The following is a 144,179-nucleotide window of genomic DNA, read 5'->3' on the forward strand; positions in this document are numbered from 1 at the left end:
TTATTGACTGTAAATCCCAGAGTTCAGAGTTGAATGGTAGAACGTGACTAGATATGATCATTTCCTTGAGTTTTTAAACTTTAAAAATGTGTCAGCTGACACCGTGACCTTGTATGACAGTTTATCACGGCTGAGTTTGACTGGATTCATTTTGCTACAGACGAAGAGAAACTGGCATTTTCACTGATGCAAAGTGTGCGAGCTGTGAGTGAGCCCCAAACACGTGAAAAACTTTGAGACGAGAGCAGAGACACAGAAACAGCTTCTTCTAAACAACAGCTTGTGGGTTGTGAAACACTTTTCAGAGATCCTCTGAAGCAATCTGTTTAAGAGAGCGCACATTTCATCATCGCACTTCTTTGTGAATTTATAGCGCTAGAGCACGCAATGAGGCACGAACACACTCACTCACAAACACACATGCGCTCGGTGTAATGCAGGCATACACATTGGATAAGACAAATGAGAGGCTTGTCACTGACTGTGATTTAAAGCAGTGCCTCACTGGTTTGTGTGAGCAGCATTGTGTGCAGTTTAACATTTTTCTGTTTTTCTGGTAAATTCTGTTTCACCAAGAGGGCCAGCAAGGACCCTCTGACACTCACTCTATCTCACACACACACACACACACACACACCAACCCTCCCCATAATCCTCTTCCATCCCGCCATCCGTCAGGTCGGGCCAATTACGGAGACCCCCCACTGTGGCAGCATCTTTTATCCCTCTGAGGAGGTGTCAGGACTGACAAAAATTTAATCACCCTCGTATGGAGATGTGGCAGTGGTATGATTCCTTAACTTTCCACTTTCCAAATTTCTGAGTCTGTCGTAACCTCCACCAAAACTAGAGCACCAACTTTAAAAGCAAAAATATAGAATATTTTACGCCTAAATAGTAGCCTCCAGCTTTCCAAATCAAAGATACCTCACAATAAAGCTACAGCAGCTAATTGCTGTTCAGCACTGAGAAGATCGGAAGCGAGGCAAAGGAGCATGGGTCTGTGAGTTTACTGTGAGCACTATATATATATATATATATATATCCTGTTTCTTCCTATCACAACTGAAAATTTAAACTGTATCTCAGTGTCAGGGTTGGTTGACAGCAACAAGAGAGTTTTAACAAGTTCTTAACAATGCAAAAATAGGCAGGCATGAATGAAGATTTAGGAATAGCAACCAACAAAATTCAACTGAGCAGGAACGCAGGGTCAGGGCCAGTATAAGTAGTGACTGATTAACGAGGGAAGTGAAGGCAGGTGAGATGAAACAGGAAGAGGTGAAGACAATTACAAAGGCGGGAAAGCATGAACAGGCAGGATGTCACGCAACAGAAACAAGGGGAGATGAGATGAGACAACTCCACAATAAAACATAACTATGGAAGAGAGAAGCAAACTGCCAACTTAGTCTTGAGAGTTCTTACAAAGTCTTCAGAGTTGTTTACTGAACTGTAGCTAGGAGGGGGAAACAGACGCAGACCGTGACACTCGTATTATCATTAGGAGAGTTCACCTGCTGGGTGACAGAGGGAACCCCTGCCGGCCCTGTTTGTTGATCCTCTACCCTGGTCCTGAGCCCAGCCCGCAGAAATGTAACATCTTGGCCCACTGCAGGACATGAGCCAGGGGAGGGATGGACCACTGGGATTCTCAAGGCCCACTTCCAGTGCAATTGTTGGCTCAGGGTCACCCCAGAGAGGGCATGTGGCTTTATTGTGGCATGTGTGATTCTCCATAACATTTAAGGAGAATTCAACACAATAAGAGAGCAGCATCTTCCTCAGCCGGTGAACAATCCTGATGATGATCCTGACCACCTTCACTAATGCACAAAATGAGAGAGAGCCAATTCTAAGTGACCCGTTACTTCCCAAGTGTCAAATAAAGACAATATGCCTCTCTGTTTATAAAGTCTTCTTTATTTCCTGCAAGTGCAAACGCACTACTGTAGTTAATATGTTTCATGTTGTTCAAACCAGTAAAATCATGCACCTGGGGGCACCTCACCCACCTTTAACTGATGTTCCAGCACTTTTATGTCTATTTTTATGTTTTGCATCTGCAGCCTTATGTGGTTCTAACTTGGATTTTTCAATTTGTTTTTCAAAGTACATCGTGTACAGCTTTTCACAGTAAGCAAGGACCACAAAAATGGCATTGAAGTTTCCCAGTGCCAGATCTACTTAGTTTCACTATAGGTCATGGCCAGCATAGCAGGTAGCGGGAATACAGGGAATAGAACCCAGATGCGGATGAGGAGGCGGAGCAGCTGTAGTTCAATAGATTTATTTGCAATACTAAAAGTAAAAAAAAGTTTCCTGGGATTGTGAGATGGGCAAGGGCCAAAACGAAAGAAAGCAGTCAGCAAAAGCAGGCAGACATCCAAAGTCAAACAATTAAGCAAAAGGTCAAAACCAGGAGGCTGACAAAAGTGAGGTTCCAGACATCATGTGGATAACAGCGTACAGAGGCTAGAAGGTAAAGACATGAAGCACACAGCAACATAACAATGTGTTGAGGAACAAAGGAAGGAGCTGGTGTAAGTGAGTGGCTGATGTGGGAATGAGATGCAGGGAGTGTCAGGTAACTGCAGAGCAGATGAGTGAAGAAGGAGCAGGGGTGTAGCTGGGTGGTGCAATCGGGGAAAGGAGGGACAGTCTGAGGGGATTTGGTGGACAGGTGGATAATGGCAGGTCCATGGAGAAGAGGAGATGGGAGTAGTGAAAATGTGGCTGGAGAGGAGAAACAGAAGGAGTTAGTGACTTTGGAAGTGTTTCTAACAAGATGGCCTTGAATGTCCCATTATTGGTACATGTTCTGTCATCAATAACAGCTTGAACAGTTTTAAATGTTCACTTGGTGCCTGTAAATGCATTTAGTTGTGCACAGTGAAGACTTCTGCCAGTAAATGTAGGATTATGACTTGAACAGTTTTAGAATTTTAATTCAAACAATTTCTTTAACTGTCAAAATGTTCTACAAAAGATAGACACACCCTAATTGGGGAGCTATTTTTTCAGTAAGTGGCTTAAGTTAAGAAACCTCTAAGTGCATTGATCCGTTGCTCACCTTGGAAAAGCCGACAGTGTATTGACATTAATCTTGCAACACACATCCAGGAAGCCTTTTAACAATAATTGGCCATATGAGGACGCGCTGATGAAAGGTCAAAATTTTAAACCCAAATGTCAGCTGTCAAACACCTGCGGTGCATCGCTGATGGCACATTTTGGCACTGAGGTCATAACCGCTACACCTTCCAGTGCTGCTTCCTGCCTTCCTCGACATATCTTTGTGTGGTACAGAGCATGCAAGAAAGTAAAAGTGTAGTTCTGTTAATTTAGGATTGTCTGTAATCATTTGACACAGGTGTCAATGAGGGATCAGAAATGCGCTGGTATTCCAGAGGAAGAAAGAATAGCACAAGAAAAACTGCAGAATGCATGATGGAGGTACAGCGAGGGGATGAAGGCCTTCCATCTTTTTAGAAGAGTCGTACACACTTCCTTCCACAGTCTTTGTGGTTTACACAGATACAGATGTAGCAGCACTGATGTTGTGTATATTTGTGTGTATAGTTGCCCTGGCAGCTTTGCAAACACAGATGTAGCTCTGGTAAATATGGCAGAGAAACCCTGAACTCAGAAAGCTCACCGGCAGGTCAAAGACACCCAATCGGGGGTGAAAGTTGTCCAGGAGTGATCCATTCTGATTCATAGTGACACAGTGTGTCTGTCTGTAACGCTAAAGTGCACTGATGCAATGTGAACACGTTTGGCAGTTAGTAAACTAACGAAAAAGGATGAGAAACTACGACTCTGGAGAGCTGCTCTCCAGGAACAGTTAGCTAAAACATTTTAAGATTTATAATCACACTATTTTCCAAACTGTCACTAGAGTTCAGTAGAACATCAGGGCCACAGTTAGGAACACATTTACAGATATCTGAGTAAATAGTCATTTTAGGAAAACTCTTTTCTCTCTTTTCTGAAATATCTCTTTAATATTTTAGCGTCAATATCTTGAAGACCTAAATTCAGTGATATCGCAGCACAAAAAAAAAAAATCCAATTCAACACCATGTGTGTGATTGTGTGATTTTAGCCTCCATGTCATCACACTAACTGTTATATGTTGGACATATCATACAGTTAGTAAGATATTCCTTTATTAGTCCCACAACGGGGAAATGTACAAGTATCAGTATTTATCCAAACTGTAGTTCAGACTATGTAATGTGGGTAGAAATGGTCAAATTAGACATCAAGTCTAACTTTACTTGCGCTTAGACACATCTTTACCTGTTCACCTCCCTCGACCTCTACACTCCTCCACCTAATGGTCCTGTCTTGGCGGAGACACAGATTCATCTCTTTACTGAGCACAGATCATGCGCAGATCTCTCATTTAGCTACATCACGCGTATTTTGATGAATTTCAATATAGTAGATGCAACTGAGAGAATAATCTGTTTTAGTGCTCTGCACATAATGAATTAAATCATGCAGCGAGTGAGTGGACGTGTGTGCTCGTGTGCCCCAGCTTGTGGTTTGTGGACTTTCCGACAGCAGCCCTCTGAAGCCCAGCTGACTCTATAAATACTGTGTGGAGCTTTACATAAGTGTGGTTGTCATTAATGTGGCGAGCTTTCTTTCCTTCCTCCTCTGCAGCACTAACACACACTCAGTGTTGCTCACAAATAACTGCTTCTCAAGTTACGACCCATAGACCGTCGCTGCTGCTCACCATTAAGATTTTATTTAAAGAAGCGCAATTATGGGAGATAAATTGTTCCAGTATTCACAGATGATAAATGCAAACGTACGACAGTGTTTGAGTGGTAACATTTAAAGTACAACATTTTTAAAAGTCCAGTGGTTTTCCAGACACATTCAGTCCAACTTCAGGTAATGCACCAGCGCTGGAGTGGTCTTGATTTAATCTCTGAAGAAAAAGTTGCTGTACTCTGTCCAATAAGGCCAGTTTGTGGCATTTTAACAGAAAGAACTTCAGTTCAACAGGGGCGGGGTTCCCTAATTACATTCACATTTAACTCACTGGGGTATTTGACTTATATCTCAGACGGACAGATGGAAGGAAAACAGGCAAGGAAAGAGAGAATTGAGGAAATGTGTACGTGGTGAAAGGAGCAGTCGCCCTTTCTCAACCTTTCTCGGTTTGTGATAACTGCAGCACTATGCCAGAAGTGTCACTCAGAACTGTGGACTGTCAGCCCTCCTGCCTGCTTTTAACCTGATGGTATGATCCCTGCCTGTCATCACATTCAGGTAATCGCCGGCCTGAACAATCAGCCCAGTCGGTCCCTGGGCAGCACAGCTAGATCAGTTTGTTTAAGTGCTCTGTAGTGACTCGGTTGCCTTGGAGTTTGTATTTGCACATGTGCAAAGGAAGTCTGGTGTATCTGGCGTAGTGACTTCTGGTGTACGGTCACTAAAGCCTCCAACCAACCAGAATTAAGTGCTGTCAGTAATGATGGTGTATGAGGTCTGCACTGCATTTTTAGCGCTGGAAAAGAACGGCTGACAGCTGAATTGAAATTCACGTAAATGATGCAAAACCTCAGCCATCAATACTGTATTTACGTCCATAAACTGAATAATGCATTACTGTAAACTTATCAAAACTGCATGAGTTGAGTTTTGTGGCGGCTTGTAGGCTGTGAACACAATACTTATGTATGGCACAACATATAAAGTGTACATATATAGCAAATGCATTTACACTTCCAACAGACATGGAGCAACAGTATCATTTATTTGAAAAATTAATTCAAACAGAGTTCATTTGTTTCCAGCTTCCTGGTGAATGTAAGTCCAACGCTCACGCTCCTTTTAGCTCTGGTTTGGTCTCTACAGACTCCTGAGGAAAACAACATCTGGCTTTTAGCAGCAACATGTTCACCAGCTAGTCACTTAACTGTGTCTGTGCTCCATTTGCTGCTGGACAAGTAAAATGCAGCTGGTTTATTAGAGCGTGTTAGTCGCACAGTTTAGAGCTTTAAAACTGAAGCAAAAACTGTGACACTGTTGATCGTACAACCAAAATAAAGAGCTGAAAGACGCTAGAAAGTTTGTTGGGTGAAATATGTGGTTTGTCACTATGAGCGACCTCCTTCAAATAATACACTATTGATATGAAAATATTGATGAGAGCAGCTTTAAAGTCAGTGACATGTTTACTACTAAAGGAATAGTTCACTTAACCTCTTAAGACCCGAGCTCTTGTTTGATATGCATTTTTTATTTCTCCTTGCTATTTGGGCTTATTGGACCCTGATAAGTATAAAACCTAAGCATCATCTTTTTACATGGTGTAGTTTTAGAGAAACATTATGTCCACATATGTGGACAATCGGTCTTAATTTCCAGAAAACACAATAAAGTCACCTTTGTGCAAAACTCTTTATTTCCACCCTGAACATGGCAGTTTTTTTTTCCTGACTGCTTTTGCATGTATTTATAACACATACAAAACATATTTTGAACATGTTTTGAAAATCACGGTGCAAAAAACAATAGGAAATATCAACAATTTTGCCCACATACATGTCCATACGGCCCCAGCTACGCAGAATTGACTACTATGGTAATATAACCCAAAATGTGATGTCCACGCATGTGTACGCCAGGTCTTTAGAGGTTAAAAGCTAAATCCTGGAGGCACCTGAGGATTGTGTGTACTGTAGCTCCCACACACGACTGTCAGCTCTAGACGGGACATGCACACATTCACTGCATGATCTATTTTACAGTGGAGAAAGACAAAAAAGCAAAGAAGAATAAAAGGACACTGAGCGCAGCGGGCAGCACAGAGAAAAGAGGAAGAAAGCAGGAAAGAAAAAGAAAAGTGAAACATCAAAAGAAGAAGAGGACATGATGGAGCAGGCCTGGGGGAGAGGCAATCAAACACCTCACACACACACACACACACACACACACACACAGTCTGCATGTCACTCATATGTCAGAGAGGAGGGCAAACCCCTACTGGAGATTAATTACTCAGTGCCATTCACAGAGGGAATTTGGGGATTTTTCTCTCTTGTCCCATTTTGCGGACACACACCTCTGCCCTGGGGATGTTAAACTCTGCGAGTGCAGCACTCCCAAAAAACCTGCCCGCTCTTTTCACCATGACTGTGGGGCAAACGCTCACTGCACCCATCTGAGCGTTAATGTGATAAGGAGAAAATAACAGGCTGAACTCTTCGCTCTCCCTCACTCACTTTGAACGTGATGTCCATAAAGGAAACGTTTTTTTGGCTCCATATACGTTTCACTATTGTTGTGATGATTTTTTTGAGATAATCGCGCTGACCGACTGGTGGGTCGGGGAACTTCATGCAGAGAACAACACTGAGATTGCAAAGATATCAAAATATAGTGGCTGTATGATGAAATCCATATAAAGTTATGCTGAAGACATTTCTATTTCTATTTTATGTAGCAATACAGAAATACCAAGGAGGAATGATCTCATTCGTCTGAGTGTTTAGTTCACAGAATATCTCAAAAACTTTATGCAGTCATATTTGAATAAAATCTAGTAAAAAGAAAAAAAAAAGCCAGTGAACAGCTATTCCTTTTATTTTTTGGTCTGTATTTGTAATCACTCCAAGCACTGTCACATTTGCATTCACTTATTCAGTGACGCCGGTTAATGATCCCAAATGTGAAACAAAATTAATGTTTTGTTTTAATGCATTTTTAAGAAACGCCACTCCATTTACGGGTGGATGACCTGATTGTCATCCCAGTTTAGTTCTTTGATTTTTGATAAAACAATAAAACACACACACACGTACACACACACACACACCCGGATCTGAAAATACATACTCCTCAATGACAAAAACGCACAGACAGCACAGAGCCGTGGAAGACACATCACCGTGCTGATGGTTTCTGACTGCACTGTATAAACAATACAACCAACCAGCCTCATTAAGTCTGCTGCATTTGCAGATACTGTCTATTCACAGCAGCAACACAGTTTCAGCCGAGCAAAAACACAAAGTAGATGTTGCCCTCCCCGTGTGGCTCCATGGTAACCTAAAAATGTCTAACGCAGATGAAAATCCACAGGAAGAACAATGAGTGTGCTATACCTGTTAGAGGTGAAAATCCTACTAAAAGGGAGCATGTATATATATATATATGTATATACACACTGCATGTGAATGTATGAAAGAAAGTGTAGCAGCAGCAGAATCGGTGCACCTTCATCACCACAGCTGCAGAATCAGAGAAACACACAGCATCCAGAGGGAGAAAGTAACTTTTGCTCCACTGCCGTGCTTGAATGCAGTTTTTAGGGTCGTTACCTTACTTGTGTATTTCATATTTAGGATACGTATCATTTTTGCCTCCAATATTGTAATTCTTAAACTATCCGACAGCTGGAGTTACGCTTGCAGGAGCTCACATTCAACATCTGCTCAAAATATCAAGATCATTTGTCATTTCACAGCGCAGGGTTGCACAGGGTTTAACCTTGTGGACTCTATATATGTTAGATTATTTATCATTTAAAATGAATTTATTATGAAGACTCTCGACAGACTACAACCACTACAACCTGCAAAGCAAGGGTCACTGTCGCGCTTCAGTTCTGCGTGCATGTTGACTGCTGGCTCTATGAGCTATGACTGACCACACTGTGGATTTGACAATGTTATTTTATACACACACCACAATCGACACATTTCCTTAGACAGTGATTATTAAAAATGACCTTGGTGATGTTCTCCTTCTTTTTTACTCATTCTCCTGTACCCAACAGTACATTTCTAAATTTGAATCCACTTACTTGGATTTATGTAAGGGTAATAAAAGTAGATCTTTCACCACTGACACCGAGTCTCTGATCTTCTAGATGCTTTTGACTGCAGTGGATGATGTACAAAAGGACTGACAGGGATAAAGACTGCACACACACACACACACACGCACACACACACACACACACACACACACACACACACACACACACACACACACTGTGTCCCCTTGGTCCACAGGTCAGGGGACTCTAGAGCAACACTATATCATGGCTCATCCATCCATCCTCCTCTCTTCTCTCCTTATCTTTTGAAGTTCACACCTCCACTATGTACAGTAGAGAATCATTTACAGGTGGTATTAAAACTGTCGGCTCATAACTCTGCACAAAGGAGATGGCTCAAGGCCAAATGTGTGTGTGTGTGTGTGTGTGTGTGTGTTAGAGGTTGTAGCTTATAGGGTAGGTAGCAGTGAGGATATGAGTCAGATCCAGTTCATTACAATGGTGCTTTGTGAGCGTGTCAGACAGGAATGTGTATGATGGGAAGGATGAGCTGTGCCAGATGCTGATCCATGTCGGTGGACTTTGCTCTCATAACTCTGTTTTTCCACCTTCTTGTTTTCTTTTCTCGCAATTTTCTCCAATTTTACTCCTCTTCGTCCCTTTTGTTTAACTCGGGTCCTTTTGCTCCTCTCCCTCATGCGAGTGAATCCGTTCGCACGTCCTCCACCATCACGGAGGAATGTGACCCACGGAGAGAAGTATTACTTTGGAGTATGATGTTACAGCTTTGACATATATCCCCTCACAAGGGCATGCAAGGGGAGGGAGGGGGGGGCTATTGTGTTTAGGGCTCTGTGAAAACAACTTTCATCAAAGTCAGAGATCGGTGTGAGAGTCAAGAGGGGAGGGGGGGGGGGTAAAACCTCTAAACCTCTAAAATCTGCCCTTCATTTCACCAAACAAAGCCCTACTCTCTTATCATTGTGTCTTATTAGAGTTTAAAAGAGAATAAACGAGGAAGATAATCCACAGGAATTTCTTTTTAGATCATGTTTCTGTAAGGCCTCCGAGAAGCCTCAGACGTGATTATTTTTGTGTATAAACAGACTTTAATGAGAGCTAAATCACTGAAGGAATTCAACAGCTATTGTCTCGGTGCTTTCTTTGCAGAGAGGTTTGCCTGAACTTTCTCTTTCTCTGACAATATGTTGTTTGACCACATAAAAAAAGACATGCTATCACCTGCCAGGAGCACGGTGCCTGGGATATGCAGATGTATTGAAGGAGTGATTCAAAAAAGCAGCAGTCAGCGCTGAAAACAGGACAAAGTGGATATTTGTCATTACATTATGAGGATTTGTTGGACGGTTATTTTCGGTTTTATAAGTATTTAGTCATCAAAACGGTAAATAAAGCCACGGACTAATTAAATTCTGTCAGGGGATCAATAACGTCAGTCAGCTTGATCCTCTGGGGACCATGAACATAAAATCAATGGCAATCCATCCAATTATTGTTGGGTTATTTCACTCATGACCAAAGTGGTGGACCAACCGACCGGCACTGCCATCACTGCCAATAGTAACACGAGAAGGAGAGTGAACACGCAGCTCTCCTCTTCACTTGAGTTATATCTTAAAACGATGCAAACACAAACACTACACATTTTTTAAGCATGAACACACTCAGTCTCAGGACCACAGTTACCGTGCCTAGTCTCACTTTTATCATTTTAACTGAGTTACTACGTGAAATCTGAATTATACAATATATTTTTAGTCTTTAAGCTCTGTTTTCACAAGCTCTCAAACCTTACCAGAACAAATATGATTGTAACACAGGCTTCCTTAACAACAAGGTAAACAGCTCAACTCTACAGCAGCTGGCTCATCCACCCCGAAACGTTAAACGATAAATCAATAAACAATGTATCTTACTTTTGTAAAAAAATGGCAGTAACTTGAGAAAACTATTAGTAGTGTTCATAAACGTGTAGTTCTTTGTGTACGATAATTACCTCCCGATAGGGGAATGGAAACGATAGAAGGACAACGAGTCAAAACCAAGTGAGGGAAATGAGCAAGATCCCCGAGGCAACAGATCCACAAACAATTAACCCCATCTAAATTCATCTTTATGCATCTATGGCTCCAGTCTAAAAGAATTACGTTGATTAGAAGCAAAAAGTACATGATAAGATTCTGTTTGAGATCTGCAATTCCTTAATGAATTACTGTATTATACCATGTTGGACATGCACCCGAAATGGAACCGAGAGAGAGAGAGAGAGAGAGAGCCAAGGGGCACAGTCTGCAGTACGTTTAGAGGGTTTGATTCACACCTTTATTCATGTTTGCTTCTTTGTTTGAGCGGGCTGCTCAGAAGGACTTTTACAAATGGAGCTTGTTCAGGGGGAAAAAGGGCACAGGGAGGCCTGGCAGACCTGCAAACAGAAATTGTCAAACTACCAGATGCATGCAGGTGTGCATACACTTGTTCACCACGATGTTTATGTGTCAGCGAGTTGCGTAGTTCCACTTCACCTTCATATTTTCATAGCTGGTTTCAACACAGATGTCACCTCCCATAAAACATGAGAGCAAGATGATGTCATCATCTCCCAACCTGAAGCTGCTGCCTCCAAAAACACGACCTGTTGCAGAAATTAACAGCCTTTCTGGGTAAGAACACTTCACACTATTGATTCGGTGCACAAGTTTGATTGCTGCACAGCTTAGAGAAACAGGTGACATGTTTTTTTTTTTTAACCTTTGAGCGACCTCTCCAGCAGGTCTGCTGCTAAAGACAGAGGCTTTTTAGGCTTTCTAACAGATGGTAAAAGCTGGGAGCCGACATGTTTAGGGGTTTTTGTGGCGTGTTGTGTTCTTTAGGGTGTATTTGCATGTAACCATATCTTCTGCAAATTCTGGTGATATGCATATTTTTGGTTTTGTATTTACCAATTACAATTTCAAGGGAAATGTGACGCCAGGTGAGTGTTTTTGTTGTGTAAAACAAACCATTTACTCCTTTTTTTTTACAGCCATTATTCTTCAGTTGTGCATCTCTACAATACTCCACTTAAATATTTCTATTTAAATCTCAGTCAAGAATGAAGCGGAATATAATTTTCCTGAGAAATATGTTGTAAAACCAATTTCTTTTGGAAAGATGTATGGCTAGAATACATTAAGAACTGCTTTAGTGAAGAATGGGACTATGTAAAGCAAAAATAAATGCTCTAAATATACTGGTACTGTCAAATTCTTTTTGAATTACTGAAGGTATCCAATTAAACATTGATTATTTTTCATTTCACTTTTTTCTCTATTTTGTTCAATTGTTTTTTTTTTTGCTTTCTTCATTTCATCCCTTTGTCATGTGTGTTATTTGCCTGTATTAATAAATAAATGAATCAACCGTCATACTTGCCTCAGAAGTCAGCCACAGTAAACAATGCATTACTTCAGTTTGGGGTCTTTGTGGTCAGCTGCCAAATGTCTGTGATCGGTGTTGACAAGTACATTTGTTTCCCTGCACGCCCTCTCCCAAATCCCAAACAAATCTGTTAGGCTTTCTCTAACAACTGTTACTTTTCAGTCGGACCTCTCTGGGGTCCAACTGACCCCAAACAAAAGTAACAATGTACATTCATTTGTTTCTGACTTTGTGACTTTTCGTCTTCTTCATCGAATGTGCAAGGACAATTTATGTTAGAGGGAAGTTTATTTTTCTACTCTGCGTTTTGATAATGGAGAAAAAAGGGAAAAAATGTGAATTTTGTAATTATTTTAGAACAATGTGGTCTGTGTCTAAACACCAAATAAACACAATCGCTAAGTGTTTGGTTAAAGTGCTTTAAAATTTGACATCTTTTTTTCCTAGCATCAGTCTTTATTGTGGGTGTCATTTATTCGTAAACTTGAAAATTGATTTCCTCGATGTTTCCTGCCTACCCTGCTAAATAAAATGTAAACTGTGTAAACGTGAAGTAGTTGGATATGAGTATTATTTTTGCAGCAGAGAGCAGCTCGCTCGCTTTCAAAAGCCACTTGTGTTCAGTTTCTTCCATTTCCTTGTTTGAACGGTTTCTCTCTGACACACACACACACACACACACACACACACACACACACACACACACACACACACACACACAAAAGGATTTAAGCTGAAGATTTATTGTGTTGGTGCTTCTGGAAGAATTTACTAGAAACGCTGTCTGCTCTGTGATCCATAGGTTCTTCAGGACGCTCCAATAGAGTAACCAAGTGGGAAGAGTCATTTTGGCTGCCCAGGTCCTGAAAGCTTTTCTACGGAGCAAGTTCAACATAAAACCCCCCAAAACCCCAATCTGTGATAATGTGATTTACAAACAGTGGTTATCAACTTTCTTTATTAACCCAGGTTTTCATCACCAGGAGCTGTGCATGTTCCCATCACAGGTCCTCTGAGTCCCCTTCCCTTTACAGAAATAGTCTGTTAGGCCTCCAGTATTCTCCTTACTTATCAAAGCCAATTACCAATAATGCAACAAAGCTGAATGACATGAACATCTAGCAGACCTTCTGCACAGACCACAAGTGATCACAAAATATCTGACTATGGAGTATGTAACGTTAAATCATGTATTTGACACACACACGGATCCATTTTAATGTTAACATGACTTCTGAATGTGTGAATGTGTCTTTTTCTATACTCACTGCTGATCTGACTCTGTATCGGAATATCAATTTTCATTATTGATTAATATGTCAATTACTGTTATGATTAGCTGTATTGTCTTAAAATCTCAGAAATCTGCGCTCAGTGTGACGTTTTCTTGCTTGTTTTGTCCAACCAAAGGTCCAAAAACCCCAGAAAATCAATTAACAAAGATACAAAACAGAAAGTTTGAGATAGACATGTGTAGAATGTTTGGCAATTTAGCTGGATAAATGATTGATTAATCCATTATCAAAATTGGTGTGTAATATTCTAACTGGTAATACTTCTAGAAAATACAGACAGAAGTAATACAAAGTTCAGTGTTTGAATTTGGCACATTCATAGATATGTGGATTAAGCACCAGTGGAGAGCTGGTGACTGCGTATTGCACCAGCGTTGCCACACAGTGTAAACACAGCTGTGCCCAGCCGTGTGTGTTTAGTTTGTACCATGCATGACCAGACTGATGCCTCATTCAAATGGACACAGCAGCTGCATGCGAGACACCTGACATACAGATGGAGCAGACTTGAAGAGCGCCGGGCCGGGGAGGTGATTTCACCTGCTTCACACGCGGTTGAACCCCTCAGACTGGACCTGGTACCTGCAGATCCAGAGTCAGGAGAACAGAGGTTGGCATGTTGCGGCTTTGCATTTGAAGCACAGCACACTTTTACAGGCGTGGAAGAGGCGTACTTACACTTCATACACTTAGAAGTAAAGTTAGAAATAAAATAACACACAATTCTGGGTTTTGAGGGCATCTTTGACACTGACTTTACACTAAAGAGCCAACGTTGAGAAAACCATCAGACCCAGCTCCTCTTAAACTCTTATAATAATGCTAAAAATGCATTGTGTCATCACTTTGAAACAATGCCTAGTTTCTTAGCTGACAAAAGCACATTTTCTGATCTCATTTCGCAGTAAAAGCGACATCTGAATCTGCAAAGTAACTGGAGAAGAAGCCCAATATTTCCTTTTAAAAAGTGGAATGGCTGCTTGAATGGTAACGTACCAGTTGATTAAAATGATACTGAAGTGCAGCTCTCGTGTTCCTCACCACCCACCTCATCCACACTTCACTGCTGATTAGTTGTCCCACAAAAAGCATCCAACAACACTATTCCCTTTGCTTGATATTTTTTACTTGCCTTATTCATCAGGCTTTTATTTTTGATTCCTGTAGAACAGACGACTCACACTGCCTGTGTGCCCTCACCCAGGCCTCCACTGTGTCTATTTTCAGCACAAATGAGGGTGCAAACAATCTGTGCTGTGAGCCGCTTCTCCTTCTTGAGCTCTACTTTGGCACAGTCATGTTTGTTTCTGTAATTGAGACGGCAGATATACCCAAACTCTTTTTTTCTTGAGTCTGTGACACACAGTTTTGCTTGCACAATCTGACCACGGACACGAAAGATCTGTTTTAATGTGAGAACAGTGTCGACCCGTGTAGCGTGTCTCTAGCTTTATTCTAAGTACTTTGCATGGGGTCTAGAGGCAGAGCTAATGTTGGATTAAAAGCCAGTGGAGATGAGTTTGTGATGTAGAAAAGCACTGCTGCTATTGTATAGTTACAGCTCGTCGGTGAACATCCAGTTAAGAACAAAGATGATCCTCTCAGATGATCCTCCACCGTCATAATGGGTTTTTTTTAAGTTGGTGTCTTGATCACATAATTAGAAGCTCAATTAGTCAAAGCCACCATGCTGAACATGTTGGAGTAGTGTTCTGTCACAGGACAAAAGAATAAACTTTTCAAATACACAATACGTCAGATTAAAGTATGAACAGTTTGGATATCGTCTGCTAGAATATAATGCTGTTTTATTGCTATTATTTTATTTGCAAATGTGTTTTTACAGTATTTGCATAATTGCGTTTTCCTTTGTTTGGAAAGTACCTTGTGCTTCTTGCCCCCATCAAACTGGGCTTTGTGTGCTTTGAGCGCCACTGTGTGGTGATTGTGTCACACTCATCCATTAGCCTACAGGCCTACAAGGTATCTTATCAAGTAATGTATATATATATATATATATATATATATATATATATATATATATATATATATATATATATAGCATTAGAGTCTAACTTCCCTAAACTATGAAAAAAGTCCTCCAATTATTTCAACATGTGTCCGATACCAATCAGCCTGTTCCAGACATATTTTTTAGACATTAGCGTCAGAATCTTGACAGAAAACATAATAAAGATCAAATCACAGCACAAGAAAAATAACCGTCGATTATAATTTTTTTTTCCTTTTTATATTTTTAGTTGTTTCAAGGAAACAAGATAATGGACAATTTTTACTTGCTATTGTGCTTCTACTTGAGATTTGTCTGCAATGCTGTCAAAAGAAGTTATAAAACTCAACCAGTGAGGTAAATTCTTTCCAGACTATCTGTGGAGGGGTGAGCGCAGAGAGAGACGGCTGAAGGTTGAGATTGGACAGAGAAGTGGTTGAACGAGACCGACAGGCGGAGGAGTAGACGAGTCAGTGAAGCTGCAGGCTGAAGCTGAACAAGTGCTTTATTCATAACAATCTGATTTGATTTGGCAGCATTGTGTTGGACCAACATTACTACAATACAACACATAAACTGTTTGAAGGTCTGGTGGGGAGAGCTGTGTATCAAAGGTAGACTTGACAATATCACCCTCAAGTGGTAGGTGGCTAAACCGCACTTTAATTCTATAAGATTGGATGAGAGACTTTATTTATCACACACAAACTCCCACAGAGGAAATGTACTTATTACAGAAACACAGGAGACGGAAAATGTGCAGAATTAATGCAAAAAAAAAAAACAAGGTGTATCACAAAATATAGAAAATAAATGCAAATATAAAAATATGAGAGGAAAATATAAATATATCTAAACATAATCCCTTCTAGCATTCTGTTCCTGGCATGTATTCCCCTCACAAGCTCACATTTTCTCCAAAAACTCCCCAACAGATGATGAGATGTAAAATAAATATTCTTCTAAAAAAAACCTTGATATCTATTAACAGACCCTTGAACTCATCTACCTTTTCATTTGGCCTCCAAACTATAGGCACTAAGACGCAGTGTATCTACTGTAGTGGTATACTGCCCTTTCCTTGCTTGTAGGTCTTTGACAGGGGGAGCGCTAAAGGTGGCAGGGTGCACTGACGTGCCAGATGGTGGCTGTCTATGAATAATGCATCATTGCCTTCAGTCAGACAGGTCCAAGCTGATCTGGGGTCAGCTGAATGACACAGGTGGCTGCTGTGGGGTTCACGCTGAGTGTTGGTGTGGGTCATCCAGGGTCTGTCTCATTTAGGTACTGCAGATACAGTACAGCTGAATGTTAAGTCTCACAGTCTGAGGCTTAGAAACCATCTGAAGACATACAGTTCTCACCGCAGCTGTGGTGCAAGCTGAACACAATTCCAATAAAAACTGAAGACAGGAGATTCATTAATTATTGATCAGTACGCTAACAAGGAAATGACATTTATAGAAGTTGTTTAAAAGCATAAAAACAAATTCAAACATATTCAAATGATGATGAATGAGATTCAAATGATTTTACACGATGTTACTTGACGTTAATATCAGCAGTGCAATGAGTCGTGGTAAATGGAAGGAAAAGCAAGGACGAAGAAAACTAGCTGATGTAAACGTGGATGTTTCAAAATATATTAAAACAAAATAAAAAAATCAAAATACAGTTCATCCTGTGAGGAACACGGATGTCAAGACCTTTGGCTCAGAACCACATTGCTCAACCTGGTGGTGCTCTAGGAAGTGTTTGGGGTCACCAGAGTCAATATGATTCATTCTCTGGGGATGAATGAGCAGAAAAAACATTTCTGGGCTACTTGTTGAGAGATCATCAGCAATTATTATGCCACCCTCATGGTGGCGCTGGATAAAAGCCAAACTCAGTTGGAACATGAACGCTTATCTGACCATCCTGTGAACATCATTAAACATAATGTGTACCGAATAATATCAGCATCAATGTCAGTAAAGACCAGATAAGGTCTGGTAAACAACTGCCCATACTGTATTGTATAAAGGTAGAGCTCAGTCCGTTTCATAAAGAGCCTCAACTGTAATCACATACACATGCAGACACTTGACTTCCATTGATAGGTCACATCTTTGTCAGGAAGGAAATCTCTGTTTTCAATCTTTAATGTAATAATAAAATGTGGTTTTGCAGTGTTTATTGTTGGGAAGCAACAGATCCTGACTAAAGAAGTTACAGTAATACTGTTTCTCACTAATTAGGACCAATTGTTTGTACTTTTAGATCATTTTAAACTATTTTCAGTGGAGCTCAGCACTCCCTGCAGCTGTTTTGTTGTTTGTGGTTGTGTCCTCACTGCCCAATTATTCTCTCTGTACCACTAAATAAAAAAAGACAAGATGTTACTATGCATCACTGTAATAAACACACATCATTTAAAATAAAAACTAAACTCTAAAAAGATTTAAATTAAAGTGTATTAGCATGGAGGGCCTTTAGGTTCCTGGTCCTAGAGGCCCACAGCAGTTTTAACATGTTTCCTCGCTCCAACACACCTGATTCAAATGGCCGTGATCACGTCTCTGCAGAGCTGGAGGACGAGCCGATCATTTGAATCAGGTGTGCTGGAGCAGGGGAAATCTAAAACATGCAGGACAATGGGCGTCCAATAAGAAAAACTCAATACAATAAAATACTTCTAAACCTGAAACACATGTAGCGTAGATAAACATAATATTTTAAGTGGTGATACCATATTTTCACAAGTTTGCACTTTGTAGAATTACTTTGCACAAAAACCTTTAGTGAAAATATCTTCAGATTTACTTGAGTTGGAGATTTACCTCAGTTTAAAAAGGTTAGAAACACTGTCCCAGTTCTTAAGGTAAGAATCCAGTACAAAACTTACAGTAAACAATCTTACAGTGCTTTTTCAAAAAGGAATTCCATTTTGTTCGTCTTCTTGCCACTTTGTAGAGCAACATGTCTCAACCCTTTTTTCAGGCATGGCACACAAAATCTCATCTGCCCTATAACCTGGCAGGGATGGCTGAGATTCACACTTCATCATCACTTACTCTTGGCGTTAGTGTTGACCTTTGAAATGATTAAAACACTAGTGACAGATGAATTGCTATCAGGTGTCTTTTTAGGTTTGTTCGGAACCATCCCTTAATATGACAATCTCATTCCACATACAGGGCAGCATGTAGCTATCACCATACTGTCTTTTTTTGTCTTGCTGCTGGGCACAAATATCATCCCTGCTTGGCTAACGTTACAGCTAGTGCACCTTTCTTTTCACTATTTCACTACTGTTCCATGCTAGTTTGTGTGCACCCATCCTTTTCACTAAATCTCTCATGAACGTAGTATGCATTGGGCAATAATGAGAAAAAAAAAACACCTTATGTTACTTACAAAACGATACTAAATGTCCTCTGACCCTGACAGTGTGACGTCCATGGTCCATATATTCTCACTCAGAAGTTGTGACAGGAGGAAAGGGTATTTTAGTAAGTGGGCAATGTCAGGATTTTTTTTTTGACGGCGCTGCTGACGAAGCCAGGCGGCTCCCTGGTATCCCACGGCACCTCAGTTGAGAAAGGCTGCTGTTGATCACGAAGTATGCCATAATGTTTTGGTGCCCATTCTAGGCGAGTGACGTGAATGTTGGTGTCGTTACCAATACTTTCGTCCCAGCAGTACTCAGGGGAGAGCAGCTTACTTGGTTTGTGAAGCCAAAAGTACTTATTTAAATGGCTCTCATCATGCCACAGAGCCTCCACGCCGTTTAGTTTGTCCTCCATGATGCTCAGATGGCAGGCATCTGCCATATTCTTTACATTTTCCAACAAGCCTCCAAAGACAGCAGCATGGTAGTAGAAATCTCCCATTTCCATGAAGGCTTTGGATTTGGGGTTTCTGTCATAGGTGAAGTTCTCCTTTGGAAGATTATAATAGTAAGCATGGAGCAAAACCACAGAATCCCCCAGAGCCTCTGAGCCAAATCTCCCCTTAAACTCCTGATCCACATCAAAGCAGAAGATATAATTGCAGTGGTGATGAATCTCTGATTCTATGGCGTCTGATATCGCCTTCATGCGCATCATGGAGATGTCTTGCCACCTTGGGTGCTTTTCCACCTGCATAATCTTCAGGCTTCGCTGAGGAGCCAGCTCAATCTTTGGTACCTTCTCTGGCAGATCCGTAAACACATAATATGTCACTGGCAATCCCAACATAAAATATTGTTCTGCAGAGGTAAGGAACGTCTTGAGGTAGGCTTCCAGGTACCTTAAGTAGAGACAGAGAAATAAAAAAAAACATTGCCGTTGCTCACAAGTCATTATGATAAAACAACAAAATAAAAAAGCATTCATAATACCAGTCCTGGTTTTCTCACAGTCACAGTGCTTATGCAGAAACAAACCTGCCCACAGCAAACACGGTGAGGGCCACAGATGACTGGCCTTGGATGTGCTTTTGGTCGTAAAGATTGGGGTCAAACATCCCCTCCCAGATGATAGGAGCTTTCCATGATGTGCATGTTTGAACCTCCGGTCTGGCCCTGACAGTGAAGATGAAAACAAAGGTATATGTTGTTGTATGTAACAAGCGTTATGTGCTAAAAGGAATGTGCCATAATCGCCTCCTTGTGGATGTTTTTGGTTTGACATGATTGAAAAAAAGAACTCCTTTTAAGTGTTTAATGCGACGTGATGTTGCCATTTGTTGCTGAGTTAGTTTACACTGTTCAGCAGCCCTGATTTTACATTCTAACAAAATTCTTTTGTTCAATCGCCTTATACCAGGGAAGGAGATTATGTTTTCTGGGTGTGTGAGGCTGTAAGGTTATCACTTTGCCCTGCTTCATCACCAAACAAATAGTATATTTCATTGTTTTTTTGAAAAACAGGCAAGCAAACCTTCTAGTAGACAGGGTTTTACATGCTCACCAGTGCCCAACATTACTGCATATGCACTCGTCAGCCTCAAGTGAGCAATGCTGCCTGTCAGTATAATTGGGTGTAGCTTGGGTTTGACTTTACTTGCAGGCAGCTTGTGATCAAATCAAATAAACTTTATTGACCAAGTTTGAACAGGCAAACAAGGAATTTGACTTGGTGAAACTTGACTCTCTATGTACAGCGAAGGAAAGAACAGGACAATATAAACAATATGGAACTCAATAAACAATATAGAACTCAAATTTGACAACGGTATATACAATGGAGGTAGGTGTAGTGCTGAATTGCAGTGCAAGAAAGTAGTGCAAAAGTTGCAAAAGTTGGGGGGGGTGGGGGGGGGGGGGGGGTGGAGGACCTATTTACAGTGGATCCTGAGACTCTGAGGCTAGTGCGAGTTCATCAGGGTGACGGCCTGGGGGAAGAAACTGTCTCTGTGTCGGGTGGTTTGGGCGTAAAGTGCTCTGTAGCGCCTACCAGACGGGAGGAGTTTGAAGAATGATAACAAACCAGCAGGAGTTGTTTACACAGTTAATGGTTCTGTCTGAAAAATGTAGTGGAGGTGGTGAAGTTGTGCCTGGACACACTCAATGATTTTAGGATGCCTGAGCAAAAACTATAGTATCATCTAGTTTTATATTAGTTAGTAAATAGTTAGTAATAGTAGTAGTATTCGTATTCTCAAATGTTGATTAGCATCTTATAATTACCAAATGCAGATATTTTAATTATGAAATATGGAGGTTTTCTTATAATTAGTTGTGATGAAGTTATGAGATGTTAAAATGCATCCATTAAAAGAAAAAGAAAAGGCATATGGAATGTCATAATTACAGTATAACGTCTTTATTTTTCTGTGAGTGCGATGAGTGATGAATTAAAATCATTATAGGTACATTTTAATTCTGATAATAGCAATGATGTGAGTGAGGCATATATTTTGTTGACATTCTATGAAATGTGTTTGTAGTGCAGTTAATCTCATATTTTTCATGAAACCTCTCCGTACTTAAAAAAAACAAACTGACTTGATTTCTGGGCGGAGGGTCAGATCTCTTACCCAAAGTCTAGTGTGTCGTCTAAATTGATGCTCTGTCTCGGTCCTCCACTGGGCATCAGCAGGTTGATGTTGTTGGCGAGGCCCATTAAATGTCTAACATTAAAAAGGATCATAATGAGACTGGAATGAAATCATCTTTGAAGTGATTCATCAAATGAAACTCAAATAAGCTCTTTGGTACTCACCTTAAATACAAGGAAGTGAAGCTGACAACGAGCAGCACAAGGCAGGAGAACGTCCCAACAAGATTCTTTAACTTGCCACTGAAACACAGGACACTTCAGTTCAACCTCTATAATATATGGTTACAAATGGAAAAGGCTAAAGTGTCTGTTGACTGAAGAACACTGTAAAACAAGTCAGGTCTTTGATTTACCACATTTCCTCAAATAGTGAATTAATAGGAAAAAGGAGTTCGGCCTTTGCTTTGGCCTTTATTTGGATCATGCTTTTATTTGTTTGTGTTTTTGAAGAATATGCGGTAGTTAAATTTAACTTTAGCTGATTAACTTCACTCTTATTTTAATCTATATACCTTCCATGTTCTAAAGAAGGATCCTCGTCCAATTTACCGACTTGAAACGCAGGGAAAAGTTTTCAGGTTGTCTTGCCTACATTCACAAATACCAGTATTCAATATTTGTTAATCAATTCTTAAGAATTACATCACCAGATAAACAACACTAGGATACCCTTCTCATCAACTTGTCTACTGAAAATCCTTGGGAACCCGCTGGAAGATTAGAGAAAGGATACCTCATACGAATGAAAAACGGCCCCCTCATTTTTCCAGCAAACAAACTCTTACAGGAGGCGACGGTATCTGTTGGCTTGTGGGTAAGATGACACCTGGAAGGAAACAATGTTCACTTTACTTACAGCAAAGCGAATGTTGAATGTGTATGTTGAATGGTGTGTGAATGGGTGACTGTGAATGTTGTGTAGGAGTGCTTTGTCTGGTTGAGAAGTATAGAAAGGTGTTTCTACAGCCATCCCCATTTAGCAATGTCACACAACCAGGTCAGCCAGTATGGTTTACATATATAAGGTGAATGCTGCTGTAGCAACAGTGATTTTTTTCCATAATGGGAATTTTTATGCAGAATTCTTAAATGTTTAAGTTGGTACCGCTGTTAATATAATGCACTATATAGTAAATAGGTAGTGTTTTTGGACACAGCTAAAGATTAGGATCATTTTCAAATTCAATGTAGAACAAAAATAATGATTATTTGATCATTTCAATTAATCATTCATCTTATTTTAATCAAATAATTGAAACAGTTGAACTAATTATTATTATAATACTCAGTGTGCACACATAACATTAATAACAATATCAATATTATTGTAAGGGAGGGACATACCCAGGCCTGTATTAAAAGGGGGAGCAACAGTATCAGATCTACCTGCCATTCTTCTTTTCAAAAACTTCACTGAATGCTGAAGGTTGTAGCCAGGCAGTTTCACTGCTATTAACTTCTTGTCAGGTAGTTTCGCTGCTATTACTACTGATTAGAGCCATTGTTTTTGTATGAATCTTTTCTTTAGGAAAATCCTACTCATTCTACCATTAAATGATAAAGACTAAATTAACCCTGAGCCCCTAAAACTAACTAGGTATGAAAAATCTGAAAACAGACAAAGATAAAAATATATAGGAAATGTCTCCAGTTTTACGCAACGCATAAAGAGGCGTTATGTAGGCAGATGTTTACTGAGACTAGAGTGTCTGCATGAGTGTTGTGTCTCTATTTTGATGCTAATTCTGAACTATCTTAGATCTTGTCCCTGAGAAAAAACCCCTAATATTATAATAAAAAAAACCTAAACTAAAGCTAAAGTAAAGTAAATCATTGTATCAAATATTTTGTCAACTGAGCATGAGGTTATATATATAAAATTCAATGTATCCTTAACAGTCACAGTGAGCCACAATCTTCCCAGCAGAGACATCACTGATGACTTACCTGCGTGCAGATTCTTTTCACAGGTATAAATCCACAACCCGCTGAGGATATTTACAGGGTCAATAGTCTTCAGGAGACTTTGGCACAACCGTTTCCGCTGACCTGCAGAGAACTCCCTGCCTGTGCTACAGCAGCGACATCAGGGAGAGGACAAACAGGGAGGGGCTCCTCTGAAAAGGTTGAGCAGGTTTCTGCCAGGTCGTGTTGAGGGATGACAAATGCAGTTTTTTTTTCCAGCCATGTTCCACAGGATGATTTCAGTAAAAAGCACATCTTAATGAGGAGGCCATCACTAGGCACTAAGTGACTTAAAGAGGTTATTGCCGTGTATGTTTTCCTCTCCTTGTGTGTTCTTTGTGTTCCTGTTCTGCAGCTCATCCACTTGGATCCCTTGGACCGACTACTTTGCAATTAGCTTGTCACCTCCCTCAAGCCAGCGTACCTGCATTTCCAGTCATTCTGGTTAGGGGCTCACTTCAAGCCTACTTACAGATTGACAAGTATTCCACAAAAGTTTCATTGCAGATCATTTGATTGTTTTCCACGTGACCTTTTTTTTTTTTTTTTTTAAACAGGGACTCATTGAGCTCATATAACTTATTTTTTAATAAGTCACTGTGTTTTAGCCCAAGGCATCAGAGGAGCACCCATGCTGCCCACTCCTACGTCTATATTTTTTGTAATGACTCACTGTGCATTGCAACAGGGGACTTCATGTCTGTGCACACCTCTGCACTATGGACAGAGATCCTGTAGCACCTGCAACAACTTTATGACTTTAGTGACCCTTGACTTTTCCTCGAGTGCCACCACCAGGTTGGCATTTGTTAATTTGATTAATTATATGGACTTTTATTGCTGTTATACTCTACATCAGTGTTTTTCAACCTTTTTTGAGCCCATTGAGCCCATTTTTTACATTAAAAAAAAACCCTGTGGCACACCACCAACCAAAAATGTTGACAATGACAATTTTGTCAATTTATTTATGCTCACTCAAACCTGGGGCTGTTTAGATGAACACAAAGCTGATATCCTGGCAGGAATTGAAGAAAGGCACACATAAGGCTTTTCCTCAACAGCTCTAAGTCTCTCTCTGGTTTTAGTTTTCAGAGCAGTCATGCTTGAAAAGCTCAGCTCACATAGATATGTTGTGGAAAAGGGGAGCAATGTCGAAATAGCTCCGTTGGCCAGAATAGGGAACTCCTTGGCAGCAGTCAACCAAAAACTGTCCAAAGGTAGATCAGCAAAGCTTATCTTTAAACCACAATCTTGTCTCAGTTCAGTCAGTTCCTCCTGCTCCTGCAAAGTCATGTCCTTTCCAAAAACTGCTGCTGACCTATATGGATCAATAACCCAATCAGTGGAGGCTGAAGAGAAATAAAATGACAACTTCTCCTCAAGAGTTTTCAAATGTTTACCTATCATCTCACACAGTGCAGCAGTGTTGACATCTTGCCATTTCAGGGTAAGTGGGAACACGTCAAGGTTGGCAATTTCCAGATGTTGTTGCCAGAGGCGCACGCATAAATCCATTTATTTTATCTGTACTTGTGAGCAGGTTTTCATTTCGGCCTTGCACTCGCGTGTTCAGTTCATTCAGATGCTGAAATATATCTGCCAGGTACACCAGCCTTGCACACCACTCATCACTTTGCGTCATCGCACCTCTCATTAGTCAAAAACTGCTAACGAAGCCTTCAGTGCGCCCAACCACAGCTGCTGCTCCATCAGTGCAGACATGAAAAATGTCCTGTTTTTTTTTTATCTTGCAAAATAGGAAGTTTTCTCTGATGACGTCTCCATCCACAAAACGCACATTGGCCAAGAGTTGCGAATGTCCACTAATATCCGTAGACTCATTAACTTGCAATGCAAATTTCCCACTGATGCCTATCTTTTCCAAAACAGCAGTAGCAGTAGCAGCAGCAGTGTAGTCTACATTGCCATTCAGCACCTCATACAGATGCAGGGAGGGCATCACCTACAGACGCTACAGTGCACCTTATACATTGGTATTAGATGCACAATGGGTACCAGAGGAGATACCAAAGGAGGTAAAGCAGTGGTATTGACACCCTGGGTGTTCGAACGGGCTGATATACTGTCTACTAATGCTATTTAGAAAAAGAAAAAAAACTGTTTCAAGATGTTCAAGATTCTCTTGAAAGTCTCTATTTTGTATTTCAATTATATTATTGAGAATCAAACATCTTCAGAAGAAGCTAAATTAACAGCAGTTTTGGTTCTAGAGCAAATCTGGAGGTTCAGGCAGGTTCAGTTAGGTGATTTCTTTTGTTGATGTCCACAATGTTTTCTGTGTATTCATCTGTTTTCTGTCATGTATCTACCTTCCTTTGAGTGTCTTTCATGAAAATTCCTTCTCTGTTTTTGACCCGTAGCCTGAAAACAACCTAGCGAGGGAGACGCAAAACAAGCTCCACAGCTACAGTCCAATCCAAGTCACAGATTTTATTAAGTGAACCTTCAGCGGCACCATATTATCTCTGCCTGTGTTGTGGGTTTTTGCTCTGAAAGATCATTGAAGAGTTTGGGCCCTGTAGACGTCCACTAGCTCACCACTGTCCCTGCAACAGAGATAGATAATAACGTGTAATAATAATCGTAATTATGTGATGCAACATAAACGCTGTTCATTTGTACTCACACATCCATGGGATGGTACCTGAAGCATGGGGGGGGATCAGGCTTGATGCTGGGTCCAACATGGTGCTCTGGCTTGGAGGGATCAGTTCAGAAGAGGCTGCAGCAGGCGGAAAATATCTGCTGCTCACTGGATCGTCCCTGTTTCAGGAGTAAATGTCTCTGTCCTCAGTCACTATAGCTCATATACTACTTCATATTGAGGCAGTTTAAGCTTGAAATCTTAGCCAAGAACACAAAACACACAGCCAATACACAGTTAAGGAGGCTCCTCCTGTACCACAATGAAACCTATTAACGGTTACTAACGTCTCAGCATGGTAACAGCCACGTTTATTATCACAACTTTTATAGACTGCAACATATCAGTACAGTTTTACTTTCTGTATGGTGGCATCACCTGAAGCTATGGACATATTTAACCTCTTTGCCAAAATTAACTGCCTGCAGCTCACTTTTCTGTATAATCTCTACAATTTGGCTAAAACTTGGATTAATACGTTGCAACAGAGTACTAAGAAGTGTAATTCATTCTAGAATCAGATGATTTTTGTTATGATTTGATACAGCAGTTTACTCAAGGCGTTCTGTTCACTGCGGTCAGATTAGTAAACATGTTGGCACTCCTGTTTATGTCTCTTGTGATCACTGGAGGCCTCTCTGCGCCCGTGATGAGCAGGTAGGTCGTTTACTTACTTCCTGCAAGCACATAAGCCACATTTTAACTGTTGACTGTTAATTACAGCCTCATGTATAAAAAGCAGAACACTGGCTGACTGTAGGCAGTGCTGTGGCATTAGCAAGTCTGCTAAGCCGCGAAAAGAAATATAGGCTGATGTGAACATTAATTCAATCACATTTAATAACTATTTATAACTACGGTAGTTACTTTTTCAGGTGATTGTCCTTAAATCAGCACAGACATTAAAGTTTCTGACATCGAATACCACCTCAGTGTGATTGTGGTGCTGTCATTCTATATTCATCTAGTGTTGTGTCTTCTTCCTGCAGAGCTGATGAGGGTACAGCAGAGTTACAGCTGCTCTTTGACCCAGGCTTCCATCACGTTAGCCTGACTGATGGTAAAACAGCCACATGTCAGTTTATTGAGGATGCTGAGCGACTCACGATTTTTTTAACTACAAACAGCAAACAAAAGCAACACAAAGAAAAATGTCTTCTGCTGGAGAGCAGAAATCTTTGTTGGATACTTTCCATCCATCCGATTGTGTTAATGTGTTGTTGCAGATTACGGTGAGAAACCCTTCCCTCCTCCTCCTCCTCCTCTTCACCCTGACTTTGAAACTCCATATCAACCTAATCTGGAGGATGAATACTACTAGGATTGTGATCCTGGTACAGACCCTGAGGGAAAAAAATTAGCTGAAAAACAACAGAATGTTAAAATAAAGATGGAAAACCAATCTTGTTTGTGCAGGTTTCCTTAGATTTTGAGGACAATACAATGAAAACTCCCCTCCAAATTCTTTTTTTATCATCATTTTGAGATTTAAATCATCATTTTGGCCTGTGCCAAACATCCATTACTTCTGTACATTGAAATTAGAAATAACAATTTATATTGTTGATAATGATAATGTGATGTTATCCCCAACCTAAAGCCATCCGTTGTGAAGTGAAAGCTTGGCAGAAGATGGGTCATGCAACATGATAATGATCCAAAGCATTCCAGCAATAAAACAAAGGAATGGCAGAAGAAGATCTGTGTTCTGGATTGGCCCAGTCAAAGTCCTGACCTAAATCCAATTGAAATGCTGTGGCGGGACCTGAAGCGGGCAGTTCATGCCAGACGCCCATCCATCCTCTCTCAACTGGCTGCATTCTGCAAGGAAGAGTGGGCAAAAATCCCCCAAAGTAGATGTGAGGGGCTGATAAGTCACTACAGAAACCATTTGGTTGAGGTTATTACTGCTAAAGGAGGTGCAACATCCTGTTGACTGAAGGGGCTCACATGCTTTTGCACCCATGAAATCTGAGTTTTTCTTAAATCAACCACTTTTGTTAAATAAAGAGTGACAATAGAACCATTTCTTTTGTTTGAGTCCATTATTTGGAATGTCAGTATTGTGGATTGGGGTATAACTTAATATTTAATAACGTTATTTTATTTTATTTTTTTTTACAAAAAAATCTGACCATCGCTGTAGGGTTCACAAACTTTCCCCTCCTCTCCCTACACACACACACACACACACACACACACACACACACACACACACACACACACACACACACACACACACACACACACACACACACACACACACACACAGTTCCTGCATCTGCTCATTATGCCACCTCCACACACACACCATGTTAGAATCCAGTCAATGAAATCACTATCTGTAATAAAGCTACTCGTAAATGTAATGAGGTGAATGATTTATAACCGTAACATTCCAGCAGCTCAGTAGCTCTGAGCACAACTATGGAGAATATGTCCAACATCCGAGTGCCTGCAGGCTTCTCCAAACAGACACTGAACTGAGGGCATCATAGAGGATGCCAATTAGTCGAGCCTCCCGTTCAAATGAAGGAACCAGACAAGGACTGAACACTCATAAGTCACTATTGTAAGATCGATCCACACACACACACACACACACACACACACACACACACACACACACACACCATGTTAGAGTCTAGTCAATGAAATCTGTAATAAAGCTTCTCCTAAATGTATTGAGGTGAATGATTCATTAACCTCAACATTCCAGGGGAAAACGTCCTGCAGGCTTCTCCAAACAGACGCTGAACCGAGGGCATCATAAAGGACGTCAACCTGTGTCTTTCTCGCGAGGACTGAGCAGACCAAACTTACAGACAGCCCACCATTACGTGTAATAAAGCTGCTCCTAAAATAACTCCCAACAGACACTTGAGGGTGTCATAAAGGGTGCCATTAGTCGAACCTCCCGTTCAAATGAGGGAACCAGGCGAGGACTGAACACTCAGAAATCACTATTGTAATAAAGATGCTCCTAGTGACCGTGCCAGACCTCCAAAGAAAACAGGCACACAAGCATCATGTTAGAATCCAGTCATTTAAATCACTACTAATCTCCTACTCCCTCTGAGCATCCTATTTTTATACCTGTTGTAATGCACTTTTTATTTGTATTTTTGTAAGGTGACCTTGAGTGTCATGAAAAGCGCCCTTAAATAAAATGTATTATTATTATTACTAATTGTTTTAAAGCTGCTCCTAAATTAAGATCTGAAGAGAACACACAGCATGGACATTATAGAAAAATAAACAGATATGTAAAGAAAAAATATAAAGTAAAGAAGAAAAACTTCTGATCAAGGGGGGTATCTGAGAGAGAAAGATCCTGGATACCCCGGGAGGTCACATGTATATATATTATTTATTATTTAGATAGTAGTGTATACGAGAATACATAGAGCAACATGTGCTTTTTTAACTTATTAAAATATTAACTTGTCACAAACGGATATTGTTGAGCCTCCTATATATTCTGTTTAAAACATCAGTTTCAGTTTTACGACTCATTTTTTAACTTACGGATTTGCTGGCTAACTTTTTTTTTTTTTTTTCCAATGCTTTATTGAAAAAATACACAAATAAACAAGTATGACAACTTGATTTAACAGACATTGTAACAATATAAAGAGATTGCCAAGGGAACATTAACTTATCTCCGGTGCTAATTCCCTGTCCGGAACACCCAGGGAGGAAGCTCCGGATCCAGGCGAGCTTCAGACCACCGTCCTACCGCGAAGAGGACAACAACAACGAGCGGCGAGTGACTTTGCTCCGTCGCGGGGAAAATTCAAGTATTGCAAAACTTCCGTCAACATTCAGAACCCTCCTGCGATTGGTTCTTTCTCCCCGTCGTCTTCCGGTAAGGACCGGAACAGGAAGTGTTTCTTCTTCTCTTCCTTCCTTGAGGCAACACATGGTTTTAGAGCTTTACAGCGACCCCTAGAGGGGTTAAGACAGCATAGCTATGGGGGGACTGGGCTTCTGAGTACAAAGATAAGTGTTGAAATAAATATGTTAGCTAAGCATCTGTTTTAAACTTTGGAGAGATGAGCTACTCACATACATGGCTTCATCTTTGTCATTGCTGTTGAAATGATATGATTTCTAAATGCTTCTATTAATATTATCATGACATTATTAATCATCCTGTAGTCACCCCCGGTTGAATTTTTTTTTTTTTTTACACTGCAGTGTCCACTTTGTTTTACTTAGCATATTACATTCTGTATTATTTACCATGCATCTGATACTTTTTAGCCTATTGTCTGTAGTCTTGTCTTTAACTTTCTATGCTGCGGCTGCTACTGTAACACCAGTATTTCCCCTCCCGAGACCAATAAAGTATCTCTGTAGTAATTTTTATTTTATTTTTCAGATCATATCCCCTGGCCTCCCCCCACAGGTGGGAGGAGCTATGGAGCTCAGATGTCCTCCCCCCTACTACAGAGAAGTCTTGGTACTCAAATAGGTAAGCTTCTTTGATGAAATATTTACTAGGTAGAAAATAATGCCAATAATAATAATAACAGATTTAAATTTTTTTTTTTTGTCTCAAACAGATTTTCAAGAGGAATCATCAATGGACATCGCCGATGAACTTCCTCATAGAAGAAATCTGAAACCTCTCCAACCTCATTTCTTTCTGTGAAGTGTCGGTCAACACCAAAAAGAAAAGTGAAGTTCTTCATGGAAACACTCTCCAGCCTCTCCAAGATCTTTGCATCTAATTTTGGCCGGTCACATGATCAAGAGAATCAACACCAGGACCAAGCACACTGATATCAATGTGTTCAGCATCACTTGCACACACACACTGTAGGCTATACATATGTGTGTGTATATACACTGTTGCCCATAAAGTTGGAATAAAATGTTTTTTACCTCTTCTCATGAAATGATTGTGACAGTGTGATTTATTCTTGATAAATAAAGTGATAAATCTTCTCAACTTTATTGATCAAACTCTTCCAAACATATCACAGTGAAACTTAAACCACAATTAACCTTTGCAAACTGTGTCTTCAAAATTGAGGGTATTGAACAATTATCCCAACTTTATGGGCATATATACACACACACACACACACACACACACACACACACACATACACACAAACTTAATGATGACAGGACACCATGAGATCTGCATTAAAATTTTTAAATGAAGAATAATTCACACCTAAAAAAATCCCAAAATAAAGAGAAATTTCACATACTACATGTTGAATCAATACAATGTAATATTTATAATTACAGATATTAAATCATTTATTTATATATGGCATGTCTATACACCCTTTGTATAGCCCCCACTACTTTACATTTTCTCCTGTCTGCCCGATTGGCTCTTGAGAAGGGAACTCATATAAAAGTCAGTGTTGATCTCTTGATGCAAACATGATGGCTTTGATCAGCAACAGCAGACGACTTGTCTGTGTGTTTGTTATTATCATTTCTTTATTTTTTTGAAAGGACCAAACCGTGGGGACTGGTGGGATGGCTGAAGTGACCATTTGCACATCTTTCATTAATGTCTTTTATAGACGTTGTATCTTCTGTTAAATATAGATCACATAAAATAATCTGTTATAAATTAGTGTCGTGATAAATGATGTAGGAAGCACACTTTCTCTTTGTTTTTCACTGCAGAACAACTGTGCTGTACCCGTGCTGAACCCAGGCTGATTAAAAAAAAAAAAAAAAAAAGAAAAAGATATGGTAATCCTTTGGTTTTTTTCTCATGATCATTTGGGATCATTTAGAATCTGAACACATCCTTAATGACATTAAAGTTCTCATCTGAAGAGCTACAGTTTTTTTTTTTTGATTTGGTGCAACACCTATGGTGACATCGAGTTCATTTTAAGCATGCAGAGTCCAAAGAACTGTGTAGTATCTACAGAGGGGACGGCGATGCAATACGCACGGAAATTCATTAAAGGATTGTTCTGTAAAGTTTTCTGTAAAGTAAAACAAAAACAGTCATTTAGTCTGTTATGCTGACGTTAGCTTGGTCCACATTTAAAATGCAAGTGAGAGTCAAGTCTCAGAGTTGGGGCAGCAACCACGTGATCTGCCAGTTACTGTCTCGACTGATCCTTTGAGCCATAGGATGCCCGAAAAGTGAAAACTGCCCTTCGCAATTTCTTAGAGCACATGGTTTCTGATTGATCGACTTAAATTGTTTGGATTGTTTGTCAGTTTCGCTAATTGTGTTATTTTTGCTGACCACAGAGCAGAGTGGCTCATATCTATGGCTCATAGACTACAATCATAGACACTCGTTGACTAGAATCCTCCTGGATTTGCTTGAATCTTTCCACCGTGTCTGTTTAACTCCTTACTCTCAGGTTAATGGACACAAAGGCTCCGTGTTGGCACAGTTTCACCGGACCCTGCATGCTCTGAAACAAACATGACCGGTGACAGCACTGATACAGGACAGCTCGCTTAGCGCAGTGGAAAAAAAGCACAAGCCACATCAAACATACTCCTGCGTCACTACTCGCATTCAAACTCCTAAACTTAACACACACCCAATGGCAATCCCTTAAAATGCTGTGATGCTGTGATGCTGTTCACTGAGGAAGGTCACAATGATCTGATGATGAAAAAGAGGCACTACTAGTGAAGATATGAAGACACCAGAGTTTTGCTTTCGCTCCCATGTCAGCACCTGTACCTACTGTACCGAGGATCAGCCTTATTATCTTGTCACCGCCACACTCAAGAGAATTTAATGGGGAAACCATGAGGAGCAAGTTTCTAGAAACATCACACAAAGGAGGATTCTGTATGTCAGACCTCATCTTGTCCCACCGAAGAGCCTTAACCAGATGTTGTTGTCTTTTTTTTTTCTTTCTTCCTGGTACTAAATTCATACCTAGTTAGAGCACACAGTAAAGAAGCGCAGTGTGTCTGGCATTAGACTAGGAGTTAAGGACTAAGGCTTTACTGGGCAAATGGTGGGAGCTGTTTACCTCAGCACTACAGTACCAATAGAAGCCGCTAAATAGCTTGGAAAGGAAAAATCCACACTTGTGCACCCTCACACTGTTTTCTTTTCATCACGGACGAGTGATGCTAAGTGCATTTCTCTAGTTATTTGTGACTCGGTGTTAGATATTTTTACTCTACCACAGCTTGCCCACTCCTGCTTTAGATTGCCTACGTTTTCCAGAATGCCCCTCAACATGCCAACAGATCTGCCAGCATAGAAACTGTGAAACTGTAGCATTGCATTTGGGTCTTTAGCCGCTCTTTTGGATGTAGACATCGGTCTCTATATTTCCTCTTCTCCCTCACAGTGGGACACTGACTGCTACACATGATCTGCAGCAGAATTGCTTTCCATCTGCATTAACTATTGTTTGACAGTGGAGAGAGTGAAGATGGCTGACCTCACCGCTGTGCTACCAAGGGCAGTGTGCACCACTCATTAGGGACACCTAATGCTTGAAATTCAATCAGTTTGACCTTTTTTTTTTTGAAAGCACTCTGTGAAGGAAGAATATGTTTTCATTCACCCAAACCCTCTTATTCTCTGGGTCTGAGGCTGCAAATGATCAACTAATCATTGGTGAATTTCTTAGTGCTTCACTGCTACTTGATGCACATCTATGCTACACTTATGCCTCTGTCCTGTGCTCCATCTGTCAGTGTGCACGACTCATACTGCAGATCATGTGTAGAGAGCCTCATGGACACCAAGACCTGCTGTGTTCCTGTTGTTCCACATGGCTGCAACACTTTCTGCTGTCAAACAGCTGATGAAGATGTTGTATTTGGCTCTTAGTGCCAAACATCTACAAGGGACCCAAAAATACAAAGAACATCACCTATAGCTGGTTTTCTAACAGTGCTTGAGGGCGGGTTTGTTGTTTCCACTGAACAATGTGGATATCACCTTCCTATCAGGTGTGCTAAAAGGATAAAATTCACTGTTCCTACATGGATTTGTTTCACTTAGTGTACATTTTCAGGTGTAAGGATGTCATTTAGTAAATATACACCTCCTTCATGCTCAGACCCTGAATATTTAAAGTCAAAGCAGAACTCATCAAGTGTTCATTTTTCCAATTCTCAGCCTCTGTTTTTCTTCTATCAAGTGCAAGTTCAAAGCTGGTGCAGTCCAGCACGGCTCCTGGGGTTCCAGTGTTGCACCTGCTGAGACGATGCTACAGGCTAACTAGCGCTGCCAAGGCTGCGGTGATACGATGTTTGTGCTTTCCATGGACAGCCTGTGATCGTCCACCTCATCACTGACTCCATTTTGCATATTTTCTTTTCTCAGGACGCTCCTCCTTTGGCTCATTTTCATCTCTCCTTGCTGCACAAAGGTTTCACCACAGTTCCAATACCTGATCCATCTTTTCCTGCTTGTTGGTCAAATGTGTTAATTTTTAAATTTTTCTTTGCTTTTTTTTTTTTAATTTTAGATATGTCTGTCCTTCATGCAACACTATGTTATGATACAGTGTACTGTACAGGGCTGTGGTTGAAGGCAGGGCAGGGCTATTCCAGGTAGATGTCCTCTGTAGGGCACGAGAACTCCACAAACTCTTTGTAGTACATCTGGAAGGCTTTCCTGAAAAAAAAAAACAAAGACGTGTACTTCACATTAAAGCACAAACCCAATTTAGAGCCAGAATTATAACAGACTACTACATACTACAACTAATTTAATCTCAACCAAGGAAAAATCTTTGCTGGTATTCAATGACTATACATATTAGCCACACACAGACTAACACACAACACCTAATACCTTTAATTCCTTTAGCACCTCTGTCAAAACCACAAATATATTTCTTATCTGCATACAGATGTGGATCTACATAAAGATGCGGACAATCGTGAGATACATGAATCTGGAAACCCCACCCGTAGTTGCAAGTTAACAGGCTTTTGAGTCATTTAACAAACCAGAATCACTGCCTCCTTGGCAGAATAATGAATCACTACCCCCAGTAGTTACTCATGAAATGAGGAGAATTTAGCATAACAAAGAAAAACGTGTCTCCTGCTTGGGACCGACGAAACCATGGGAAGAGCTCAGAAATGAACTAAAGTGTTGGTCTTTGTATTCACATTAAAAGGCTGCCTGTCATAAACGCACAAACCTCCTCCATGAAAAGAACAAAGATCAAGAGCAGAAAGCTCAACTCACCCTACGGACTCTGCAAGAGGTTTGGTGGAGTTTTCAGACACGAACACATGGCAGGCAAATCTCTGGTCTGCCGGGTGCTTAGTAATGAAACCAAAATACCTGCAGAGGAGACGGGGAAAACAGATAAGGACATTCGATGTTGTCACCAGCTTTTATGTGCTGAGTAAGTCTTTCTTTCTGTCACGTATTAATATTTAACCTGCAGTCTCACATTTGATCATTTCACGTTTGATCAGTCAGCAGTCAAGACGTTATCGCTCCGTTATTAAATCTGTTATCGTCTCTGGAGATGAACACTAGCAGAGTGTAACTGTAGTTTTTGACAGCGTTCGTTTTTATATTCTAGTCAGACTGTTGTGGACCGTCTGCAGTTTTTCTGCCTCATACTCACTTGCTGTTTTTGGGGTGATAGCCGCAGAAGGAGACGTTCTTTAACTGGAAGAAGTGATTGCACTCGTTACTCTGCGAACAGGACACAGAAAAGTCTTAGATAAACATCAACAAGGCTGCGCGATCGACACTTACTACGAGTGACAGTTTTACTTTAGCCCAAATGATATAAAATAGTTTCCCCAATATACGCCTCTATGGACAGAATATTAAACTCATTTCTTTCTATAATACAAGTAAAAGCATACAAAAGGCTCAGTGAGTACAAAATTATTGACAGCACAATATGCATTATCTCAAAAGCTCTCCTTAGGGTTAGGGTTTAAAGCTGTGGCACTACTTAAACAATCTACATGAAACAAACATAGTTATGGCTTTAGTGCTTTATAGTCATACCTGTAATAACACATCTGTGTTATCACTAGAAAAATCTTTCTATAGGATACTTTGTGTTGGATTCCCTGGTGCAGTCAGGTCTAATTTATTCTGTATGATGTATATTTGATTTTTCAAAACAGGTTACAGTGCAATGTTGTTTTTTTTAAGTTGTAACTTATATATAAGGAAAAATCTGTTGATAATACAAACCCACATTTCAAACACGTCTCTTAAGAAATATCTAAAAAAAAAAACCACCTTCAATGTAGAACCTCATATGAAGCAGAATTTGGAAGATCTCTACACACAGTTTTATTCATTACCAGTAAGCAAAGACACAAGTAGATTTATTGGTCTGTCTGAAGGGGATAAGCTTTGTTGACTTAAATCAATTGTATGTTTCATTTATTTAACATGATGATCCTCAATATCACTGATATTGAGGAAGAGAAGTTTAAAGGGGCTAAAAATAGAAATACACCAGTAAGATCTCCTCCTGTGAGAAAATGTATCATGACATCTCTGTCTGCAGTCTGTATTTGCAGCCACATGGGGGCGACATGCTCCAATTGTTCAGAGGGATTCTGGCGTGAAGCCGAGCTTCTATTTGACAAAACCCCATGAAGCTGCACTCAGTTTATATTACATTAGACAGACAAAGGGACAGTACGGGTCTTACTCTGTCACAGGCATAATAATCCTCTTGAACTGAAAGCTTGATGCCTTTCACACTGATCTCCAGGATGCAGGAGGAAGGCGGGTTGTACTTGACTGTCATCCTTCTGTTGGTGGCAATCTGGAAAACAACAGTAAAAGATGACTCCTATGTTCTATATGAGAAACATTAAAAGTGTGATGTTGGAAAGCTCAATCAGTCTTAACAGGAAGGTAGTATTCTACTATTTAACCCAAGAGATCATTGTATTAACTATGTATTAAGTCATTTCATGTGTTTTTGGACACCATTTTCACTCTAAAGACAAAAACTTTACACACTCAAACACATGCAAATGTGGGCTTATACCTTCTGCATAGCTGCACACAGAACATCGTTTCCTTTGTGGAAGGGCACTTGAACTGAGCCCAGGAACTTCAGTCGGTATCTGTCCACCCACTCATTGCTCTTCACTGCACAGGGAAGAAGAAAAAAAAACACGGAATAAGAAAATAACCAGGAAACAATAACCAAATACAATGAAGAAGATGAATCCACGAGTCGTCGGCCGTCGACACTTTTTACTAATATTAGTCGTGTTATTCATATATTAACTATTTTCACTGTTACCATATTGCTTGTTATTAGTCATAATCCTATAATTGCTGTTATTATTTTGGTTGGCTCCTAATATATCTGTAGGGGGTTGACAGGGTTGTTGTCTACACATCTCACAGTCTGTTATAATTCTGCCTTTGTTTTGTATTTTACTCTTGTTTATCACTTGATATTTCTAAGCTTGCCACCACCAGCTTGAAACTGACAAAGAGAAGTTTCAACAGGCCTTTGAGTCAAAAGAAAATCAAATAACACAAAGTAGGTTGTGTTTCTCAAAGGAACTGAGAGAAAATATTTTTTTGGAATTAATTCACTTTCCTTTTAGGACTGGTGCTTAATTATTTTCTTATCAATTAATCCATATTTTTTGAATAATCAGTTAAGTTTCAGGTCCACACAATATCAGAAAATTGTGAAACAAAATACCAGTTTCTTTAAGCCCGAGATGACATTTTTCCAGATCAACAATTAAAAGCTTAAAGATATTTTATTCAGTATTAGATAGAAAACAAAAACAGCAAATTCTGTAAATTTTGCAACTGAAAAGCTGTTTTTCCTTTCTATTGCTTGACTTAGCAGAAAATGAATCACAAACTAAACTCAGTCTTGCACTATTAGACAGTTTCTGCACTACATCTTATCAACTTGTTAGACAAATCAGCTTTAGTTCTACCAGATGGATCAGTTGACTTACAAGCATCTCCATTCTTCTATTCCCTTCCCCTGTGCCTTGTCTACTCATCGAAATACAACTGAATGAACAAACAGACCGAACTCCCTCTGTGTATCATCTGTCTGAGTATCTAGCTGCTTTCTTGTTTGACTTCTCTCTCTCCTTCCTCTAACTTTAAAAATGTTCTGAATATAAATATCTTCTAAATTTGGATTGCTTTTAGCCCACTGGTATGATGTGTGTGTGTGTGTGTGTACATAAATAGTTGTGAGAACAAAGTTTGGTGTTTAAGTGTCGTTGTGAGGACATTCCTTCACTGTGAGGACAATTTGTCTGGTCCTTTAAGATGTGGTTTTATGGTTAAGGTTAGAATTAGATAAAGGGATAGGGTCAGGATAAGAATGTGAGTGTCCTCACAACTATAGAAAGATAAGATTGTGTGTGTGAAGGCAAAGAAACCTTTTTATAAACCAGAACATGAAATCAAATAAGTTTCCTTCGGTTCTAGCTCACATCTGTTCATTCTGTATTTCCTGCCAATCATGTGCCACTGTAACTCAAGCAGCTAAGAGCTAAAGTCTTGCCACGCTTCCAGCTGGCTGTCATGATAAAACTACAGACATAACGAGATGTTAGTTATTTTTAACTGGAGCTTTGTTTTTTTTGTTGCCGGTACAGCAGTACATACTTATTTCTCTCAGAATATGAAGAGAGAACATCATTTATCATATTTCAGCTTTTTTAAGAAAGACCAGTGAAAATACCCCACTGAGAGAAAACTGTATAATGCCACTAATATTTACCACTGTGGCAATTTATGATTTTCATCTGAGGAAGTTAATAACAGCACAAATCAAAAAAGATGTATTGAGTATGAGAGTTAAATTCTCTGATGGTTGGCTTGTGATATGCTGACCCAAAAAAGGCATTTCAGCATCTGTACTAACACATTTACGGTCAGCCTTCTTTAATTAATAATCGTGGCAGTGTCAGTACCTTTGAAGCTCTCGGGGTCCTTGGTCACCTCTATAGCGTAGTAAGCTGGGAAGATCCCACGGGCACCAGTCCGCATGTTGTAGCCCTCGTACCAGTAATCCTCTGACTGGACCTCCACCAGCAACGGATCATCCACCTCCAGCTCCAGCTCATCGTCATGTCGAGGGACAAACCTGTTGAGAGAGATGTAGTTATGTAGAGGATCTGAAGGACCTCACGGGCTCTTTATGAGCTCAATGAGCAGCTTACACAGTGTGTGCACCAACAAACATGTTTCAGGTTGTCTATCTGACTGGACATTTAGAACTGGCTATGGGCTTTCGTAGCTTGCCTTTACAGTTTGCTTAGATTTGCAAAGTTACAATAGGTTCCAATGGCAAACCACTTTCATAGAGAAATAATGTATCACCACACGAAAATTTGCAAATAACTCTCTCCTCTTTCTTTCTCCATGCTCACGTTCAGTGTGTTCCAAATAGTTGTATTTTCACCAAAATATAGCAAAAACACCACAGTATGAATCTCTTTCATTACTCACAAATGATAAATTATATTTGTGAATCCAAGGGGACTGCAGCTGCTATCTGTTTCTAGCCTATAGGCCTTATGTTTATTCTCAAAACACAGCTTTTCATTGTGAGCCTCTCATAGAAAAGAGGCCATGACTTCCCATATGACCCAATTGCATCATTGAGTTTATCTAACAAGGTTTGAAATGGTTTCATTAATCACAGACTAACAGAAATTCAACTTGAAATACTTGAGTTGAATGGAAAACATGAAACAGTGATATAACCTCGTTAAGCAGCCTGATGCTGGCTCGTCAGATGTGATGCTAATCGCTACTGAAAAAACTACACACAAACTACCAGACCCAGTTATCTAAGGGAACGCTGTAACAAGCCCACTGCTCTCAGCTATGCCTTGATGTCCAGCATCATCACATGATCTGTCAGTGGACAGAGATGCTGCTATTCACATGAACTGCATTGCTGTTGTTTTTGTCCCCCTCCCCTTTGCATTCATCAGCCGGAGGTCTTCAGCAGCAGCTGTAACTACTCCCTGCCAACTGGAGTGTGACTGTTACTGGGGTAACATGAAGAAATGGAGCGTTTTCTGCTCCAACAGCTAGGAAAAGAAAAAAAAAAGGCTCGTGGAGATGAGCATGTAACTACTAGCGACGTAGAGCTGGTAGTCAGACGTAACCAGCCATGAGGAGCGTCTGTCAGACTCTCCCTTTCTCCGCTGGAAACACCGGGAGTCTGGTGAAGTGGGGACAGTCACAAGAAGCACATTCATGGCCCTTTGAGAGAGTCACTGTGTGAGTACGTTTGTCGTGCCTGAGATAGAGGCTCTAACATGAGGGCAAGAAATATGAGCATCCAGAGTAACTGTTGTGACTCCAAAGACATTATCTGAATGTCATATTTGAGAATTCATTAAACAACATGATCACTGAACACTGTAATGACATTTCAGGTGCACTGATCCTCATAATCACTCTTAATTAGCTACATTTAGACAATAGATGGATGAGCTGTGTATTTCTTTACGGCATTAAAAGATATGAATGCCTGAATATCAATGGATATAACCTTTGTAATGACAAGACATGAGAATCACATTTAGTTTGAATGTAAGAATTTGAGCATGATGAGTATTCTACATATGACGGTATTATTTAAACCACGCATCTAAGTTTAAAATAATTTTGTTATTACAGTCAGATATGCCAAACTTTACATGTGAATTACTTTTTGAATAATCCTCTGTCTTTGTGTAAGGTGTACATTGTTGTTCATTCCTGCCAGGTTCTGTTAGGATTACATGTGTTTTCAGTCATGGTGGACCATTTAGGATGGGCTTGATGTTGATGTTAGTGATGCTGGTGACGACGATGATGATGGTGTGGTGTAGCTCTTCCTCACCTGTAGACAGCTCTGTGGCTCTGATCCCTCTCCTCACCATTTATAACACAGGAGTATAAGCCGAATGACTCTGCACCTTGAAAACCAGAGAAGAAGAAAACACACAAGTGAGGAGTCAGCCTCTGTGTTCGGCTGACAAAAGGATTAATGACGTCGACCCCAAATTGCAGCAAAAGTCCATCACGTATATACAGACAACAATTAAGGTACATTAGGTTTACTTTTAAGCACAGATGTGTTCTTAAGCACCAATGAATCACACTTTAATTAGGCGTGAAACAGATGAGCATTGTGTATTTCTACCTACATTCCCCTGAGACATCTGTTTCACCCCCCTGCACCACACAGATAAACTGCTGTGGTGTTTCTAACGAGTCTGCAAAACACATGGACGGCATCCAAGAGGACAGCAAGGACTGTTAGAGGGAGTAACCACACATACATCACAGACAAATCCCTCTTTCTCTGTCCGTCTCTTATGATGTGAGTCGTCTCTCATGCCAGTTACTGCTGGTTGTTTTACACACTTGATGCGGGTCAGTGTACGAGAGGTGAAGTTTCCCATTGTTGTATATACAGTCAGTCTACTGGAGGTAGTCGCTACAATACTCCATCAAAGGACCCTCCTCTCTCTCCTTGGTCTAGTTCTTACTTTTCCAGAGAGAGGGACACCAGGAGCAACGTCAGGGAAAAGCAGCACATTTTGTGGCAGAAGCTGTTGCTCTAAGCACATGGACACCCGTGACAGGACATCTAAGGTCCCCAGGTAACCTGGAAGTTTGGAGACTCACTGATCTTCGGTCGTTCTTAGCACCAACATTAGTCCATGCTTTTCACATCTCTCAGATTTGAAAGATTATTAGACAGATTTTAATGAGATTCACTGAAAACGTTCATGCCCAGCAGAACATTTTGCATTTGATGCACTTCAATGTTTTAGCCCCATATTATACGGCTCTTGGGGATTCAGACATTTCCACTGCGCCAAAAATCTCAGCCTACTAATGAAGGACATATTTCTGCTCATTCCTCAACAATCATCAAGACATAGGTTACAATGATTTGAGTTAAAATCCTGTTTCTTAGCGTACAAACTGCTGTGCAGCATTTAGAGATGTGACAATCCTCTGAACTCATTACTTAAATCGGGCCTCTTGGATCTCCCTTAAAGCCTGTTTAGTCTTAAAGTTACCACCCTTAAGATTTCAGACCTGGTTGATCTGGAGACACCTGTGGCTGTTCGTGTGTACTACAGGGGAATTTGAGTTGCATTGTGGGTAATATAGGCACCAAGTTTTGAGAGAGAAGACGGACGTGTGGAATAAAAAAAAGTTATCTCTCAATCTTGATTGATTTTGTTATCCTTATGGGAGTGCCGGGCTAAACTGCTGGAGTGCTCTATTAACAACACAGCTCCCAGAGTCCTATTCAAAAAGACTTGGATATCAAACACAGGGGACACAAAACACACCTTGAGCTGCTGCTCTGTCAAAAGAAATGCAATCAAAGGTTGGCAACTCTAGTGCCTGTTTACACTGCAGGCTTTGAGGACTCATTGGCTCATGTTGTTTTAAATCTGAACGCTAAAGAAGATGGTTAAAAATATCTTCCAACAAAATCTGAAAATCATCAGGACCATAATTTGAAGCAGCAAAAATACACACGGTGATGATCAAATATTTAGCACATCCAGCTGAATAAAAATACAGAAAAATAGAACTTATAAAGCCACTGTCTCTGTGTCATTGCTTATCTCCTTCCAAACACCCTCTCTAGGACATTATTCTAATGCCAAGAAAAAGACGAACTTGTTTTTGAACGTGTGACTGGTCCAGACAACACAAGGGAAGCAAGAGTCTGGAGGCAAATCCGGGAAACTGCAAACTGTTTTTGGCTCCGTGTCCCTGCTCCCTGCAGACCATTTCAAATGTCCAGCTGGGTTTCTGCCCTGAATGTGCTGCTGTCAAAATGCTGATAACGATATCGACAAGGCAGCAAAACCTGAAGCTTTTATCTACAAGGCTGACAAGCTGCGCTGGGTAGTGTGGCCTAAATTAGCATAACTTTCAAGCAAATCACGTGTTCCAAGTGTTCATCTTCAAGCCATGGGTATGATAACATTTTAGAAACACTGTTCCTTAATCAGTTTTTGATGGTATTTTGATTATAAATGCTGCTTTATGTCTTTGGAGAAAAGTTACTATAAAACCATCAGTTGTGATGTTTCCAACATCATCGTGCAGTTAAATCTAACTCAGTGCAGTGACAGTCACAATATCCAGAGTTACATGGCATGCGGATGATGAACTGGGCTGTATGAGAATATTCCAGCTCCTGAATATCGCTGTGGCTTTGCTTCATCAGCCACATTGCTTTAAGCCTTTTCCACCACGCTGCCAATTCGGCTAGACAGCATTCACTGCTGTGTTACTCTGTGTTTAAAGGGCATTACACAGAATAACAGCCTGCTGTGCTGATGTGCTTTCTGGTTGTTTCACACATAATTCTGGGGAGAACAAATCTGGCATGCGTCATATTAAGAAATATCTATATTCTCAAAAATCGAATCAGATCTCTGAGGGTGCTGCTGTCTGGTGAATGGATGATTATATAGGCATTGGGATGCCACTTCAACAAGAGGGAGTGCCTTAGTTTGCATGTCTTTGCATACTGTATCTTTCTAGTTACTGACCCAAAACTAAACAAATCCAAACACTTCCCCTACATTTCACTTACTTTTGATTATTCTAATTTCTGTTATGTACATATGTCACATGTCACATGGTAAATGTATCCTATGTGACTGACATTTAATGCGAAGGTGCTTTGCAGATGCTTGTTTTTTTGGCATTACGTCAACTTGATGCAAAATAACATCAATATAAAAAATAAAATAAAAACTTCTATCATGCATTTGTGGAGTTTGATTGCAATCATGACATGATCAGTGTCATCGTTTCTGCTTAAAGTCTAATCTTTAGATTAGTCAGATAGACAAACTGAAATCTAATAGTGTTGCCCAGCTTTAAAGATGTGTTTGTGTGCAGATGTGTGATGCGATAATATTGTGCATATTAAAATGAAAAATAAGAATTCTGCCAGAACCTGAACATGGATCTTTTCAAATGGTGATTCTTCCCAAAATTTACTGAACATGAAATATTACTGAAAAAAAAATCATCGTTATCATGGCAGTGACTTACTGGAGGAGCGAGAGCGTCCATTCATGAAGACGTTGAGGAACTTCTTGGAGAAGTGCAGGTCGACATCTGGCGTGGAGTCTTCAGACAGACAAGCTGTGGCCTCTCTCCTTACTCCTCCTATTCGAGCGCTGTCCTCCTCCTCATCATCTTCCTCCTCGTACTCCTCCCCGATGGCCGACTCATAGGGCGAAGAAACGCAGTTGTCATAGACGGTGGCCGAGTCGCTGTCGTCACTGTAGCCTTGGTAACACTGCCGGAGACTGACCAGTTCTAGCTGAGCGTGTTCGTCCACCACCAGGGTGTATTTGACCGAGTCATATGAAAGGCCGCTCGCCTCAGAGCTCATGGAAGTCCTTGGCGGGACTCTGCTGCCACCGCCATCCCCCTTACCTTCCCCCTTCCTCACCTTTTCATCCATTATTATCCTGTCTACATCCTCATCCTCCCCACAGTAGCTTTCATCTGTGGCATCCACGTACTCCACCGACGACCCGGCTCTCAGCATGACCCCGGCCCCCGTTCCTGACCCCTTTAGGCTGAGGTCCAGAGCGAGGGAAGAGCGAGCTGAGACAGCCATGCTGGGTGGCGTGATGAGGGACTCCACGCAGGAAGCATATGAAGGCGGGGGGATGTAGACCTCGTCCTCCTCATAGATGGAGGAGTTTGTCCGGTCTGGGAGGGGCTGGTAAGGAGGTGGGCCCTCTGTGTCGGAGCTGATGGACATGCGGCCCTGCTCAGTCTGCTGGGAGAGGAAAGGCCGGTCCTGCGCGTTGGAGGTTTCCAGGGAGTCTGCGGAACGCTGCACAGGGGTCAGGTAGATCTCCTCCGTGGGCTCTAGATGAACGTCCGTGTGGTAGCGGATCCTCTCCCGGTGGTGCCCGCCTCCATCCGCCTTCCCCGCTGGGTATAGAGGAGCTGGTGTATAGTTCTGCGGTGGCGGGGGTGCAGGAGGCTTCTCCTGAAGCTTGGAGCGTGTCGCAGCCGCTGTGGATGAGCTGTGCGAGTGTCCAGACGTGTGGCTGTGTCTGCAAGGGGCGTCGGTGGAGGTCCCGCGGTCTTTGGTCTGCGCTCCCCCGCCCTGCACCTTGTCCTCGTCGCTCAGACAGCTGTGCTCGCGGGGAGGAGTGAACTCACCTGGAGGAAGAGCAGACGCAAACAGCAGCAACAACAACACGCAGACAGCCGCACCAACAGACACGCAGACACACAAGCAAGCACAAAGACCAGACACACGCACAGCGTAAGCATACATAATGCACAAACGCAGACATTCCCGACAAACAAATCCACAAACAGACATGAAGGCAGACATGGCAGCGAATGCACAGACAGATGAAGCACAAACAGGAAAAGTAGAAATGGTTAGATAACGGATGTCAGGATTATGCTGCTAAATCCCCATTACTCATCAAATTCAGAGTGCAGCCAGGAAAAGGTAATTGATGTGTTATGTCATAATCCATTGCCAGGAAATCCAGACATGGTATTTTCACCGCGGATCACGGAGCCTGATGTGTGGAGTCACAGGACAACAAGCAATAGGTGACTTCTGAGCGAGTGTCTGAATTGTGGACAATGCTGGGAGACTTCAGCCTTATGTCTCTGAGATTAGGATTTTTGTGAAACTGTCACTTAACAATGCATCATCACTGACCGCATTTGATGCAAATTTACTTTAAGCCTAGTTTTTGCCTCTTTATCATATTCAAAAAGAAATCACTTTGATTTGAAATGTAATGACATTTTCTTGATTTTCTCTTAACACAAAGTGAGTCTTTGGTGTGTGTCAGGCCATGGGGATGTCATTTGCTAGTTTGCATATGAATGGCACCAATTGTGTTCATGGACAAATCTCATCATCACTCTAAGTCTGGGAATTCTGAGCCCGACTGTGAGTAAAGAAATAACTAAATAAAAATATAGTGGAAATCGTACACTTGAGACTTTGGACCAATATCCAAAACAGAAGCCCCTGGAAATATTTGTCATTAAAAAACCTCTTGTTTCTACTCTTGCATTTCTTTTATCACCATTACTAGTAACCTCTTGATCTAGCTGTCTGAAGACAAAACCCCAAAACTTACCTAAGTGCTTATCTTAGCCTCTGCTAGTCTAATTCTATTGATCAGCATTGGAAATCATCATGTAATCTAAGATAATCGAAGAGAGCTAATCAAAATGAGCTGCACACTGTTTGTATCCTGCTTTTTTTAAATTCCCAAACAGAGACGAAACAGTTAAAATAGCTCGTTTCAGTTTCGCATGTAGCCTGTTTCAATTCAATCCGAGTGCTGCAGGATTGAGTCCTAAAATCCAGAAATGAATTAGCATTTTATCACTTCTGGTTCCCTCGTCTTGAAGATAATGAGTTTTCTTTGGTGGGTTTTTGGTTAGACGCCTGAGAGGACTGTGGTTAACACAAGCTTAAGAAATATTTACATAACATAAATAAGATAATAACTCTCTGTTTTGTTTTTGAATTTTGAAACTTTTACACAAAAAATATGCCATCCCTGCAAGGCTAGTGATGGGTTAACTATCTCAGAACAACACGTGAACACTCTTATAGTTTGAATGAAGTATGCGCTTTTGTGTGTTTTTAAATAACTGAGCTAACAAGCAATACACTGCATCACTTATTCTAATGGTGGGGAGTGGTAGTGAGTTTGGGTAGCCTCACATGATGCTCTGAAAAGAACTGTGGCAATGATCTATGACAGCTCCCAGCTAGCTGTGCCCTGAGCTGGCTAACACACATACACACACACACACACACACGCACACGCACACACACACACACACACACACACACACACACAGTATATAGCACTGCCACAGCGAGCTACATGTAGCTAAGTACAGCTAACTAAGCCTTAGTGCTGTCCCCCTAGGATCACACACACACACACACACACACACACAGTCTGCCAGATTGAATGCAAATCACATGCACATTCAGCTGCTGCTTTAGTAGCACCATCAGACACAGCACTCTGGTCTGCACATCTCACCTAATATCAATAAAATGAGATAAATTAGGCAGTTCGGCTAAAATCTGAGCTTGGTGGTGTGAAGACCTGGTGGGAGAGAAAAGCTCACCTGCTTTAAGAGGAGAGGACGAGCCTGAAACCTTCTCCTGCCAACTGTATTTCTTCCCAAAGGAGTTGTTGTTTAATGTGTCCTGTGGAAATGCAGAAAAGAAGAAGAAGAAGGAGGAAGTGATGGGACAGAAAAACAGATGGAGAGTACAGAAAGAAAAAGAGACGAGGAGAGAGAGAGAGAGACACGAGAGGGTTTGGTCACCGAGTTCTGACTCAATGTACACAACTTTTTCTCTCTCTCACACTCACACACACACACACAAAGCTTTTATTCTGTTGAATGAGCAGGGTTTCTTTTGTCTGTGCTCCGTGGTGTGCATTTAAAGGGACCCAGACCTTTTAACAAAGCTACTGAAAAAACACACACACACACACACACACAGACACACACACACACACACACAGACACAAAAACCCAGAGTTTTCAGCTGTTTTGAGGGAGTTCTTGATAGACAGGAGAGAGCCTTAACTAGAAACTATAATACCTCTTGTGTGCCTTTTTCCTTCTTTCAAATTCTACTCAAAGGCCCATTTCATACAACCCCTTATTTTTCTTGCCTATTTTGAAAAAAAAACTCACTAAAAACTGCTTCATCTTCCCTATTTTTACTTTTATAAATGCAGATGGGAAAGAAGAACATTTGTGAGTATTTGCCAGGAGAGAACACTGACCAAACAGTATGACTAAGAGGGTGGAATCAATGAGGAATGTTGTTTCAGGAGCAAATTCACATCAGTCAAAAATCTTGCTGACTGGTTTAACGTCTCACCTTCTTGCAGCGATGCAGAACAGGTGCAGAACAGGTGCAATATAGGTGCAAATAAATACAGGTGCAAAACTTTCTGACTCCACCCAGCCAGAGGATCAACACACACCAGAGAGGGCAGTGAGACACTTCCTTTCAGCCTGGTGTTAAGACACTCTTTGACCTTGTACCTTACGATAAAATCATTAAATGTTGTCTTTTACTCAACCAGTCAGTACAAATTTGTTTCAAAAACTGTCAAAGCAGGATTAGAAACATTTGTTGCCAACTTTCGGTATTTCACACTTTTAGTGCCTCGACACATTTCAGACGGTACCAGACGAGTATTGAGCTTTGATAAACCGCCCTAAGTAAGAGATTGGAGACAAAATTGGTAAATGGAGATTTTGACAGATTGAAGCACAATTGGAAACTCCTGTGACGACAAAACATGTCGTCCAAAATAAAACTTTCCTCCTCCTCCTCCTCTGTCCACCAACCACCATGCATGACTCACTTCCCATCTACGCGTATCAGGGCGAAGACAGAGCCGTTGCCACGGTAACGAGTGAATCAGCATTGATCTGAGGAGCAAAGGTTTGTTTCACCATGGTGACAAAAAAGATCAACGCTCAGGGCAGTGACTCATAAATTGTGTGTGTGTGTGTGTGTGTGTATTAATAACAACACGAAAGTGACTCTGAACATATGACTCTGTCAGCTAGACATAGTACACACACATAGTACATGCACACGGTCATGTGTCATTTTTGTGTGTGTATTGTTTCCATCACTTTGAAGGACATTACACTGTCTTGCATCTATTTCCTGGAGATTAACCCTAAACCTAACCATAGCCACTACTTGCCTACACCTAACCTGAACCCAGCTTTAATATCCTAGCTCAACCTTAATCAAGTATTCACCTTAAAACGGAATGATTTATGTTATGGGGCCTTGCATATGTCAACAGATTTATGTCCCGACAACATGAGAAACACACAAAAACACACATTACACATACATAAAGCAAACAACAGAAAATATACAATAGCAATACTGAAAATCCCCATGAGATTACTTCAATGAAAAGAACATAATAAGAAACATTTTATAGGAGTTTTTTTTTTTTAAATTCATATTTAAAAAAAAAAAGCTATGCCAAACTTAGTTGTGAGGTTTTTTTTTAATTTTCTCCTCTAAATACATGTAGCTAATGTGGACGTTTGTTTGTAGCATGACTGATGGTCTGACTGCTTGTGTTCCCAGATGTCAGCAACTTACATGATGAGAATGCCGTTATTGTTACTGATAGAAACGATGGCTGAAACAACAAAAACAAGATGAAACTCATCATGAACTAAAATTGTCTGCACTGACTGACATGAGTCTCGGCCTATCAAACCCAACTGTGATGACTGCTTCTTGCTAATCCCCCCCTTTGAAAGATGGAGGTGAACGATAAACCCAGACTGAAAATCCCTTCCCTTATCTAACACTCTCTTTTCCCAATACAAGGCTTTATGCTGTTTCCAATAGCAAATAGAGCTTTAAACTATAGATAGTAGAAGATATATAAATGAAACCTATTTACTTATGCCCCGTTTTCACCAAATTCCTAATATTGCCTGCATCGCTGTTTTGGGTACAACTTAAGAGTGTAAAATGCAAGTCCACCTTCCAAATCCCACACACACACACACACACACACACACACGAAACACACATGTACATATGGAGGGTGCGGCAGCCAGATCAGAGATTAGAGTCTAACTTGGATTAAGACAGAGGAATCCCTCATGAGATGGACATCTGTTTTTTGTCTGTTGAATCATTTTCGAAATACAACCTGCCCCCGTTTCTGCCAAGAGCTCAGTATAAGGTACATATTTGTCTACTTCATATTCAAATCTTTATGTGTGTGAAAATGGGCATAACAACACCAGTCTTAACTCTGTCTTGTGATAGATTGAGTCATCACAGGATTTTTTTTTTCTTTTATTTCTGTGGCACAAACCCCTGGCAGCAAGCAGGATATTGAATTCACTGCTCTAACCCTTATCTTATGTACAACCACAGAATTCTGAATTCTGTCACTCGCTGCCAAATGATGCAGAACTAAATTCATATTTTGCATTTTTACTGATCCATTGACCTGGAAACTCTCCTCTCTCTCTCTCTCTCCTCTCTCTCTCTCTCTCTCTCTCTCTCCGTGTGTGGAAAAATTGCCTGGAGATCATCAGCACTCATCTTTCTCATCTCATTTCACTGTTGTCAGCGCTGCCTGCCTAAACCTCAGTTTTCACTGTCCACTGCTGATGCTGATGGAGCTGTGCCTCAGTTATAGGTGTACTGGAGAAGAAAATCAGAGAAAAACAAAAAAAACAAAAGCTACATGGTTATTTGGTTATTTTATAGTATGTTGCCGTGAGGTCCTCCAAATCTGTGCATTTTGTCTGTATGTTTTGGACATGGAGCTGTAGCTTTTTGCACACAGGAGGTAGGACAGCAGTGAAATTATAAGACTGATTCCCATGGATTTCTCAGATAAGGAAACTGAGAGACCGATTTCTACACACACACGTACACGCATGCGCCCACACACACACACACACACACACACACACACAGGAGAAAAAAAATAGACCAGAATGCAATGCAGCTTGTTATTGTGCAGGTCTGTCGTCAGGTGTGTGTTTAGCACAAAGGCCTTGTCAACAGCTTTTTTGCTACATTTTTTCTACCAACTCATCTTTTCTTGGCTTCAGAGACTGACTACGCTTTGTGTACTTCATCCACTGCAAAGCCACTTGATGCCCCAGCTATTGGAGTTGTCAAAAGGCATTCAGGTGATTCTGTTGAATCTGGTTAGGAGTAAGCGGCTTCAACAAAGAGAAAAATACAACAATCTATCTCCTGGAACGTGCTGAATTATTATTATTAAGTTTTGAATAAAATATACGTTGACTTTGCAATGTGGCTCCCCAACGCACCTGATGAACACATGTACTGTACATACAAAGGTGGAGTGGCTAGGCTTACATGTTCCAAGCTCTTTTCATGATGTAAAAGAGGGAAATCATCTTCTTCAAGCACACTGAAGTTGCTCTCTGATGTTATCATCCTATCCTCCATTGTACTTTGTACAGCAGAACAAATGAATGTGTTTTATCCACAAAACTCCTGAAGCAAAACAAATTGTCTGTACTATGTCATACTAAGATTTCTGAGTTAAATGCCAAAGACCCATAAATGTTTCACAGCAGTTTACAGAGCAAGAGGCTGTTCTGACCATCAGGTAGCTCAGTTAGCTCGAGTATTTTGAGCCTGTGTATAGATAGAGGTCATAACACATAGAATACAGCCATAGTCTCACATTAAACAGATGCATTCATTATAAACATCATCTGTAATACGGCTGAGCTACACCAATAGCATTAATCTAGATGCTGCTTCATGTTTTCAAAGTTCATACAAAGGCCACTTTCAGGAAATCTTCACTCATTTAACATTGGATTGGATTTATAGATTTATATTTTGTTCTAGCTGCTTAGCAAAGAGAGGAAGTGATGTCCCAGGAGACAGGAACACCTCCCAAGCATAAAAAAAAACATGCCACAGCAATTATTTCCTTTATAGTGTCCAGTTCTGACAGCTCAAACACACATAGACATTCTCACATAATCAAAAGGCACAGCAGCAGGAACAGTAGGCTCGTTTCCACCGCATCAAAACTGGGCAAAGAACAAAGCGCTGACAAATATAGAGCTGCTTGGTTGATCGTGTTGACGGCCTGCACTGTGGGGGAGTGTGTGACTGTTACGGTCGCAGGCAAACACCCTTACACACTGATGTTTATGTTATGTAATCAGATTTACATGTCTATGGAACCTGGCGGGCATCAAACAGGGCTTTTCTTTTTAAATTGTAAATACACAAATGAGTAAAGTATGTAGAATGTATACATGAAAAAATTTTGCCTTAATGTAATTATCCATGCCCTAAAATTACTTAATTAAGTTAAGTTAAAAGAGTCTAGCAGGAGGTGGCACATGTTGTGGCAGTTTGGGTCAGTTAGTGAGGTTTACCCAGGTAGTTGGCAGCAGGCTAGCAGCTTTATTTTAGCGTCAATTCATTGTAAAATGACTAGATTCATTCTCTTGCTCTAGTATTTTTATAATTTTAATTATCGATGGGTCAACTATGTGGCTCTAAAGACCTTTTTAGCTTCTTTTATAGCACACACGCTGCTGTTTTGGCCTGTCTAAGCTCTAATAAACCTGGAACAACAAAGGTAGTGACTAGCTGGTGCAGAAATTGGAACACCAAGCAGCTTAAGAGCCAGTTATTTTTCTCAGGAGTTGGTGGAGGCCAAGGCTGGGCTGAGAGTGAATATTGGTATAATAATAAGTATGCTAATTTGCTCTGTGTCTTTGGTGACATATTAACGATAACAACTAACAGCTCATATTCTTTGCCGTGTTCAGCAAAATGCAGAACTTTAACCGCTGTTCATTTTCAAACTGACAGCCAACTTTGTTTTTTTTTCCTCCTCACCCTCTAACTTTAACCTTAAGTTTATTATTGTAACCATGATGTCATAGTCATGTCATGGCGAGGCCAGATATGTGGATGATTTTTCTATGTTAACTTATTTTCTGCACTGTCAACAAACGTTTTGCTCCTATCCCATCAGTCGCTCCCTTCAATCCAGCGCCAGTCCTCCGTTGGTGGTGAATTTCAGTATTACAGTATAATAAATACACAGAAATGATGGATTACAAAGCCATTTCTCCGTAAGAAGTAACACCAGTGACTGTGTGACCAATGACAATTTGGTCAGACAACAAAGTATTGACCAACCAGAGGGTGTAAGTCCTAATTTTAAACCAAGCCAAGGTGTTTCCTGAAACATAACAAAGCCTTTTTCATCATTAAACCTAACCGAGCCTTAACCATAGTGTTGTCAAAGGAAGGTGATCTATTTTTTGAAAGTGTTTCGTAATCTCTTTGGAAGGTGCAGACAAACGGTGTCGTCCTGCTGATAGGGGCGTCAGATCAGACAACGCCTCTATGTGTCGCACACACGCACACAAACACTCGCCTGAATATAAATTTTACCCTAACCTTATCCAAACCTTATCTCCACCAAGCCTTCGCCCTAAAATCAAACGGTTTACATTATGGGGACTTGCATTTAGGGAAGGAAAACACGGACTGGAGCTGTGCTGTAGAAACAGCAGGTGGATGAACACACGTGAGATCAACAGATGGTGATCAACACTCACACTCATACCTACACAGTCTCTCACACACACACACACACACACACACACACGCACACAACCTCACCCAAATGCACACATTCATGATCGTATGTCTATACTCGTGAGGACCCTTATTGATAATGTATATACCGCAGCTCCTAATCTAAATCCAATTCTAACCTAAAGCCCAAATGTAACCATCAAACAGCTCGTTGAAGGCAAAACGTCTTCAAACGAGGTTTAAAGCAGAAATCTGTCCTCACAAAGACCGAAGCACAAGAGCGCACGCACAGTCACGAGCTCTAGCAGCATTCAAACACAAACAGAGACGGGCACCAAGGAGAAAAAAAAAATCTCTGCCTCTGTGTCTTGACAATTGAGGCTATTGTTCAGTCCAGTCCAGTAAACACATCCTGTCACAGAAACAATTGTAGTGAATCCAATGGTGATGTCACGCAGGCTGTTCTTTCATATTTCCATTTTCAAATTTCAGATTTGTGTGTGAGGAGGAACCCAGACAGGCAGACACACAGACAGACAGAAAACATTCTTCACTGAAACTCCACTCCTACTGCTTTTTCAGTGATCAATATTCAGTCATCTGACACAAACTGTGCGTGTGTGTGTGTGTGGATAAGGTCAATTCAAGCAGCTCTACCTGTGTGCGTGGCACAATTGGGAAGAGGTTAAGGGTCGTGGGTCTCTTGGGCCGGTATGTATCCATGGTAACAGGTGCTGCAGGGTCCTTGGTTACTGGCAGGGGTGCAATGGCGGACGCCTTGGAGGGATCTTTGTCGCCGCGGAAACCGTCAGCACCGTCGATGAGTTCCAAATGCAGCATCTCTGCCTGGAGCTGGCCAACAGCACCCAGCTCTGCCCTCCCCGACATGCTATTGGTTCCTCTCCTCACATGGCCCTGCAGGGATTGGAGGAAACGTACCGTCAGTCGAGGCAGAGAAAGAGAGAGAGAGAGAGACAAGCGGAAAGAAACAGAGAGAGAGTACGAGTGGATGGAATGAGGAGACTGAGCCGGCCAATTAGGAGCAGCTCTGTCTTCAGCCTGTAACACTCTCAGTGCCAGGGCTGAGCAGCTTAAAGCAGTGATGGGGACTATTCCCAGCCTCTCCACATGACAACATTCACCTACAGCAGAGAAGTGAGAATGAAAACTCTCTCTACTCTGCTGATTAGTGTCCAGTTTAACAGATTATTTTTCATTTTAGTCTATTGATGAAGGTGGGTGTTACATTTCTTTATTGCCGGAGTTCTCACCTAGCCTGATAATCAGACTGACTGGCATCTCATGCTCGCTCTGACATTGTGTTCATGTTAGCCATTTTCTTTAGGAGGGTTTGTTATTTTGCCTCAACCAATCTGTAATAACTGAAGCATCCCACTGAGGTCATTTTCATGCAACATGGACGCTGCAGCAGTAAACTGAATGTTGATAGAACAAATGTTTGAGATTTGTTAAGAGTTCTAATTTCTATAAATTGACTCACAACAATCTGTAGAGCTGTGTCATCTATGCTTATTGCTGTTTTCTGGCTATGTCAGCCTTTTATCACTTTTGTCCAGAGTGAAATATCTCGACAGCTATTAATGGGTTGCAATGGAAGTTTGAACATTCATGATCCACAGAGGATAACCCCTATTGACTCTCGTTCTCTAATTTATTGTCTGTGGGAAACATCTTGACAGCTTTTGGATGGATTACCATGATATTTGCTACATACTGTAAATTCATGGTCCATAGATGATAAGTTAAACCCTCCATTCTCCTCTCCTCCTCGGCAGGACGTAGTTTTCACAAAGTAAGTGAAATATCTCAACTTTATAGAGACATTCATGGTTCTAAGACTCTCTCTTCATATATTCCATGAGGTGACTCTTGTGATGAGATTCACTTTGACAGTTCCTCACAGTACTGCTGAAATCAAGGCAAGTGATAAACACCAGAGACATCTGAGAGACAGACTAAGTCAGAGGGCACTGGGGCAGTACAGTCTGCTTCACTTACCGTTACTGTCCTTCAGCCACACACACACACACACACACACACACACACACACACACACACACGCACACACACAAATGTTAACTCCTCTGGACGGCTGAGGTAGACATGGACACTAGAGTCAATGTTAATCCTATAACAGTCTTACCCCCCTCTCCACATGTATAAACACACACATGGCAAACACACGAAACAGATACAGTAATGCTCACACACATATGCACATGCACAATACTTAATAACTTGAGCTATTAACCTAATAAGAACTACGACACAAGCAGATGTAAAGATAAAATCTGGCTAAATTATGTATCGAGATAAAGCCACTTTGACTTAAAGAAGCTGAAATATTTTCATCAGTCAGATTATTATTGTACGAGAGTCTTTTCACCCTGATATGTCTAATCCAACTATATCAACAAGATCCAGTGTCCAAAACACAGTGCAGTTGGTTGGCATACACTAAAAGACTTAGGTTACATTAAATAGCGTTATCTCTATCAGTATGTTATGATATTAAGAATTCAGAATCACATGGAAAAGTAAAACATATTTACCAAAATGTTGTCTTTTCTATAACCCAATAGATCCAACCAAAATAACCCTTAAATCCAACCAATGATTTAACCAATCAATTTATATCTGTAAACAAAAATAATCACTGAATCACTCACAATAATCATTATAAATATCACACCAGGATAGATGTACCTATCATTACTAGGAGCCACAAATTCTTAATATGAGAATTTTGTAGGTATACAATTATGGAGAAAAATGATGAATTATGATAAATTATCTACATATCAGTACAATCCTAACTAAGAAATGAATCAGTGAAGCCACTGCTAAGCAGAAGCCCCATACACAGGAGCCGGAGAAGCAGTGAGTGGAAAGTAGTGTGGGAAAATAAATCCAGAAGGAAAAAAAACCATATGCTTCTTTAAGAGCTGTAAGAGAGCAGATCCAGAGACAGGAGATCAACAATGTAACGGTTGTGTAGACACTCTGTCGCGAACATAACAACATTCACCACAGTCTGCGCTATTTCTGGATAGAAGACCAGAGATAGGTGAGCTCTGAAGTAAACTAAATGCCTTTGACGTAAGCTACATTTCTCATTCATTCACTGAACAGCACTCATACTTCCAGGAACAAAGCCAACGTCGTGTGCACAGTATTTAAATCTTGGGTTTTACATACAGCATGTGTGTTTATTGAAACATGTAAATGCCTCCATGCTGGCTGACAGACTGTGTATTAACGTGTGTGTGCAGCTGCAGACAGTAAGCTAACTCACAGTTGGTGAAAGGAATGGAGGTTAATCCGGTTCCATCGGCTAAGTGTTGCCTTCGAGCACATTTGTGTGCAGAGAATCACCAATGACCATATCCAGGGTCTCTCTGTCTCATGAAAGAAAGAGGCTTGTGGGTATGTGAGAGAGGGTAATGATTTGCTGAATCTTTGATTTAAGACTAAAATAGGAGGCGTTTGTGTAGCTGCATCCTTGGAAGTCCTGATTGTTAGACTCCAATACCAAACGCAAACCTGCACCTTTTCAAATACTTGCTCCTTGTGTAGCCCAGTAACGCTGCTTTCTTTTAATGATGCATTCAGGAAGCCTTTGTCAAATGGTAACATCCGCAGCCATCACATGACCTTGTTGTATTTACCAGTTGTTTTACACTGAGGTCCAGGGTGTAAAAATGGAAGCTGGGCATAAACCCAAATGTTTGTTTTGAATGAAAATGTCACAGAGAAAAGCTCCAAAACACACAGGCATAAGAAAAAGTAAATAATTGTCAGGGAGCAGAAATGATTTGTACAGAGAGTTCATATTTAATTATGTTTTATTAATCTCATCTAATGCTTGTTTAGGTTTTTTTGTTTACAGAAAACAGTATTTTTTTGTCTAAGCAATCGCCGTTAGGTATAATGTACCAATTAACTGGTTTTACAAAATCAATACCAAACCAATATCAAACGTCTCTCAGTGAGCGTGTTCATGACAGAACCTCTACTGAATTACTTATAATTGCCTCCACTGAATATTAGGGGTGTACATTTCTTCCTTATGTGCCGATCCGACATGAATCTAGATACATCGGCTGCTATACGATTCAGGTACAAAATACAGGTTCAAAAAGACACAAGCAAAACAGACTTGCTGTATGAAATATGAAAAAAATATGCACTAAACTCTTTAAAATAGTTTGAGGTCTGATGATACTGATGTTGTCACAGTGAATAAAATAGTATTAGTAATAGTATTTTTTTGCAATAGATGAAAGCAGTAGTAAGTCCACCTGTATCTTTCCACCATTGCAGTGGGTTTTCACTCAGGGGCAAAGGATTCTGCTCTCTATACCTCATGATCTCCTCACTGCCTATGTCCCTTGATGCTGGGAGTGATGTGGTACGCTGTTATAGTCACGTAAGAATACGAAGCGGTAAAAGTCCAGGTGTCGGTTGTTTCTTGCCGCTCGTTCTGCACTGGAAAGTTCTTGTTCAGCTTTGTTCTTTACTTTGGTATAAAAGTATCTCAGGCACGTATTTGTCAGTGAAGAGCTGTCTACTTGATGTCTTATACCTCGGCTCTAGCGTATTAGCCATCGCTTTCAACTACACTGTAAGGTCTGAAGTCCTTAAAACCTTGGACCTAACCTATTTGTGGCTTAGTTGTGGCTGGAAGAAGTTTTTAAGAGCCGCGTCTGTGTGTTCTTGCTTGTCAAACACAAGCATCCACAGATTCCTCGCCGAATGCACAGGTGTCACCGTGCCGTCTCAACAGGTGAGTGTTCAGATTTGTCATGCTTCCACTGAACCTAACCACTGTTCCACACACTTAACAATTTTCTGTCCTTCTTCAAAAATAAAAGTGTCTTCTAAACTTTTGATTTTAGATTTGTTTGTGCACCATACATTTTGTTTATGTTGTTGTTGCCACCTCTGAAATTAAGTTACGCTAACATTAATCTCATGAGGTTGGAGTGGCCATATTTAGCAGCAAGGACCCAATGAAACGTTTTGTCATTTTAAAACCGGTTCATGTTACATTTAGATCAATTCAGAAGTCCGCCAATTGATGAAGTCGTAACTTTGGAGTTAAAATCCATTTCCAGTTCGTACTGGTGAATCTTTACACCCCTACTGTATATCCATCCATCCATCCATCCATCCATCCATCCATTTATTCTGCCTGTCCTGTGCATCCATCCATCTCTCCACATATCAGTCAGTCATCTATCCATCCCTTAATCAATCATCCAAAGATCCAGTCATTAGTCCTATTAGTACCCATCAATCACTCCCATATCTTATGAACTATTAGAAAATGCTCCTGTCACTCCTCCTCCTCTTCCTCATGTATTTTCAGCTCAGTCACATCACACCACTGTCCGTCTCTGTCTGTAATCACAGCACCACACCCGCCATCATTTTTCTCCTTTTGTCTCTTCCCCCTCTCCTCTTTTCTGTTCACCTTCTCACCCTTTGAAGATCCATATCTGCTAATGTAGTGAGCTTCTACTCTTTCTCTATAATGCTTTACGGCCACAATTACGGCTGGCCCCTTTAAAAGAGCCCCGGCCCCTGTTGCTAGGAGACAAGGGGCTCAGTGACGATGAGGAGGCTGAGGAGATGCTGCTGCCCGGAAGATGCTGTGATGCTCGGCTCTCATCCAATCAGAGCAGAGTGCAGCTATCACACAGCCAACAGGTCAGATATGACAACAAAAGACTAAAAATGCTACGTCACTCCAAGCCCACATGCTTAACTACATCCGATGGTGAAAAAGAAAAGTCCACAATATAATATTAGTCCACAAAGACTATGAGGCCAAGATTTGGTGTAGATTTCTTTGACACAGTCAAATATCTGACTCATTTATATCTGTTGAAAGAAATAAATCTCACTTTCATTTGTATTTTTGTTTTTTCTCTTCTAAAAGACAAATCATATGACTTGATGCTCCAAAATTACGAGATATTACTAAAATCTAGAGATTTCTATCTTTGTCTTTTAATTCTAATAAATGAGGGACTATATGTTTTTACTTGCTCATTGTTTTGTTTCATCGGCCCACAAACGTTGGTCTCATTAACCTTGTTTCTAGCAGCAGCAGGTAGTGCTGAAAAAGCTTTGATAAACCCCACGAAACGAAAAGGAAGCTCAAGCTAGTAAAGTGCCACTTGTTTTTCTCAAGAGTTGGTGGAGACCAAAGCAGAGGAAAAAGACATTCATGGTTCAAATTCATCAGGTGGATGGAAATGTGACTCCAAATAAACGCTGATGTTGCTGATTGTTTTGTAATTTGAATTGTTTGCTAAAAGAAAACCATAGCAATTCTATAAAGTGATTTATAGGTCACTCCAAAACCATATAAATGGTTGATAATACTGCTACCGATCTAAGCGATCACTCCCAGTAAACAGGGTGCTGGTGTCGATAGAAATGAATGAATATCAGCAAACAGCTGAATATGAGTCAAGGACGACCTACATGATCGTGGATGATGCTCTAAACAGGACTCTCCTCTCTGTTTGTGTTTCTGAGGCCGGATCCTCTCTGCTGTTACCATGTGTGGATGAGATGACGTGAGCAGTATCCATGAGGGCAGCGTGTGTGTGTGTGTGTGTGTGCGTCAACATTGTATTGCATGTATTTTCAGCTCTGACACTTGCAGTAGGTGAGAGAAACACTGTTGCTATGGCAATAGGTCTCCTTCTCCTCTTGTGTTTTGCAGAACCACCCCCCTCCTCACTGTGTCTCTCCATCTCTCGTCTCTCTCTAACTCAGTCTCTCTGTGCATCTCCCTTCCTCTTCCTCTCTGGGTTAATTAGATCTGATTTACTAATGTTTATTGATGTAGCAAAGCACTGTTACTTGTATATTAACAATAATCCCAAAGCCATGAAGTATACCAGAAATATCAATAACGTCATATCTAAAGGATTTCAGCACAAAAAAAGTCCTCTCCTCCACAGCTTTGTATTCAAATACTATGGCATGAATGTTAAAATATTGTCACAAACATTATTCCTGGTAATGTTTCTTACCTTATCTTTCTGTTTTTGAATATATTTTTCTCTGAGTTCTTACACCTATTTTCAGAATCAGAAAATAAAGAAAAAGTTGAATTTCTATTCTGGGCAATAACTTAAGAAATGTGTTTGATCTTGGACAAATAAACTGCACAAGAATGTCATAATGTTTTGAATAAGTTGTATTTATAGTGATTTATGAGTCACAAGACTAAATTACTGACTACATATAATAGAAACATAAAAAAAAAAAAAGATACCACCTTGATGAAAGCAAGACAGAAAGCGTGGTATGTTGGAAAAAGATTGTGTGATATGTGTAATTTCAGTGAAGATATTTTTATGTTTTGTTCAATAGGATCTAACATTTAATTGTACATTGATTTTCAATCTGTTTTATAGCTACAATGTGACAACAGGGGGCAGTATAGACAGATTAAGGAGCCTTGAATTTTTTCCTAGTGTTGTATATGTGTATGTAGAACAGCACTGTGGTGATGTGTGAGTGTACAGCTACTTAACGTTATTGCTCCATTTTATCTGACCCCATCCTGACATATGACTTTCTCAACCATCCTCACATGATAACATGACTGCTAATGAAATCCATACACTCTTCTGCACATGCATGAGAGCACACACACACACAGAGTGGTGGTGATAATGCATGTTGTCATTTCATGTCTCTGAGGAACATCAGCTCTCTGTGCCATATTAACCCTTCATTATTACGGCCATGTGCACACTGATTCAGACACATACGGATACGTATATTTCTCTCTGTTTGGCGCCGCACAGATGAGATAAATTAGACTGATACCAGATGAAAGAGCAACAGTTTTGTTTGAGAGGCATGCTTTGAGTCAGTAACCCAGAATCGATTTTCTGACATTTTAATATTCTTGTGACATTTTAATAGATGTTGGGATTTAAATGGCATTAAAGAGATGAAACCCAGAATGGAAAATGCCATAAATGTGAGACACCTCTCTGTAAGAGTGACGCCGATTGTTTTCAGATTATTTTTCTGCTCAGGTCTGTAATAAAAATTAGCAAAGTCATGTTTCGTTTCAGCCAATCCCTCTCGTTCTGGCTATATGGGAAGTGGGAAGTATCACTGTCTTTTCTTTCAATAGACATAACAAGAAACTCTCAGTCCTGATATTGACACTAGTGGCAACCAATGCTTGCTTACTTTGTGAATGATTCCTGAACACTATTGTGTCATTGTGGTTTGTATCCAACCAGCAAATGAAGTTCATCACTGCTAACTAGTCCATTGGCTAAAGGAAAGTACAACCCCAAGAGCAGGGACTTTTTTGAGGCTGCAAACTAAATTTAGAAAATAGTGTTAGAGGTACAGTATGTCCTGCAGTATGTTGCAACAGGAGTTTTAGTGAACAATGTTTATTTCTGAAAACTCGCTTGGCAGTTGCTCTATCTCTGTGAAGTCCCTTGGGATTATGGACTTCTTTTTCTGGTAGGTGAAAAATCCATAAAATGATCTTGTAAGCTATTCTGCAAAACAGGTGTGTCAGAAAAGTCAGCATAGGAAAAATAAGGAAAAACTCCTATTGAGAAAGATCCTTTTTGGATATAATATGTTGTCCGTTTATGAATAAAGTATTTTGGTAAGTTAGCCTTGGACAGCATGCAGAGTTTTCATGTTTTTAGCAGCTAAAATGGGGATAAACGTCTTGAGCAACCCTTTTGCATTCGAAAAAAAAGCCACAAGTTAAATGATCTTTTAACTGTTGTATTGTCACACTGGCCAGCATTCAGGAAATGGGATTGGAACCCAGTTTAACCTGTTTCAACATTTTCAAATGTCTACATTAGCTTGGACATACCCTCTGACCCCACCCTAAACCCTCCAACCTCCTGCCTCCACCCCCCCCGCTGAGGCAGACACCACGCCTGTCTGGAGTGAGTGATGCTCCTTCCATGTGACCGTCCATTATTGACGAGACAAAATGCACCCTGAAACTCCCCTGGGATGATGAGCTAACTGATGAGGTCACCACTCTGTGTCTGTGTACATTAACCGCCCCCCCACGACAACCCTGATGTTCTGCAGCTGCACCGCCTCCTCATCCATTTTTAAACAGACCAGGCCTCCATCAACCACTATGAAGCTGTGTCTCTAAAATCTGTAATGACAGCTGAAATATGACAGAGAAGCAGAAGACTGTCAGTCTGACTGATACTTGCCGGTCTGCACCCACCTTTCATGCACATTGACATCCACTTGGATGTGTGTTTGTGTCCACCTGATGAATCTACAGTCAAAATTATTCAACCACAACTGAAAATTAGGTGTATTGGCAAAATTCACAAATGTTCAGCTATGTTCAATAAACAAATCAAACAAGAACAACTGAAATAGCTCAACACAACTAATATTACAAGTGGTTTCTCTACATTCAACACAATATGACACTTTTAAAGACTACTGTGCTCCTGAATAGAATCGCTAATAAGAAAAGTTAAAAACTCACAAGCCCCAAAGAGAAATGCGACAGAAAAACCTATCTTGTCTTTCAGCTTCAAAAACAAAGAAACTCTCATGTTTGCTCTCTTGTTCTGGTCTAAAATCAAACTTAGTGCTCCCTCTAGAGGCCCGGAGCTTTTCAGATGTGTTGCAGCATTTTCCATTGCATTGGTTTTTCGACGTTTGTATATTTTTGCCTTTGCGCTGTTTTTGTATTTGCAGCATGTTTTTTTGTGCTTTGCGGTACATGTTCATTGTTGTATGTGTTTTGGATTTTTGTATGTGAATCGGCTGAAGCTGTTGGATGTTTCTCCTACTGGAAATGTTTGGGACCATTATAGTGCCTTTGCCTTTGTGTACTAGAGCTCCAAAGTTGGTGTGGAGTTGCAAGTGACACTTTCATGTGACGACAGGAGTATGCGATTAAATGTTACCTAAAATATTTCTGAGTCTAGTAGATGGTAAAATAAAAATGAATGAAATTAGCAACAATTAAACACTGTGATGTAATTTGTTGTGGCTTTGAATTCCTTTTCCACAACCGGTCCCATCTGGTGTGGATTAAATGCTAATGAAACAATCCTCAATCTGTTATTGTGGGATTTACTTTCAGCATTACATTCAATGGCTTCAGAAAACATAGTAAATTTACAGATTAAGTGCAACACCATGTGTCAGAGAGATAATGCAGCTCATTATCTGAATCTTTCCTGTATTTGCATGTATAACCTGTTCAGTTACACACAACTGGATCATTTTGTTGTTTAAAAATGTAATTTCTATCACAAAAAGAACAGCAACTATGCAGAGATTTACATATTAGATTAACAGGGCAGCAACACTCTGCATTGCAGAAGCTCACAATTTACACAAAAGGAAGTTTTACCACTTTTTATGTGGATGTAAAATCACTGTTGATGGTAAATGAGGTCAATTCCAGCAATTAATTCCTTAGTGCATGCTATATAGACTGAGAAAGCTGAGTTATCCTGTTCATAGAGCCTTGCCAGCAGTTCCTCCATTTACCACAATGCATTGCATGCAAATCTCTGATTCCCAACATCTAAATCTTGCTCCGCTCTCTCAGGATTAGCACCTGCCACAGACAGCTCAAAAACAAGACAAAAAAAACTGCCCATGCTGAAATTTAATTTTAGCAGAACAGGGCTGATTAGCCATGCTGACAGAGCCTGTAGTTTTTCCTGATCACCAATGACTCAAATGACAGTGCTGGTGACCAGGAAGTACAACAGATTTTGCAGCAGGAGAGCTCAGTGGAGTATTTATTTCTTCAGTTGATGATATTTACCATCAACAGTGATTGGGGCATCCGCATAAATTGTGGCAAAGTTTCCCTCTAAAGAACCCAATCACTACTGAGCCAAAAACAAAGAGACAAGACCAACAGACAGAGATTAAAGCAGCAGTGCATCAACTAAAGACAAAGATCTTCTACACACATTCTTACATCCTTACTAACAATAGAAAAGAAAAGAAGACAGAAAATCTTTTAAAACCCTAAAAGTCCACATGAAGCTTTGGCAAAACTTCAGCAAGGATGACTTTTAATCTCTCGTTCTTCCTCCATTCATTATTGACGAATTCCTGCTATTTCTCCCAACTCTAATCTTCTCTGTCACTTCAGCTTTCTCAAGCTGTCAGAACTCCTACTGTCCTACTGTGCTACTTGTTTTGATGCCATCATCTATTTTCGATTCAGAAACCTCATCAAAACTCCTCAAATTTACTGTGTTTTATACAGCACGGTTTTCAAAGTTTCACAGTCACTTCCAGTGAAATTCTTCAAAGGCCAACTGCTGTCTTCAGCTTTTATTGGAAGTGTGTTCAGCTCTAGCAGAGAAAACAACCCATAATCAACAAAGTGACGGGTGAAGCGGGAAAACCAACCAGCAGAGCCTGCTCTTTCACTACAAAACCATGCTACAGAAAAAACCTCAGCTGCAACTTCCCTCACACTCTCTGCATACACAAAAGCCAAACAGTGACTTTCATGTCCTGAGTATGGCGACGCTCAGTGACACGTGTGGTTTGTTGTTGCTGCTGTCAGAAGTGTCTAGTGTTCGCCAATCAATGAGCCATTTTGGATTCTGATCTCGTTTAAGGCCCTGCAAGGGGATGAGTCATCGGTGTCCACACGCGCACACACACACGCACACACACACACACACACACACCCCTCCAGCAGAGAGCTCTCACATTCAATAATCTGGGCTATAATTAGCTCCCTGGATAGAAGACAAGAAAAAGCAGAGTTAAGGGGGAACTGGCTTTTCCACCTAAAAATATTCACAGCACTCCATAATATCAGAGTGATTTTCTCATCTGTCAGGTGACTGGCTCACCACAACAATCTAATACAAGTCACCGATGAAAAAAAAAATATCTCTCATCTGCTCATATAAAAGCAAAAAGCCCCTCGACCCTCTGTTGCCTTGGTTACAGTAGAAGAGCTGAATGGAGGAGGAGGAGGTGATGATGGTTTCACTGGGAACAGAGCCGGAGAGATCTGACAGAATAATAAATTTACCTCTGCTTATTTTTTCCCTCCACATCTCTCGTAGTAGCACTTCACACTCGCTCCAGTTTTCATTAATGACCCACTCATTTCTATGCCAATAAAACTTGAGAACACCAGGGTGCTGGAGGGCCCGTGGTGGCAAAATAAAGTCTCCACTTCAGTGAAGTTTTGGAGGAACTTGAACAAACAGTAAACATCTCAGAGTGAATTATTTAGATGACCAGGATGCAGCGAGGCAATCGTATGAGTGCAGAGAAGGTTTTCACAGAGCGTCTCTGACGCCGCCTGTCAGGCCTCTCTGTCTCTGGCCACTTCCCTCTGCTGGCAGGAAGCTGAATGCAGCAGCTGTTCAGGACAAAATGCTACAGAGAGGAGAGTCCCACCCCTCGCTGGGCTCAAACTTGCATTGTTCTATGTATTATTGTGTATTTGAACTATTACAGAATGGGATGAAATAGGATAAAAAAGGATAAAAAGATACCTTCTGTATTTTTCCCTGTTCTCTGACTTTCTATTACCGGCAATGTCACAAGAGGACCTCATTAATTGCAGCGGACAGTGCCCTCTTGCAGCTAGGATAAAAACTATAATACGTGAGAGGACATGAAGTGTAAGTAAATCAGTAAATGTAAGTGTTTTAAGTGTTTAGTGTGCACTGCACACTAAAGGGCTCTACATTGTCTGGCATTAACAGTGATTTTAGTAGTATGAAGTAATGTAAGGAATGGCCAAGCTCACACCAGACTAAAACACCCAATGTGGAAATAAACTAAGCAGATGTTGCACTCTAACTGTCCGCTAATATAACTACCAATCAGAGCAGCACCTAACTTTGAAAAGTGGCAGATGTAACATTTCTTTGGTCACTTGTAACTGTGGAAGACGCAGCAGGAAAAACCACTAAATGTGTAGCTGAACAACCGATGATTAAAAGAAGCTTCACAGATAGACACCAGGCCATTAGTTACATGAAACTTCTTGAACTTCTTTGTAAGAATATAAAGCTTACTTAATGAAATCCGGTGAGACCGAGCTCTTACCTTTATATCTGGGCCATTGCAGTTGAGGCTCATCCCGCGCTCGTCTGTGATCTCAGTAATCTCCGACAGGTCGTCATCTTCAAACTCATCCAGGCTGATATCATGGGTCAACCTGGTTGAAGGGGAGGATTAGGGTGAGAAAGGGGGAAGAAGAAGAGGGGATGGATGAGGAGAAAAAAAAAAAAATCAATGTTAATCCTTCAGCACTCAAGCGCAGCGACAGTGCATCTCAAAATCTCTAGTTGACCGAATTATCTGTCTGACAGGGTGGAAACTCCAGGACAAAATCCAAGGCTGTAACTAACAAAAGTGCATTCAACATTTTTGGAGGAAGTAATTCAAATAATTACTAGATTTAGCCTTTTTATAAAGATAAACATTCACTAAAATAATAATTGTCATGCCTCCAGTGGGCAGCCACATGTGTAGAAGCAGATAATTCATAACAATATAGTAAAACATAGTGGATATATATAAAAAAACTTGTCTTTAGGGGGTTGGGAGTCACACTGTTTATTTGGCTGCTGGTTAAGCATTAGCAGCCAGAATAAAGCTACACGCCAACAGTGACGAAGACTGAATCATAGTGGTAGTGAAGTGGAAGGTCAATGCATCACCACAGATGGCTGTAACTATCACCACAACAGGCTTGAGAGCAGACTGAGTTAAGCCTAACTGTATGACAGAAACAAAAAGTTCCTGAGTACGGAGTACAATTTTATTATTTATTATCTTGTATGTTACAAATAACAGCATTAGAAAAATTACAAAAGTCATTAAGTTTAAAATTTATAGTATAATGCATGGAATAAATAAACACACTGTTGATTTTTCTGCTTTTGGAGGTCTGCATGAAGGGGCCACAAATAATGGAAAAAAATACATTAGAAGAAAAGTGTCATCGAGTCAAATGTTCATATTCTGAGTAGCTTGAATGCATTCAGTAATCTTCTTTGGAATCTTTCGTTATCTATTATGTAAAAGTGTAAATGTTGGCATGGCACTGGGGCTGGACAATGGACCGCTGAGATCAAAAGCAGGATTCATCATCTGGGGAGCAGGACTGTACTGTAAATGTAACAGTAAACGGGCCTGTAGTTGTTAATACATCTGACCAATACAGCAAAGCTGTTGGAGCAACTTTTGCTCCTAGAAATCCTCTCATCACCAAGCATCGGTTTCCTATTTACAACACAAAGTGGCAAGTTCTGGCTTTCTGGTGCACATGCAGGCACACGCCCTCTTAATTTACTGGCCTTGCATTCAAATGTTCATGGACACTGAAACTATCGGATCAGGAAGAAAACATTTCTATCTTGCTGAGGAAGAACACAAGGTTTTGATTGCTCTTGCAGCAACCCTGAACATCAGTCCAGTGTCAGGCAGGGAAATGTGCTGTCCTGCTGTCTGCGGCAGGATTCAATTAGCTTCCAGTAAACAATGCTTCAGTTTTCCCAATCTATAATTATGTCCGCCTTTTATCTCTTTACCCTGCAGCCTCCAGGGCGAAACAGACAGAGGCAGAGAGCAGGGAAATGTTATTAGAGGGAGGAAAGAGAAGATGACAGCGATCACAAGCCACATAAGAGCAAGCTGTCGGAGAAACCTGGTGAACTTGGAGAGCTACGATTCCCCTGTTACTGCATGATGCTAATGTCATTTCTGGCTACGTAGACACTGCAGCTGCACCCCTTTGCAAAAGCTCGCACAGCTGTGGCCGTCTTTATACGTCACGTGTCGGAGGATGAGTATGGGAGTTAAATAGCCCGAGAAGAAGCATCTGTTTACCTCTGTAATGAGGCCCTGAAGGAGGCAGAGGAGAAGGGCTTAAAGATGGAGAGAGTAAGAAAGAGAATAATACAGAAAGAGATTAGATGAATCCAGCAATCTATTGTTAGGAAGTAAAGGATCTCAGCTGTACACTCCATAGAGAGAAAGAAACAAAGGGAGGAAGAGACAAGGAATCACCCAGCTGAATACAATCATCCACCTTAACTGTTCAGTACACCAACTACTGATTTTCTAAAATGGCACCAAAATGCAAAGTTGCATAGAGGCTGACTTGTAAGGTAAAAAAAAATCGAATTGCACGTACTCCTACTAGTATAATTAAAAAGTGGAATTAAATCTTACTATGTTAACGATAAAGCTTTGCAGAGTTTCATACCAGCAACACTCTGTGGTATTCTCATTGTCTTCAAATCCTATCAAAAGGCCAAAACCAACAATGAACTTTCTTGGCAAAGCTGGACAGCTACTGTTCTGCTGCTGTAAATACTGAATGCTAGAATGTGTATTGTTGTGCAGTTGAAAACAGTTCCCAAACAAATGTTTACTGCAGGAAAAAAAAACTACAGTGCCCAGCAGTCTTAGAGAATTGTAGCCATAAAGTGTATAGTGTCAGAGGAACACATCTTGACTGAGCTTTTTTTTTTTTTTTCTTCAATAAATGAAAGTACATTTGTAAAGAGATCATTGCTAACATGTTAGAAAACATGTAAATCTACAGGACCATCCTGGGCGGGGGTGAGTCTTGCAAGACAGACTTCGCAACAGTCAGAAAACACGTGCAGCAAGAGAACATAAACAATTAGCTGCAAGAGGCTGAAAGCAGGATGGAGCTTCACAGCAGGTGAGGATTCTCTAATTTCCACCCTTTTAGACTGGTGTTCAAATTTAAAATACTACTTGATAAAAGATCAGATCAGATTACTTTGCAATAACAAACACATTTACTTCTATAAATAACAAGCTGAAGCATTTCCTGAGAGTCATTGGGGTTCTTCATTTTTAATTCCAAATTCACTATTAGAAATGTAAAATATTAGTGAACTCTACCGCAGCATCTTATTATAGTTAAGCGGACATATTAGTAAAGTGAGCAGTACCCTGTAATGCTGTTGTAATACAGCCTGGAAGAGATTTTTCCAGCAGCACACGAATGCCTCACATTCACTGATATCACAGTTATCATTCAGGTATATCAGCTCTGCCAATATGTCTCCAGCTTGTCTCGTCTTCGCCCACCAGACACGACCAGCACTGAGCAACATGTGGCTTGCGGCGCCATCTTAACTTTTTTTTTGTTTGTCCTAACCAAATTGCACTGACAGGTTTTGGGCTAGGGACACTCCCCTGCCTTTGAATAACTTATCAGTTCACCAGAGATGTAATTTACTACAATACAAACAGATGCCTGGTCAAATGAAGAAAATCAATATGCTCCTCAGTATCCCTCTGTTCTCTGCATCTCTTAGAGGAGGGAAGAAAAAGGCGTAATGGAGGAAAGACGAGGAGGTTAAAGGACATAAAATGAAGGGAATGGAAAGACTGCAAATGGTGCATGGATACCAGTCAGAGCCAATAAGCTGTAATTATGCTATTTATTATTATTATTGCAGGGTTTTACTTATTACTGAGGCTTTGCAAGGACAAAAAGAGGAGTGGAAGCAGAGGAGTGGTGAACAAGAGGTGAGAGGAGTGATGTCGTGACCGTAGATCAGACCCTGAGGAAAGTGCAAATGGAGGCAGCGGACAGTGAGAGGAAGGAGGGAGTCATGGTGGACAAACTGAATGGAGGGAGGGGGGAGAGATTTAAGTGCTGGGAGATAAACCACCTGGACAGGACAGGGTGACCCCTTTGCTGCAGTGAATTGTGGGTAAGGAGTGATGCAGACATCAGAGAAAACCAACAGTGTGTATAGCACAGAGCAAATTACGTTGTCACACATCAAGGTTCAGACATTACAGGGTAGCACACGGGGCACACAAAGTGGAGCACACTCACATCACACAGGCTGCACAGTCACTTCACATCACTGTTGATGATAATGATTATGGGCTTCTCTGTGGGTCTGATCTCTCAGGTCAATAAGATGGTTTTTTTAAATTCCTGACAACAATATCTAAAGAAATCTAGATTTTTGTCATATACATGCACTTTGCTTTGATATTTTGGTGGATACAATACAATAAAAATAGTAAGAAACAAGGACTGCAAATCAAGAATCTTAAATATAAAAAAGAAATTTACAGTAAAAATATGTTAAAGATATGTTTTGAAACGTTAGGAGCTCTACAAGGTTTAAGATAAAGAGGATGGAATGTGCAAAATATTGACCAGATGAGAAATATTCAGGATATGAACACGTGTGCAATGGATTTGTGTTAACGTGTCAACTTAGACTTACCAGTAACATAAGGTTAGGTGAGTAGATTGCACAACAATAAGTAGAAATGACAAAGAGGTGTGTATATCGAAGAAAATAACTCTAATGTCAATAGCATGCTAATGCCTTTATTCTATTTTTCATCAAAAAAACAAAAGAAGAACAATATATTACAAACCCCACACAGTCACAACAGACATATTGATTTGCAAGAATCTGAAAAATGCTGACACAGAATTATGAAAAAAAAAAAAAAAAGCTCCATTATATCTTGCAGATCCAACCTTCCCCCAAACAGTCACCTACAGGCCTGGAGAAGCCCATATTGCAGCCACAAGCACATGATCCCTCACCTGCCTCCCACCGACAACACTGTCATCTGTGTTTAAAGAGCATCCAGCCAGGCCGGAAGCAACACGGCTGTGAACTTAAACCAGGTTCTGAACATGTTGGACACTCCTGGCAAAACCTAATGAAACCTAACACGTAAATCCTGCCCTCATGAGATCATCGTGTTTTAGAAAGCTCTTAATGCAACTTTATGTTGTATGTCGTCTGTGGTGCTGTTGAATTGTACTGCTACATACAAAGAGGTGTTTGTTATTTAGCCTATCGTCACTGATATAAATGGGGTGGAAAAATGATGGAGACACCCTCGAGTATAATCTCCCCAAAAATCCCCAACTCTCAGGAAAAACAGCTCCCTGTATGGAACAGATCAAAGTGTGAAGACTCCCTATATGTTTTTTTAAAACTTGAAACCATTGTCACAGTCTCCCCCCAAAAACCCCTCATACTTAGTTAGTTTTGGGGCATTTTGCTTGTATGTCTGATAGGATATGATAAAGACATGAGCAGAACACACCTAATCCTTTTAAGAAAAAACATCCCACTAGAGTGAACATTAAATGAACATCTCTGGGATTGTTTTCCTGTAGAACATGGACCCATCATCTCGCTCACACTCACAACACCCTCAGTGATCAATGCAGGCTGACTCAGCAGACCGGCCGGGCTCTCCAGGTCAGAGATCCCTGTGCCACATCTACTGTGTCATCATCGCTGAAAGTGAGATGCAGCAAATCCATCATACCGTAGTAACAACAGGCTGACACAGACAAGACATCATCACTGTGGCACTGTTACCTCACAGGACCCTGCAGGTCATCCAGGCACCTCAAGGGAAGTGCTAGTTATCATATCAGCGTCCTGATTGTCTGCCAAACTAACTGAGAGCAGGTTATTTTTTCAAGTGTTATGGTGTCAAGAATAGTGAAATGTGTTGAGCCAGCTCTGTCTCCAATAAAACACATTTTTTTACTTTGCCATAAAAGTTTCAGGTGCCTAGATTATGGTCACTGGCAACTTTTGTTTTCCAATTCAGGATATGTGACATTGTTATACTGCACAAAGTCAAGTTTGGAGGCTACACAAAGCTCAGGACCTCGACACCAGAGAGAAGAGAGATGAGTGCCAGAGGTTCCCTGAACACTGGCTGAGGACGGGGTAAGACGACTGTGTTTGAATAAAAAAAAAAACACAACTTATGCTTTGTCATGTTTCAAGCTCTTCGAGTTGCTGCATAACGAAGCATAACCACAAAAATATGAATCATGCTTTAGCAGATGAAGAATCACAAATGTCTGCTGGGTGCAAAGCAGCAACCGACGAGGACAGGACTTCAGATGCTTCGTGCTGCTGTGCTCAGCTGTTCAGTTCATTAAATAACTCCAATGTGGAAAATAACAATGTCGCAATTTCTATTTCTACATGTGTTAAAAACACAAGCGCAGCAAATAAGAATGTAAACCAGAACTACAGTTTATAGTTTAGAATAGTTTTTCACCCAACATGACTTTTAAAGCAGCATGCATATGTTAAAAAGCCATTGTAGACACTCAGTAAGAGCTCCAGGAAATCTAAGTCTAAACTCTTAAATATAAATTATTTTCCTAAAGAAGTCAGTGTCTCGTTAATTTTATGTCTAATGTGTCTTAAGCCTCAAGTTCACCCCTCCAGGGGTGCTTTTAATATTCCATGTGCTGCTGATCCCATTCCCAGCATGTGTGATCTTTCCCCCACTAGCTCAGTATTAACAACAGTAACCTTGATTTTCATATTGGGCTCTGTGATCCTGATTTAAACTCAAGTAGACACCCTGTGTTTTAGGTATATCACTGACTCATACTCTGTTTCCTGTTCAACATGGATACAATAATGGTATAAAGCCTTTGTATAAAGATTGATTGTTGACATGTGTTTGGGATTTTTAAAACTCAGCTGTGATCATTTCTCAGCTGCAGTTTGGTCCACATAAGTGTCAAAATAGCAGCGGGTGGATAAAGTCCAGGTTTCCCCTCAGAAATCCACAAATGACACCAGAGGGCAACAGCACTGCAGGGATGGATGTTTCAGTTTGTTTCTCTGAGGATTTGGGATAAACTCCTACATTATTTTGACAGCGGGGGGGTGACGGAGCAGCCTACTGACGTGTTTGCGCTTCCTCGGTCTGCCTCTCTGCTTGTGTTAATGAAGGACAGCATGACCTCGCGCTTAGGCCATGACGGGCCCGGCCAGCTCATTAGTCCTCATCTGAATCCAGCTATGACCCTGATACACACAGCACTGTATTTACCTACTGCGTGCTTGTAAATGTTGACTGCAGTTTTTGGACACAAGTAGCATGCAACGCCAAGTACAGAAAAAAGTCACTGTTTTTTGTTATAACCAATTTCCACTGAATGTTACTGAGATTTTTTAAAGGGAGTGGATTATTTATTCTTAATTTTCATTTTATTTCCTTACACAGCCACAAGTTATCATATTCCCAGCTACAAAAAAAGACAAAGGCCTTGCTGACAGATCAAAAAAATGCTGCCAGTAAAGATAAAAATGTAAGGAAAATGCAAATAAGCAGCTAATTATAGACCACCACCCCCCCACCCACCCACCCCTTGGCAATATACAAAACTGAATCCTTTTTCTGCTCATAAATTTGTATTATTTATTTATTTGCTGATGCATCAGTGGAAGCGGAACAGTCATGTCACCCACACAACTATGGGTGTTTTACACTTGCACTGTTCCCATGTTACAGTCTCACAGAACTAGCATCTGGGCTGTGCTGTTGTGATTCAATCACCATGCACTCCATGCACATTAAGCCCGGCACTTGGCCGTCACAGCAAATCCATGTACACCCTCGCCTGTATCCCCCTCCGCCCCCATCTCTCCCCAATAATTCACACGTTTATGCTCTCACTGAGAGATTACAAGGCTGCACGCTGTCGGTCATTCATCTGCTTCGTCCTCCCGCAAGGACGGGACCAGATCGAGGAACAAGAACAGGACTGTCCCGTCAGATTCACCACATCAAGATAAATCATCCAAACCTGCTGTATGAAAACAAAGTATGAAAATACACATTTATCCACAACATAAAGTGTGATGTGTGATCTCCTGTGTGGCTTCTCTGGTCCTATTTTTGGTCAATATAAACCAGCAACCTCTGCTGCACGCTCTGCCTCTCTTTTTTTAGACATAAACATACACACAGCCATATGCATCCGCTCTCCTTCAAGGGCATGCCTGTCCTGAGCTTTAAGATGCAAGAAGACGACATATAGAAAGGAAAAGGCATGTTAGCAGTTACACACTCACAAGGTCACACACAGCCATGTTGCTGCATGCCAGTAAAAAGAAAAAAAAAAAAAACACACACAGGAGAATGAGAGAGATGCCCTACCATTTCTCCCACTGGTCCTCCATCCAACCCTCTTCTCCTTCCCCTCCCGAGTCCATACTGTAACTGAGGAGGGCATCCACAGGCGAGAGGAGAAGGAGGAGGAGAAGGAGCGAGAGGGTTAGAAAGTGAAGGAGGGAGGGAGGGAGGGTGGGAGGGAGGAGCGAGCAGAAAGAGAGCCGGAGGAGAGGGAGGAGGGGTGCAGCTCGATGGGAGGTCGATGAGAGAGGCGTCCGATTCAGAGCCCTGCTGCTGCTGCTGCTGCTCATCCGGAGGAGAGAACGATAGAGGGGGGAATTATTTAAAGCAGAGGAGCTGAATCTGCCACAGCAGAGTAGTGTTATATAATCTACTCCTTTCTCACTCTTTCTCTCTCTCTCTCTCTCTCTCTCCGATGTTTACTCTGTCCTGTGTGCATCAGATTTACTACGCCACTGCAGGAAAGTGCTGGTGTTCGCAAAACATCCCACGCCTAAACAGGAGGAACATCAGCACAAGAGGACACTCCTCGCTCTCGTTCTCTCTCTCTCTCTCTCTCTGCGAAACACCGCCATGCTCAATTATTCACGAGGCCCATTGATCATAAGACTCCTAATTTTCTCTTGTCTGTCTTTCTCTCCATTCATCCTCTTAAAGGAAAATTCCTGGCCATAGGCTCTATCAGTTAAGATAGTATAGCACTCTCCCAAAGTAATTGCGGATGTCTGGCAAAGCGGTGATATTGATAAAAAAAGTTAAAAAAAAAAAAACACTCAAACGACCACACAGGTCGTAAACATGCCAACACTTTATCCAAATTATCCAAACCACTCATTTTGAGGTAAAACTGAAAATCTGTCCACCCAAAATGTGATTATCATGCATGACAATGGAATGCTGACAGCTACAATAAATATGGATCAGAAATTATGGGATTCTGTCTGTAAACTTAATAATATTTTTCTTTCTGTTTGCCTTTGTTGTGTTTAGCTTTCCAAGGTGTTTGTTTACAACCTGCTTCATCCCCTGACCGCTCGTGTTCCTGTTGGATTTACAACATGGCACTGTGTTCCCAGAATGCGGCCATTAGCTTGATGAGTACAACCTATTTATTGCCTACTGAATGGCCATACCTACAAAAAGAGGGTAAACGTTGTATTAAACCAAAATTCCCCTTTAACCTTTTCTGACCTTTGCATGTCTGGGCAGGTGATTAAGCTTCATCTCAAAGTGCACACGCCCCACTGTACAGTCCATTAACCCTGTCAACACTGCTGACCTTTAAACCTGCCAGCATCTCATAAAGCAAAGCATGTGCACCGTATGTGGCAAAAAAACAGTGTATCGGAGCATTGTGGTAATTATAGATACCAAACTATCCATCCATCCATCCATCCATCCATCCATCCATTATCTATACCGCTTATCCGTCCGGGTCACAGGGGAGCTGGAGCCAATCCCAGCTGACTTTGTGTGATAGGCGGGGTACCTGGACTGGTCGCCAGCCAATCACAGGGCCAACACACAGAGACAAACAACCACTCACGCTCACATTCACACCTGCGGGCAATTTTTATAGTCACCAATTAACCTGCATGTCTTTGGATTGTGGGAGGAAGCCGGAGTACCTGGAGAAAACCCACGCAAGCACAGGGAGAACATGTAAACTCCAACTACTACACCAGTAAATACATGAAGCAAGGAAGTGTCTCTCGGTTTCCTAATGTCTACAAATAGATTACTGTAGCTCAAAATAATATAAAATAAGATATGGTCTTGGGTTGGTTACCGGTTTTTCCAGTTTGGTCTGGTGTACGAGCTTAACCCGCTTTGATTATATGGTGGCCGACTGAACTAGCTTTTGCCATGATGAGACATTATGGCAAATTAAAATGCAGCCTACATCAGCAACATGTGCCGATTGCACTAAATCCAACTTGTATTGCATTAGCAATTAGTAATATTACAGGATGATTAACATAATATTAAGATTGCTTAAATGAAATGAAGCCACTAGTCTCTGAGTACTGATCTTTGTTTTTAGCTTTGGAAGCTGATGCAACAAGGCGAATGTCTGTCTACTGTACACAGCACAATTAGTGTAATTAGTATGCAATTAGGTAACATCCTAATACTTTTTTTTTTGTGTGGAAAAAAACCCCCAAAAAAAGTTTGAATATCATTGAATAGTATAGTATACCAAATATATTAGCAGATATGGCGAATAAGTATAGTAATCAGTCCAACAGAGAGACACTGGAGGTGGGAGAGTGGCATGAGTGTTTAAGTGTATCACACACAGTGGAGAGAGAGAGAGTGTGTGTGTGTGTGTGTGTGTGTGGTGTTAGTCTGTAGTCTCCACTGCTGTTACACAGTCTGATGGCAGCAAGTACAAAAAAAAGCACCTGAAAACCTCCGTTTTGCACCTGGGTGGGATAATCCGGTGTTTGAGTGAACTGCCATAACTGCAAAAGCATTTCATTCTGGCACATTCAGATTTGCAGCATCCATTACAACTTCACCCTGCTGCATAGGCAAAAGGAAAAAAGGAAAAACCAAACCCCAGGCTTCAAACATATCACACAGAGCCGTACGGACATAGAGTGCGACCTCTGGAAACTGGCCAGAACCTACAATATGGAGCGCTCACACACAGTGGAGGAGCCTCGAACACTTTCCCGACACATTTGACATCAAATCATTGAAGAAAAAAACACTATAAACACACAGAAAACACAAGGGTTCTATATCTGAGATAAAGAGTTAGATATATTCCTGTAATTCTCGAGAGACAAACAGAGAAAGAGGATTGTTTGTGTATGTGCGTAACATTTAGTCCCTATTCAGATCGTCTGTCTGTTCAGAGTCTCTAAACTCTAATTGGCCAAAAATGTCAAGGCATCAAGTTGAATTCCTCTACTGGTACCGGACAGTTCATAACAAAAGAAAAATGTGTTAGGGAGTAATTCCAATATGCTTAGTGTCACAATGTGAGGGCAACTGAAGGTGTCTGACATGATTGATTCAATGATTACAGGAAAATCAGTCGATTATTCAATAACAAGGCACCACATTGAGATGACTGATACTAACTCAACTGCATTTCATTGTTTTTCAAATTCCCCTTTTACCCGATCTGTTGCTCTTTTATTTGCAGTTGATGTTGTTTGCTGTCCAACTTAAAGCTTACTCCATGTTTACCTGTTGTCTTGATAAATCCAACATAATGTACATTTTCACAAACAGAATTAGGTCCTGCTGATATGTCCTGATATGCTACTGACTACTGTAACTCAGCACTTCACAAATCAAATTCAAATCCTTCCAGGAGCTCCTTGGGCATGATTCCTCCCTTTTCCTCTCAGTCTTTGTGTTGAGTTTCACTAACAGCAGGTTAGCAGTAGCTTCCACAGAAACTGACAGCACATCTCCTGGCAATGCTTGGCTCTCAGTTGTCAGTCAACCAAGGGGAACACCCGCTCTGAGGGTGCATGCTCAGACACTGTTTCCACAAATATGGCAAAAAAAAAAATGTTGTGTTGTCTGGAAAAATTTATAAATTATTTATATATCCAAACACAAAAACGTGAGGAGAGCATCCTCTGCCAATTAAAATGAGAGCAGATGAGAGAGAGAGACAGAGAGAGAGACAGAGAGATGTACAGTATAAGCAGAGGGGAGGTGCCATTAGGTGGAAGGTGCCATGTCAGCAGAATTGAGCGACAGCAGTAAATGATCAGCTTGGGGGGGGGAACTGCAACCAGAGCAATAACCATCCACTCTGTCAGCTTCTACTGTGGATGAAATTCAAATCAGCTCAATTTAAATTCTCTCTTTCTCTCCGTGTCTCTGTCTGAGGACAGACAGCTGAAAATCTACAAGCTTAAAAAGAAAAAAAAACCTGAAATCATAATTTTTTTTTCAAGAGAGCATCAAAGTCCATGAAAAAAGGATGCAGTGAATCGGGGAAACTGACACTTCAAAATCTCCTTAACCTCCGTCGTCTCCCCTCACTCTCTCCCTTTCTCACATCCCTTTCTCATCCCACGCTCTGTGAATCCATCTGCTTGAGCAGATCTTGTCAGCAGAGTCGCATCGGTTTGAGAGCTAAAAGATGAAAGAAAAGAAAGAGGGCAAGTGAGCGATAGAGAGGGGGGGGGGGGGGGTCGTGGATTATTCAGCGATCTGTACATCTTCAAACGTATGCTTTAAAAATCTGTTTTGCTAAATGTGGAGTATGTTCAAAATAACATCTGATTACATTCTGCTCCCACCTGTCAACTGCAGGAAAATTAAGTAATCCAATCATCAGTATTTGCCAGGAGGTGATTTAGAAAGTGTTCAGGGACAGTTTAAGGTACTGCCCTCTTGTGTGTTAATGTTAGTATTCTAGTTTATAAGTTTACAAGACATCAGGCCACCCTGTCTACTAGAAATTACATTCGAACATCAATGTTTTTCCCTCAGTTATGTGTTGATGATGAACATGGGCCATATTTTACAACACACTTCTAGATCTTGTTTGCTTTTCACTATAGCCTATATTTTGTCTGAATAAAGGATTTTAGTCATCTGACGTGGATTTTGAGTTGCTTGTGCAGCACAGGACTAATGTTAGCCAGTGGCCAGCTGCATGTCTGCATGATATTTACCCCTCTGCGTCTCAGACAAACAGAAGGAGGAGAGCTAAGGTGCAGTGTTTTAATGAGCCCGTTAGTGGAACCGAGGGTTATATTTTGCCCGTATACTTCAGTCAAAACTAATAAAACAACAACAACACGGGGCTCTGTAGTCTGAACAAAGAAGAGTATATTTACTCCAGCCTCCATGTTGTTATCTTATATTAGTTTTGATAAAAAGGCACAAAATATAACCCTCTGTTACACTAACTCTGCATTCCAAGTCAGCATGAAAAAACACTTGCTATGACAGCACCAACTATTTGACAATTAAATTTGTTGGCAGCTGATTTGGTTAGCGTCAACCGCATTAGTTGCCCCCCCCTGGTTCACAGGCAACATTTTAGTGGACAGAGAGGGTGATGGCTGCACAAAGTGACAGACTCCAGATGGCAGGGTTTGCATCCCAGGTTCTTATTGTGGTCAGGTTTAGGCAGTGAAAGCACCTCGGATGGTGTCTGTTAAATGTTAACGATCACATTGTGTCCTGTGACTGAAATCATTTTCTCGATCAAACCAGAATGGTGATCTTTTCCTAATCTTAACCAAGTACTGTAAGTGCCTAAACACGACTATGGCATCTTAATAATACTGTAGTCACTGCAGCAGATGCTGTACATCTTGGCAGAATAACAAATAAAATATAGGTGATGAGGTCACCATTATGTTTCCTTCAATCCTATTCTCATTTCCAGGTCATTGTTCCCTTCTCCAAAATGCAAATTAGCTGTATGTAAATGTAAATAATCTCCAGGGGACAGTGTTGCATTATGAGAGAGGAAGCTACATCACACACAAATACAAACAAATATATAAAGAATGACGCCATTAATATCTTAATTGTAGTGCTTAATGTCCAGATAGCAAAGGTGCAGGAGGTCATGAGTAAATATCATACCACCAACAAAGCAACACAATAAATAGCTCCATCATTATCAGTGAAATCACCCCCACATCAAGTGTTGAATCACTTATGTTATCTGAAGGAATTTTACATCTCATCTTAGATAAACATCTAGCTGCCAACAGCTGATATCACATTATAAAATCAATTCAATGGCATGATGTCAACTCCTATCTAAGGGGTTTTAATTTGGGGGGGGGGGGGGGGGGGGGGGGGGGAACACAAAAACAGAAAGGTTGCAACAACAAAACCCACGTTCCCATAAATTCATGTATTCATTACGTCGTGTTGAATCACATACAAGAAGGATAAGATTATCCTCGAGATCTTTGGTTTCATGTAACTGATGCCATCATGAGCTCATAAATTCCCCCATAATGCACCGTCTGCAATCCAACACCGTCTTGTTGCTTTATACTGTACATGCTGCGTTGCTCACACACACACACACACACAAATATAAATATAAATATGGTGTTAATGTGAAACAATCTCCTGTGTCGCCCCCTCGTGCCACAGATGATCAATGCAGTGTGTGGGGATTTAAAGGGACACTTCACTTGATTATATGACGTGTCACATGAAAAGTCAGTCTACCTTTGGCAAGTTCAGCGTCAATGAAATTAGCAGGACGGCCAAAAGCACAGCTTAGAGCTTTCAAACTACTGAACTACAACACCTGCACAGAAAAGCAGACAACAGGGACGGCTTGGGTACAGAGTCATGATCTCATACTAAATATTATAAGATAGCTACACAATGCACTTTGTTTAGTTAAAATTGGTAAAGCGGATCAGTTCATTGATCAGATATTTCTGAGAAAACACAGACGTACTTTCCTTTCATGTTTTTGCGTGTGTCGTTCTATCGTGTTACTGTTTGATATCTGTGAGGAAATGATTGTCAGTGTGCATCTGCTGTCGTCTGAGCAGCCTCATCATCTCCAGCACGAACACAATGCTGATGTTGAAAAGCACTTTGCAGCCGACAGCGGTGCTTGACAGGTCAGATGAACCTGGGAAACGCCGTTACTATCTTTAACTCTGCTGTCAGTGTGCATATCATTAATACATTCATATATATTCACACCTTTTGGTTTTTCAACGAGCCAGGAGGAGGAGGTGTAATAGGAGGTGTGATAATTTGTGTAAAAACTGTAGCAGATGTAGCCGTGACTCTTTAAAGCAGCTATAAATATTAACAATAATGACGTATCGAATGATAAAACGAGAGGGCTCGCTTGAAGTGATGCCCTGACAGAGAATTATCACCTGATTCTGTAGCTCGGCTTGAGCGAGCGTCAGGCCCATAACTTAGCTCTTCTGATTCGCTCTCGAGGCTCTCGCAGTCATTATGAGCCACGGTCAGCAGAAAAGTAATAACACCCACTGCACACTACCTGCTCAGCACCAGAGGGCACACAGACACAGTTAAAGACAGCCTGGTGAACATAATAGAACGTGTCATGTCCCTCTGTTCAACATAGCAGAGTATTTAACAGCTGGATCTCCCTCAGGAGCTGGAGAGGACTAAAACAGACAGAGCAGACAGAGTGAATATTGGACTTCACCTGTTGGATGCTTATATATACACGCAAAATTTTGCAAACAGGTTTGCTACACTAGATCAGCTTACAGATGATACAGGCTACATCAGCGTTGGGTTAATAACTTGTTTCCGCTGCCCCCAAGTGGCCAAAATATCTGTCATTACAAGTCAGCTCAGGACTTCATCAATAAAACATTGAGATATGACTGAAGTGCAACGAGACTCAAGTGTTTGAACTGAGGATCGAAAATGTCTCGTGTGCAGGCTACTGGGTGCCATTGTTTAATGGAAAAGCGCAGAGGAATAACAGCACCCATCTTATGTTTATTCTCTCTCTTTGTTTCAGTGCTTGCTGCAAAAAAACTCAGTTTATCCTTCATGAGCCATCCACAGAAATCTTGTAAAGCATAATAGATGTCTTTGTTTTAGACTCAAATAATCTGTCATTCTCTCTTTAAAGTCTCTGTGGTTACATCCAGACTGTTGTAAAATAAATAAATAAATAAATACAGAAACATGTTGGACATCTGACGTGTCTGAGCCTAGATTTGGAAGTGATGTGTTCCTGTATCTCAGTCGCTGAGTGTCTGCGCGCAGACAGCAGCGGAACGACAGCAGGTTGGGGGTAGACGGAGGAATGAGCGTGTGGAGACCGGGAGGGTGACGAAGAAAACATGCCAACATATGGCTGCTCTGGGACCGAGCCAACCCCACGATGTGGATTATCTGGTTTCCTTTTTCTAATTAAGCACTGCTGGGAAATAACAACCATTCATGATTTATGATTGTTTTCTTAATTGTCTTTTGAGCGGTCTTATAAAACAGAGGGCAGCGTTTCTTAAAGATTTTATGACAAACTGTGATTTTAAAGGGCCAAGCTGTATTTTTTAACCATGTAACTTAGAGAACTATTACATAAATAAGTTAAAACTGACTAGCGCTCACTGTATTGTTTACTGTCTTGTGTTTTTGAATGTTGGCGATGATACAACACATCAGTTTACATTTGGATGCGTCTTTAATTCGTTGTTCTACTTGCACTGCTGCCTCTATTGCTTCTTTTCCCCTGAGAGTTAGAGGTTTCTTCTCAGCTACTTTGAGGCCCTCATTTAGTTTATTTATATATTGTCATGTCAGACAAATCAAGCACTGCTCTGATGACAATCTGAAGAAAGATGGTTGTGGATCCGCCTGTTTGCAGCTCAGCTAATGAGACAGGGACAGACTGAGAGCCTGAGGGAGTGTGTGTGTGTGTGTGTGTGTGTGTGTGTGTGTGTGTGTGTGTGTTGCTATCTCACTGGGGAATATTGATCACAGGCCTCTATCCACCCAGTGATGCCACTGAAGAATCACAGCTTCTCCCCATGCAACATTGTAATGGTCTGTGTGTGTGTGTGTGTGTGTGTGTGTGTGTGTGTGTGTTTATAGAAGCATGTCAACAGCATGCAGCTCATCATCAGCTCAGCTCTAACATGTTGAACTGTTGCAGGTCCAATTAAGCTCTGACTGCTCACCTGCCCGATGAACTCTGGGTTATCTATACTGTAGCTCCAGAGGCACATTTCCATTATCGACTAACCTATCAATTATGTGGTCATGCAGCTGATTATTAATTAATTCTACACAATAAAATCCAGCTCCCAGAGTGATGTGATTCAGCTGCATCAGCGTTTTCAGTCTAGAACAACAGTCCGAGAACCAGCAGCGATTTAAACGACTCAGAGAATAAGAGACAAAAGCAGAAAATATTCAACTAAAATCAGATTTTTTTTTTACGGATTAGTTACTTCCAACTACCTGATCGTAAAAGTGAATGAATTACCACGACAGGGACTGTGAACTGTATCGCCACTAATTTGTACATTTCAAATCATCCACTTATGAGACAAATATGCACTTTCTATTCTACAAATAAACATTAAGCTGTAAAACAGTCGGTAAATCAAAACATTTTGTCCAGTACAGCTTGGCTATGACAGCGGCCTATATGCAAATATCATAAAAAACATTATTGAATTTTTTTCTGCTAAACTCCAAAGTCTCCTGCTAATGGGCTGGATGCAAACAAAATAGCCTTCATCAGAAAACAACAGTGATGAGGCACCACTACAGTTCTTGTGAGGGTGCTTTAAAGTCACTGCAAACACAGTGAGTCCCTGTGATGGCCTATCATAGTGATGAGGATTAACACTCCTGTAGTGCTGCTCATACAATCATTACTGGTAAATCACAACAGTGAAGCAGTAAATCAAGCTCATAATGAAGCGAGGAAAGGAGAACTGTTCCTCAGTAAAATCTTATTGATCTGTGGGGGAGAAAAAAGCACCGTAAAGCAGGAAACAAGGCCAATATAAAGTAATTAATCGAAGCTGGAACTCGTGCAGCCGCCGTGCAGTTATTCCAGCTTTTCTGGCTGGAGCAGATCACCAGGAAAGTGTGCGACATATTTAAAAACGTGTGGTTTCAGGATGGAAGGTGCAGGGGAGAGGACAGCTCGCCTCGGTCCTCCGGGAGCAGACACGCCCAAACACTAAACATGCGACTCCCCACAACACGCCGACACTTCGATCCGCAAAAGCTGAGCGGAGCCAAGCGCATCTGCAGCGGCTCCAGCATCAGCACCAGCACCTTGAGCTCCGCAGAGCCTTCACAGCCTGCCAGAGGGGGGTGGGGTGGGGTAGGGGGCGGCTCGGGCCCCCTCCCCAGGCTCCCTCCGCCGGGGCTCTTACCTGAAGCTGGCCGGGGAGTTCACCTGCACGCTGCGGCCAGATGGCGGGCTGGCTTTCCTCTTCTCTCGCTCCGCCATCGCTGCTCCATTGGCCGCCCTGCAGAGACACCTGAGAGGTCCGGCGATGCTGCGATACGATGCTGCCTTCCCGGACTGTGGGAATTATGACTACTCGGCTGAGCTGTGCAAACATTGCTAAATAACGCTTGTAACCTAGTTTTGAGTCGCCTTGCATCTAATCTATTGGTCTTTCAAAGCAGCCACGGGACCGCTTAAAGGCTGTACAAGATAGCTGAGAATTAGCCTAGAATAAAAAAACAAAAAAACAACAACAGAATAATTTGGAAAAAAGATCATCGCTAATGAATCTAAGTATTTAGCAGCATATTATCTATAAATGCTTAAAAGGCCAGTCAGATTATTTCCAGTATTAGAGTGTCAAAGACCAGCATAGATAGACTATAGTAGGCCTGTTTTAGGCATAGTCACATTCATAGATATTGTTCTTTTGGATCTGAATCATTACATTGGGTGGGGGCCAGTTTGAAAAAGCCGATGTAAAAAAAACGTGCATTAAAGAGAATGGAAACAGAAAGAAAGGGTGACTATATTTAGTATTTGTTTGTATAATGATCAAAACTCAAATAAATCTGCATGTCATAACAGAAATGGTGATCATGATGACCACAAGTTTAACTTTTACTGTTTTTATCCAACATGTTGAGCCTCAATTTCATGCACAACACACCCTGTTTGCACTACATGATATATATGTTTACTTTATTTGACTTCATTCTATGATTGTTTTGTGTATAATTGGACGAGATGTTATGCGCATGCAGTTTATCACAGAATCAAATCAGGTCATTTGTTGCCAAAATCTGACATTTAGAGCTGATACGTGGAACATTTTTCACATTAAGTCCCCTCGAGGTTCTTAAATGAGCTTTTCCCCGCTTCTGACCACACATACTGTAGGCCTATGTCGTGTAAGATCTTATTCCACATCATCATTAAAGCTTCAATGTTTGCAATGCATGATATGTTCTGATCCAGCAGGTAAAAATAAAATCTTCTATCTGCCTTGTGCACCATTTTATATGCATTTCTGTTGAACTATGATACTAAACTGAGTGAAAAGTGTTTTTAAAGGCCTTTTACATGTCTATTTAATCCAATCTGACATATTTGAATTAGATATTAAAGTCATGAGGACACCTGACACTCCTTCTGTATCGTTAACCAATAAGCATGGGTTTAATCTGAACCAGGAAGTGTAGCTCTGCAAAGTCTGATATACAACATAGAGTTTGGTAAGAAATAAAAGTCCAGTTGTGTTTTTACTTGTATGGAAGTCCTTTAAACACCACAGGGAGTAAACAGGTGTCGCCTCTACACAACTACCTGCCGTCATTACGCCAAGCTACACCTGTTTCTCAACACCAAAATAGAATTAAGTTGCAGAAATACTTTTATTACCATCAGTTCTAAATTTAGCATTGCTCTTACCCTTTGTTGCACTTCCTGGTCTGGAAAAAAAAAGGACCCGGGCTGTCTTTGATAGTGCCTGAGTGTGGCTCACAGGTGTAAGCAGCCATACCTGACCTGCTTTTCAACCTAATTAAGAGTTGTGTTTGGACATGCAGTGTCTAATATCTTTTATTTTTATGTTGAATCTGTTTTTTCTTTATTCATTTTGTGCTGTAACGCTCTGGTGTCATTAATCCAGGTAAAGAGGCCCAACCACTGTAGTCAGCACCATTCTGAGGGTGTGCTGTTGAGCAGATGGTGACCTTTGATAAACCAGTGTTTATGATGCCTAGAAAATATTTTACATATTATTTAAACAAGAAACTTTCCTTTCCTTGGTAGGAGCACAATAACTGATCCTTTACACCACTGGACATCTTGGCTCAACACATTTTTAGACAAATTCTGAGTGACTTAAATCAGTGATTTCTTCAGAGGATTTTCTTCAAATTAGTAATTCAGACAAAAATATTCAGTACTAATTTCACATAAGGCCAAAAGTATCAAATGAGGCACAGTAGCTGTATTTATATAAAACTTTTAACTCTCCCAACATTCAGCATCATTTGATGTAGTGAAAACAATACATTTCCCAGTTTGGTGATTTTAAAGTCCAAGTTAAATTGGGGGATTAAAAGCTTCTTAATAGAACTTAATAAATAAACCAAAACACAGCTGTTTTTATTTTTCATAACAAGCTACCATTTTGGAGATAAATGTTTTTTGTTTTTTTTTTACAGAAAAGCAACAGTATGAACAATAAAACATCCTTCAACATGAAAGCTGTTTGGTTGCTGTGTCTAATTAAAAGCCATTAATTGTGATTAAAAGCACATTTCATGCAAGACAACAGTGTTATCTCCAAAAGATAAAATTTCCGAGGTGACCTTGAAGGCAGCAGGAGCTGAGAGGAGAGGGCTGGGAACTGGATGAAAAATGCAAGCCAGAAAAACAGAGATGGATACCAGCTGGGTGGATGTCAGTAGTCAGTATCAGAGCGGATTCATCTGAAACATCTGACTCGACATACCTATCAGATCAGTGTGACTGGTCTGCCTGTAACTTCTCCTGCAGATATACACACTAACAGGATCTTATTAATCCAGAGGACAAAAAAAATCTCTTAGAATTTGGGGAGTCAAGTGAGTTAAGACAAACAAACAACAACAGTCACCCTGGAGTATGTTGGCATGATGCTTAACAATAACTGAGACAATTGAGGAGTCATGCTGGAAAGACACCAGCAGAGGGCGATACTGCACACAGAAGCACTGCTTATAGGCAGGTGAGATAATATTGACTCCTTCCACTTTCCCCCCTCTTCCAGTCTTTCCATTTTCTTTTATAACCCCATCCACCCTTTGTCATCCCACTGTCCTTTCATCTTTCTTTTCCTCTTTGTCCCATTTAACCATCTGTTACCTTTCTTTTTCATTATTGATTCACACCCAAACCCCTAGAGCACCGATCAAAGAAATTCTCCAGTGATCAAAAGCAAAAAAAATAAAATTTGAAAAAAAAAATTTACACAGTTCATTCAGAAGAATGTCTTAAGCAGGATTTATACTTTTACTATCTTCTAATTTTCAGTAAGAGACATCAAGGTGTATAATTAAAGGACATGCCCAGATCACGTGCCATAAATCGGTCTAATGTTGTGGATGCTGTGTTAACAGATGAAAACCAGCACTCAACTATAAATACTTTACATTGGCTGTAGGCATGTTGGTCGTTATGTGAACGCCTTGCAAAAACCATACATGTAGCTTAAATGCAAACTATGTTCCATCTCTTTTCTGGAGCAGTATAAAATCAGAGGAGGGTTATAGAACATAAACGGGGAACTGATAATATAGCTTCTGCAATAATGGACTCTGTTCCCTCAAGCAAAAGCTGAGCTCCACACAAAGGCTCTGTGCAGATTTATGGTGTCTCTGTGAATCCAATCACAATGATACAATTCAATACATGCACTACTACAGTCTATAATGTGTAATCTTTAAATGGACTATTCTGAATCATCCTTACTGACTGACCAGTAACGTTTAGCGGTGGGCTTCTCCTCACTAGTGTCAGAGAGCACTGTTGTTAGCTCAGCTGTACATTACTTCCTGTTAAAAGCTCACTGAAAGACTTCAAAAGCCACAGGTGATCTTAACGACAAGATGTGTAAATCTGCTGAAATCACGTGTCTTAATAAATTGAAATCCTTGCATTGCTCAAAAGATCAATGTGTTAATGCAGTTCCACAAGTCTTAATAGGTTACACAGGTCTGAAGAGGTCAAAACTCCTGAAACAGGTCCATTGATTAGAGCAAAGTGTTTGGATGAGGTAAAGAGGGAAGGTAAAAGGCAGATTATTTTTTACAATCATGTACATCCAAATGAAAATGTGTTTCACAACAGGAGCGGTTACCTCATTCCTCTCAGTGGAGCTCTTGCGCTCAGTGATCTTTAAAGGATTGGGATGTTTTTCCTCATGGACACTGTATCATATGTACTCTATATATATGTTTTGCAATGCACCACCATGAAGGCAAGAGGTGTGTTCTCACGTAGAGGTATTTCTGTTTTTCCCATAAGGTCCCAATCAGGTTCCTTTCCATACGGCAGACTCGTTCGAATATAACGAACTCCTTCTGGAATCTGTGGGGCCCATGAGCTTCCTGTCACACAAGTACTTCTGGACCCATCCAGTGGGGTTGATGTCCAGTCGCAGGAAGCTCTGCAGCCACGGACTCTTCTGAGCCCCCTGGACAAACTCATCCAGTGTGATCTGACCTGCAGCAAAAGCAGAATAGCGGCCGACTGTTAAGGAAACTTATCTGTTGAAGGATTTGTTTGAAGATTTTGTTGATTTTGAGTTTGAAGACAACATACCATCAGTGTTCTCATCGACCTCTTGAAAGATGTAATCACACGCTTGGTCAGCAGTGAGATTCCCTATTCCTGTGTCATCAGACACTGAGCCTTTCTTTATTCTGTAGATTATCTGGAAGACAAATCCAACACTTACGCCTGTTTCTCATCTCATGGGGTTGAAGATGGCTCTAGGGATGTAGGTCTGATGGTCCGTCAGTTGGTTTGTTGGTTTGTTAAGACATTTATGTTCCCAAGAGGATCAATTGTAATAACTTCAATAATCCCTTAAGATCTTGGCGATCACCAGGTCAATATTCTGATTTGTCTAATACTGTGATCATCTGCAAAACTAATGGCATCCCCACTAGCCTCAGCTGTACTTTGTTTTGTGTGCTAATTAGCAAATGTTAGCATGCTACAGCCACATGTGTGCAAAATTCTGCTATAAAGACAGGATACATAAAAACACGTCACATTCCTTCCAGCTGTGCTCACGATTAGTCGTTTCTGGTCATTTAATCTAGAAGTAGTGGTCTGGTCCCTCTGAGTGATGTGTTACCATATTTGCCATCGTTAGATTATCAGTAGTTGCTGGAGGTGGAGCTAGTTTGGACGACTTTAATAAATTAGGCGTGAATACAAACCTTGTGTATGATTTGTTACTGTGAGCTATGAATTTAAGACTAATTAAGACTAAGTTGTTTTATTTGTATTTATCCTCTCTATCTGTGTGGTAGGGTTATGTGGGGGCGTGTCACAGTTAGGCCATTTGCTGATAGGCTCCCTCAGAAAATCTGACTTTACAAAGGTGGCTGTCCTGAATGATTGAGATGTCTTATGGCACCGGGGACAGACGATTTTCTATAGATGTTTTTCTTTGGGCTCTCTCTTTTGTACTCTCTGCCTTTTGCTTGAGTGCAGTAGCTGAAAGTGGTGATTTAGGAGATGGCTGCATTCATCTAAAAGTTTGCCACTGAAGTGTTGGACTGCTGCCACGGGGGTAGGACAGTCGGGTGGTTGCAGCCTGTAACTGTAGTGCTCAGTCGAACTACTCTGGAAAGCTTTGTCTTGCTTTTGACACTAAAGATGCTAAACTAAGATTGTAAACATGATAAACACACCTGCTCAATATCAACGTATTCGCTTTGTCATTGTGAACATGTTAGCACGCTGACATTAATGCTCGAACCTGTGCATAAGTAGCTTGCCGAGGTTCAAAAATAATGTTTCCATATAATCCCTGAAAGTAAGAAGGTTCTTACGCATTTACACGGAATGAATATTTAAATGAAACACTAGAAATATCTAATAGTGAACTTTGTAAAGCACTATGAGACAACTCTGTTGTGATATTGGGCTATACAAATAAATTGAATTGAATTGAATTGAATTAATAGACACTTTTAAACACCTTTAAACACCTTTATCTACATTTAGGATCACAATTGAACTGAAAAAAATAGAACCCCCCCCCAAAAAAAAACAATCCACACAACATGATATTATGGCTGGATTTACAACTTAACTATACAGTCAATAAAATGTATTATATAATTTATTAAATCATTTAAAACATGAGGATGGTGTTCTGAAAAACACCTGAAAATTGATAAAATTAGCTTAAAACATATGAATCTGGAAACTTAGTTATTGTATGAAACCACCGCTCTTTACCTTAACAATCTTTCGCAGTTCTTCTCTGTCCAACTTGCCATTATCATCGCTGTCAAACACCTTGAAAGACCACCGCAGTTTATCCTCAAGTTTTCCACGCAGAACAAGGTGAAGAGCAGCCACATACTCAATAAAATCCATTGTGTTGTCCTGAACGCAGGGACACACTATCATTATCAAGCACGACATGGAAAGTATGGCTGGATAGATCAAGGGAGGGAATTGGTGCTTCTAATTACAAAGATTTTACTAGACTTTACTACAACACAGCTTTGCAACTTACATGATTCATGTCAAAGGCCCGGAAAATGCTCTCCATGTACTGTGATTCTGGTGTACCGTTCTGGACTCCGAACATCCTCTTGAACTCGTGGAGGTATAAAGATCCGCTCGGGCACTCCATGATGAATGACTTGTAGAGGTCCTGGATGCTGCCTAACTCCAGCTCCTCTTCCTGGCTCTGCGGCTGTTGATTTTGACCCATGCTAAATCCAAATCCTACCACTGCACTAAAAACATGATGATGTACGATAAATGAATAAATACAGATGCTTTAGTTAAGTATTATTTCCAAGACTTCCTGCACTGCCTGCCATCAATAGTTCAGTGTCCTCTTCGCGGCTGCCAGCTAAGGTCTCTTCAAACTCCTCAGGCGTCGCGTATAATAACCATTCACGTGATCCTTGACCCCAACCAAGAGGCTTATTTTCAGCAAAGTCTTCAGCAAGCTGAGTTTAAAGCAGTAATCCACATAGTGTACCTGATCCTATCTTGAACTTCTAGTGAACCCGGGTCTCCACTCAGAACAGTGACTAGATGTCATTTTCCAGTTGAAAGTACTGCAGGTGAATTGTTCCAGGTTGTTGGGTCCAGTGGTTATTGATTTAGTTTGAGTTGTACACATGGAAGATATAGAATTATCTTCCCTCTAATTTGTCGGATGCTCAATAAGCCTTTATAGGTCTGATCTTGATATAATAACGGCATTCTTTATAAAGTGGTTTTACTTAACCTTCCTCTTGTGTTAGGGTCGGCACCCGACCCGTTTTAGGTTTTAAATGCATAAAATAACCACATAAATTTGTTTATGGCATCAAGGCTTTATGACTTTGTCAGGATTTCAACAAAATAAAACAAAAAAAAATAGTTTTCACTAAATTATAAAATGCTCTAGTTGAAATTAGGACATTTGTGTTGTTAGGGTCGGATTCGATCCAGTTATAAAAGTAAGATTATTAAGCAATAATTAGAGCCAAAACTGAAATCGTAAGTTCACTGTCAGCCAACACACTGACTGCCAGCTCCTCTCCCAATCATGTGAGCTTTAGGGGATTCTCATTTTGCCTTGTTTTCCAGTATACCTGCACAAAGACGGGCATGTCCAGATATGTGAGGTCAATTCAATATACAGTTAGTGACTTGCAGAGTGCACATTTCCAATTTGCAGCATGCAAAAATGAGAAGAAGATTTTCAGTGAGCCAAGTTCTGGATAATATTTTTGGTGAAAATAGGGAGAGGACACAGAGCAGCATAGTGATTCTGATGAGCAGGTTTATTATCCATAAGACACAGACACATCTGATGAGTCTGATGAGGAGGTCACCGGTGCTGAAGCTGCTCCAGCTGAAAGATTCAAGTCCAAAAACGATAAGATCTGTTGGAGCTCAGTACCTCCTGATGAACATGGCAGGGCAGCTGCTGCAAATGTCATCAAAATGACCCCTGGAATCACAAGGTTTGCTGTGACTAGTGTCAGTGACATCAAGACATGTTTTGAGCTATTTATGCCATTGTCACTAAAAAGAGTCACCATTACTATGACAAACATTGAAGGAAAAAAAGTCTATGGCGGCATGTGGAAAGACATTGATGAGGTGACAGTGGATGAACGTCTTGTCCCTTTCCAAGGAAAATGCCCCTTCTGGCAATACATACCCAGTAAGCCAGGGAAGTATGGCATAGAAATCTGGGCAGCATGTGATGCAAAAACCAGCTATGCCTGGAATCTACAGATTTACACAGGCTAAGCTGCGAGTGGTCTTCGATATGACTACTGGACTGCAGGGTTGTTTGTTTGACCTTGCAAATCTATATTTTTTTATATTTATGTTATATATATATACACTACTCACAAAAAGTTAGGGATATTCGGCTTTAAGGTGAAATTTCAGGATGAACCTAAAATGCATTCTAAACTTTCCAGGTGAACTTAATGTGACCTTCTCTAAACCTTTGAATGCACATGTCCAACTGTTCAGTGTCTCAGTACTTTTTGCACCAGTTGCTGTTCTCTAACAAGAAGCTTAACAGCAACATTCACAACAGGTTTGATCCATGAATCGACCAATACATTTCCTGCTTCAGTTAGAATTGGTATTTAAACAGTCCTCCTCATCCTGCTGTTCACATTCTGACATCATGAGACCAAGACGACACCTAACAGTTGATCAGCAGCACCTCAACACTGGAGGCTTCAAACAGGAAGTCCTCAGACGGAGGTGTTCACTGAGCTTAGAGGGTCACAGAGTGTCATCAGGAGGTTGGAACAGTGATACAGAGACTGGAAGAGTCACAGAAAGGAGAGGAGTGGACGTCCTTTGGCCACATCCCAATTTTTTGAGACACTGAAAAGTTTTTGTTGTGGTATACCTACCACTGTTGTTAGATTTTCTTTCAATAAATTGTTTAAGATGAATAAAACTACCAGTGCATGCTTCTACTTAAATGCCCTACTTTCATGATATAATATCACTGTAGCATTCACTTTTTACATTTTCCATATATTTCACCTGAAAGTCGAATATCCCTAACTTTTTGTGAGTAGTGTATATATATATATATATATTTGTTCTGCTTTTCATTTTGTCTTTGTACTAAACTTCTATTGCTGAAAAAAAAAATTACTTCTTTGCCTTTTTCTTGAAGTAAATATATATATGGGTCGAAATTGACCCGTAACACCATAGATGTTACTATAGTTAATAATATTAAAATGAAAAAATAAACAAAAGAAATTTATTTAAGAGATGTGTTCTAAATCCCCTCAGTAATACTCAGGTAACACAACAACCTTTTATTTATTTATATGATTCTCTTGAGGTTCATTTTACATTTTTTAAAAATTGAAATCGAGGAGTATACTGACAAAAAAAGGCCCAGGGGCCCACACCAAAAATATTAAAACCAATATTTTCATGGATAAGGAAGCCTAACAAGGTAACCAAGAGATGAGAAACAAATTGGATGATAGATAGTTGTTTTTAGTGTATTTTACAACTGATTTAAGAAACGGGTCAAAACCGACCCGTTAACATAAGAGATGGTAACAGGAAACTAACACAAGAGGAAGGTTAAGCACTTTATTTGTTTGTTGCTGCTTAAGATAATTGAATTTAATAGATTTCAGCCATCAATACTTATGCTTATGTCATCACTTGTTGCAACCATGTCTCCTACAGTTTGCCTTTAGATGGAGTCAGTGAGCTTGACTACGCCTTCAGTATGTCTGACACGGTGACACTCGGGGAAACCTGTGGAGCTAAAATAACTCAGTAAATCCCAGAGGTTTATGACTGTGACTGACTATGAGGACGGGGGCAACGTTATTGTTGGTGGTGGTTCAGTCGAGGGTCACTGTACCACGTGGCTTTGGATGGGAACATGACGTAAACCACCTCTAATAAAGAGTTATTGCTTATGTGAGTGGAAAACAAAGATATTAGCACATTTGTACACCTGGAAAACAGGACATGACGATGGCTTATTATGCTTTTTATTGAGCTTTTTATGGGTGTTAAAACCTGCTTTACATTCCAGTGTGGTCTTCAATTCAACATACACCATAAGCATGTAATTGTGTCCTAGCAACATAAAAAACAGTAAAAAAAAAATCCACAATAGAAAAGCACTATTTACATATTGACACTGTATAACACAAAAGCTACAAAAACAGGAAATTGTTCCTCCAGAAGTATTGAAAGATCATATAATTAGGCTTAAACATTATAATAGTTAGAATAAGGAAGAAGAATTGAGTTGGTTACAGTCCTTGCTGAGAAGTGCTATTGCTCCTATACTGAAAACGACATGATGGGATGTTCTGAGGAGCTTCATTCAATTTATTCAACAGTCTGCGAGCGAACTGAATGAATATGAAACTACATCTGCTGAAGAATCCGGCTATGAATCCAAAATGAATCCTGATTCTAGTCGTACACGTGTTTGATAGATTTTGCAGATGTAATTCAAAGCTCGGACTTTAGCCACGGCTGCTCTCACTTTGTCCACATGGGAAAGGCTGATGTGCTTTGACAGTTCAGAAGTGTGCACTCCTTCTTCTTTGCTCCAGAACCCATCCAGCAGGGTTCATGTCCAACTTCAACATGTTGAGCACCCAGGGGTCCTGCTGTGCACCTCTTATGAACTCTTCCATGGTAATTTGGCCTGGGGAAGGAAAACGTCCAAACAAGTTTAATATTCCCTGCTGGTACAACAAAATACCCTTTTGACGCTCCAAAACTGCCTTGTAAATGTGACTACATACTTACCGTCTCCATCACTATCGACGGCCTCTAATATTCGATCCACAACCTCATCTACTGTAAGCTGTGAATCACTCCCTTCCGTCTTTGTGCCTTTCTTTATCCGATAGATGCTCTAGATAGGAGAAAGAGAGGTCGTGTTTCATGTTAATACCACAGAAAATGTTACATCAACCACCTTTATGAGCACAAGCTGCTACTCTCAGCCCCTCAATATCTGACCAAGGTTGAAATATCTTCAGAACGATGATATAACTGCATAACTGAACGCCTTTTCTGCAGCATTATGTTCACTTTCTATTGATATCTATAAATCTAGAGTAGTTGACCATCTTGAGCAGTTGATTATTGATGTATTATCACATTAAAAAAAAAGTGTATCCTGTTTCATTTAACTGTTACTAGCTTTGAAAATCTATATTATTCAAAAGACAGTCTTCAAACCAGTTTGCAATTAAGTTTATATGTTCATTAGTTTAAATACACAATAACAAACCGGTATTGGGAAAATGGATATAAGTCCTAATTTCCTTGTGAGCATATCTTAATACACTGCTGTCATCTCAGTTAAAAAAAGAAGAAACAGTGAGAACAGTGGTGGTGGTTCACACAAAAGGCTGTTTCACTGTTACACCTGTAACTAGCTACCAAACAGCTGTTAACACTGTGGAGCTACGCAACAACTCAACAATCTGAACACTTCAACATGAGCAGTAAAATATTCTATATTATCTCCACTGAAACAGCTCCTATTCATTTGTTCTATTATTTCCCTGCCTCCTCTTCCTTCTGTCTTCCTCTTCATTAACTTGAGCACTCCCAAAACTACAGTGACGAAGAATACAACAAAAAAGTTAAATTCAAGGTTGAAAACTGACAGTGACAATTAGAAATGTTGAATTAATTAGATTGTGTAAAGCAAAGACGTATATAAGAAAGTGAAGCCTAGAAAAACAGTGTATCCTAGATAAAATATCACATAGATACACTGAGCTGCTGTCATTTGCTGCTTAAGTTTGGACTTGAAACTAAATGGCATTCTGTACAAGGGGAACTTTCTATAAGGAAATGTACTATTCAATGTTTAATATTTTGTCCCCCAAGACATTTTGTTGTACCTGTTTTAACCCTTTAACGTCCTCACCAAGAAAAAAGCAATGAAAAAATGTATTCTTTATATATTTTATTTCCTTGGGGCACTCATTACAAAAATCTATGTTTTTTTACGAACAGACCCCACATTTTTTGAAATATTGGCCTCTACCAAACGGTTGAGATGTCGTAAGTAAAACATGTTTTCAATAAGGTATAGTGAGTCAAAATGTGCTCTACCATATGGTTGAGCAGGAGGTTCAAGGGTTAAGGAGACTTACATCAATTATTGACCGTAGTTCGCTCTTGTCCACGTAGCCGTTGTTGTCTTTGTCATACACCTTGAATGACCAGCGTAGTTTATGCTCCAGGTCTCCCCGGAAAACAAGGTTCAGTGCTGCCACAAACTCAAGAAAATCAATGGTATTGTCCTGAAAGGCAGGTTGAATGAAAACAAATGGATCACATTTTCACATTTTGCTAAAGATGTAGAGTATGCCAGGCTGTAACAGCTTTCTCTCTCTCACCCCATTTCTGTCAAAGGCTCGAAACATGTTCTCCGCATAATCAGACGCTTCCCCTGTCGGGTCCACACCAAAGAAACGCTTGAACTCATGCAGAAAAAGTAGTCCGCTTGGGCACTCCATGACAAACTTCTTGTACATATCCTGAAGTGCTTTGACATCAATCTCCTCACTGTTCTCTGTTTGCTGGGCCTGCCCCATGGCTGGCTTGTCAATTTAACAGTCCATTATCCTGCAGACTTTGGGTACTCCACGACGGAGTGGTCAGACATGAAATGGGCATTTCACACTCTCAGCTGTTTTTTATAACCCAGTGGAATCCCAAAGCTCATGTTTAAGATTAGTGTGTCCTCAGGATTACTATGGTATTACGTTGGTGGGGTTTCCTCTCTTAAGTTAATTATGTCTACAGCTAAATGTGGGTCGAGGCCAAACTTGTAGGACGAGGGTCCCGGCATGCAAATTAAATTATGGGCTCTTCATTAGCGTGACATGTAGTATATCACCACTGCTGACAAACAGCACTGCATTAGCAATGAATATTATGGAAGTTAATGGAAGGCACTACATACTGTAGAGAGCCTGGACAGAGTGCAAATCAAACTGAGACTTGAAAGTAACTTATGCCGACGTACAATTGATGCTACTTACTTTCAGTATAATTACATTGCACACATTAGTTAACATGTTGGAATGTGTTGGTCCAGTTTATTTGTGGCTACTACAGCTGTGCTCCGCGATGAATTTAGGAACTTGAGGGTACTGGAACAAGCTGACAGCACAACATCTGACATATCTTACCATTACGTTTTTATTCGGGCTGCTTAAAGAACCAATTAGCTACTGACCAGCCGATATGGTGCGACATTTTTTTTTGTTGAACTTTATGGTTTTGAGTTAAATGTCTGGATTAAAATGTCAATAAATGAAATCACCATGGTAATCCCTTGACCTGATCATTCCTTCAGCCTCAGCTGCATTTTGTGTTTCGTGCTAATTATCAAATGCTTGCTGCATGCTAACATGCTGAACTACAATGATAAATGAAAATAGATAAAATCGTAGCCCAAACATTAAACTGATTAGCGTCCGCATGTTAGCATTATCATGCATGTTAGTCTATTAGTATGCTAGTGTGTTAGTGTGTCTACATACATGTAGTCTCGCAGAGCCAAACATGGCTGTAGATTAGACTTGCTTTTGCTTATACATCATCACACTAGGCCTTTGATAAGCCTACTGCAGCATGAACCTCATGTAAAATAGATTTTAAAAAATAATGAAATTATCCTGGATTCTAAAAAAAAACAACAACATGGCAACATCAACTGACTAAAGATGCTCTCTATTCAGTTAACAGATTTAAGCACAGAGCCTTTTTAAACGTCCCTTAAAAGAGTTGTTTTTTATATCTAGTTTTAGAGCTCTTACACTGACATGTGGCCTCTGGCCCATGAATTGATCTGCCAAGTGGCTGATGTCTGAGTCTATTACTGTCCTTAATCAGTCGTAGTGTTGCTTTGCTGTTTAGAAAAAAGAAGCTAAGAGACTTAGATGCTCTAGGTCATGCTAATTTGGAGTTGGTATATCAGTCTCTTTTAATTAGATTGCATTAGCTCTGCGCATCGGCAAGGGAACCAAAGCCCGTGGAACGTATTGAGATCACTCACTGTGTCCAAATGAACCACGAGTGACCAACGCTAATAGTTCATGGTTACTTATTGGTTGCTGAATGATTTTATCAGGTTGTCCAGAGATATACAACAGCAACTACTCAGTATCCGGTAACTTAAGCAGCAGTTATAACCAGTAGTAATCCATAATCACTCTACTATATATGATTTTAAGTAATTTTGTTTTTCAGATCTGTTTCAGAAGTAGCTGAGTTTGCACCCTGTCAGCCCAGAGCTTTAGCTGGAGAGTAGAAGTGTAATAACTCACTGTTAGCTATGGTCCTTTAACTGTTTAATTCTTGCCTACAAGCCCATTATACAGTGCCAATCAGGATGAGCTGAATCTGTGGTTTATTTAATAATCCCAGATGTAAAGTTCGGGATTTCTATCGTGCTGATTTCTCATTGGTTAGTGGGCGCTGTATTAGCAGTGCCATCCACGCTGAAATCCCTAAAAGGTGATTAGAGGTTACTTAGATCTTCACACTAAGGGGGGTCCAATAGAATGATGTAGCATGTACTTGTACCTGTGAAGCAAGTACCTGTAATTAGATGTTCAGCCTCTCTCATGCTGATGTACTGTGTTTCTTCCTCTCCGTGCTCATGTGTTTGATATTCACAATATACATTTAGGAATTTTGCCATGAAGGGTAAACGTTAGCTTGCTTTTTATACTCTGGCAGCATGTCAGTGCAGAATGAGGTTGATGGTTGGAACATCCTGCTGCTCCCCCTTAAATACATTTTGAGTTCATAGTTCACCAAACGCAGTTACTTTTCCTTTTGTTGATCTGATTATGTGGTTCTGCCAGGCTTTATCCGTAAATCTTATTGCTCTGAGATTACGACCGCAGCAAAGTGCAGTGGAGACAGTCTGGACACAAGGTGCATGTACATCACCGCATACCTGCAGTAGGCTACCTAGTAGGATTTTTTACACAAACATACTCATGTCACAAAATAGACAATGGATCATTTGAACCGCTTTGACAAAAACATTAAAAAACAGAGGTTCGAGCATCCATTGAAATGCATGGATGCTGATCGCTTGCCTGCAGTCAGCTCAGACCACAACATAACGCAACCTGCCATTCATCAGCTCAGCGACCCTCCAACATTTCAAAACCTGGCTCAGCGTCAGATCATTGTTTCAGTTACACTGGTGGAGACAAACTTCAGGCCTCTCTTTGTTTTTGGTGATTTGCTCTAGCTGGTTGTTAATTGTCTTTCTGTGGTGCCAGCCAGCCTGTCTGCTTACCCGCCTGCTGACTCACTCTCCAGCTCTATTCATCCTGCAGTTCCCAGCCATCTCATCTCCATGAGCAGTAACTTAAAACTTAATTTTAAAATAAACCTATTAGACTTCAACAACATCTTAGCGTGTGTTCCGCTTTCGGGTCCACCTTTAGACTGAATCGTGGTAAATAGATACGGAAGTCCTTTCAAAATGTTTTGGTTTAAAGTAAAATTATTTTTTACACTTAATGTTGTGTGTCAGAAAACAGAGCAAAAAGCAGGACAAACCACCTGTGGTCTTGAAAAGATACAGAGACAACCTTTTAGGATGGATCTAAAATTAGCAGCTCCATCACGGTCAGTTTTAAAGAAGGGTTTACTCAGTGTGACTCTAAGAGGATTTAATGAAAAGGGCCATGGGTTGTTGTACTTGTCTCTTGAGTTGCCAAAGGCGAAAGAAAACAAGCTTGCAGGTTAAGTGTAGTTCCCACACTACTGTACATTTTGTAGATAACCCTATTTAATGTTTATCTTCATAGGGACAAGTACATGGCATGAACCGATGGAACATGCCACAACATTTATAGTTTGCGATGCCCGTTCTGTGATGGATCCAAAGACTTGCAAAACACTGTTACTATTCATTTCTCTTCAAATTACATCTCATTTTAAATGAAATGTAAAATTGTATGTCAAGAAAAAAGAGCAGGTCTCTCGGTTTAAAGTAAAAATAAAGTCTGGTCACACCTGGTCAGGTTGATTTGGTCTGTATTTGGGTTCATGGTTTGTTGACACTCTTCGTCAATCATGTTTAACCCTTGGGGGCTAAACAAGCCTAACAAGATTAGGCTTCGAAGGATTCTCCACCAGGGGCCTGACCACGGCTTCCCCTGGAACATAAGGTTGAAAGAGGTTGAAACATAAACAGCGCATGCATTACCTGTCTGAGATACTAACAGCCAACACATGTCTGCTGAGGAAATGAGGGAGTAGACAATTACAGACATAACTTTATGGCAGAACAGTTGTGTTAGACTGTACAGGTGTATCTAACAAAGTGGTCACTGATCACTGCATGTATTACAGCACATTATATTTCAGTTTAGGACAAGTGCCAGACAGACTATAGATAATAATGTAAATAATTTAAAGTCTTCCTTTTCTCTTTTTTTTAATTATGACATCCTCAATGCCTCTTGTTATAGCTTGTAACTTTTATTCCACCAAACTGATTTATCCAGATCTTATTCATGAAGGTATGGTAATAAGTGTAGGGCATAAAGCTAATGATTAATAAATGTTTCAGGTTGAACCTCCTTAGAAATACTGCATATTCACCATGTCAGTTTATGTCCACTAGATGGTAGCGATGGTTCACTGTTGGAGCTTTTGGGCTGCACATTGTTGGATGCAGACTTAGTTACATTATGCAGGTTATTGGGAAACTATTTGAATCTAGTAGCTGATAAAGTTACAATTCAAAATTCAGAATTTAAGGGCCTAGATGGTTGGTGCAATCATATCAATACTTACCTCATGCCCTAATAATGGTGAATGTTTCTCTTGTTGCTTTCACACGAAATTCAGCTTAAATTGTATTACTCTCAGATGCATTTATCAAAATGCCCATTGTGAAATATTGGAGCACGTTGTCATAAAGCTTTCTTTTTTATTAAACATAATATATATGCACAGCATTCGGTAGTGCAGCCTATTATGATGAATTTAGTTTATAAGTTGCATTTACTAAAATATGCTTTTAAGTACTTGTACAGTGGGCCGTTACTGTCTTACTGCATTGTTTTAGTTATTGATAAACGAATATAACCTCTGTCCAAGCCTTGTTTTTGCATTTCAAATCTACTGCCAGTGCCTTGTATACTAACTCTTTCAGACACATATTGAAAACAAAATAAAAAAACTTAACTCACAGTGCACTCACTTGCTTTTTCTCAAGCTTTCAGCTACATCTCATGGCCTCTCTCAGCAGATGGAGATTTCTAAGTTTGCAACACTTGACATTAGTAAGGAACTTCAGTCACGTGATTACAGGGATGTTTGTCAGATACTTTAATCTTGAATATGATCATTTTAAGAAGTTATTGTTTGCAAATAGACATAAAGACAAAATTGAAAAGCTGAAAGCATGTCAGTGAGACTTAAAGGCCTGTATATGAACACCTACAATAGAACATTGGAATGGCTTTTTGCATAATTATGTTGCATAATTCTAAGATCAGAGACCCAGATCACAGTGCCGGCCAATATATTCATGCTATTTCATGCTGTTGGCACTTGGATGTCCACTGGGTGGTGACAAAAGATCACATCAATGGCAGCACCAAAGGTCCATCAGTTATACCTCTTTGATATATCAGACATAACATATAAGAGCTCTCTGTACTCTCTAGAGTGACTTTGTCCATCTGTTACCTTCTGTCAGTGAACAGGGAAGGTCTTTTCTTGTTTTTTGTTTTAAACACAAACAGTGAGCTATATTTTCTATAACATATTTCTATAAAATGTTCTTTAATATGTTGTATTGTAGACATAGAAAGATGCTTAATCTCAAATATGAGTTAAATATGACTACAACACAGTCACAATGATGTTTCAGCTAAAGTCACACAGTCAAACCCATTCTGTTCCGCAGGCACAGAGCTGATAAAACTACCAATTATCGGGAAAATATCTAACTCAGCAGACATGCTATACAGTTGAAGAGTGTGTGCCTTTCAGCCACCTTTTATTCACTCTGAACAGGAGCATCAGCTTCTCTCCTTAGGACCGATCTTGCCCTCCCTGGTGAGCGACGATCATATATTGGAAAACGGGCTGGGTCACCTCTGTTTGAGGAGGTTTATTTGTAGATTCTGAGAGGCTTATATTTTCTCATATTTCACAAAGCTCATATCCCTCACAGTGTGAAAGACAGCATTCACAGAACGGACGCGTCCTCTTCAGATGTACTCCAAACAAAGAGATCCTGAGATCCTCTATTTTCTGAAAGCCTAGTATTTCTTAAATCTGTAAACACTCATTAAGACACTGTATGCAGCTCAAAACACTCCTCCGCGTGAACGCATTCAGTGACCCTCTCTATTCTTTCTTAGAGAAACACAGGGAAAGAAAAAAAACAGATATGTGTGTGATGTGACACACATGCATAAATGTTAGGAACACAATAACAAATCAAAGAAAAACAACAACAAAAGGCAGCAAGAAAAGACCAAGGAGCTGAAGGTGATGGCATGGAGCTGTGACAAAGGGGATGCGATGAAAGAAAAACACAAGCATAAATGCCATTCCACAGTGCAAAATAAACAAACTGCTGGTTTCCCTTAAATGACGGGTGTTGAGAGTCTTTGAAAATATGAAAGGGGTAGACACGATACTTAGAAATGAGTTCCAAATAACATACGGTATTTCTGAGTAAAACAGTTCAGCCTGTTTTGGCCCGAAATTGTTCTTTTTTGTTGGGCATCTCTGCTCTAATGAATACTGTTTTCAGCTGCCTCAGTCAGCTTTGAGCAAAAAAAATAGCTCTGATAAACCCATTTTATGCTACCTGAGCACAAAACATCAGACAGACAAAGGTAGTAACCAGCCGTTGAACATCTAGGGGCTGAAAACCCTGAAAACAGAGCTAAAAGGAGAATTAATATAGGACTTAGTCACCAGAGGGCTAGAAATGTGAGCTCTGATGAATACTCATTTTGCTTCTAGATATGTAAACAGCTGATTGTTTGCTGAGTGTCAGCTGTAACAGCTTTGCAAAGGCGTTATATATCAGATCTTTGAGTGTGTCAGTTTGTTAATGAGTTCTTTTGCCTTCGAGTGCCTCCATCATCATACTGTATTGTCGGAAAGTTTCCATTGTACCACTGTGGGAAACGGACAACACAAATCCTCTTCTGTTTTATATAACCGTAGAGGACTCAAGTATAATCCCCTTTACACTAATCGTCCTTGAAATGGACATCCTGAAATTACAAACAACAGGTGTTTAAATCTCTATGGCTGAAACTTGATATGATGCGACTTGATTATATTTATGGTTTGGTTTTCGAGAGAGATTCATGATGATTTCTCAGTTAACAGCCAGATTCATCAATCGTTTAATGAGGAAAAAAATAAAAAAATCAAGGTCAATGCAGTGTTTCATGGGACTTTTTTTTTTCCTCCCTGGCATCTCATGATGAACAATCTGTAGAGGTCAATAGTCAGCACTGCTTGTGAGGAAAGAGAAGAATTGCACAGATGATAGGAGGACACATTGATTTTTAATTTCTCTCCGCACAATACTCTGTCAACATATGGTCCCAATGATTCCTTATTCCTTTTCTTAGTGACACACACACACACACACACACACACACACACACACACACACACACACACTACCAGACACATAAAAACACCAATCTGAAGTATCCCAAGGAGAGAGCTGATGAATCCTCTTGCTTGGTTCACAACAGAGGTCCCTTGGTCCTTCGCCCGTTCTGGGTGACATTGAACAATATGCTTAATAAACTTCAGACTTTATGGAAACTTGTGTTCTACTAAGACAGCATGGGTTATTTAATACCTAAATATGACATTTCCTACCTTCTCCCACTAAAAGAAGAAAATAGTTGACAATATAAATTATAGGCTTATACATAAACATGCTTCTGAGAGCGTAGCATCTCCCCTGTTGGCCATTACATTCACTGTCAACTCCATCTTGGTATGTGACAAAACAGTAATACCAAGATCAGAGGTTAAATTGTAGTTTGATGGAGGAAGAAAGGGTTTCAAAAATCAATAGGCTTTTTTTTCTCAAGGGAGAATGAATGTGCACAGAATGGTTTGTGTCTTTATGATTAATTGATCAGGGAGGCAATGTTCATTAGAAAACATTTGGTAGGAGAAGAGGAAAGGTCATAAGGTCACTAGAATCAATTGGCATTTTTCTCTCGTTCTAGAAGTGTATTTGTCCTCTGCTAAAATGTTTGACCAAAAACACTTCTAGATCTTATCTATGGAGGCTTGAATTTAGGTAAAAACACTCGTTAAACTCTTGTTAACTAGTAACTCTTGTTAATAGTTAAAACTCTCGCTGAAGCCAGTCAGGAGAAGTGGCATTCTTAGCTTTCCTTTCATTGAAGAAATACCATCCAGGCAAGATTCATTCTGGTGTGATTGTGATCATGTGCTTTATGTGCTGAGTGTTTGAGATGTTTACCTCCGAAACCTTTAATGCCTCCCCAATACAATGAAGCAGAATGGACTTGATGCTTTGCCTGAACAGTAATTTTGATCGTAGCTTAGTAAATGCAGCTAGACAGACAGAGGCTGAAAACAGCTCTAGCAGCCATGTCTGCTATGAGGAAAATACATTTTCTGAACATTAAACCATGTGAACTTGTTCTAGTTCTAGACCTCCAAACACAAATATGTTTTTTGAATTCAGTAGAATATAGGACCTTTAATATTTTCCAAATGGTGGATGCAATTATTTTGGGGTGATGTGTTCATGAGTGTCTGAGAGAGGGTTAGTGTGTGTTTATATGTCTCTTATTTGGGCAAGAGGTGCTGTGAGGATAAGAGGCATGGTTGAGGTTGACAGGTATAGGAAATTCTGAATCATTTATACTGTTTGATCCCAGAAGCACCGCTGGGCTACAGCAGGGGAAAAACACCTATAGGTGCTTGGTGCAGGCTACAAAGAGACAAATCAAACTGGAAAGCACTAGAGCAGAAAGACTGGGCAGTGCTGAACAATATCCAAACATGTTGGTACACTCAAAGACAACATTTTCATCTCTTACACTCTGGGCCAGATTATAGGCATCAGACGAGCGCCCTGGGGAACCAGCCAATTCGCTGTGCTGAGGGGAAAAGGGGGTACCGAATGATTAGCACAATGTATTTACTGTAAGAGATGCAAATAGGTACAAAATTAACCTTTTAATGTAATATATTTAGGGACTGAATATGTATACAAAAGAACTAAGTGGAATTGGATGCAAATGTCTGCACCACCTTTCCCCAGATGACAACAGTAATCTACAATGATGCAGTGTCGCCAATCTGCCATTACACAGTACAGGCCACTACATGAGTATAGGTCTAGCAGTGAAGCTAGTGTTTGCGCTAGCAGCAAAGCTAACGTCCGCTCAACTGATTCGGCTCAGACAAACACAGCAGCTGATGTTAGCCAAAGTGGGAACCGGATGCAGGGGCGAAGGGGCAGTCAGCAGCTAAATTCGGAGATGGGCAGGGACAGTAGGACTGGAAGCAACAGCAAGGGTGACGGGGACGAGGAGGTCGATGGAAATATCACACCTCGGCTGGGCGATGAGCAGCAGCGACCTTCAGCCTTTGTCAGTGACAAAAGCCCTTGCGTGCCCTATGCTGGACATTCACAGAACTTAATCTTGTCTTGTTTTTGTCCGTGAGGATATGAATGATTTCTTTGACCTACTTCAGTCACAGTATGCATCTTGTGCTGCATCCCTTCACTTTTGTAATCAGATATCTAACAAGGATGTGAACCTCATTACTCGTCCTCAAAGGTTGTAGAACTGACTGTAAAACTGTAGTACAATAAGAGAGGCTTTGGGAAGGTTCGTAAACACATGTGGAGGATAAGGATGACGCCAAACGCAAAGCTGCTGCACTCTGTCATGAGCTTGATAAATTGGAGGCTGCTATGAAATAATGGCAATGCTGTGCTGAGTAGGTTCAAAGCCTTTGCAAAAAAGTGATATAAACTTACACTGCTTAGCAGCTGCTGGATATTGTTTACTGGCATCACTCGGAGATCAGTTTTCTCAGTTTGATAAGGCTTCTCAGGCGTGTGAAGGGTGTGATGCAGCTCTGTCACCCAGCAGGAAAGAAAAACCTCTGCAGATGAATCCACAGAGGATGATGCGATCCTAAATGGGAGTGGGCGAGCCAACTGGAGATTGTAACCTTTTTTTTTAATAACTTTGCCAACTATTTGTTCATTGATGGCAAAGACTTCGCTCGCTTGCTTTCAGAGCGCTGCTCACTATGGCAAACATCTGTTAGGTAATTGCTCTTTATTGACAGGCGGTTGGCTTAGCAAATAGAAAAGAACAAAAACCAAAAAAGGAAACAAACACACATTTCCTGTATCCTGTCATTCCGCCTCTGCTTGTGAGGGGGCTCAGCGAGTGGGTTGGACGAGGTGTAGGATGGACGTTAGCGGCACATAGAAGGCTGTGAAGTTCCTGGAGGAGGTATAGCAACAGCAGTGACTGTAGGGCATCTCTGCCTGGAGCCTGAGACGTGGCAGAACGATGACGTATGTTACATAGATTACATTTACACTTTTAAAATCTTTATTTGATCAGGACCAAGAGTGACCTGAGAACAAGCAACACTCACAAAAACGCAATCAGTACAACAGAAGAACACAAGTACACAATAAACAAGAAACAATTATTTTAACCTGTTGAAAGAATCATAGAGAACATCAGACAGTAAGGCTTTAAATCTTCAAGGGGGATTTAAGACCCAAGTTTGGGGGAAGATTGCAGTTCATTCTATTTAAAAGATGCATGGTACCTGAAACCAGCTCTGCCAACATTGGTGTGTGCATGAAGGATATTTTAAGTTAAGTAGTTACTGGATTGTGCACAGAGGCAATTAGATTTAAATACGAGAAGACATGAGGTAGTTTGGAAGCTTCGACAGTAAAGCTTTGTGAATGAATAACACGAGTTGCCAATATTGACTTAATATTGACTTCATACGAGCAACATTATACACCTTTCACAGTACCTGTACCTGTAGAATATATGACACAGACTTAAAAAAACTTTCTGAAATGGTTTCAAATCAAAAGCCCTTTCTGCATTTCTGTCATCAGAATCCCTTCATTTGTTAACAAAGCTTTTATTTGATGGCCATCGTCAGTGTAAACCTCCACGTAGAAAGAAGTGCTGCTGCAGCACCGCAGCAGCCATCACAGCCGTCTGTGTGAGGCAGTGCGGCCCCGGCGTGAGGGAGTCCATCCAACCTGCTGGTACAGCGAACAATGACGGGAACGGAATTTGTTATTTGTGATAAGGCATGATGCACTACGATAAACAGATCACAGTGCAGTGTGATACGCCCCAACACAATGCGAGCTAGACTACCTTCAGACGTGGTCAGGCAGATACCATTCACCGTGCATTAACATTCTATCCTACCAAAATGTACGAACACAGATTGAATTTTAATTTAAAGGCACAAATGGGATGCTTATAAAGTCTGTGTATGTAGGGGACTTACATTTTTCTGTAGTATGTGTGTTGAGCCTGTATTTTAGGTATAACTTTATGTACCGTATTTACCGGACTATAGAGAGCATCGGAATATAAGCCGCACCCACTAAATCTTAAAAGCAAAAAATATTTTTACATATATTAGCCGCACCAGACTATAAGCCGCAGATATATACGTTGTGAAATGAGATACTTACACAGAAAGATTTTGTAAATGTTTATTTATATACCTTAATTGTTTCCAAACGGTGCCTGTAACACGGCAGTAAAACGGCTGATCGAACAAAACAGAAAAGTCATTAATGTTTTTATTCATCCTACTCCTGAGCACTGAAACCACTGAAGTCGTCTTCTTCAGTTGAAGATCCTCAGAACATCTCCGTCACACACCTGGTGTGAAAAATATTTTGCGTTTGTGCGTGTCGTGCTGCGTTTTGCGTTGAGTGCGCCAAAAAGCTTCTTCTTCTTTGCATTGACCTCCTGCATCTGTCTCGTTTTTGCACTTCCTGCACCCCCTGATGGCCGCTAGCAAAGATAAATCTATAGATTAGCTGCATCGTTGTATAAGCCGCAGGGTTCAAAGCGTGGGGAAAAAGTAGCGGCTTATAGTCCGGTAAATATGGTAAATCTTTACACCCATAGTAAATTTGTCTTTTTTAGGTGTAAAGTGGGAGGAGGGGGGGTCACCCAAGGGCACCACATTGTACTAATCCGGACCTGCTTACATTTGAGTTGAATTGATTTTATTTCCTGAAACGCCTCCTCAGGATTTGGAATGATGTCTCAACTGTATTCGTCACTCACAGTCATGTATATATATTTTTTGTCTGATGGCAGAAATCCCGGTTTAACACCAAACATTAATGAGTTTCTATTTTACTGCGAAGCCAATATGTCTGACTGAAATACAGTCAAATGTTTTGGAGATATGATATCGACAGATGGAGACTAATTAAATGGGTAGAAACATAACCTCCTTGCCAGAGGTAGATGTTAGATCTGAAAATATAGGATACTGCTCAAACCTCAAGATAATTCTGTGGGAGTCCAAATGTTTACTCAGAAACAACAACAAATCAATACAGAAGTATTGAAATTCTGAAGAAATGAAAACTGAAGAAGCCTGTGATTGTTTCCAGTATATCCCCTTAGTGTCTGTTGGTGTATTCATGTGTATTTGTGTGATAAACAGCCCCATTATTCTCCAGAAGAATAGTGTCTCATGGCTGTCATTTATTTCACATTGAATTTTTCAGACGTTCTACTTTTCTCCACTCCTTAAAAGTCCAGTCCTTAGTCAGTGGAGATGTGCTTTTCACTTGAAACTACATCGAAAATCAATTGATATCCCATTTTATGCCAGTTTAGTTTTTAGAAAGTTTGTTAGTAAAAGGCCAGGGGCATTTTGAGAATGCCAGAACATGTGCTGCATAGTTTATTTAAACAAAAAAAGGTATCACAATACCCTGCCGCTAAAAAACGTGCTGTACCCCACTTTTATAGTACTGATACTTTAAGGACAGAGTTTTAATAAGAGGTGTATTTCAGCAACAGCCAGGGCAATCCCAAGGACACCATAAAACCCATGTAAAGGATGTTTTAACCCACACAGAGATGTCCAACTTAGCAAAACATTTCAGTGATAGACATGCTGGTCTGTTTGAGGCATTTAAAGAGAGACAGGCTTGTTTATTATGGTAGATAACATGAACATATGCCCTCAAATATAAGTCTAATGGGTATGACAAGCCAATCAAGGGCAATGATAACCGTTTAATTTAGCTTCCTCTTTTTAGCTAACTTACCAATATGGCAGACTTTTGCAAAAACTGTGTCAAAACATCTGAAAGATATCTGTCAGTGATTATTTCTATGCTCTGAAGGGTCACTTGTGATCCGTCTGTTCGCTGTCGTATCTGAGCTTTAACATCATGAAGTGCCAAACTTAAAGTTTGCCATTTACGTTTGCTATTTTCATGCACAATAAAACCTAGTTTGATATGCTGTTAAGTGTTTTCTGCTAGACCGCTGAGCTATTAATTATGGAAAATAAGATTATGTAATTTCAGCATGTTGACTCCAAGGGAAGCCTGCTGATTGAATTGATTAAGTTGATTAAATTGTCATGCTGTTAAATAATTAAGTAAGTGATATCCAGTTTCAAATATAAGGAGTTCTCTTAAACTCAAGTATATGGGAAATCTGATTTTTGCATTTCATGTACAAGCCTTAATAACATTATAACCTTGCTCTAATCATTTACAAAAATCCTGGCATTTGTGTCATGAATGTTAGAAATTCATGGTTAAAAACAAAATTACATGTACGACAAAAAAACCAACAAGAAAGCCCTTAGCAGCACATAAGCTGCAAATGTATTGAGCATCAAAATGATAAATATAAAGGACATTAACTGTGAGTCTGGCACTTGGTGGTGGTGATGAAGCTCAAGGATTATTAGTCTGCACTCAGCAGTGGTGAACGAAAGCAGACTGAACACAAATGACTCATCAAACGTCTTTTGCAGAGGTTTGCACTACAGTGAGCACATTTTCTAGTCTTCTATTTAGTAGAATTAGACTTAGAGAACAGGCTCTCTCAAAAGTAGTTTACAATCAAATTGAGCTCAGAAAGAAACATTACAACAATTAATTCATCCAAAACAAAGAATTTTAAGCACCTTGTAATGTATATAATATATTTCCATGACTTTGAGTGATATTTTAGGTTTCTGACGTGAGATCGTTTCAGTGTGAGTACTGAGATATTTAGGCAGACTGATGCCAGAAAATCATACTCTGCATTTACGTATGTGACTTCCTGTGTTGTTTGATATGCGCTGGACTTTTCATAGGTAATTGGCTCTCATTTCTGGCAAAAAGACATTTGGGAATTCAAGATTTTCAGCATATGGGTACCTGTGTGCCCATATATGCCCACTCCAAACCTCATAAACGTGTCCACATAAATGCTGCAGCTAAATTCCGACTCCCTAATGCTGTTATTATGGTAATATAACTGGATCAACTTGCAGGTTTCAGCTGGCAGCTCCTGGACCAGCTGTGTGATCAAATATTGTTGGGCTGCCAACTCTCACGTCGTCTGAAGAGCTCAAGGTGTCCGGATAAATCTAGCCACATAAGAGGAGGCCACACAAACCGCTCCTTAATGAAAAAATACAACAAAGTTTATATAGGCTTCCTTCATACACGACAACTGAGAACTTTCTATCATATTTCAGCACCAGGATTTGTCCATAAGTAGCAGAGAGTGTAAATAACCTTGAGGCGTTTATTTCCAAAATTGGAAAAACTTTTATGTATTGTTTTGTATTGTTTAAGTTGAATTTTGCCTCATTCTCTCTTTTCGACATCACAGCTATTACTTAAAATACACAATGCAACTTTTACGTCCTACTAATAATGTTGCTTTGCAGAAACATGACGTGTAGGATTCAGTCCTTTTAGTTTATTAATCACCTGTACCAAAAAGAGAAATTTAAAATCACTTGATATCCTTCAACCATAGTCGGAAGCACTTCCCATAGCAGGCTGAACTCTTTAGCCGCCATAGACCGTCTTCAGACAGATACCCAGCGCAAGGACCTTAAGGCCAAGATCAGCAATTTACAGAATTGAGGTTAATTGAGTTAAATTGAGTCAGAGCTTCGTAAGTACAGGATTTTCCTTTGTTTGGGTTGAAAAATTACTACATTAAATGCAGCAATGCCACCCTGTTTTTGTGACCAGCTGTTATATTATTTCCTTGCTGTCTCTGTATCTCGCTAATTCAAACTCTCCATGAGTAAATTGCGCAAAGCCGTAAGCCAAATGTAAGCCTTTGTTGATGGGATGTGGAGTAGAAAAATGATTTTCTGCTGTTAGTTTCTCTTTGGTGAGAGAAGCAGGGTGCAGTTAAAGAGGATTAAAGGCATCAGGGCTTCCAACTGGAGCCTGCTTTCACTGTAGCCCTGGAGTCTTAAACTTTGAACAGAGATATCACAGAAAACTATACGTAGGTGTTTTTCTGTCTTTTTTTATCTACCAAGAACCTATCCAGTACTTGCACTGCAAAATTCACTGCAGCACAGAAACCTTGGACAATGTGTAAATGGTCAACAACTCTGTCACCTGACAAAAGATGGCAAAAGTTGAATTTTCCATGTCTGTTTTGTGTCAACAGTCCAGTTTTTACTTGTTTCTGTAAGACTGCAGGAAGAAATGTCTCAAAATGATGCTTGAAAAACAAATTTTCGATTAGCTAACTTGCTAAAATTACAATGAATCATCTTTTGTGTTTATATATATGACGTCTTTTTATTTTTAACTCCTGACACAGCTGTAATCCTTTCTAGCTACTGTCACACAAGCTATAAGCTACTAACAACATTACAGGGAGGATCCTTGCAGCGATAGACCTGTAAGGCTTTGTTTAATCATTAAATTGGTTTAAAGCCACCGGACTCCGCGGATAAAGTAATTTTACCTTCAACACACAGGAATTGTTGGTCTACAGCTGCCTCGATTGCGTAGTTTGTTTGCCTCATTGTGTGACTGTGGTGTTTCAAAAAGTTAGGCTGGACTGAAGTGACCAGTAATGCCTGCGTTCTGTGAGGTAAAATGAGTCTGGTGGTTTGAACTTGAGTCAAATATTGGCTGTTTCTGGTCAATCTTTTTCACCAGACACACAGATCTTAAAGGTCTATTTCTAACGATCCCTTCAGTAATGTTGCCAGATGCTTTAAACAGCTATCTGAGCCTGCCATTTGTAAAAACAAACACTTTTAGTGGACATACAGCCACTGTAGCCCATTCACAGCTGCTTACTGAAACGGTCTGTTGGCCCCATTCCAAAACTTTTAGTGGCTATCAGTCATTTTAAACTCAGAACATGTAAAAATAGGGCCACTGTTTAAAAATACCAAAGTTATCCTTTGTACATTTAAGACAGAGGACAATCAAGTCAAACAGCCCAGCTTAGCCTAATGAGGAATAATAGAGTCCAAGCTGCAGTGTATTGCAGACATTTCAGGGAAATCCACACACACACACACACACACACACACACACTGTACATCAATTATGGTCCCTGTTTGGGTCTCTGAGGTGTGTTGCCTGTTTTCTTCTTCAGTGAAAATGGGCACAAACTGCACACAGGGGAGGGAGGTTTTGCCCTTTACCCCATCATTAACCTTTGCCTCCCATCCCCAGATACAATGACATGCACCAGTGAATATCGACCACATGGCTAAGCAGACAGTTTTTGTGTGTGTGTGTGTGTATGTGTGTGTGTTTGTGTGTGCACCCATGGTGGTTATCAGTAAACCATGTCCTTTGTCTCTAGAAACAGTCTCTGGGTCAATGATCAAGGTCACAGGCAGAATCCTGCTTCGGTTTTCTGGAAAGACCGACCATTCATGTCCGCAGTGAAACTCACGTAAAAACAAAGTGTTGGGTGAGCAGGGGAGAATGGTTTGTGTCTTACCAGTGTTATTATGAGCAGTGACCTGCACGCATGCATGAACATTGATTTTATTCATTTGACCCTATTTGTACTCCCAATACTTTCCACATGAGTCACATGTTTTCTCTCCCTCACCACAGTTGTGAATCATTAAGTAGGAATGTTGGCATTTTTTGTCACTATGTACTATTTGCAGATATTTTAATAATATTTATCAAATATTTTACAAATATCTTTTCAAATCTTTTACTGGTATCTTTAAGGATAATTAATCTTACTGATACTACTTTCTGACAATTTTTGAGATATATTTTGTTGATGTTTGACACTTTAATAACTTTTTTTTATGTTTTACGGATATTTCTTTAACTTTTAATTTCATCAATTGAATTATTTGACAGACATTTGTTTATTAGAACATGTTTGGCTTCTTTCTTTACAATTACCAACAGTTGTGCCAACCCTTTAACAAGCATTTTGATGTGGTGAGACTCAATAATAGTTCCAATTGACTTTGTTTACTTTTTTTTACAAGTGCATTGTATTGTTCATAGATTGCATTTCATTTACCAATCAGACCAAATGCTCAACAAACTGATGTGATGTCATTTAGGTACGAAGAAAAGACTATTTGTATGATTTAATATCCACAGTGAGTGATTTTTGTCATGTGTCGTTTAATGGAAAACATTCTATTCCTGTCAACCGCCTTGCTTTTAGGGAAAACCAGGGTTTAAGGGAGGTTAATCCTGACCATTATGCAGTCCAGAACCCTTCTCTTATCTGCAGCTGTCCAGAAGCTTAGAGGCACCAAAAGCATTCTGTTTTTGTAATTACTGCCATGTGAAATAGGTCCAGAATGAGCTGAGGAGGGGAGGATAAAAAGGTAACTAAAAGCAGAGAGGCTAGAGGGCTTGTGTTATCACATGCAGAGATGAAAATGGCTCTTTTTGTGCAACTTCTTTTCCCTTTACAAAACATAATCCTAAACAATAACCGATACAGATCTTATTGTTGCGACTGTGTGTGTGAATGTACAGTATGTGCATCTTTGGCTCTACAGAATGTGAGGGGGATTCAGAAAGTGAGACACAAATGTGAAACTCTTCCTGCAACTGCCCTTAAATTAGATCAATTTTCCTTCCCATTGTACGCCTGAGCTGGTGAAAAAAACACATCTTAGGAAATGTTCCATTTGGAGTCATCATGAAATGTCTGTGCTAAATGTTAATGATCACATTACACACATAAATGATCCATGACCTCTGAATAAAGCACACAGAGGAGTGTATCCAAGTGTATCAAACATTTATAGAGTATTTAAATGTCTTCTCACTTTTTCCCCAGCATTGTGGCACCCACAGACGCACTAGGTGACTAAGTGCTGCACATTTAGAAATACGCACACTCAGTCTAAGCAGGAGTGATGGCTCAGATGTACATGTGCATTCACAGCATCAAACTTCATGCAGTGCAATCCTTTCCCTCTAGCATTCAGTATATTCAAGCACTGTGAGTGTTAATGACACATTCTGTTTACATAAACCCCAATAAGGTCCCACACTAATGATGTGAAACACAACACTGCACTTCATCCCCTTTACTTCTGGCTTTGTTATCACCAAAAGCTTGGATTCTGTTGTAGTATTTAAACATCATTTATTCTCTTTATGCATGAATACATGCTGCTCTTTAAAGTCTTACAGCCTTTTTAAGACGTCATATTACCTCCACGCATTATCGCTTCTCTTCTGAGGACACTATAATGAAAGCCAAACTTAATTGTCTCTGGCAGTTATTCTTTTGCTACATTACACTTGTAGAATGATCAGAGCCACTGAAGCTGTCTGGTTTAGGAGATGAGTGTGATATGGTGTCAGATTTAAAGGTTGAAGGCCAAATTCCTTGTAATTTCTGTATTAAGATGAGAGATTTTTCGTAGTGCATGGTTGTGGAAAGGTGTGCTGTCTAGTGTGTCGCTGTGTATTAGTATTCCTCGATCCCTGACAGTTAGCCTGCCTTTGCGCAAAAAGGTTTTACAGCTACAATGCTATTTTAATATGCAGTGAGAGATTAGCCCTTTAATGAGCAATAAAATTAAAAGCCCCATTTGTCCTCTTAATTGATGCCCTGCTGCTGCTGTCATTCGGGGGCTTTTTAAAATTCTCTTTGACTATTTCTGTTCACATTAAAACATTTTGTCATGAAATATGCATATGTCCTATAAAACTAATATTACAAATAGCATATACATTGTTGAAGGAAGCTCTGAGTTGCTTCATAAGAGGTATGAAAAATAATGAGCATGGCAGATGTTCTTGAGAGAGACGATGGAGTGAGAGGGTTGTCAGACTTGTCATGCTGAAACAAATGGAAAAGGAGAAAATCTCTGTGTCTTTGAATCAGACCTGCCTGTTTTCATAGGCTATCGGAATGATTGTCAAACTCTGGGAAGTCAGCACAATAAAAAACAAGCACATCTCAAACCTAACGAGGTGCTGGGCTGAATATAGAGCCAATAACAAAATACTTGCAAAAGTAAAGTCGATGCATTCAGATTTGGCCTTAAGCAATAACACTGAATAAACCCCTTTACAATATTTCAGATTCAACACTCATCTTCACACAGAAAACAAACACATACCATCGTGCCACTGAATGTCCGTATCATCTCCCTGAGAGGCCACAGATTGCTATAAATTTCCTGTGAATATTATCATACTGTATTTCATTATAATTGTCAAACGCTGTTAAATTAACAGTTAATATAGTCGGTTAACCAATAACAGTAGATAACAGTAATTTATTAGCATTTTCTATCAAGTGATCATCCTTTTAAAAGTCCAGTCCTTATCTGTCAACATCATACTGATGATTGATTTTTGTTAATTAAACTACTCATGCTACTCTTTTTGAGAGGCAAGATGTGACTGCCTATTGCTGAGACTTTGGACGGCACAGCTTCGGTATTAGAGCAGTCCGTGTGGAGTTAACACAAGTTAAGTAAGTAATGTTATGCTTAAAAAAAATGAGTGTCAAATATTGTTTTGTCTGCATGATTACTGACCTGTTGACATTCCAGACAACGTTTCATTAGGTCAGTTTCATGAGCTCAGGGTGCTGAAATTGGCAACGCAAGCTCTGTATGTCAAACAACGTTAGCTAGCTGACAGCAAAGTTACGATGTTGTTTGGACCTTTGTGGAGTTTGCTTGAGGTTATTTATGTTTAGAAGTATTTTTCAAATAGAGATTAACTTATTAACAGGACACCAGTTTTCCAGCCTTTTTATTAAGTTTGCATCCGGGTACAAATAGCCAAGCAGGTGCTATCTGGCTTTTTAAAGTCATGTTGTATGAAGAACATTACATATAGAGACATTTAGTAGAATACTATTATTGGCTGCTGAAGGAGCTAACTTGGGCTTATTTGTGCTGTAGAGCCGACTGCACAAGGACGGAACGGGAGGATTTTCGCAGGGGGAGGGGGGATCTAGGCCGCCAAAGTGTCCCTCTCAGCAGATGGACAACTTTCATATTTTCATGTGCAAACGACTTGTTTACAAGCTGTAATGCAGTTTTTTTTTCCACAGTGCTCATCATTTCATTGTCATTAAGGATTTTATCTGAGACAATTTCTTCCAAATATGGTAATGCAGGGCCCTTTTCAGTTTTGTAATGCAAATGTCCCAAATATTAATAATCTTACATAGGCAGCAGTGCAAATGATTGAGGGCTTGAAATACACTACAGCCATATCTTATCAAATGTGTATTCTCTTTTATTTTTAAGGTTTAGTTTTTAAGTTGTATATGTATATACATGCATATACAATATTCTGTAGACAGTAGAAACACTGTAAAATAACAGTAAAATGTGAAATTCTTTACAGTGCAGGATGTTTGGTTCTTAGTCAAAATCATATTTTCAAACAGTAAAACATAAATATAACACATTTATGTTTGTTCTGCTCCAATGTTCTGACAACTGATGGTAGAAAGCAGGAAACCTAAACTCCTGCCTTCAAAAAGGCATGCTGTCACAGCGCTACATCCATGTCCCTCAGTGTGTCATTTCTAAATGACTTTCAAAGGCAACTTCTGTTTTTACTATTGTTTCTTGCATTGGTCATGCATTTCTATAACTTAAAAAAAAAACAGAGAGACAATTTTGACACGTTTTCTGCACAAAAGACAACCTCATTAGAGCCAGAAAAAGATGCCGTGGGGGATCAGTCACCAATCAAGTGTGACCGTCTCATCCTCAAACACACTAGTCAACATTTGAATATCTGCTGCTTTAGCCAAGTGAGACAGTGGGTGCCGTCAAAATCCTATGAAAACTGATTTTCCAGAAATTATTACTCATGTCCCCCCCCCCGATCCAATCTAATAATTGCATCTGAAAATGAGCCTGAGCCAACACCTGCGGCTGTGACACCTCCATTCATTTTAAATGTGCAAAATTAATTTCTTTTGCACATTGTACAATTTCTTTGGCTTCTTTAATGTTCATTAACCAAATGACAACTGAACTACTTGGACACCTGATCGGGTCCTTGTATTGACTGCTAGACACTAGTCACCTGCATCCCATTGCTCTTGGAGGCCACTGAGTAGACACATACTGTGAATCAAGCAGCTGTAGATCATCCTTAGGGAGCAGCCGTTCCCTCGCCTCTGGGTCTGCAGCTAACTTATGACATTCTGATTCATAATGCAGCACAGGCTGAACAGGGACCTTCTTAATGATTTCAGAAAATCAGCATAAAAGACGCTGATTTGTTTGCAATACTGGAGGACTTGGTTTATGAATTCTTTAACATGGATAAACACTTTTGAGAGCTCATAAATATTTTTAGCCATGCTAGCAGCCTTACTCTAAAGAGGGCAATGTCGGCCCAACACTTTGGTCTAAACTGAAATATGTCAATAACTATTAAATGGCTTGCCATGAGTTTTTGGAGGCATGTGTGATCCCCAAAGGATGAATGCCACTGACTTTGGTGATCCACTGAGCGTCCTCTAGCACCACGGACACATTTGGCTTTTACTGAAATACCTTCACAAATACTGGATGGGTTGCTTGTACAGCTATTCGTGTATCCAAATGCTGTTGGTGATCCCCTGACTTTTTCATGTCAAAAACCAGGGCCAACAAGACAAGGAAAGCCCACATGCACGACTCAAAGTGACAAAATAAACACTTTATTAAACAAAGGCAAGGGGAAAAACAGGGACAAATGCAAAACACTAAGGCTAAATTAACAAAAGGCGACTCCGTGAAAAAACAGGAGCGAATAGACAAAACAAAATCAAAACGCTAAGAAAAGAAATACTCAGGCCAAAAGGCACTCAAAACTAGAAACACGATACAAAGTAACAACTGAAAAAACTACGCTAGACTAAACTTAAAGTGAACAACAAAAGGAGCAAGGCAGAGCTTGAGACAAAGTAAACAACTGAAAAAACCAAACCCCCAGAATGGAACCCCAACAATCAATTTCAAGGACAAGATAGCGCAAAAAGGCAAGACAGTGAACATGACGAACTGGCACAGGACAAAGGGAGATGCAGACAATAAATACACAAGGTGATGGGGAACAGGTGGAAACAATCAGGGAGGGGCTAGACAAAGGGCAAAAACAGGGTTACTACAAAATAAAACAGGAAATGACAAGACAACATGAGACGAGACAAAAAACTGAACTTAACAAAATACAGGATCGTGACAGGATCACATGCTCCTCAAGATGAACTGAAATAGTCTTAGCAATACCCTGATTTTTCCTCTAGAGCCACCATCAGGGCAAATTTCAATTGGCCCATTAATTTGGTCAAGGGCTGTCACAATATCACAATATTTCACTGCATAATAATTACCATGGCCAAAAGAATACACAATAATGATATTTCACAATATCTCAATATCTAATAATAATGATAATGATAATAATAATGAATTAATCTTTAACTTTATTTATAGTACGTTTTGTCTCTTTTTTATATTATATATATATATATATATATATATAAATATATATATTATATAAAAGTATAGGAAGGCAGAGAGAAAGACTGTAACCATAATTGCACAAAAGAGCAGTTACAGTTAATGGATAATGAAAAGGCAACCAGAAGCACTGATAAACAAAAGAGCCACATGGCCTGGCATTTGCCATCAATACAGTGTCAACTGAAACATAATCACTTGTGGGGAGCAGGGAACAGAGAGTTTGTGAGGCCACAAGCTGACAGCTAATCACTCCGATATACTGTGATGTGATGTCGACTGACCGCGTCCTAACCTTTAGTTAACATAACCTTTAGGTTTGCACACAGCACAGCCGAGCAAGAGGGCCTTTAACACGAGAGAGATAAAATCATCACAACTCCTGTGATCCAAACTTAGACTATAATGTTGCATAATCAGTCTATTAGTGTCTCTTCCTGCTCGATGCTGAATCGATTCAAGCTGTGCAAAGTCATGACCAACAGGCTTGCATGTAATTGATGTTCATTTCCAATATTTCTTGCTCTTTCTTAGCAATCCTTACCAACATTTCTATTTTCAGATCTGTTGCCCTATAGTATCCTCATGCCTCTCCCCTTCAGTCTTGTATTTCAAAGGATTTGCTTAGATCTAACCTCTCTTTTACATAATTCAGAAAAACCCTGGTTTATATTTTGGTCTTGCACTTCCTACATTATATTTATCTCCGCCACATTTATCCTCCTTTCGTTTCTACAGACTAGATATCGTTAACATCAACACGCCATCTGGTCATAAAGTTATTTACAGCTGCAACAATGAATGTATCTAACTCAAGCCAGATATACGCATTAGCCTCTACATCCACTTATTGTACCTGACACAGCTTTCAGTGGAGCTCCATCTTCTTTTTTTCTATAAAATAACAAGCACAGCATCTGGTTTTACTATCTTGAATGTGTTAATGTGCACAGCAAGTTAACTGACACCCGGTTGTGTGTAGTGTATAAACTTATGTTTTCTACTTCTAAGAGACAGAAATTTAGCAACAACAAGGGCCGTAAATGAAGTATAATATAATTTAATATACTTAATATTGTGAAAAAGGTTCCATCCAAACAGTATAGTGTAAATGTCTTTGAAGCAGGAGGAGCTGATGAAATGGTAAGTTTCAATTGGTATGATAACGATAAATAGGGAAATAGGCTGTACATCTCATGATTACCAATGTTAGGCTTTAATAAATAATTTACATAACATATGCGATGTGGAATCCCACCAGCACTCTGCTTTGAAGCATGTTATTGCTGTATTGTAGGACAGTTTTGTTGGCGTTAATTGAAATTCCATACTTCCATACTTTCAATAGACAGGAACACTACTGCTACTGAAACACTTGAAAGAAAACCATGCAAAATGTCATCATAACAAACTGTTGAAATAACTTTTAAGTGTCAATCACAAGATTTCATGACTAATTAATGAACAATGTAAAAGTCTGAAGTTCATAAATCAGTTTTAATAACGGATTATTAAAGTGGTGGTTTAAAGAACTGGTTGAGCTGGCCTTGGGTTTCAAGAAAGAGAGATGTCAAAATAAAATGAAGGGACTGCAAAGGAAAATAACGCAATAAAGAAATTAATGGAAAATAATCATTTAAAATAATAATCTTATGATTATGGTGCAGTACCTTCTTCAGATAAACTGTGTAGATTGGAGCTCAGAGAGAAGTCCAATGATCAGTGTAATCATTGGACTTCTCTCTGGGCTCCAATCCAACTGTTGAAATGAAACATGAACAACCTGCTTTTTTATCCAACACATTATGCAAATGATTATAACATTCTTACATCTAGATGTACATTCTTAAAGACAGAAGTCTGATTTGGTGATGGTTCATTTATTTTCAACAGAACTGCTGCCAAATACAGACTGCACTGTCTTGGACCATAAATCCAGCATTAGCACATGCTTAAGGTAGTATAATCTGCCTTCAAACAGCAGATTTGTTTTTCTCACTTACGCCTACCTTCCTTTACCTCACTATTTGTTCTGGCTTGCTCCTTTTCCAATTTCATCTCTTTTTCTCACTCTGTTTCTAGTCTGCCGCCCACCCCCCACCCCTCTCTTCTCCGCCTGCGCTCTCTTCCCTGCTGTCAGTGTGTGACAGATCGATGCTGTATCCTTTCGGCTTCCCTTTGCAACTGTATTCTCCTGGTAATTGAGCTCAGCTGGTCTCCCAGGGGGCCACTGATTTTCACAGACGCTTCTAGGAGCTCACTCCCTCCACTGCCGTCTACATCATCACTGGCTCTCTCCACCCGGCCGCTTTTCTTGCCATCTTCTCCCCACTCGCTGCTGCCACCTGTAAAACCCCTAAAACCAACACCCCAAGGCCGCAATTGGTTTTGATTTCCACCTGCAGCGTCATCTCTCTCACTATTTAGTGGCCATGCCACACATACAAACACATTCTTCCTTTCAAAAATCCCAGCTTTGGGATTTCAACCAATGCCGAAAAGTGGAGAAACGGGCTGTCAGCATTAAGGCATTGCAGCTTTGCGGATATGTGAGAAATGGGTGGGAATTTATAGTGACTCTAGGTGCCACATCAATACTGTAAACCATGATACCAAGATTGCAGATTCCATTTCATTTTAATGTTTGTTATTAGACATCACTAAGTATCTCTTGTGTAGTGTCAAGCTTGTTCAGCTACCTCTTCCTGCTCGTATTGATCACCTTTTGATATTGGAGTTAGCTGTTATTGGATACAGTGTCAGTGATTTTCAAGAGTCTTTCGAGGAGCTGTATAGATTTGTGACTAGTGGAGATGGTAAGGGATAAATTAAAATTAAACTAAGGTCAGTGTGAGAGAAGCATGAAGATGGATTGTGTGCTACTACACAGACTGGCTGGTGCATAATGCATAGAGAGCCACAGTAACTGGTCAGAGAGACAGCACATGCACAAGATGGCTTCACAAAGTTGAACCCTCATGGAATCTGCCCTCTCTCTTCTCACGTCTGGGAAGTACAGGTCTGTGAAGGTGTTAATGAGATCAGGAGAGGAATGAAGTTGTGCTTTCTATATTCATTCTCTGGTGTGAAAAAGGGCCCTCGTTTCTGTTCGTTAAATATTTGTGTCAACAGCTGATATACTGAACATTTATGAACCTTATTATGCTGCAATCCTTTGTGTGTAATTTTGGCTGTAATTTTATGTGTTGAATCAGCAGGTGATGTGAATCTTATACAGTTTATTTTCAGAAACTGATGGGTTTTTAGAATTAAAAAGATTTAAAAAAAAACTGTCAGACTGGAAAAGAAAAGGGACACATTTCCCATTTCCTTTCTGTTTCATTAGCTTATTGCGTATTGCATCCATGCTGCTGTAATGTGCATGGATTTATGGAAGTGCCAAGAATGGGTCATAAAATTGAGGCAGCGAAATATGGAAATTGATGGTGGATTTGATTTATTAGCACCAGAGGCTCGCAATTATCTTTTGATTGCGCATACTATTTAAAATCTAAAGCAGTACAGTCATGAAGGCGTGTGCAGGAAAGCTGGGCTGTGATTGGAGCAGCTCTGTGGATGCATCAACGAGCCGGGGGGGGGGATTTCCTAAATATATAGTTATTTTTTGGTTCCAGCTTTGTTGGCAGCCCTCTTTCAGAAATGTATATACAGTATGTATTAATTAGTTACAACACGTAGGAAAAAAAAGGCAGTTTCATCTCACTTTACTCATCACACAGTCTTGAAGTCGAAAATCGGAGCGTTACACAACGAGCTACACTAACAAATTATTGATAATCACAAGTGTCAGACCACCTGTCTTTAACACAGAAGACATCAGATATTTAATAGTAAGCCACACTAGTTTTTATTGAACTTTATCATGTGAGCTCCTGCGTGAGGTACTTCATTAAAACACTTTACTGAAAGCCAAATGATCTATTGTGTTCTCCTGGGGCTGGAACCCACAAGCCGAGACATAGACAAAAAAAAAAAATCACAGGTCGACTGCGAAGCAAATTCACACATTGAATGGGTGGACCACTATGGGCAGGTGTGCAGGCTGGTTGAGGATCAGGTGATTGGCAAAGACAGGGACACACTGTGGACAACTGGTGGGCAGGAGAGAAATGGCAAATTGACAGCAGATGTTAGTGGGCAGATAATCAAGATGATTTACACAAACTATTAATCGGATGATTGGGAAGAAGTGATAGTCATGAAATGTTTAATGGTAGGCTGTGCCAAGAAACCACTTTTTTTCAGCAAGTCATATTTCCAAAATGTATTTATTTTGGATATAATCTGGTGCATGACACCCTGAAATATACAGAATAAGAACTGGAGATATTTATGCCGTCACCTCCCTGCTTGTCGCTGTCTCTTATATTATTGAGCCCAGTTACAAAATCAAGTCCCCACATTTCCTGTCCTACTTTTTAAAACAGAGGAAGCAGCTCTGAGATAACAGGGATACTGTAGAGGGCTGAGGGGAGTAGTTTATGCAGCTGCTGTTATTACTATTGATAGTTTCGTCAAAACAAATTAATGGCATCTGGCGTTGCTTGTTCCTCATCTACAATCCAGACCATCCATATTTCATGAGTTTCTATTTACAACTCTCCAAACACGTAAGTAGCAGCCTCACACCTGCTTTCTGTCTGCGTGCTAACTTCAGTGTATCTCGGATGCAATTATCCCAACATTTTTTGTTAAAGGTTTCATTAAAAATCATCATAATGTACACTTTGGTAGTGCAAAAATGTTTATTAACCATAAGGCTTTCTGTTTAATTTTTCTTTTTCCTCTTATTCACCCTACAGTCCATTATGACAATACAAACCTTGAAGTATTGTGTTCTGTCCTCACACATGACCAATGATAATTACAAAGAGTTCTAGTCCATTCTATTAACACTAATAGGATGTGGTCAGTCTATCTCTGCCCACCTACCTCAAATTGTAAAAGGTTCAGTATGCATCAAACAAAATGACAGCATATGAATTTTCACCCGAACGCATTTGAAAGCAAGTGTTTACCTTTTCTGAATGGCCACAGTGGGAGGTGAGTTGAAAAGCCCGCTTACATAAAGAGGGCAAAATGTAATGAAATGGGGATAACACTCCCTCCTCAAAGGCATTCATAGTGTTGCTTTTGCATGCACACACCACAGGCCGCAGAGTAATCAAAGTAAAGTAGTTATATAAAGAATGAAAAACTTGATAGAGAAGTTGCCTGCATACAGTACTTGCCCACCTCCAAACATCTGGCCAATCACTGTACAAAGCAGGCCTGTTTATCAGATTGTCTGCTTTGGGAAGTTGCCAAAATCGTGACGCAGTGCCCCTAATTGCAGCACTGGAAAGGCGTGGAAGGGGGGGGGGTCAGATGCATTCAGCCAACAAGTGCTTGCTTTGATATATACTGAACCTTTTAAAGGTTATATTGGGTGCCTGCATACACAGCCGTGTTTCCTCATTTTTGTTGGTGTGTTGGTGTTCTGGGGACCCGATTATTCCCAACAGTTTGGTTACATTCTCCCCACACAGTAATTAGGAGGAAACATGCAAGAGTGATTTCTTAGTCACAAAGAAAATCAGAAAATTTACAAAGAAAGATGGAAATGGAAAAATGTAACAGGCATCAGAGGTTTAGAAATCAAAAATCGATCTGTACAATACAGCAGAGATGAACTTAATTTATATCAACATAAATGTTTCCAGTTGCTTACATGGTTCAGTAGACTATAGTAAGTCAACAATATCAGCTTGTCTTACATATTCCATTGTCTTGTTTGCCATTCCAAGGTCATATTACCTAGATACACAGTCTGACTGATCCTTTGTTTGAATCCAATGCAAACAAACTTATAGTCAGCAACAACAAAATGGCGGATATACAGAAGATGGAGGGAAACAACAGCATCAAGCAGAACATGGCCAAGATACGAAAACCTCCAGCTGACAGACATGAAAATAGGTCGAATAAGAAATCAGATACCTTCGATGATGGATTAAATCAAGCACGAGGTGCTGAAAATGTTGTTTGTACAACTCAGCTGTGCAAGAGGTGGCTGAGGACAGCAGATCTGCTTCTTTTGGCAATTTCATATCATCTCAGAAAAGTACCTACTTTCACTGAAATTTTCAAGAAAACCTGTTGCAGACTGTCTCCATCAATACCTTGCAAAATTCCAGGTCATTGCTTTATTGGAAAATACTGTGTCTCTTCTTTTTTTTTTACTGTTTCACTCCTTTGTAACAAATCTAAAAAAGACCTCTCTGTCTGGGAAATGTTTTCTTTCATATTTTTACCATCCTATATGTTTTGAAAGGTGTCCTTCAACTGGATGCAATTGTGCATTTGATTGTATTATCTCCTCAAAGACCTCCACTGAAAAAGAGCCCCGGTTGTCTGTTTTAAGGGAAAATACTGGGCAAAACACTGGCAGCTTTTTTTTTTTTCCTGCACAAATTAGTTCAGTGTAATTAAGCTAATCTTGAACTCTCTTTTCTTTGCCGGTCTGTTTTCAGTGTGCACCTTTTGCATGCACAGAAGAGATCTTCTACTTTTATCGCATCAATCACATCATTAATAGAAGCCTGTGGAACCCTACTAACTTCTCATTAACTCTGAAAAGTAAATGCGACTGGCTAACATTGAGTACATGTTTTGACTGCAAATTTCACACTGGTGTGCACTAGCACCATCCTGTTGAATTAGATTAGCATATCCAGTCGGTTCAGCAGTCAAACGAAGTCGACCAATCTAAGTACGGCATCTAGCCAGGTAAGATTCATCCTCTAGCTACAACAAAACCAGCAATAGAATTAATTAATACAATAATGACTAAATTGCAGCGATTATCAATCAGTACCATAAGCAAATGGTTGGGTTAGCTAATGTTGCCAAATCAATTAACTAGCAAATGTTAAGCACATTCTCACTGAGACAGATCATCAGAAATTGCACAGCTATAAACTAAAACTATATAATACAATGTATCAACATTAGTTTATTATTCATAATTCATAAAATTGCAGGTAGCCCATGTGAAAGAGTGATTAACAACCTCACTCTACGTGTTATCCTTGTTTACAGTGCTTTCTCAGAAGTTTCAAGGAAATAAGACACGCTCCAAATGTGCTAATGGGAGTGCACCATAAACTATGTGCAGAATTGGACTTCAGCTAATACATTTGAAAGTGTATAATTGTCTTATTTGGATGAGAGGGGGTTGTATTATAGACACAACTGCTTGTCAGCATAATACTGTGTAAGCGGGAGAGTCTTTTGGCTTGGAAGGTCGAAATTACTTCTTTAAACCTCATGATGTCAAGAGACATTTAATGCACAAATTTGCAATAGATGCATTTAATTTGCTCATGCTTGACTGTCTGGGTTTATGAGATACAGCAGACTGTGGCAGAGTGTCTGCAACTTTACAGGATTACGTTTTTGTTTTTTTTTCACCCATTGCTGTAATGAAGGCTTAAAGAATCAATCTTTTATTTAAACATAAGAGGTAACCTTGCCAAAGAAAAGCAATTAAAATTGACAAAATTAAACTCTGACAGTAGGCGGTGTGAAAGCTAATCATAAGTCTAAAATGAGTTTGGAGCTAAATTCCTGAAGGAAGGGACCTCAACATTGAGACGATTAAGGATCATTAGGATGCTAAACACTTTACTGTGAAGTTTTGTTACCTTGACAACAGTGAAGACTATATTAAATATTTGGCAGCTGTAATGTTTGACCTCTTACGAACAGCCTTTGCTCTCTGTCCAGAGGTGTGCGGTGGTCGGTATATTGTAGCAAATTTCTCATTCAGCTGGTGTACCAGATATGAATCAGTCGTATTATCTGCAAGGCTGGCATGAAAGTTGAAATAAATCAAGGAAGACAATCACTGAATTACAGGATTACAACCTGAAGAAGAATGGGTGAAAGTAGGGAATAAGATCTTCTAGTAGAGAGAAGTTTAGTAGATTTTCACCCTGCTAGTAGAGTTATAGTCTGTCAGTCAGATGATCCCCTACTTTAGCCAGGACTGAAATATCTCAGCAACTATTAGATGGATTACCATGGATTTTGGTACAGAAATCCACAGCGCCCTGAAGATCAATGCTAATGACTTTGACTCGACTCTCTGTCTTTCCCATCAGGTCAAAGTTTTCACATACCTACTGAAATATCTCAATAGATAGATGTTCATGATTCCCACAGGATCGCCACCATCAGGTTGATATGTATGTAAGTATAACTGACTTAGACTTAGACTTTACTTGATTGATAACTGAAATACCTCAGAAACTATTAAATGGCGTGCCATTCAGTCAAAGCGCTATCTTCAGGTCAACTTTTCAACATCCCCATTAGTTGTGTTTGCTAACTATCAAATATTAGCATTCTAACAGGCAAAACTAAGATGTATTATACCTGCTAAACATTAACAGATGTGTATGTATATATTAATATGTATATATGATACAGTATTAATGTTTTTGTACTATTCATGTTTTTTATTCATTAGGTAATCTTAGTGTTAAAAAGAGGCATTCTGTCTCTGATCTAATGCTGGTAATTTGATCTGAACTCTCGCTTTTCTAAGCCTTCGTTTCACATAGATGGACATTTTGTTTTGAAATGAAGCACTTGAAGCAAAATGAGAAGAGAACATTGAGTGACAACTGCCTAAGGTGACTAACGACAGCTTTACACACTAACCTATCAAAAAGCTGAAGTCCTTCTGAATGACATGTGCTGGCAAGCATTGCAGGCCATGTGAGAGTGGCTGCAAGTCTATTTCGGGTTTGATTGAAGACAATTTGACATACCTCAGCTCACACATTCAGTCACAGCTAATTAATTTTGATACAGGTATCAAATTTGGGTTTTGTGGCCAATTTTGCTCCAATTGAAGATTTTTAGAGTTGCATTTAAGTATGATATGAGTACCAATTATAGTAATAACTCACATCAGTCAGAAATATGTCATTAGCAAATTTAGCCATGTCTTAACCTTGCAAATTCATGATTTACCTTCCCAACATTAGAAGTAGGTACCTATGATATAATGTCTCATGTCCTCTCTCTCTCTCTCTCTCACACACACACACACACACACACACACACACACCACAATGGTAAGAGAAAGGGACATTTGCAAAGGTCAGAAACTGGGAAAGCAGTGAGTTTCATCAGTACAAAGTCACAGTTTCACGCATGACATTAATTGGCTTCCCCGCGTGGCATTTTACTGTTTGTTTCCATAATCAACATTACCAAGTAAATTAGCATACTGATTTTAACACCACAAAAGAGGACACGGCGTACTGTGATTTTAAACACACAAGAGTACGAACTGTGTACTCTGTCTATCGTTCATCAGTAAACGTACACACACACACACACACACAGTCGTATGCATACTCAAATAGTTTTATCTTTTCTGTCTGTAAAACATTACTAAATACATCTAGGGGACGTTACATCTAAATTTCACTTTCTAGGAAGATAGAAAACAACAACAATTTTAGCATGTTGATCATACACTAAGTAGTTATAGTGTTAACTATTTAACATTTGCTAATCAGCACTTAACACAAAGTATGACTGAGGCTGATAGGAATGTCATTTCTTTTTCAAGATTGCTCATATGGCAAATTATTGGATAAATTAAAAGTTTTGACTGGGTGCATTTGAGAAGTGAGAGGATCACCAAAATGCTTCAAACCACCCTGAGGGGACATGAATGTTTGTGCCAAATGTCATGACATCCAACTGTAGTTGAAAGATTTTTACACAACACCACAAATAACAACAGCATGTTTGTGCAGCAGGAAAAGTCTCCAGAGAATCTGAAACATCGGAAAGCTTCATGATATTGGACCATTAATGTCTGTATACGATTCCATGGCAGTTCTTCCAATAATTATTCAGATATTTTAGTCTCAAAGTGGTGGACAGAGCAATAGACCAAAACTGGCATCCCTTAAGCCACATTGCTAATATGGCTAAAAATTATGGATCCTGTACACGTGTAAAATCCTATATTTCATGAGATGTCCTTTGATTTTGCCCCTGACATTGTCCTAGATGATTTGCTGCAACACTACATTGCCCAAATGCTCACAGACATTTTATCCCCGTCGTATTTTGAAGTCAAATCCTCAGGTAAACTCAACAAACCGAAATATCTCCACAAGAAACTGTTTTCACAGAGTGGAATTTTACTGCACAAAGGAAATGCGGCAGCTCTGACTGTGTAATTCAGAGGAATACCAAGGTCTCCACAAAAGAAGGTCAAAACAACTACAAGGACACAATGGTGTTTCTTTGTCAACAACACAAAGGTCTTGCAATTAATAGACACCAACACTGGGACCAGATTCTATGGTATGTGATCAGATGTAGATACTTAGAGCGTTGTGTGAAAGAATTGTTTACTTCCAGCGACCTGAGCACTTCGAGTGATTGTGACTTGGTGCAACACACAAACATATGCTTGGACATGGAGTTTTTTTTTTCCCATAATGGCAACACTGCAAAGTATCAGTCCTTCAGCACCATACTAGTGATCTCTGTCACTTGTGCTCAGTGTCTCATTTCGGATTGCAAAATGTGCTTTCTTGACCACTCCAAATCAGCCAATCAGGGGAGGATTGGAGTGACCTAGAATGCCCCAGTAAGGCACTTTCATGATGGCAGGTGCTGAAGGAGTAATTGAATGTCACAATAGTTGACAGCCCCTGTGACAGCTTGGCAATGCACCTGCTGGTAAGACATGTCTCGAAATGAGGAATTCTGAGAGTGAAAGGAGCACACAGAGTGTTTAGAATGAATCACACGAGTCTTGTCAGGTTTTAGTGGTTGGTGGTGAAACCCATGTCAGGATACATGGATGCAGACTTTTCTTTCTCTGAGGAAATGGAATGAAAAATCAAGCAGTGAAACATACATTGAAGTAGATAAATCCAATTGTTAGCCATGGTAATGCTACGATATCATAACGAGGATAGGCTGAGTAATTAGTAGTTCAGAACATCTATCATTTATCAAATGTAAAAGACAAACTCTGTTTCTACGCAGCGAACAAAGTGCCAGTGTCAACATCACAGTGTACAGAATTGTGCCAAAGAATCCCTGGAAAGCAGCTGGTTGGAAAGTATGGTTAAAAGTGGATTATCCTGGTTAAGCGGAGATAATGAATTAATGAATAAAGGCTTGACATGAGCTCTGTGACTTGAGTAAAGCTAATTGATGCAGACACTCTGACACTGCCCTTGTGAAAAAGAGAATGCCAGTTGGCTGAGAGACAGAAAGATACACATCTGCTATCATGTGCATGCTTAATTGACTTATTTCCCTCATTCAGATTTAATCAGTATTCCAACAAATGCTGTCTCACTTACAGTACGTATAGATTTTCTTAACAAAGGACATGTGCCTAGTTTTAATTGAGCCCAAATGCCAGCTAATGTAGCTAATTATTAAAACTTGTTCCATTTTTTTTGTTTGTTTTTTAGCTCTTGGCTATATATTTATATGATTCCTTTCATCCCTACACTCACGAGCAATCAATAAATGACAACAGTGAATGAATTACATTTAATCACTCATGGGGTCTCTGGCTCTCTCCACCCGGTTTGACATGCTTGTCCTGTGTTCCTGGCCAGTTATTGCCTTGCTCTGTCAACACACCAGAGGCCTTAAATAAACAAGCATGGAAAGGTTCTGTAGAGCAGGGATTGCAATCAATACTAGGTAGTGCTATGTGCTGATGGTTCAGCGCCACCTTCTAGTCAAAGGCCATTTCATTGGAATCAATAGCTGCATGCTTGCAACAGGAACACAATTACTAACAGGGAGACAGTGGAGATGATCTAAATGACATTCTTGCATTCTTTCAACTTCAGCTTGGGATGTTAAAACCACTCTAAAAAACAAAAGACCAAATAAATACCTGAAAAATGGTTGTACTGTGTTTTAATGTTGTAGTTAATTTTACAATATAGTGCCAAAAATAATTCTCTCTATATAACTCTCTCTATTCTCAATATAGAACAATTCTCAGTCTTACAGTCATGCATGAGCATGGCAGTGCTGAGTGGCCCTTGAGAGTAAAATGGTACAGCAATGATGGATACCCACCCCACTTATTCACAGTCAAAGCACGAGCAGCAATTAAGTAGTCTAAAGTAGGGAAGTCAAGGTGATGCAATGGCAGTAACACAGCCAGCCAACAGTGTTTTGTAGCCCTCCCGAGCTAAATATGATGAGTGTGTTTTCTGCCTGGTTCAAAGGAGACAATCTGAAGATCATCTGAAAGATGCTGACATACAGTATGCAGCAAAACAGCATGCCCCATGCTTAATGAAGAGAAACCTGAAGACTTTATCTGATGAAACACACAGGAAATAGTGGAGAGTATGCGGGACATAACCCTTTTGAAGTTTGTGAGTTCTAAAACCCTGTTGTCATTGACTTGTACAGAGGGCAGTCCGGGCTACTCAATGTATATTCATGATTCAAAATCCCTTTTTCATTATAGTGCTGATTTTTATCAGATAAGGCATTTCTTGCTGCTTGGTTCTTTTGAGAACTTCAAACAGAATGCTGGCTCCTGCACAAACTTCCTTACTTCTAATTACTTTGTGTCAAATGTTCTGATTTCAAGGCAGGCTCTCCTTCCTTTGCTTTGTATTATATGCAGCTGGCCAATTGGTGAAATGTTGCTATAATGCAGAGGAGGTGGATGCAGCCCCTTCACTTGTCAAGCTGCGGGGGCAGTGAATGGCCACACTAATGGACACACACACACACACACACACACACACACACATAATACACTGCTGAAAGCATGAAGTCAGCAAAGCCAAGATGTGTAAGGGAGGGAGGAATTTTCATCATCAGCTTGATGAGGATGAGATTAACAAAAGATCAACAATGCTTATTTTTGGATGAGCAAAATCAGTGGAAGTTATTTCACCAGTCAGAATACCATTACACTATTACAGAGAGAGAGGGCACAACAGAATGGCATTATTACAGAGTGCTGGTGAAACCTCATACTGTGAAAAACAATGTGGAAAACCTGATGCAAACATGACATATCTGATTGTTCCGTGTATGAATTTGTGACAGATCTGATGTTTTAATTTGCTGCAAATTTTCATCCCTTCAGGGGAGAAAAGGCCTCACTGGACGTTTACATGCTTCATTTTTCCACTTCCACATTTTTCCAACTTTACCACTTCAACCATGTGCATTGAATCTTTTTGTAACATTTCAAGATTTCCACAAATGTGCATACAAATAGTCACCCCACTACCAAATTTTCAATTGAATATGTTCTTAATTATCAAGGTTAGCTCATATCAGCATTGTTGGCTATGAGTAAGTAACGAGAAATATGTTTTTTCAACTGTAAATTGTCCTGCTTAGCAGATATCTTGGTCACAATTTATCTTTATCAAAAATGTTTTTTATGTTGTGTTGGTCCTATTTAAACGTACAGAACTCCATCTGTGGGCTTTTTTTTTGTTTCCTCACAATTAATTTGATATTTTTCAGGCTTAGCTGTATCATATATATTATGTATATTATTATGGCTGCTGTTGGTTGTGACCACACTGCAAATAGGCACACCCTCAGCTATGGCTGTATCATTGCAGCAACATAGATACTAGAGGAGATAGTTGGCTTAGCTCTCTCACCGACCGCTGTCAAGGCAAACTGAGACAGTCTGTGAGCTTGCATCATGACTGTAGCCATGATATGACAAAGCTTTGGCTTTGCTGTCGCTGTGATTGTGGCTGTAGCTATTTGCACGAACTACATGCAAGGGTTGTATGTGCACAGTAAACTGCAGTTAAGCTTTGTATTGAAATGACTGTATTCCTGGACATTTGTGGCACTTTAATATCAAATCTGTCATGCCTGATACACACATCAAATCTGGTGTGACTCAACTATGCTGTCTTGGCCACTGGTAATAGGCGCTTTAATGAGTAGTCACATCACATCTACCATAGCCTATACATAGCATCATAGAATCAACAACAAATGCAGTCACAGCCCGAACATTAACCGTATCCACAGCTTCAACCAACACATTCAGGCAAAGCAGCTGCAGCTATGTTCGCAGCCAGTAGCTGTACACTGCCAGAGCTCTTGAAAGGAGAAAAGAGCAATAAATGCATCCTATAAGGTGTGGGAGTGTCTCCCTACACTAGCAGTGTGTTATATATGGATTGGACCAACACACTAACTGCTTAGTGAGAATGCAAAATTCAATTCTAAGTAATGCAAAAGTTATTGTGATGGAAGGCAAATTTATTCCAAGGAAACACTAAAATTGCAACTTTGGAATTTGAAGCATCATTTGGAGGCATCAGCCTCAAGAATCCAGTGTAGCTCAGGGTCTGGTAAGACTCATATACTGTTTTGAAAATATGTAAGTTGAACAAAAGCCTCAGCTCTTTGCCTGTCATTTGGCCCTGTGACAGTAAATAGAGGTTCCTGACCTCAGCCACAGAAAAAAGACTAACACAACCAGCACAACTGAATAGATGTTTAGGACATTGTGTGTCCTTTCAGGAAGAGAATGGTATATGCGACTACTCATTATAGAAGATATAATGGCTGTGAGAAAATGTTTCTTAAGCCTACACAAATGAGAGAAGCAAATTCCTAATCAGTTCAACTGCTCTTAACACAGTTCTAATCACAGCTAAATCTAATGACGGTGTACCCAGAAGCACACCATCCACATGAAGCTATAAAATGATTGTCTGATACGCTGCAGGAGCTGCGAAAATAATTACCCACAGGGATCTCTTTCACAGTTGGAAATACAGGTGGTCTAATGACGGATAATTTAACCTCTCTCCTTTTGAGCTGAAATCTAATAGTGATGAAAATTGCCATTTTATGTAAAAACTTTTCTAGCACAGATGTTCCATAAAAACATTATTAATGTAGGCTTCATGTACACAACCATTAGATGAAACTGGAAAATGAACAAAAAAAAAGGCATTCCAGGAGTTATTTATGGACAATGGGTTTGTTTGTGTCCACCCTTCTCTCAGTCTGCCTCCACAACTTTTACTTCAGTCCTTAGTTAGTCATCTGATTTATTCTAAAATGACTTTTGATAATGGCCAGAGAACAGGTGTGAAAGTTTCATGTGTAGGTGGAGTGAAAACTAGCAACACTGAGCTAGATACTAAGCTTATGCCAATGTTTTGGGGATGTAGTGTGTGCACATGACAAAAGTCCTTTTTCCTAATTAAAACATTCAGCATAAAATCCCACAAGTCAAGCCTTTTGTTCTCTCTGAAATTATTAATTGCTCGTATATTTTTTAAACAATGACACAATATAGTTGCTGCTTGATTCTGGGACTGACACAAAAGCCTGATTATTAACTCTCTTTCACTCTATTAATGTGTTTTAGCTTCAGCTAAATTTTGAAATATCTCACTTATGTGTTTCTTACTTTCACATACATGGACATAAGAAACATGGTTAAGATGACATTAATCCCCCACTATGGATGAACACTGACAGAAAAGAACCTCAGGACTGCTGGTTTTGGCAAAGATAACTCTCCAAACTCATATCACAAGGAAGAGCCCTCATATTTCACTTTTCAAATACCACCTGCTGTCAGCTTCCATGGTATTTTGCTAGAACCAGCCTCAAATCCCAGCAATGATTACATTGAAATTGTCTCATTTGTCCTTATGAAATCTACTCTTATATTCCACCCATCCGTGCAGTGATACATTTTCACAATATGCTAGTCAAATACAAGCCAAAATGTAAAGTATTCACACCTTTTTTTCTGAACACAAGATGTCAGTTTGGCTGAGTCATGCATTGAATCTGCAATAGGTAAGCAGCTTGGTGTGAAGAAATCAACTGTGGGAGCAATTATTAGAAAATGGAAGACATACAAGACCACTGATAATCTCCCTCGATCTGGGGCTCCACGCAAGATCTCACCCCGTGGGGTCAAAATGATCACAAGAACGGTGAGCAAAAATCCCAGAACCACACGGGGGGACCTAGTGAATGACCTGCAGAGAGCTGGGACCAAAGTAACAAAGGCTACCATCAGTAACACACTACGCCGCCAGGGACTCAAATCCTGCAGTGCCAGACGTGTCCCCCTGCTTAAGCCAGTACATGTCCAGGCCCGTCTGAAGTTTGCTAGAGAGCATTTGGATGATCCAGAAGAGGATTGGGAGAATGTCATATGGTCAGATGAAACCAAAATAGAACTTTTTGGTAAAAACTCAACTTGTCGTGTTTGGAGGAGAAAGAATGCTGAGTTGCATCCAAAGAACACCATACCTACTGTGAAGCATGGGGGTGGAAACATCATGCTTTGGGGCTGTTTTTCTGCAAAGGGACCAGGACGACTGATCCGTGTAAAGGAAAGAATGAATGGGGCCATGTATCGTGAGATTTTGAGTGAAAACCTCCTTCCATCAGCAAGGGCATTGAAGATGAAACGTGGCTGGGTCTTTCAGCATGACAATGATCCCAAACACATCGCCCGGGCAACGAAGGAGTGGCTTCGTAAGAAGCATTTCAAGGTCCTGGAGTGGCCTAGCCAGTCTCCTGATCTCAACCCCATAGAAAATCTTTGGAGGGAGTTGAAAGTCCGTGTTGCCCAGCGACAGCCCCAAAACATCACTGCTCTAGAGGAGATCTGCATGGAGGAATGGGCCAAAATACCAGCAACAGTGTGTGAAAACCTTGTGAAGACTTACAGAAAACGTTTGACCTCTGTCATTGCCAACAAAGGGTATATAACATTTTGACTATGAGAGAACATTTTGTCTCTCATAGTTGAGGTATGCCTATGATGAAATTTACAGGCCTCTCTCATCTTTTTAAGTGGGAGAACTTGCACAATTGGTGGCTGACTAAATACTTTTTTGCCCCACTGTATATATAATGTATATAATGACCATTGTCACAATCCTAGTTTAGTGTGCTATTTTACAACCACATGAAAACCTTGGTTCTGCCAAATTTATTTCACAAATGTTTGTACCACATTCAACGGCATAACATCCAAACATTTCCAACAGGAGGTTTACAAATGCAGACCTCCTGTTGATATGACACAGTAGGTGCTCACCAAAGAGCACGAGATTCATCCTCTGGGAACCACTGATATCTATTCAAAATTTCTTGGCAATCCTTCAAATAATTTTTTAAATATTTTATTCTGGACCAAAGTGTTGTATTGACAACTGGCCAATACTGATTCATCTCAGCAGATAGTACCTTTTGTTGAGGTTCTAACTTTATTATTAGAGGCATACTTTTGAACTGTGTTCAGGTGTGCAGGTATGTTGCAATCCACCTTGCTATACTTGTTTGTTCTAATACTGTTACATACAATTCCACTGGGTGATGAAAAACTGAATGCAAAAGTTATTTTGGAAACACTAAATAATGTATTGGCAGAATATGACCTTTATTTACCCATATCCGCCCCCTTGTATTGTGAATACTGGCAGTGATGGGTAGTTGGAAGCAGGCATCAGTAGCACACTGTGACAGGTGCAGCTAATTGGGTTCATAAAGGGCATACTGATTAGTGATTGGCTCCACAAAAATTACAAAATTCATAGTTATAAGGGACTGGTAGAAGAGCATGCAGCAGCACTCTATACCTCACTGTTGTTGAGCAACTTGTGACATTTGTGCATTGAACCTGTAAACTACTCTGGCACATACTTCATTGTTGTTTGCAATTGCAATTAAACCCTGCACGAAAACGATGCTCCAAGCACTGTCTAAGAGTAAAATGTTCTAGCTCACCAAAGAAAGTATATGTGCCAAAAGCATCATCAATTGTTTCTTTCATAAAAGTAGATCATTTCTAACCTTATTTTGCTTTTTCTTTACCATCTTATGCCAATGTGTCTACACCCACAAACAGTGCTGATAAGGTAATGTAACTTGAATAATCAGCAGCTTATTTTGTGCGAGCTTGCTGGTAAAAGCCTACTACACTTGTAAAGACAGAATCGCTCCAGCTAAGCACAGGACAGATCCTTTGTCTTATGAGGAAAGGAGAGGAGAAGCCAAATGCTACCCTCCCCCTCTTTCTCTGTCCCCATCTCCCTCTCCCTTCATTGCACGCTGTTATTTTTGCAGGTGCATCTGCAGTGATCTATTTTTCTCTTCACATCTTTTAATGATTCATGTTTTGGGGTTTCTCGCCCCCTCATTCTAAAAGCTTAGTGAACAGAGAGAGAGAGAGAGAGAGAGAGAATGAGGGGAGGACTAAGAAGAATAAGTGAGCGATCATAAGAGTAGGAACAAAGCAAAGGATTAGGAACACAAAGAATAAAGAGGACCAAAATATTGTTTGAAAAAGAGTAACAGAAAAGAGGGTTGAAGAAAATATTATGAAATGTGAGTCCGTTAGTGAGGTGAGCTGCAAATAGTTGCTGAGCATCAAAGTATTTGCTGGATATGGCCAGAGTCTCTGTGATCCATCGAGGGGAAAAAATGAAATTTCAGCACAAATGACTCACTCAATACATACATTTTTTATGTCTGTATCATGGCACATCGATTACTGGAGGAAACAGGGAATCTCTTTGTGCAATATCTTTGTGCTTTGACATTTTAAAATACTGTGGTTGAAGCACTTTTTGAAATACATAATTTTTTAACAGGAATGATGACAAATATATAACTCATGCCAATAAAAAAAACATGGGATTGGACCCTTGTAACCGAACACATGCTATTATCAATAGCAAAGTAAAGAGATTGTAGTGTTATAAGGTCCTCTACAGCAGATGGATGTAATAATGGTTCCATTGGACGGTTTATTAATTAAAAAACATGTAATTATTAAAACAGCTGTGTTAACTATATGTAGTCCAAACTCAAGTTTATTTGAGCCTTTTCAATAAAGCAGATAAAGCAGTTTTTTGAATATCCAATGTACATACAACTGTATCATCAGCATACATTTGTAGTAAGACAAACAGGTTGTGATATGTCTGTGCTGCATTTTACTGTGGTTGAGTTTTGGTCATATAGCCTGACACATCATCGGGCTGATGTGATTGAATTTTAGCAACAAAAACATGTTTATAATATCAAAAAAATATGATATTACAGTTTTAGGACACAGTTCACGCACTGCCTCGGCTTTTCTTCTCTCTCACTCTCCCACAGTCCATTACAGTAGTATTAAAGAAAATCCACACTTCTCAACACTTCTTTGCCAAGAAAAAAGGAATATTGCAAGGCTGTTTTATTTGATTGGGGTAATGTATGCAGGTATGTCAAACAAACTGCAACTCATTATAAATATATTTCGTAAAATAAAACAAAAAGCCCCACCTTCATTTTTCCATCCTCCACTGTTCCAAGTCTTCACTCCGAATGAGTGTTTCACTGATGTGAAGGTGCTGTTGCAGAACCATGAACATGATTGCCCAGATAATGAGCACTCTGTCTACGTTGTCATCTGGCGAGTCTGCAGAGGCTTCCATCACAATTGTTTTTCTACCATTACTCCACCCATCACTGCACCAATTAATCCAACAACAATGTAGCGTGAAAGCGTAAAGAAGAAGCAGCATGCTAGTGGAAATAAAACATGACACAACAACCAATCTGGGGAGAAATTCAGTATTCTATTTGCCCTTTTCACAACCACTTTGAAGGACCTGTGTCAAGTCACTGGATAACAGTGAGTGATGATAACTTGACAGCTTTTAATTACTCTGCAATACTGAAGCTTTGGGAAACTTGGCAGCAAATAAATGTTAATTGTGTTGGCGGTGTTGTCATCGGATCTTAGCGTTGCCATTGCCACAGTACAAGTTCTACTGACAAAATTATCATTGTTCTTGCTGTTAGGTTTAGGGGATTTAAATTGTTATGGCTATACCAGGTACTACCAGCCAACATATACTGAACGCCTTGGTTGCCACCAATAAGAAAGGACACAGGCCTTACCTGAAACCTGGTGAACTTCACCGGTGGTGATTATCTGCGGACTTCTTGGGTTGCCAACCATGAGCTGGCCTCACTTCATTTAATTTACCAAATAGAGGCAGACAGAAACAAAACCAACATACTTAAAAGGATGAGGTTTATTTGTCATTGTCCATTACGGTCAACAGTTACGCTATCAGCTGCATGTCTCTACTAAACTCTTGATTTGTTTTCTATTCTGTATCTCCTACAGTGTCTGCCTTCTGACTGGTTCATATTAGGTAAGATCTGTCCTCTTGAGGTTTGGCAACCAGTCAATTAGAGAGGACAACCAGTGACTGTGACAGCCATCAATAACTGCTAATTGCTTAAAGTTAAACATTTTTATTTCCTGGTCCAGGCGCTGGTTTTTAAAAAGTGGTTAAGTCCCAGATGAAAAATGTTCCAAGTATGAAATACTGCTCCACTTTGGGCGTTGCCCTTGATGTGTGATTGACATGTCATTAGCTAGATAGCTGCGAGAACGGTGACTGTCTGACCTCTGTAGAACAATGGAAGGACTATTACAGGACAAGCGCTTACTGTACAACCGGATGATTTTTCACAATAAAACATCTAAAATGTCTTGTTTGCCCTCGCATTAATTATTTGGTCTTCTTGATTTTATTTGTGTGTAATAGGAACACTCTTATTTAAATGAAGAAAATGTAGTAGCAGTGATACAGTAAGTAGATGGTAATATATTATAATATAAGCACTACCAGTAATAATAAGGTGTAAGCTCAAAGAAAGAAATATATTTCATATCCAGTGGTCAAGGGTAATATGAATAGGCCTTAGATAGTCTCTGTTGGTGAGAACTTCTGGGAACCTCAAGCCACATTATAGCTGTAAAATAGTTAAACGCAGTAGAGCTTAGCATACAAGGTCAGTTACTTAGCTCGAATAGCATCCCCACTGTACATATGGCTTCATAATCCTTTGAGAATATTGCCTTTTAAGCTTTTATTTTAAAGCAAGGAGGCTGCCTGTGCAGACGACAGAGGTACACCTTATTTGCTGTACCCTTTCTGAGAACAGTCATAACCATTCTGAAAGTTGAGAGCACATTGGTTACACTTGGAGGAGCAATTTATTTCAAGGTTCATATGAGGAGGTTAAGCTACTTCTGTGTATGAATAAGCAGCCCAGTCAGACAGTCTCAAGCTTGGATGCACTTACTGAGGAGCCATTTTTGTTTTCTATCTTTCATACAGCCTTTTCCCTGGCATAAATACAGTATGTCCAAAGTCTTAACCTAGTCAACTGTGGTACATACGCACACAGCAGTCTTATAATGTTAGCGAGACCTTTATGTCTCTTTTCACATTTTCCCCTTGTCCTCTCATGAATGATGCCGAAAGAAGATACAATATGAAGCTCAAAGAGAGAGCATATATGTATATCACAGGATGATTTGGTTCATTTATTCATAGAAACTACAACATCAAAGCCGGTGCTCAATGAAAAATGGAATGCTGTCTGTGTACATGATTTAATGTGAAAAACGACTGTAGAAGTCAACGTGAGGAAAAACAAAATATGAAACCAATAATATGCATTTAGGTCAAGCACAATGAAAAACCAGGCAACAAAGGATTCAAATCACAAAGCATTGCATTTTTATCAGTATCTGCCAATATAACACCTTTTAATAATAAGAATATCTTGATGCTGTGGAAAGGACAGAATTTGCACAGTGGTGCATTACATTATTGGTTTGACTGGACAAATATAAGAGATATTTGTGATGGAGTGAAGTCTGGCATCGACTGTGCTTCCCTGCTCCATGAGTCATTGGTCAGTGTCTGTTCCAACCCAGAGAGCAAGAAAATATCCGCCCTGATGACGGATGAGAGGAAAGGAAAACAGTAATCAGCAAAGACAACATCATCTAACTATATTGGAAGGAATCTCTGTCTGTCTGTCTGTCCGTCTGACTGTCTGTATGTCTGTTCTTTTATCAACAACTGTTCATCCAATCTCCTTCACACTTGGTGGGTATATAGCTGAGGACACAAAGGAGTGCAGTGTCGAGTGTGAATTGATTGGATGAGTGGTTGTCAAAAAACAGCACTGTGGGGGGCCGAACAGTTCTCTCTGACCGGTCACGTTTTCCGATCGGACAAAGTAGCAAATACCTGGAGCCAAGCAGACGGCCCGATCCGAACTGGCATGCACCCCAAACGGCCATGTCATGAATGGCCACCGCACTCATTGTCCTTATCAAATATGAGAATAAATAAGAAAGCATAACGAAAAACAAGAAAGCATGCTGTCCCCAGATCAGCTGAAAAAAAAAGAGGCCCAAAGTAGGGAGTGAAAAGAGAGCCAGAGACAGACAGACAGCAACTAGTTGGGAACTGCTTTTTGAAAGGTAGAGTGTCAGGCCCAGGTGCAGCTCAGCCAATGGCAACCCTCCAGCTCAGCACCTGCCAAAGACAAAGACAAAGCAAAAGAAAAAACAGGTACACCTAGTGCCCAGGTGGAGCGGTTGTCACAAATGTCATACTTTATGTTTATGTTATACTTCTATAGCATTACAGCGGCTACAGTATTATCGGTAACTACTTTGTACTTTCTGTTTCTATGATGGATGTGTGGCTGCGTGACTTTTAAACATCAGTGTGAAATTGTGAGTCTGGAAATAAACCAACGCAATTATAAACCCATTTTCTATCTTCCACCTTTGGGGAAAAAGAATGTGTATGAGCAGCACAATTTAAGCTGAAGCTGGGAGATGGTCAGCGTGTGTCAAAACAGTTTGATGTGCCACTTAATGCCCTAAGCTTGCCTGCAGCATCAACAACAAAAGGTAAGTGTGTTGACAGGATCATCAGGCACTTTCTGTCAGTCCAGGTCAAATAGGTTGACTGAATTGATAACATAGATATGTTGATGTCCTAATATTTCTTTCAGCCTGCCAAAGACGACACAACAGTAGTTTCTGAGGCAGGTAATGCTAGAAACTATTACAAATCGATTCTGTAAAACACACTGGCCATTCTCTCCTAGGGTTTGTACTGTTGTAGCCTGTTGATATTGTATTGTCTGGTACAGTCATTGTTGCAGGCAGGTGGAGCTGGTATACAGGAAGTAAGTTGCAAGCAGAAGTTGTAGAGTATCCTGGAGTCCATGTTGACGCTTCTCAGCCCATGGAGGAAGAGGAGCTATTGTCTCACTGTCCTTGTGATGGTGTCTGCGTGATGACTTAATGCTACTGAGGTCAGGTCATGTCCTTGCTTGATGTAAAACCTGGAGGAACCTGAAGCTGTTGATTCTCTCCACTGTGGTCCCATTGATGCAGATGGTGTTGTTCTCTTCCCATAATCCACAATCAGCTCCTTTGATTAGCTGACGCAGAGATGGTGGTTTTTGTTTTGGCTCTAAGTCATTAGGGCTCTGACCTCCTCCCTGTAGGCCTTCTCACAGTCGCCGGTGATCGCACTTGGGTCGCCAGCAAATTTAATGATGGTGTTGGAGATGTAGGGGGCCAGACATTCTTGCATGAACAGGGAGTAGAGGAGTGGGCTGAGCACACAAAGAAATAAGAAAAGACACATTGGCAGCTGCACATAAAGGTGGGTAGTAACGAGTTAGTAGTTTTGTTACATGTACTTAAATTTTTTTGAGTGAATTGTACTTGTCAGAGTACTTTTACTCCAGCATTGAATGGACACATTCATCACTCTCTTTCTATTTACTCGTTATTTTATCCACATTCCATTACGAGACTGGTGGTCTACTGATTGGAGGTCTGCTGGGGCTCGCTCTCTCATGACTCTGTTCATAGCAGAATAATGGCTTTCAGCTACAGCGGGAGGTTCAGATGAGACAAAACATCCTTGCCCTCACTTTTCTCTTTTTCCACTGTCGCAGTATGTCTTTCAAACAGCACTGGCAGCTATTGTTAACGGGCCACAGCGCAGAGTTCAGTGAGCTCTGGTTATGAATGGTTGTATGAGGTCAATACAACAAATTATATGTGTAAAAAGGAGAAAAAGACAGTCTACTTTTATTTTATGTGGACATGACCGAACTTCAGGTAAAAGTGGATAAAATGAACACACCTGTATTTAATAGACCAAAGAATTAATAGACAATTCTCACAAAGAGAATGATTTTGCTGCCTATGTTGTCTCATTGTCTTCATTTAATTGGAGAAACCTGGACTTGTGGTCTCACACCTGTTTGATCAGTATCTGAAGGTGTCTGAAATTGGGAGACCTAAATTAAACAGATTTTTTTTTCTTCTTGAAAGAGCTTCAAAGAAAGTTTAATCTAAAATCAAGACATATAACTTGAAGCTCCTATCCAGACACACAGAATATTCAACAGTATCATTTGTCGAAAAACATTGTGGTTTCTTAATAATCTTTAAATCATTGATGAACAAGCTAAAAAGAGAGGCCCTAGAGCAGATCCATGTGGAATATCAATCAAATATTAATCAGTTGGAACTCTGTTTGTACAGTAGGTCCTTGGACAGCAGCAACCTCTTCACCTTTCCAATAAAAATCAGCTGCTTTTAGTTTTCAAAGTGCCAGCAAATGAAAAGGGAGAAAATATAGGAGTCGGTGTATTATAACTTGTGAGAGGTAAAGGTTCTGTTGGTGGCTTGTAAGCACAGCCTATCACAACACAGAAGAGTGCACCAGCAGTACCACACTTAACCTTAGGCTTTGACTCAAGATAGGCATTTAGCTGAGTGAGCACGTATGACAAAGCGAATATATACAATGAAATGTTTTTGTGGTGCCTAAATTTGAAAGGACAGCGACTCCAATAGTTGCAAGCAGTAGCACAAATAATAGGGATTTAGTTTTCACTCCAGTTGTAATTTGATAGTCCTTTGATGTATTTAAAGTGACCAACTCCCTCAGAACATTAAAACCTGGCTCCCTTCACAATGACATTTGCCTTTGAAACCTCCATGTCAAAGAAAAAAAACAGGCCAAAACAATGTTGCTGATTCATGTTAGAACAAATAAATAAAGCCACAGATGTGATGCCTTGGTGGTCACACCCTTTACCT

General features: G+C 40.2%; 4 protein-coding genes across 4 annotated transcripts; all 4 read right to left on the bottom strand.

The window, feature by feature from the left end:
- Positions 1-19,044: 19,044 nt before the first annotated feature.
- On the bottom strand, positions 19,045-21,645 carry LOC139202231 (alpha-1,3-galactosyltransferase 2-like). Its single transcript, XM_070831615.1, has 3 exons — positions 21,560-21,645; positions 19,965-20,102; positions 19,045-19,828 (listed from the first exon to the last, which is right to left on the bottom strand). The coding sequence occupies exons 1-3, from the start codon at positions 21,643-21,645 to the stop codon at positions 19,045-19,047; spliced, it is 1,008 nt and encodes a 335-aa protein (XP_070687716.1).
- A 12,738-nt stretch (positions 21,646-34,383) lies between these two features.
- Positions 34,384-84,304, bottom strand: mapk8ip1b (mitogen-activated protein kinase 8 interacting protein 1b). The gene is made up of 12 exons (XM_070831957.1): positions 84,228-84,304; positions 66,478-66,589; positions 54,007-54,264; positions 47,334-47,415; positions 44,235-45,368; positions 41,032-41,107; positions 39,104-39,276; positions 37,186-37,289; positions 36,841-36,957; positions 35,785-35,855; positions 35,394-35,492; positions 34,384-34,811 (listed from the first exon to the last, which is right to left on the bottom strand). Exons 1-12 carry the CDS (start codon positions 84,302-84,304, stop codon positions 34,739-34,741), a joined length of 2,376 nt encoding a protein of 791 aa, XP_070688058.1. The 3' UTR covers positions 34,384-34,738.
- A 4,042-nt stretch (positions 84,305-88,346) lies between these two features.
- Positions 88,347-90,776, bottom strand: LOC139202241 (guanylyl cyclase-activating protein 2-like). The gene is made up of 4 exons (XM_070831627.1): positions 90,576-90,776; positions 90,293-90,442; positions 88,637-88,748; positions 88,347-88,537 (listed from the first exon to the last, which is right to left on the bottom strand). The coding sequence occupies exons 1-4, from the start codon at positions 90,774-90,776 to the stop codon at positions 88,347-88,349; spliced, it is 654 nt and encodes a 217-aa protein (XP_070687728.1).
- Positions 90,777-94,608: 3,832 nt separating this feature from the next.
- LOC139202996 (guanylyl cyclase-activating protein 2-like) lies at positions 94,609-96,651 on the bottom strand. The gene is made up of 4 exons (XM_070832624.1): positions 96,454-96,651; positions 96,208-96,357; positions 94,841-94,949; positions 94,609-94,736 (listed from the first exon to the last, which is right to left on the bottom strand). Exons 1-4 carry the CDS (start codon positions 96,649-96,651, stop codon positions 94,609-94,611), a joined length of 585 nt encoding a protein of 194 aa, XP_070688725.1.
- Positions 96,652-144,179: the final 47,528 nt, after the last annotated feature.

Source organism: Pempheris klunzingeri, chromosome 1 (assembly GCF_042242105.1).
Source record: "Pempheris klunzingeri isolate RE-2024b chromosome 1, fPemKlu1.hap1, whole genome shotgun sequence".
Lineage (NCBI taxonomy): Eukaryota > Metazoa > Chordata > Actinopteri > Acropomatiformes > Pempheridae > Pempheris > Pempheris klunzingeri.

Coding starts and splice junctions, on each gene's coding strand:
- LOC139202231 (XM_070831615.1), bottom strand. CDS start 21,645: ATGGGCCTCGCCAACAACATCAACCTGCTGATGCCCAGTGGAGGACCG. Junction 20,103..21,559: donor GACGACACACTAGACTTTGG/GTAAGAGATCTG, acceptor CTTCACTGTCAG/GGCCAGACCGGAGGTTCAAA. Junction 19,829..19,964: donor ACCGTGTTTGCTGTGGGCAG/GTTTGTTTCTGC, acceptor TCTCTACTTAAG/GTACCTGGAAGCCTACCTCA.
- mapk8ip1b (XM_070831957.1), bottom strand. CDS start 84,304: ATGGCGGAGCGAGAGAAGAGGAAAGCCAGCCCGCCATCTGGCCGCAGC. Junction 54,265..66,477: donor GCAATGGCCCAGATATAAAG/GTAAGAGCTCGG, acceptor CAATCCCTGCAG/GGCCATGTGAGGAGAGGAAC. Junction 34,812..35,393: donor CCTCTTGCAGAGTCCGTAGG/GTGAGTTGAGCT, acceptor TTTTTTTTTCAG/GAAAGCCTTCCAGATGTACT.
- LOC139202241 (XM_070831627.1), bottom strand. CDS start 90,776: ATGGGTCAAAATCAACAGCCGCAGAGCCAGGAAGAGGAGCTGGAGTTA. Junction 90,443..90,575: donor GGGCCTTTGACATGAATCAT/GTAAGTTGCAAA, acceptor CCCTGCGTTCAG/GACAACACAATGGATTTTAT. Junction 88,749..90,292: donor AACTGCGAAAGATTGTTAAG/GTAAAGAGCGGT, acceptor TTTGTCTTCCAG/ATAATCTACAGAATAAAGAA.
- LOC139202996 (XM_070832624.1), bottom strand. CDS start 96,651: ATGGGGCAGGCCCAGCAAACAGAGAACAGTGAGGAGATTGATGTCAAA. Junction 96,358..96,453: donor GAGCCTTTGACAGAAATGGG/GTGAGAGAGAGA, acceptor CCTGCCTTTCAG/GACAATACCATTGATTTTCT. Junction 94,950..96,207: donor AACTACGGTCAATAATTGAT/GTAAGTCTCCTT, acceptor TCTCCTATCTAG/AGCATCTATCGGATAAAGAA.